Below are 144179 nucleotides of genomic sequence, written 5' to 3'. Positions count from 1 at the left end.
TGAGCTAGCCTGGTCAGCCTGTTGCTAACACTGAGCTAGCCTGGTCAGCCTGTTGCTAACGCTGAGCTAGCCTGGTCAACCTGTTGCTAACGCTGAGCTAGCCTGGTCAGCCTGTTGCTAACACTGAGCTAGCCTGGTCAGCCTGTTGCTAACACTGAGCTAGCCTGGTCAGCCTGTTGCTAACACTGAGCTAGCCTGGTCAGCCTGTTGCTAACGCTGAGCTAGCCTGGTCAGCCTGTTGGTAACACTGAGCTAGCCAGGTCAGCCTGTTGCTAACGCTGAGCTAGCCTGATGTTAACGTACGACTGGTGTGAGCATTTACGCCAATTGCTTACACATGCTGGTTTAGTATTAGCACTGAGATGACACATGCTAGCCTAACACAAGCCCAATGCTAGTCTAATGCTTGCCCCATTGGAAGGCGATTCTTGGGCTGTACTGTATTTACATTGTACTTAATGTATAGATAAACACTGTGAAGGTGTTTACGTCTATTTCATTATTATGAAAGTCTTATAATGTCATTTTATATCTATCCACTATCTCTACTGTCTTATCATAAAAATGATATATAATTATTATAACAGTCATGTGGCCTAGTAATCAGCATATAGAAAAGATATGATATTGTACACCTTGTGCTGGCCCTGGAACATGTAAATGTATTAATATACAGATATGTAAAATTTTTCATAGATATATAAGAATCAGTTCATCTTATTACCATGACAACCATAATTATATTAATTAAAATTTGAAATGAAAATAAGAGATACCTATAATTATTTACTCAAAATTTTCACATGGATTGTAATACATTTAGATATATAAATATAAGTAAGAAAATAGTTGCCAGAGATACAACTTTAAAATACAAATGTAGTGACAAAATAGAAGTCCTATGACTTAAGTTGCATATCAATTGCACGTGATTGTGAAAGTGTATAGTGGGATATTTTTGAATAACGATTATTAAAGTATAAAATAAAATTAAAATCTGAAATCATCACATTACTGTGTAATATATTTATGCATCAGAATCAACGTCTTCATTCCACAGCCTCGGTCTAGTAAGTCTAAATACCAGGTGAACTCACTGTCTAATGTTTCCCAGGTGCACAAATGTTTCCCAGGTGCACTTAGTCTAATACTCTGCTCAGACACGCACAGTTACGTTGGTGCTGCACCGGCGTAAGGTTAAAACTGAATTCTTATAAGCTACTAAGTTTACCTGTCACACGTTGTCTAATGTTTCCCAGGTGCATAAATATTTAAAATTTATTTCAGTAACTTGGCTTGTAGACAGTTGAATCATTCTGGGACATTGCTGTAAATCTACTAGGCCTAATTTATGGCAGCAGTAATAAGGCACAACATGTTTCATCTATTATTAGAGGGACCTATTTGCATACACAGGGCACTGAAAATTCTCTATTGATAATAAATCAAGTTTCCTTGGTTTTCAGCCTCGGGAAAGAGCTGAAATTCTCTATTGATAATAAATCAAGTTTCCTTGGTTTTCAGCCTCGGGAAAGAGCTGCTGCAGAACAGCCCTTGAGTTTAATAGTAGATGTCCACTAATGCCCCCATAGCAAAGCAATAAATTATATACACAAGAGTTTCACAAAAGTACAAAAATTACTATGGCTTGTACTCATCTCAGCTGTAAAATATTCTGAACAGCTGGTGTTTATCACTAAGTCATTTATTACACAGTTCTATGTATTATCCCTACTCTCTGTTTCTACTCAGGTCATTCACCTGTGATCAATAATTGACTTCCTGGTTCCAAGATGCATTGTTTGAGTGGCTGTCATTTCTTTGATACTTTTGGACTTTTGGAGTCCTTACAATATTTGAAAGCTTTGACAGATAGACCACCAGGGTTTCTGTATTTAGGCTACTGAAGGTGCACGTTGAGGGCGGTATAATGCACGATAAGTACTATCATCATCGGTTTTTGTTCGGCAACCTTCTCAGTGGGTCTTACTACTTGAGTATAGAAAGCCATATTGACAATTTTAATTGTGATTGCGGAAAAACTAAATACCAGATATGTAACAATAAGTTTTTCTGTATAGGTTAGAATTACAGATATCTCCAATGGATGGTTGTCAAAAATGTTACTTAACAACAGTCTGAAGTGCCACAGTGTTGCAAATATAAATTGTAAGCATGCTAGTTTGTGGGGGTGGGGGGGGGGGAGAAGGGTGGAGTTAAACATTATTTAACTGCTCTCAGTAAGACATTTTTTTCAAGAAATAGAAAATGCAAATGAGCAAAGAAGATTTGACACATTAGGGTCAATGAAAGTGACCTCGGAGGATATGTCCAAGGTAGTTAGTTGTAAACCACACCCCCTGAGTAGCATCCATATGGCCTTTGCATGCACATTTAACATCGTATGGGAATGAAGGCACATAACATGGTGCATGTTGGAACCAGTAACAGCCTGTAATTTCTAACGTTTACTGACACTACCGAGACACAATTATTAATATAATATAATATAATGCTTCAAAATATCTAAATATATAAAATTCGAGTGAAAATGTTTAATTTAATAACAAGTATACGATGTAAATATTCAAAATATTGCTGTGAAAATATTGCTGTGAAAATATTGTTCTAGTCTTGAGTCTGCCCATAAAAGTGTTCCATTCTGACAGTCACAGAAACTTTGCATAACAAAGAACTCTATTGTTATATTAATATACACTTATTGTTCTCTGGTACCATAGGTTGGAATTCACTTATCTATGATAGTTTTGGGTTGTCTCTGTAGCGGGCAGGACGGTGACCCTAGGAGGAGTTCTTTCCACTCAGCCTAGTCAGTATTTCAAACTCAGAAATTGAATTAGCACATTATGTTTGAGATAATTTGTGCAAAGGTCAAATTTCAGTTTACAGGCAATTAGATCATATATGGGTAGTGTGACTCAATGATTACATACTAGAGTCTAGACGTCATGTGACTTATTCAACCAATCAATTTTTACATAAGTGAGCCATGAATAATACTGAATTTAAATAACTGAATTCACAGACTGTGTGGAAAACTGCTTGCGATCCATGAAATAATATATGGAATTTGAATTACTGAGTTCACATGCTGAGTGGAAACAATGCTGGCCAGGTTCAACAACACAGTCTACTACAGGAGCTAATCTTTGAGAGAATTCTGTCTTATGATTCTTGGTCTAACAATCCAAGTAATCTGACAGCTAGAAACTGATCTGGAATCTCCATTAATGCCTGTAAAGCGAAAGCCGTGTCAGGAGTTGAAGTGTATTTCAGCACAGATTGGAAATCAACAAATTGGAAATTATCAAATCTTCTTTGTGGTAGAGCATCATCAAAGTCTTTCATCATGTCCCATGGTCCGTCGCCAACGCCGACCATGATGATTGACAGGGCATAGTGAGATGCATCGACTATAGCATTCCTTGTGGCACGTTCTGTTGTCACCTGACCATCTGCTATGATTACCAGAATGTGGTACTGTAGAGAAAAAATAAACAATTATGTGACAATGTGACAGATCATTCAAATGACGCCCAAGTGAAAGGGGTACCTGGGGTATTTACATGTTGAGTCTTTGCGCTACCTGTAATTAGAGTATTATTTTTTTCACTAAGACAACCCACAGTACATTAAATGGAAATTGTTGAAGTATCAATAATTAGGGATCGCACATGTCAATAAGGGGTTGATTGTATTCATAGGTAGTACAGCAACAGGTCAAAATTGTGATTGCATTGGGGTGCTCATTTTTGGGTGCGGACCTAAAAATGAATTTGATTATTTATTGTACCATATTATGTGTACAGTCACACACAAATACATTTATGCTCAAGTGATTCAATACTGTTCAGGGTATACAATATTATGAGTAAGTCATTACAGCTAACAAAACAGTTCCAAAAAAAGCATTCCAGTTGCAGCTAGTGCAGCTTTTGAATACTGATACCAAATAGAAGACTTACTGCATGGGTTTGCTTGACAATGTCAACAGCTTGGTAGATAAGTGGGGCAAAGTTTGTGGGTCCACTTAGTCTTATATTTGCTGTGATTTCATTGTAGTGTTGTAAAACCTCACCAATACCAAAGCAGTAGCCATTTTGTTTGAATGGGAACACTCTCTTATCCCTTGTACTCTCATCCCCAAATCCAAATGTGGGAATAATTCCATCATCATCCAATGGAGCCAAGGTGTTTCCCAGGATTGTTATCACCTGGAATAAGAAGGAAAATTGTATTAGTTGTATGAATATTATATACCCTTGTGGAATATGGTGGGTGGAGGGGGTGTCTGTCTGTCTGTCTGTCTGTCTGTCTGTCTGTCTGTCTATCTTGTCCATTCACATGTATGTACTATGTATGTATGTATGTATGTATGTATGTATGTATGTATGTATGTATGTATGTATGTATGTATGTATGTATGTATGTATGTATGTATGTGTATGTGTGTGTCTGTGTATGTATGTACGTACGTACGTACGTACGTACGTACGTACGTACGTACGTACGTATGTATGTACGTATGTATGTATGTATGTATGTATGTATGTATGTATGTATGTATGTATGTATGTATGTATGTATGTATGTATGTTTGTGTGTGGGGGCGGTGGTTGGAAGAGTATGGGTACATACACATTGCGTGTGAGCTGCATGTAACATGACCTAACATGTTTACAGTAATACTGTTGTGGAAATTTCCTTCCAATCCGTATATAAATATCATGAATTGATAAATAAAGTCGTTATTAAATGCCTACAAAATGTTTTCAAATTTGACTTTAATATTCATTCATACACAAATTCGAGTAGAAGTGACACAACCCAGCAACTTGTAAATTTTCAGCCAGTCTCAGGACTCCACAATGTTGTGTATGATACCCACTAGGTTCATTCAAATGTCGATGACTTAATGGTACATTCCATGCAGGGGTTAAAACTCAAAATATGTGTTCAATCAAAAGGAGTATTTTTTGAATAGAAAACTTAAAATATGCAGGTACTATGTGTACATGCAATGACTTCTTGTTTTCGTTTCATACTACTAAACAATTTCACAAAGTTGGAATTTATGAAATAAATCCATTGTAATACTGGCCTTATGAATACGAATGAACTTTTCATTTCATTTTTCAATCAGTTGGTATTGTTTTGTTTTTGTCGTGTTAATTTCTAGGTTTTATTGAATTGTGTTCCATAATAGCTGAAAATGAAGATTTACCTCTGAATACTAAATGGTTGGTTTTTCTTGACGAGAATATATCATAGTTAAGATTGGCACAGCAATATTAAAATTGAAGATAAATTATCGAGAATACAGAATCTATTCATGTGGGAATTTCGCTCTCGCTTTTCCCCTACCACGCCTTGCATTTCGCTAAAATGGTTGTATATTCAAACCTAAAATTAGATTACGATTTCCTGCAGTGATGATGAATATGGTAATCATGTTCATATTGTACAGCGCAACCCCCCTCAGTTGTTCTAATCATGTGATGATGCTATCAACGTTTTCTCCCGGAAAAAAGAATTAATAACCCAATTAGAAGTTGTAGCCTGACTTCTGACCATACATGTAACTTCATTAAAGCTTCACTAAACCTTCATCGATCTTTAGCTAAATGCTTGTATTACATTCCATGGTTTGATAAGAACAGTTTTATGGCCTCTTTATGTGTACATGAAATGTCAGGGGAACTGGAAATTTGTTTGTGAAAGTGAACTATTCTGTAAAGTGGCCATAAAACTGTTGATATCAAATGATGGACTGTCACAATATAAGTCTTATTAATCCAATTCAGTTGCTTAATTTCCCTGTTTGTAACAGGTTCTCTTCATCCACAGTCTGATGTTAGCAGTATTTTGTATAATATGGTTACTTTGTGACAGTGATGAAACTGGTTATATTAGTCTACCACATCCATATTTCATCACCCAGACCAGCTGTTATAATGTCTACTGATAATGTATTTTCTACTCACAGCTGTTAACATGATGACTTGATATAGCATACAAAATTGTATCAAAATAAATTACTAAGTATGGGCCAGACATTTAAGATGCCATTAGTCTAGTTAGTGGTGACTAACTTACATGTAAAAGAAAGAGATTGGTTCTGGAGAGCCATTTTCTGATTTACTATCACATTAATTTTGTGCGACTGAGGAACACCAAAGTGAAACTTGCTCCACATTCATTGTCCTAGCAGTAGTACAGCATTACCTTATGGGAGTTTGTAGATATGTGTATGTATTAGATGAACACTAAATATTCATGACTACTTATTTGAAGGTAATAAGGACTTAGAAGTCATACATATTTACTGTTCATGTAATACACGTGTGTCTGGTGACTCCCATGAGGTAACAGTGGAATTGCTGCTATTCAACAATATTCAATTTGGTGTTTCTTGACATTAAACATGAAATGACTCGCAAGCATCCAAACTTTATGAGAAATGTCTGTATTTCCTGAAGTGGAGTGCCATTTAAAACCCCCCCCCCCCTTTTTTTTTTGGGGGGGGGGGTGTATGTCTTTGTTCTGACATGCTCAAAATGAGTCAAAACATTGAAATTCATCATTACCCTGCCTGCTTTTGTTTATTCCTAAATATTTCTAATGGTTTTGTCATCTGCAACTCAATGTAACAAGGCCCCTTAGGTCACTTATATTTGCCTTGGCTAATCAAAGAAAAATGTTGGGGGAAAAAAGTTAAATAATAACTTGACTGCAATTATAACTGCGTCATTTCATAGACTGTATTATACCTTCTGTGTGACACAAGTCAGGGCCATTGAATTTTACTGGCCTGTGTTTACTACAGTTTGTGTACATGTATGTACCAGTCATTTATCACGCCATATTATGAATGTTTCTAAATAAAGAATCTACATGTAAATAGCACAAAAATGATTAACCTGTTTGCTATGTTGGAAATTTTACAACCAAAACATAGTCTCCCATGTTTTTCATATGATGGAAAAAGAGACAAAGCGTTTAATTTTGTGTTCTTAAAATGTAACTCTGAACTAACTGATGATAGATTTTTATTCAAACAGCAACATAGATAATGTCTATGAAGCCTGGCAAAAAAAAATGGTACATTCCATTTTTAGTACATTTTTTATTTTATAACTACAAAAAAAAAGTAGAAACCATGATGATCGTCATTGACAGGGAGCATAATAACATTATTTTGAAATGGTAAATTTGAAATGAATGCGACGTTTCGATCCATCTACTGTGTCCCTTGATCACGCCTTGATCGTTTGTGTGATCAAGGGCCGTAATAGACGTTTTGAAATGTCGCATTTGTTTCAAATTTACCATCTCAAAGTACATGTACATGTAACTGTATTATACATTATAACTGTCCTGTTGATTCTTGGAACCAAGGACAATATATTCTCCATGTCAATGACCCTTTTATGCCATATTGGAATCTATCACTTTAGTACCTCTTTCTCTACATATCTAAATAACATACCTCAAAATTTTGTAAATACGCAATACTTGTTACTTTGAATAAAAAATGAGCAGTGACAAAATACTTACATTTTGTATTTTTTGAATGAGAGACGAACATTTTGGAGAATAAAATGGAATTGTACCAGTTTTGGGGAAATGTATGGTGATTCTAAATGTTTTGACTAATACCAATGGAGCACCACACAGCCAATGACGTAGCTAACTAATTGCCTAGCTACTGACAGTCACGTACGTACATAGACACATGCACATACACAGAGACAAAGAATAATAATTTGCAATCCATTATTGGTGAACCTTTGTTCTGTTACATCACCATAATGTTTACTAGTTTATCATGATATGTACTCTCTGCCTATAATCTATATTCAATTTAATTCAATTTAATTTAATTTAATTCAATTTAATTCAATTCAATACAATACATGGTAGTGTATATTTACATCACAAATAACCCAATGTTCTTTCTTTCTTTCTTTGTTGGGCTACAAGGACAGTCACATGTTGATTATAATAAAACATCTTGTGAATTAATTTTTTTTGCTGTTGTGTATCAACATCATGTCCTGTAGAATGCTCTTAATGAATGTAACACAATCCCCAATTCAATTTGGTAAGACATGCTAAGTGTTCCTGCCCAGCCGATGTTAACACTACATGGACTCTGTGTCTACTTTAACAAGCAGTTGTGTGTTATCAGAACGTTTATTACTTAATGTTTTGTTTATGCATAAATTATTAAATGCTGAAAAAAAGAATGACTACCAAATCTTCCCTGTTGACTACCAGTTTTAAAATTTTGAGCCCTGACTGTAGAGGCAGGGAAACACATGTACATGTCTACATCTTTATATGTTCTCTAGAGTGCACTTTCAATTATAATAACAATAAAATCCCCATGTTTTGATTGCTAATATATGTTGGTGGGTGTTCCTGCTCAGGCACTTTAAACAAAATGTGTGCTACCTAACAGCAATTATCAGTAATTCTTGAACTCTACTGCTAATACAAGGAAACACATGAGGATGTAACTGTATAAGTCCTCTAGAATGGACTTAAGGAACAATGCATCTAACATTCCAGGAATTATGTCTGAACTGAGGTGAAACAAACCTGTTGATATGGATTGGGTTGACTGGCATTCAAAGAGTGGAGTGAATGTCCATTGAATGTTTGTTCTCCCTGCCATTCATTACTTGCTGTGTAATCAACCCCTGGAAGAAAAAAATTCAAAAAATGAATGAAATCAAATTTTGCAGTGTGGCCAAAGATAAAAAGATATATTCATCGAAAAATCATTAAGGAAAATCAGCCAGTCAATTGCCTTTATTATGATGCTATGAAGATATTTCTAAAGAATGGAGGTGTTTTCCATGTTATCCAACCCATGATAAAGTAATTTGCAGATGAAAAGTCGGCCCATGTGTCAGGATTTTGCGTGTGAAAAAGTGACCTATTTGGGTGGCACATACCCCTATACTACCAGGTGGTACCTTTCTATGGGAGTGTCCCCCCTGCCCTCCCTTCCCCCTGCCCTCTCTTCCCCCTCACTCAAGTGTCTATGGTACTTAGGCATCACAACATTGTTAGATAAAATTGGATATGCTATATATGGAAAAAAACAGGTGACATGATGACACAGCTATACATGTATGTATACATCAGGTGACAAAACTGAAATCTACAGCTGATAGGTATATTTAGCTTGTAATTGAAATATGCTGGTAAAGTGGTGTTTGGTAACAGCCACTGTGTAGTTACATTTCAAAACCAGTACTGTACAAGGTTGACACATTTTGTAACAATTATTCAACTAACAGCAAAATCACTCATTTGAACAGAATGGTATTGAACTTGACTGCAGATGTCATTGAATGTCTTCCATAATTGTGAGCGTCTTGAGCTCTCAGGAGGACAGGCGCGTTATAAATTCACATTATTATTATGATTATAAGACCTATTAATTAGTTCTTTCACCCATTATCAGATTGTGAAATTCTTAGCAACCATACATCGCGTATCACTTAATTTGTGAATTTCATCAATTATGCAAATAACTCATCAAAATTTAAAACTAAATCAAATGACTATAGAGGAAACAAATACTTTGTTATAATAGTGTGTGTACCAAATTATATGAAATTATAAGCTTGCATTCTTCAGATATTGCTTAATTACCAAAAATCATTAATTATGCAAATTACTGATTAAAATTCAAGCTACATCACCAAGCTTTATATGATACATTAATTTTGTTATCATCAATATATGTACCCAACTACATGAAATTTGGAGCTTCCATTCTTCATTTCAGATGTTGCTTAACTGCCATTAAAGTCATTATTTATGCAAATTACTAATTAGATTTAAAAGCTACATCAACAAGCTTGTGTTCAAAAGATATTGCCTAATTACAGAAAATCATGAAATATGCAAATTGGTTAAAAGCTACATCAACAACCTCTATACAAGCAACACATGCATTCTGTTTCCATCAGTGTACGTAAGATATTTAGAAATGTGAAGCATGTACTAATTATGATATTCTCTAAAATTTTACTAAAGATTATTTAAGCAAATAACTCATTAATATTCATTGTCACTTTTAATGAAGAAATTCGAACAGGGGCGATTTCTAACATTAATTTGAGTGACACTATTATTATACATAATTATATGTCTAGGTTGAAATATTTTTGGAATTTTAGATAAATAGATATGTTATGTAACACATGTGAACACCCTGTATAGGTACACAATGTCTTTAATCAGTTCTGTCTGGTTTGATTGTACACATATTAAATTATTCATAACCTGGCCAACATATTAGAAGTACTATATGTCTTGTTGGTTGGGTAGTTTTAAACCTGCTATCTTGAATATATATGCCTATGGGAAATATATATCTTTATACTGATTAACAAGAAATTAGATAGAAGACTAGCACTTTTTTGGGTAATTGTAAAAATATCTTGGAGCTTGAATTTTTATCATTTCTGTTGTTTTCATTTATGCTTTAATGGAATGTTATTAGCATATCTTTTGTGTATTAGCTATATTATAACTTGCTGTCTAAAAATATTTATATCTAGCTCCGTAAAAAAAACCATTACTTTGAACAAAGAAATGATACCGATGCAAGGACAGTTTTGTAAGGAATGTGCCAACTGTGGGGACTTCTGAATTGCTCTGACAAAAGAAATAGATCAATATATCCATCATTGTAAATGACGACCTCCATTACGGCATCATCCAAAATGTGCCGTCTCATTATTTCGCAGTGTCGTAGACCCGCGAGTGCCTGTGGTCAATGAAATCAGCATGCACTAATTTATTCAACCTGGTCCATCTATAAATCATTAAACATTAAAGTATACCAACCTGTTGTAGTTAACCTTGTACATGTAATTATATCTACATTGTTGCTGGTCCTTTCATTATCATAACTTATGTTAGCTGACTGTTCATAGCATTTGTATTGTATTGTATTGTATTGTATTGTATTGTATTGTATTGTATTGTATTGTATTGTATTGTATTGTATTGTATTGTATTGTGTTGTATTGTATTGTATTGTGTTGTATTGTATTGTATTGTATTGCTTTCTTTAACTAATGTATGAATATTAAATGATAGATGAGTCATGATGATCAAATGTTTAGAGTGGCTGGCTTGGAATCAACAGGTTACAGGCTCAAGTCCCACCACTGTCGTTTGTTCCTAACAGGCTAAAGTCCTTGGGTAAGATTACAAACATTATTGTGCCTCAGTCAACCCAGCTGTATAATTGGGGACCTGGTAGGATAGAGGTTTTAATGTGAATGCTTTAATCCTATGCACTAAATAGAGGCTGCAATGGATTATTTGATCCCTAGGGAGTTGTGGGGGTGGTGGGGTGGGGTGCCAGGAGCACTTTGTGCACACTGGGAAAGTGCTTCAAAACAATCACATGATCAATCTAACTTGCTTTAGACGCGTTTGTTTGTTTGTTTGTTTGGTTTTTTGTTTGGTTTTTTTTTTGGGGGGGGGGGTCTTCTTTTCTTGATATATCCAAAATTAGTGTTTTACAAAAATCTATTTTTGAAATATTTGTTTATCATTTTCATATGGGATAAATATTCATACACAATAAAAAAAACTTTATCCTTTATCGACATATTAAATATACTTACCGAAAATCAAGTTACATGATTCGAGACCGGCTTTTTGCAAAGCTCTTGTAACCTCTTGTAATGTGGAGAATCTATCGGCGATGCTTTGAAAGGTCGTATTACCCGGAACACCTAAAGTATTTGCCAAGGCACCAGGAGGAAAGAATTCTGGGGTTGAGTTCGGATACAAGCTTTCGTACGACGGAGGGACATCCCATCCATACGATGCTTGGAAGGCTGCTAATCTCTCTTGTTCCTGGACCAGTCGCCACTGCTCGTCCCGTCGAGACGTTTCCCGGCAAAGATTACAGATCAAGTAGGCGCCTATGGCTATTATTATTATTCCCAGTAATTCCGCTGCCATTCTGTCCTACATGTATTTCGACTGTCGAATTTTCCTTATGTAACAGCGAATTGTTCTTTGAGTTGGCAGATTACTATACTGCACACGGTAAAAGTTTTTTTTTCGCAGGTTCGTTACAAGTACAACTTCGCTAATACCATATTTACGTTTTGCTCACGCTCACTTTACGTTGTGTACGATGGGAACTTCCTTTAATAGTGAGAAGTTTGACGTCGATGCATCGTCAGCTGCCCGTTTAGGTAATCATCTGCTTGTTCCCAACGTATTGATTCACTCCCTCTGATCGTGATCACACCTGAAACTTATATCATCATCTGAACTGGGCCGAGCCGTACAGCACCAGAAATAAACAAGATAACAATGAGCCATGACGTCATAGTAAACATGCTAAAAATAACCCTGTATATATTAAATGTGGCATTAACATATATAACAGGTAGGCATATGCATAAATTGAAGCATATAATATACTGTGTAAAAGAAAATTATAAGAAATTTCACGTTCATGTATCATTTATCTTAATTTCTAGCTTGGCGTAAGAATAAATTTTGGGGAAACCCCGTAATCCGTCCCCGCCTCACTTTGAAATAGTCTGTGTGTCGCTTTGTGTACATGTGTGTGTGAGTGTACAAGTGTGTGATTCACCCTAGCCCTTTGTACACATCAATCGTACTTGTAACTTGTTCATTGGCCGTCGTCTGTTTTTCTTGCTGGTACTGTCAACGTACACATTAAGATGGGTGATGCAACGTTGCACGACAGGGAACAAATGTACCGACTGATTATTAGGTGAGTGCGTGTCAATCATCAGTTGGTTCCTTACAGAAATCTAAAGCACCGTGTCAATTTCATTCAAAGTGTACTGCATGGCCTAGTATTTTTGCTCGTACAGTCTATTATGAGAAGTTAACTTTCTCTGATGATCTGCTATTGTTCGACATGGACGTCCGTCGCAGGCAAACACGAAAAGGATGACAATATTAGACAGGACTACCCCGTTTTGACAAAGCGCCACCAATCGTTGAAGACTTGCAATAAGAGATATATTATTAACAACAACAATGGTGTTCTGTCATTTTAAAGACAAATGATGCATGTTATCAGTTTAGTAATGAAAATTTCTACTCGTAGAGTCAAAATATTTCTTGGAAGTGAGTCCCAAATGTTCGCCAATGTCTCACCTACATTATCAGGGGTCAGAGACAAGTCAAATGAGTGTGAGAGAAACTGAGATCTCAATGTTGGCATCTCGGTTTAATGAGGCTTACATTGTTGAATACAAGTGCCTTCATCCTGCACCTAGCAAAGCCACGATGATGCTGACGAAATGTCGGCAAAAAATTGGGATTTGCTTCGAAGACATTTTTTGACAGTGTGAGTAAATATACCTAGAGTCCATGTACATGCATTCTCACATGTTACCTGTTTGTTTGTTTTTTAGTCAGCTGTTATACGATGGTTATGATTCATTGGCTGTCAATCTTGGTAAATCAGTAAATACACCATTAGATTGTCCACCGTCTAATAAACTAATGAGAATAACAAAACTAGGATTACATGCTGATTCTGAACGTAAGTAAAATATACAGTCATCATTTTTGTGACTCTATAACAGGGTTTAATGTCATAAGTTTGTCAGTTCATTGTTTATTTTCTCATTTACATCTTCTATACCAATCTGATTAAAATCTGATGTAGATGTCAGCTAATCGTTCATTGTTATTTTACCTTCATTATTTTGCCTGAATTGATCTTCTTTGTACATATTTACATTTTTTAAGTCTGATCGCCTCCTCTAGAGAGGAGAGGAGGCGATCAGGCCAAAAATGTAAACATGTACTACGAAGGTCAATTCAAGCCAAATAACGAAGGTAAGATAGCAATGCATGATTAGCCGACATCTACACCAGATTTTAATCAAATTGCTTCTATACATACCTGATTTGGTCAGTACTTAAACTGAAAGATCAGCCGCTGAGGGCGCTCTTCTCATCCCTTTCCACAAACGACTGACATGACTCTATGATTGTGTGATTGTTGTTCTTGCGGCCAAATGATGTTGCCGCCAGTCATATCCCTTTGTTTCAGTTCATTGACAGTTACGTCTGTACTCAGTGTTTTACATGTAACTTGTCTCCACAGGTGAGGAAAGAAATGATCTGATGACATCAAGAGTTGATTCTGTGGCCCCTGGTACTGGTATAGATCTAGAATTTGATACTGATGGTAAGTAACTATTGGAATAGATCTAGGTATGTATATTCCATAGTAATTGGTTCTCATCTAATTACTAAACACTGGTAAAATGACCGGGTAGATTTTACCTACTTACCAGTGTACCACCCATAACAAAAGTACTGGTATGGAACCCTGGTAAAATGACTGAGTAACTCAGGTACATTTTTACCTACTTACCACTCTTATCAAAAGCACTGGTAGCGAACTCTAGAAAATATCTCGTGAATTCAGGTAAATAGATTTGACCTACTTACATTTCTATATGAACATTTGTTCATTTTGTACATTATTACAGGTTGTAATTATTTTACATGTATTTTTCTGAGATGTATCCATCAAAATGTGTATTTTTCCCCAAATATTTTTCAGTACAAACTATTGCACCAGAGGCAGCCCTGTACGAGACTTGCTATGTAACAGCACACAAAGGACCCTGTAGAGCTGCTGCTTGGAGTAGAGATGGTAGGATTTATTCCTTATTTTCACAAACAAATACTATTTGTTTTATGCAAGTGTTCACTAAGTCCATCTGATACAACCATGCAGAAAATGATAAGAAACTGCACATTTTACTCATTAAGATTGCACTTAATTGCAGTAGATGTCTAATTTTGAGCGTACTGCAATGAGGTTCAGACATGTGGGAGGGGTTGGAATCCCGGTTTAATTAGGCCACTCTAACCATTCACCCATCATGACTACACAACCAGCAATGTACAGATTACAAACCAGCCACTCTAACCATTCAATCATCATGACTATCAGAGCACCTCCAGCCCCTTACTATATTTGACATTCTACAGGTTGATATATTTGAACTTGACCTAATCATTTATTGCTTTATCACTCAGGTCAACTTGTAGCGACAGGGTCAGATGATGCCTCAATCAAAATATTAGATGTGGAAAGGATGTTGGCTAAGAGTGCAACACCAGCAGCCATTCTAGCCAATGAAACTGCCCAACAGAATATGGAAAACCATCCTGTTATAAGAACACTGTACGATCATATAGAGGTAGGCTTTGTCTTAAAATGAAAAAGTCAAGTCAGACTTATTTCTACCTTTAGTACACTTGTATTGATTACTGCTGTCAACTTAAAGGAAAAGTCCAGTCAAACTTATTTCTGCCTTTAGTACACTTGTATTGATTACTGCTGTCAACTTAAAGGAAAAGTCCAGTCAGACTTATTTCTACCTTTAGTACACTTGTATTGATTACTGCTGTCAACTTAAAGGAAAAGTCCAGTCAAACTTATTTCTGCCTTTAGTACACTTGTATTGATTACTGCTGTCAACTTAAAGGAAAAGTCCAGTCAGACTTATTTCTGCCTTTAGTACACTTGTATTGATTACTGCTATCAACTTAAAGGAAAAGTCCAGTCAAACTTATTTCTACCTTTAGTACACTTGTATTGATTACTGCTATCAACTTAAAGGAAAAGTCCAGTCAGACTTATTTCTACCTTTAGTACACTTGTATTGATTACTGCTATCAACTTAAAGGAAAAGTCCAGTCAGACTTATTTCTACCTTTAGTACACTTGCATTGATTACTGCTATCAACTTAAAGGAAAAGTCCAGTCAGACTTATTTCTGCTGTTAGTACATTTGTATTGATTACTGCTATCAACTTAAAGGAAAACGAAAATCAGATGTAAAGTCATTAAACGAGTCTCCAGAACCCATAGTTTGCACAAATGTCGTTGTTTCCTGGAGTGGTGTTCACCTCGGATTTCTGTTCATTCTTTGTACCAGGAAGTGACGGCGTTAGATTTTCACCCAACCCAACAATTGTTAGCATCAGGAAGTAAAGACTATACTATAAAACTATTTGATTATTCTAAACCATCAGTCAAGAGAGCATACAGAAGTATTCAGGTAAGTTGTAGGATTTACTGTATCACTGTTTAACAATGGAGAATATATTATATTCATAGATCTAAGAATCAATAGGACAGTACAATATAGTTACTTTGGAATGGTAAATTGGAGACGAATGCAGCATTTCGATCCTATGGACCTTGACCATGCAATGATTTAATTATTTAGTGTGAATGTCTCTCCATCAATTTAAGGATATTTTATTCTGCCAGTTTTGGAACATACATACATACATACATACATACATACATACATACATACATACATACATACATACATACATACATACATACATACATACATACATACATACACACACACAGACACCCACATACATACATACATACATACATACACACACACACAGAAAGACAGACAGACAGACAAACACTTACACAGTGTCACACGCACACACACACATTTGTACATATAGGAGTACGCTGTGCAAAACACAACATGCCATATTGATGTATTACTTCACAGCTATCGTAAAACACAATGATATAAAGTAAACTCTGACATTCAGTTTGTTTTGAATTCTAGGAAGCTGAATATGTGCGATGTCTATCATTTCATCCGTCAGGTGATTTCCTACTGGTAGGAACACAACATCCAACATGTAAGTAGATACACCCAGTGACATACAAGCATTAACAAGGCCTGTTAAGGGAAAGTAAACAAATGAATTGCATTAATAACACTTGGCACAGCATGTTGAAAATACAGAGACTTGTATTACATTTCTTTCCTTTGATAGAACAGTTTTCTGTAGTGTTCATAAGAGCAACAACATATGCCAAGTCCTTGTTTGTTACTCAGTGCACTGCAAAAGATTAATAAATGTGTAAAATGTTTGTTATTGTACGTACGATAACATTTAACACATTTTGTAGCTTTTTTGCAATGAACTTGTCTGTATCCCACTATAAAGTAACTATGTAGGCAGAAAAGTACATGGCTGATAACATACCGTTAACTTAACTGTAACCCACTGTAATCTAACTATATGTTTTAATTGTTTTGTATCCATAGTGCGGTTGTATGATGTCAACACATCTCAGTGTTTTGTGTCCTGTAATCCTAAGGATCAACATACAGCACCGATCACTGCAGTGAGTATTAAACAGAGAGTTTTAATCGCATATTAGAATGTGTATGTACATGGGAGTATATTGTGAAGGTATACATGTAATGTTGAATTGAGAGATGTGTGCCACTATTTGTTCAGAACACGAACTTGAAAGACAGGAATGTGCCTGTACATATTGGCATCGTTTATTCAGAAGGCTGAAGACACGCCATTGCTTTTGTTGCCATGGAAATATTGCTGACATGTTTTGTTGCCATGGAAATATTGCTGACATGTTTTTTTTGTGTTGTATGTGTACATATAGGTACAGTACTGTCCGAGTGCTAATCTCTACGTTAGCTGTAGTAAAGATGGCGACATCAAATTATGGGATGGCGTTAGTAACCGCTGCATCAATACATTCAGTAAAGCACATGGTGGCAATGAGATTTGTTCTATCTCATTTAGTAGGAATTCTAAGGTAAGACATATTGTAACCCATTGTGTCGCATTGCATTTTTCATATTTACACTGAGAGAAGACATATTATTAAACTTTGCAGTCGTTTCCAAAACAAGTACCACAAGAGGGCGCCCTGTATGATGAAGAGTGAGGGAATGAAATCACATGGCAAGACATGAAATAACTCGTTGAGTTTCTAAAAATTACATTATTTGAAGCAAATTTTACATTACATGAAATAGACTATTTGACCAGTTGAGAATGCAGTCGACTTTTACTTTTAAAACCCTGGGAAAAGATGATTTTACAAAATGAGGCTACAGTGCTAAACAAACAGCACTCCTAGTGGCCAAAAGTATACAATCTTTTGTCTTTCTGGAATATGGCATTTGATGTGACCTTTAACCTTTTTGATGTACAGTATGTGTTATCAAGTGGCAAAGATTCACTCATCAAGCTATGGGAAATCTCTACAAGTCGATGTCTGATTACATACACTGGTGCAGGGTCAGGTAAACAGAACCACAGAACACAGGCAGTGTTCAACCACACAGAAGACTATGGTAAGTACAAATCCACTGCAATTCAATATAAGTCTGATATCTGTAACTGTTGTTGTAACAGATTGTTTCCATACAGCCTTCAGTGATTGGCTTGGTATGTATGGACTAGTGACTCATAGTGACCACAATTTGCATAGACCATGCACTAGTCATTCTGCTTGCCCAAGGGCACTATTTATATAGCATGGGTGTCTTACAAGTGAAAAATACAGAAAAATGCAAACCTTTTATATGAAATGATATAATTATTAGCTGAATAACCCCCCCCCCCCCCCCATGTATATTTAACAATGCTTTTGCTTTAAGCTCTGACCTTTGACCTTGGTTCGATTTTACTTACAGTGTTATTTCCAGATGAGAAAACAACCAGTTTGTGCTGTTGGGATTCTAGAAATGCTGAGAGACAGAAACTGCTTTCACTTGGTAAGTTTACCTTTATCAGACAACTTTCCGGACCAATTGACAGGTTCTGTGGTACTGGAAGTATGGTGTCTGTCTGTCTGTCTGTCTGTCTGTCTGTCTGTCTGTCTGTTTGTCTGAAGGTTCTGTAGTGGTAAACATTTGGATATGGTGTGTGTGTGTGTGTCTGTCTGTCTGTGTGTGTGTGTGTGTGTGTGTGTGTGTGTGTGTGTGTGTGTTTGTTTGTGTGCATGCATGTAAGTGTTCATGTGTGTTACCCAGACTCTCACTGCTGGGGCCTCTATTACAAGACCCTCCAGATGGGAAGTCATTATGTTACCATGGAAATAAAACGTACTTTACTTTGTGTAATTGTAGGGTGTAATAATGTGGTGTGATTTCTTGTCCATTATGTTACCATGGAAATAAAATGTTGTACTTTTGTGTACTTATAGGCCATAACAATGTGGTACGATGTATCGTCCATTCACCAACCAGTCCAGGTTTTATTACATGCAGTGATGACTTCAGAGCTAGATTCTGGTATCGCAGGTCTAATACTGACTAAATAGACACACATAAACAGCAAGAAACGTGTGTGTGTGGGGTGGGGGGGGGGTTATTGTTTGTTCCAACTTCACTGATGCCATTGACCAAACATGGAGAGATAGGGATGGGGGGGGGGGGGGGGTTGTTCCAACTTCACAGATGCCTCTGACCAGAATACAAAGATTCACCTGTATTGGTATTGGACGCTATAACACATACAAATTTGATGCTATTAAATCTTCAATATAAAAGGAAATTGGTTCCCAAGGCACATTCTACCTTGAGGACAGGCACATAGTGATGATGATTTTACACTGCTGAATACACCAAGGTCAAAGGTTATGTCAGTAGTCAGTTGAACTGTACCTGTATTAGTAGTCTTTGTCTTGTCATAGGATGTTTTTGTTTACTAGACGTATGTTTAAACCACAGTGTTGTTATTTTTTCATTTAAAATAAAGTAGAAATAAAATGAAATGTATTGTTTTTTACAATATTTGACAGTGATTGTCTGTGTTGATGGAGTTGTACAATGAAAAACATTAAACCTGAAATGAAACTTTGCCTGGCACGACAAAAATCTTACCAACATTAGTCTGGCGCTACATACATCTTAACCAACATTGCTACATGTTGTGGTGGGCTACTATATCACTATCAGCTGAATGTACTTAGGACAACTCATGAAGGTAAACCTAGCGTTGGCACGTTCATTTTGATATTTTTGAGACATTTAATTAACTAAAATTTAACAATTATATTTCAATTAATTTTTGTCATGCCAGACAAAAGGTTAATTAGATTTTTTGTTGAACTATACATTTTTTCTTCAGATTTTGTGATTTTCAATGTACATTTAGCCACACATGCCCCCTCACAGGCCCTGTATTTTTAAACTCGGCAACATTCAACATTTTAAGTTCTGTGTTTAGTCGAAACATTGATCAAATCATCAATAAGCTTATGTTGACAAATAATCCGGTTTATTATATATCTCTACCCGGTACAGGATTGTTTACACATGTACATCGAGCCAGCGTACACGACTTATGAAAAACTGGAACAGTTCAGCTAATCGGAATGGTTGAACTATTTCCAATAAAGTTTTGAAGTATTTTTTCAAAAGGCTAAAATTAGTGTAAAGAACGAAATTTTCATTATTTGGATTCTACCTGAAAGTGAAGAGTTAATATTTTGCCGTCTGTACTCGATGAAAGAGGAGTTTAGTCGAGATGTAAACTTTGTCACAAGGTAGATGTTTCAAAAACTCCATTATCACCATCAGTATATATATGTTATAGAAACTGTTCATTAACATTCCATACTGATCCAAAAAATCCATGCCACGTAGTCGTCATAGATGAAATCGAAACAGGTGTTGTAGTACGCCCTCAACGACGAGAAAGAACAACAATAAAACTTGAATTTTAAACGAATGTGTAGTGTGAACAACAAAAGAAATACACCAATCAATAACTACGTAACGTACAGCTGGAAACGTTGTGTTTTTAAAATGAGTCACGAAAGCGAATGTTTTATGCAAAGACTAACGTAACGAAAACAGCACACGGTTTATCCTCGATAGATGTAGCTAGCAACGTACAATACCCCGGGGAGTACACATCGTAAATTGCAGAACACAATCCCAGGTAAGTTGTGTATACGTATATACCATGCAATACACGGGACTGTCCAATATCGTTGAAATTTTTCGCTATGAATAGTTTATTTAAATTTGTTATTGCAGATTTGATGGGCGTTGTTTGAAACGAAATAGTGCGAGAATGAGTAACAGTCGCAAGTTCACAGGCTGTGCAACGCCCTTCAATAACAATGCAGTGATATTAGCTGTAAACCGGTACAATCGTGGTTCTATTATTATCTCAATAATAGCGCCATGGTACAATGTAACGTTATTACGTTCAGTTTGTCAATTAATTAGTCCAATTCTCTCGGTATGTTCTTTCAAAGTGACTATACTTGTGAGACACCTATTGTACTTTTATAAAAAAACAACAATGAACACAAAATGTAATTTTTTTTGACACCTTTACATGTAAATTACATTGCGAGACTATTGCAGTTGTCCAAGTTAAAATAATTATTACCAGGAATTTGAGATATTTATCAATATATGGGCCTACATGTAGTTCACTCGTATGTACACATACATATAGACAGTATAGTATAGTATAGTATATATATATATATATATATATACCGGTATATATATATATATAGTGTAGTGTAGTGTAATAGAGTGCAGTTCAGTGTAGTCTAGTCTAGTCTTTTGTAGCATAGCATAGTAGTGTAGCGTAGCATAGGATAGTGCAGTAAAGTCTAGTGTAGTGTAGCATAGAATAGTATAGTATAGAATAGCACAGAAGAGTACAGTATAGTGTAATTTATTTGGTGAATTCATTGGCCAAAAAAATAGAAATACAACAAAACAAAAACTAAGTATAACAAAAATGATAATCTATAAACTAATACAAAATGGTTTTAATTTATTTAGTAAACTGTACAGTAATTATGGAACCACATAAGTTAACCCATATTTAACGACGTGATGATGATAATGATGATGACAATATATAGTATAAATTTATCTACTTTCGCTATCCTTGATATAGATACAGGTAGGTGATTACATGGTAACATGACTAATGAACTTACCTACTTTTGCCCTTGACAAAAAACACTAGTAGGGAACCCTAGTATTAAACATGATTGGGGAACTTGGGTAGATTCACATACCAACATCTGTTAGGTAGCTTATTGTTGATATGCAAATTGGGTCGTAAAATGTGATTTTTGGTCCAAAATGTTGAATTTGAAAACTAACAGATGTTTCTTGGGATGTATAGATGGAAAATTTCCAATACAAGATCATATGACCCTTGATATGCAAATTAGGCTCAAAAATGGTACTTTTGGTCAAAAATAGACTGAAAATTAGACAAATGATTTTAAAATGGCACAAACTGAGTTTATTATATACTCTTTACTCAAGTGAAATTTTTTACATAATAACTTTGGTTAAACTATTTTAAAATGATTTTAATGACGATACATGTTTTCTATCACATTACAATTGTCTCCTGGTGTTGTTAAAACATTTGCTTGCATAGTAGGCATTTCTTGAACATTTTTATACGTAAGATAAATTACGTCGTTCGATTATATTTTGATACCAGGTTTGAGTTCAGTTACATGGAAGTGGTCACAGGTGGCTAAAGTGTGCCTTAAAAATATGCAACAAAAACAACTCCCAAATACAAGTAAACCCAGCTTGTTTATTCAGTTGTATTATTTTTTCATTCACAGTGTGGAGCCAAATATTATAGCTTGATGAGTGTTGTGTCCAGTGGGAGGGAACATTGGTAATTAAACAGCTCAAAAATACAGGTCAGAGGTCAAAATGAGTTTGACACTGAATGATTTGTCATGTGACCAGATTGAAAGAAGTGACTCACCAGAAAACAACTGTGGTGAGATCTATGCACCAGACCACAGTGTCAAACTACTTGAGGGTTTACAGACACTTCGTTCTAAGAAAATATTGTGTGATGTCACACTGTCAGCTGAAGGCAAGAAGTTTTCCATCCACCGAGACGTTTTAGTGTCTTGTAGTAAGTACTTTGAGACGATACTGGGTGACCAAGACCAGATTAAGCGGGAAGTTGAGGTTACTGATGTGTCAGCTGTAGGGCTGGATAAACTGATTCAGTTTATTTACACGTCAACTTTAGTGTGTACGAATTTAACGGAGCTAACTCAGATTTTACAAGGAGCGACGCGTTTACAGATTGCGTCAGCGGTGGACGTATGCTGTCAGTATCTGTTAGCTGAGATCAATGATGACAGCTGTGTTGATGTTTTGAATATAGCGACGGAGTTCGAACTTGACACTGTAAAATGCCAAACTGAAAATTACATCATTGATAATTTTCTAGCTGTGGCTAGCGGTAAAGGGTACCAGAAACTGACATGTGACCAGTTAGTGTACTTTGTCAGTCATGAAAGGTTGTCTGTTGCTGTAGAGCTTGATCTGTTTCAAGCAGTCTTGAGTTGGCTGAAACACGAAAGTGACAGACAACAGTTCATTAAAGACGTTCTTAGCACGATACGTTTTCCACTGATACAGCCTAATGATGTCGTAGACTATGTTCAAAGCGAAGATTTAATCATGGATGACCTCGAGGTCAGGTCATGGGTCATGGAGGCAATGACCTATCATGTGTCCCCATACAGACAGCATTTGATGCAGACCGAACGCACACAGGTGAGAGGAGGGCATTCATTGGTGCTTGCTGTCGGTGGGGAACAACCCAAGGGAAGTGTAAGCAAAGAAGTTAGAGCCTTTGATGAAATACACCACCAATGGAAGCAACTACCAATAATGCCTATACAGAGATTAGACCATGCTGTGGCAGTCTTGGATAATTTTTTGTATGTCGTTGGCGGCCAGTACACTGGGAACTCATGCGGCAATGACAGTATTGGCACAGTGCATCGCTATGACCCGAGATTTAACATGTGGCTACAGATGTGTCCTATGGAGAAAAGAAGAGCCCTTTTCACCTTGAATGCTTTAAATGGGCGTCTGTATGCAGTAGGTGGTAAGAATGAATATGGGGTATTGGCTAGCGTCGAATGTTTTGATCCTGAAAATAACTGTTGGACCTATATACAGCCTTTGGCTTTGGCAAGCTATGCTCATGCAAGTACAGAGTATGAGGGTAAACTCTTCATCTCAGGGGGTGTCATCACTAGCAGATTTTTCTCCGATGCCCTCCTATGTTATGATCCAGAAAGTGGCGAATGGTCACAGAAAACATCAATGGAGACACCCAGGGGGATGCACTCCATGTGTGCAATTCGAAACAAAGTATATGTTGCAGGAGGCAATGGGAAAGATCATAATGGTAGAAGGGTTGATATTTTGAGTGTAGAGTGTTACAACCCCCTGATTGATGAGTGGTCTATTCTGGCACCGTTATCCATTGGTCTCAGTATGGCTGGGGTGACTGTCAGGAATAACCAGATGTATATTATAGGTGGGTACAGTGGACGACAGGGCCAGAGAAGAAAATCCGTTCACGCATATGACACAGAGAACAATGTATGGACAGTCATAGGAGAACTACCATCACCAGTGATACGACTTGCATGCTGTACTTTGTCAGTCCCTCCTCATCTTCTACAAAGTCAAGTTTTTGATGGCAGAGACAAGACATACACTGGAAGTAAATTTGCTCCGTCAATGAATGTACATCAGTCTATTGATGATATGCTGTACTAAATCAATATGCTGTAAACCTGGAAATTTCCGCTATAGATTTATTTTCACTTATTTCACTGGAAAACATAAACGCAAAAACTAGTAGTGACTAAAATGCTTTCTTGTACATAAACACTCGTAATTAGTAAAAATTAGTTGAGAACTTGTAATTAGTAAAAATTAGTTGAGAACTTTGAGAAATTTGAGAACTAGCTGAAGAATGTAAAATTGCAAAATTTTCTAGTAGTGAAAATATCTGGGTTTACACTAGGTTTATCATTCAGACTGTGATATACATCACGGGGAGCACCATTATCATCCCTCCCCTTACGACCCCTTACGACTGTAGGTGGACTGAAAGTGTGGTTGAAATCCAAGCACAAGAATCATGCCTACTTTTGCCAACAGACACCTGATATATGTAAATATGTTGGTGACATGTGTTGCATAATCTTCTATTTATGAGGCCAAACATTCACATGTCTGGGAGCTATCTGCAGTCTTATCTGATTTTGATCACACACACCATGTTTATTGTGGGTGTGAACATGCAAGATGTAACTGTCAATAACCTGAAAGGAGTCATATGATTGGATGCAACAAAATTTTGGTGCAGGGCATTTGTACAGATGTCTTCAGTCGTTTTTGGAAAGGGATGATAAGAGTGCCCACAAAAATCACTCAGGGTTTTGCAAATGTTTGGAAACTTTATCAGATGTGGGGTAATCTGCCAGTTTCCTGTACTGTAATTTTGGAGGAGTTGATGTGCTGTAAAAGACTGCGAAATACGTTGTTTCATTCTGCCCTCATCTGGTTCCTTTTCGATGGATAGGGCACAGTGCCTCTATCATAGAGGGACTGTGGGTAGGGTGATGCATGACAGCACTCCATAGATATGAAAAAGAGTTTCAATTTGGTGTTTCTTGGCAATTCAGTGAAATTCAAAGTTTATGCGATGTGAAATCATGAAATGAGCAGCATTACACCCAGTCACTGCCTTGGGTATATACCTACACAGAGAAGAGTATTTATATTCATATGAGAGTTTTATTTCTCTGTATTTATAGTGTGGTTTGTAATAGTTGAGTTTGTGTCTTCTATTTGCTCCATTTCAAAATCTGTAATACAAGAGTACAGAAGTGTTAGTTTGGTCTAGTAACTATATGTGTGGTTGTTTTTTACCATCTCTCTCTCTCCACGTATAGTCAAATTCTACCAAACATCTAGCTAAATCTCCTGCTGGGGAAAGGCTGAACAGTGCATGTCAGTCAGTAGTAATCCATCACACACTGACAGGTGGTTGTAATTGGTTACTTTGAGCACTTTTAATACTACAAATTCAACCTCCAGGATTAAAGTTGGTCATGTGATAACATCACAGTTATATCAACTGTCGCTATGAGAACGGAATGTCATGCTAAAGAAAGCCATTTGACTATACAGTGGAGGGAGAGATCATACGAAACGACCACACGTATAGTTACTACACTATGCTAGTGTTGTCATTAGTTTGGAACACATACTATCTCCTCAGTCAACTTTTCATTTCACATATTGCCGCTGAATGGCAATTTCACAATATACTTCCATGAAAATGTTCACACAGTGCTACCAGTTACATTTCTTGTGTATATTACCAGCTATGCAAACATTTGTTTTATTTCTAAAATTATTGTAGATAGTTATCTTCATTTGCCGAGTGAGTGAATAAATTACATAATGAATTCAAATTTTCTTCTTGCTTTGTCGTTTTTGTAGTCAAAGTAATATCTAATAGAAATGTTCCCTTGATACATAAGGTAGTGTGTGTGCGCGCGCGTGCATGTGTATATATGTACGTACGTATGTATGTACGTACATATGTGTGTGTGTGTGTGTGTATGTACGTATGTATGTACGTACGTACGTACATATGTATGTATGTATGTATGTATGTATGTATGTATGTATGTATCTGACATGTACTGAAGTTAGCTGATTTATTGTATCACACAATAAAGTTATAACTGAAAGGAAGCATTCACCTTTAGGGTCATAGCTGACTTCCTGCAAGTACAGACCTCCAGGGGGCGCCAAAATTAAACGGCTAAGGATTTGACCATTTTTTTGCTTCAATGCTGCTTTGATGTCATCAGTTGTGATAATACTGCTACCAACACCAACTAAAGCTGTTGTCAATTTCCTAACCTTTAGAAAAATAACAATTACAGATAATCTTTAATTACATGTTGATGTTGCTATGGTTTCTATCATATATCTGACTATTAAACATCACATATGAAAGTACCACATACATTACAACTTTGACTAAAAATGTTCATCAGCTTGGTAGATCAAATGATTTACAAAAGTTATAATACAGCGCAAGCAATTCTAAGTGTTTAGCATTGAGTTTTCGATCTGTCAACGATCCTCATCAGAATGACAAATTCCATAGTTACAGCTGACCACTAGGTCACAATGTATCTTACAGTGGTTTAAAAACCTGATAGGGCTGAACAACTGACATATCTTACAGTGGTTTACAAGTCTGATAGGGCTGAACAACATGACATATCTTACAGTGGTTTAGAAGTCTGATAGGGCTGAGCAACACAATGCCTCTTACAGTCTATACCCACCTGTTTGTAAATGAAAGACCTGGCTTGATACTTAATATCATAGTATTCTACATCACAATCAATGGCGGAAGTTGTTAAATGTTGTAAAATTCCCTGTGATTGACAGATTTCAATATTATCCATGGTCCTGACAGGATCTGTTGTTGCATTCTCTTTACTACTACCTCTGAAGGCTGTAAAATCATGTCTTCCAATAAGTACTTCAGCTGCTTTCTGCATTTTCTCCAAATCTAGCCTGGAATAAAGGAAGTAACCGACCTGTAGTCTTGAAGAACTAACACTACTACACTAATTCAGCTATCTTACCTGTAGCCTACCTGTAGTCTTGAAGGACTAACACTACTACACTAATTCAGCTATCTTACCTGTAGTCTACCTGTAGTCTTGAAGGACTAACACTACTACACTAATCAGCTATCCTAAATATAGCCTACCTGTAGTCTTGAAGAACTAACACTACTACACTAATTCAGCTATCTTACCTGTAGCCTACCTGTAGTCTTGAAGGACTAACACTACTACACTAATTCAGCTATCCTAACTATAGCCTACCTGTAGTCTTGAAGAACTAACACTACTACACTAATTCAGCTATCTTACCTGTAGCCTACCTGTAGTCTTGAAGGACGAACACAATGATAGTGACCAGTGCTATGACAGCACCCCATGATGAATGCTTGTTTGGCATACTAGGGTATTTGCATGAGTGCTTGCAATGTTCTCTGTGGTCATACTTTCACAAGTGTAGTGAGTGAAAGTACAACAGAAAACATTGCAAGCATGGGTACAAATACCCCTGAGTACCCACAATGCACTCATGCAGCATGGGCTTCTGGTATTACTCTAACATATATTTATCTGACACAAGAAATTTCCATAAAAATCATACTGTGCAATCAAGTGATTTCATGTGCATGGAACAATCGTACCCTAATTTGCATATCATTTGCATGCATTAATATTTACGGTATTGCACTGCAGTGCAAATACCACTAGTATGCACACACACACACACACACACACACACACACTGGTGCAAGTAATCACTGGTACATATATAACAATGTTCATAATTGTGTTTTGTAATTTCATTTGTAATCATACCTTTGTCTTATTGGCCAACACCGATTCCTATCAAACAATGATACATTGTTTACATTATGAACACCAACTGCCAGTCTGTAGACATATGTTCTTCCATTAGCATTGAATCTCGCATGGAAGTCTTCAGGTACGATTTTCACTTTGTTGATCCTAGTGGGGGAAAATTTATCACTTTTCTAGAGTTATTCTTGTTGGGGAAAATAAAATGTTTTAAATATGCACTAGATATTTTGATAGATACCGGTATAGTGGCTTATTCATAATATTGTACACCCTGAACAGTATAGAATAAACCTGTCAGTAAATGTATTTGTGCAGCTGTACACTTAATATGTATTAACTGAAATTGTATGGGCATAGCAAAGCTCATGTCTAATACAGTGAAAATTAATTATGAAGGATTTAGCTAATTTTAGAAGTAGCAGGTAAAACTGATGTAGGAAGCAAAGTAATACCTATGAGGGACAATGGTTGTTTTAAGGGAAGTAAAACTGATCTGAGTTCCCCAGTCATTATACCAGGGTCCCCCCCCCCCCCAACTATATTTACAATGTATGGGAACTATGTCAGTTTTACCAAATTTACCCCTGTCTGTTAGCAGGGTTCCAACACCTTAGAAAAACACCAATGGAGACCCATGAATCTGCCTAATAATGGATGATATAGTTTTTGAAACAAAGACTTTCTGAACACAAATTCCTGAAAAAATAGTCATTATGAAATTGCAAAATAGTCGGTTGTTTTTGCTGTCTATCGGCCCTTATCTACATGCATAGTAGTCATATTAAAAAATGAGATTTGCATATTCAATAATCTTGAATATTTGTCTCTGGTACAATTAATCTTACCTTATTTCATAGTTTTTTAACAATTTGTTTATTCCCTTTTGAACAATGTCTTCTGTAAATGGTTCTTTCTGACTAGGTCTAATGATGTCTGTATGTGCTGTATTGCATATAGCATGTACACCTGCATCCGTTCTACTTGAAAATTGAATCTTTGGTGGGTAGTCATAGCTGAACTTGGCTAGCGCCTCCTGTAAAACAAAAGACCAGAGATAATAATCTAGGAGAGGGCCAGCTTTGGCATGCAGATATTGTGGAACTTGGCCTAAACATTATCACCGGTGTTTTTGTTAAGGGTGTAAAATCTACTGGAGTTTCTGTGTCATTTTACCAGGGTTCCCAAACAAAATTATGATAGATTCTATTAGAAGCACTGCTACTTATACACTTTTCCCCATTTCCGTTATCAGGGTTTTTCATCCTGAGCACAAACACTGTTCATCCCCCATAAAAAAACAACATACAAAATATGCCATATTCTGGTTGCCACAAAAACAAAAGATTTTACAGTTTGGCCACTAGGTGTGCTGTTCAGTGTTGTTTTTGAGTACACTCAGTAACACTATTCACTACTATTGCCTCCTTTGAAGAATATCATGGTGAATCAAACTGTTATTCAAAGTATACAAACTAGCCAGATCCATTATTGTTTCTTTATTGGAAATTGATAAAAGAAAGATAAAATGGAAACTCCTACCTCTAGTACCGCTTGGACTGTTGGCACTGCATGTGGTTGTTTTACTATGCCTCTGTCAAAAGAAAGAATACAGTAACTTTTAATTAAAGTAGCTTACAGGTTTTCCTTGGCTTTGAATCTGAAGATCTTCATTCACGTCTAGAGTAATCAATTAATCAAATTGCATTCTAAAACTGAAATTACCATCAACAGCTGTATTATTACAACTGAAGCATTAATATAAATTTATGTTATTAATATCATGTCATGTGACTTACTTTCAGACTAGAGGTGGTGGAGGTTGTGGTTAACATTATTTGCATATCAAACATGATTGACCTGATTGAATATTAATGAGTAACTGTGATGTGTAGTTTCAATTACCAACACCTGTCAATCATCTGTGATGGGTTGTTAACTTTGTTAGTATATGCATGGATGTATGTGGCACCATGGATGTATTAGTGAGTCTCACTAATACATCTATGGTGGCACACAGATATACGTAATGTATAGCTAGATGTGGAGAAAGATATCTTTAGATTCAAGGCCATGGATAGTCTCTATATTATTCCAGTGGTTGTCATAGTGACTTCAAATATATATTAGGGGTGCGAGCATCGTCTAAATGATGACGATGGATGAAAAACACATGTTGTTTGTTTGTTTTCTGAAGGGGGAAGGGTTGACCTTGGAGTAATTAAACTGACTTTACTTCAAGGGTTGGCCAAAGTAAATCCTGTGATGCCTTCAAAACAGCAGTCACTGTAACCTATAATCTGACTCATATTCTCCTCCCGGTTGGCATTCGTATGTACTGGACCTACACCGTAGCCATACAGGTAAGAATAATAGGCTTCTCAAGTTCTCGAAGCCAAATTTTCAAGTTCATGAATTTACTTATAAGTTATAGACTCAGTTAAAATGTATTTGATTCTTTCTGTATATACTGAGTAAAATCGGAATGACGAGAAAATCGTGCAAAGCGTAATTATGTCTATACGTCCGATCTCCTGTCTAACGACGCTTAGCCTATGTTCATATTATTCATACATGTGTGTAGTTGAACTTGCCAATGAAGCAGACGAATTTTTGAATTTTTCATCTAACAAAGTCCGTTCGTTCACAAACATAAAACCCAAGAACACGTAGATGCATACCTGAAATTTGTGCCGATGTAAGATATATACAGAAGGTACCTCATTATGTACTATTTCCATATTAGGGTTAGTTGAAAAGTGTGTTTATTATTAATCGCAGATACAATTAACTCAGTATCCAATCGATCACATGTATGTTCATGTAAGTCGCCATCTTTGTTATGAGCAATGCATTGTGGGATTTATTTTGACCTCCTGACGTCTCCTCTCCTGGGAGCTTCGCAGAGGGCTCTGCCCTATCGGCCGAAGGGGATACCCCACTAGAAATAACTCCTTATCGAGAGACGGCCGTTGGGGGCGCCCTGACATAGCAAGTCTTATTGACTAGTAGTTCTCACGTTATGTGGAACCACTAATTTCCCCCCATTATCCACAATATATCTGTATGCAATAACACAGTGTAACATAATGAACACATGTCTTTGTAAGTGTATAAGTCAACAAGTATCCACCATAATTTCATGGTTAGATATTTATCTGTGAGAGTAGAAAGTAAAATAATCAATCAAACTACAGTGAATGCACATTCTCACAAGCCAGACCACATACTTCTGATGACACAACAAAATATGGAGTGTGACAAGCATTTTTTGGACAATGCAATAACTACAAGGCATGTGGTTCACAATGATGCCTATACATGGTGATGTTTCTACATATGGGGATGTAGCATGCATTATACAGATTGGACCAATGTGATTATTTTGTGTTTACCAAGTTTATTTATAATCATTTTCTGTACATATAATAACAAACTGTTCACACACATATATTCAATTTTTCACAATTTTTGAAGTTACAAACACAGACTTAATGTAAATTGTTTCACATCGCTTTTGCAAGTAAAAATCACATTTAAACAAAAATTACAAAATAAATATCCACTTGCCATCCATATGGCCAATTTAAAAAAAATAGGGAGTTGGAGATACATTCAAATTATGACAAGTTAAACATCAAAACAATCATGTACTGTTTGATATGGTATAATAAATAGTCAGATAGGGAGTCTTCATGACTTCTTGTAAATGTATTCGTGGAAGAACAACGATGCAGAAATGTCATCAAATCAAAAGGTCATGGAGAGGACCTCCATTTTACAAATTTCAACTGTTTTTCTCAGCCATTGCACTTTATATAAATGATGTGAAATCATTAAATGAATCCAGAACCCACTTCCCAGTTTTCATCTTTGCAATATCATATGGCTGTTGTTATGGGTGTGGTCTTGTTGCTAGGGATCTTTGCAAACATTTAAAAATCGTTATTCACTTTCCTACCCATCCCTCGAAAGTATACAAAAATGACTTTATTTCCTATAGTGGAGTTCCCCTTTAATGCATACTCCCCTTGGCATAGTTCTAACAAATTCACACAATTTGTAAATGGTTTGTTTTTCTCATACACAAAAACTCTATCCAATTTCTGATAAACTTCTTACTGTAATATGTACGTTGTTGAAATCTGTATTCTCTGTAAGTAATTCCATGTGATATGAGATAACACTGCTGTAGTAGCAATGCTGCAAACCCACTTACAGCAAGCAAGGCATACACTATAGAGGCAAACACGAGGGCACTCCTGGAAATAAAAAAGGAACAGAATATTATAGAAATGAAAATGATCACAATCAGAAATTGTGGAGTCATGATGGGTGAATGGTTAGAGTGACCAGCTTGGAATCTGCAGGTTGCAGGTTTAAGCCCCATTGCTGCCATTTGATTCTGAATGGCTAAAGTCCTTGGGAAAGATTTGAACCACGACTGTGCCTCAGTCCACCAAGCTGTATAATTGGGGACCTGGTAGGATAGAGGTTGCAATGTGAAGGCTTTAATCCTATGCACTTAAAAAGGCTGCAATGAGTTGTATGCTCCCCAGGAAGTCGAGGAAGTATAAAGGGCCATTGTGCCACTATAGGTCCATGCCAGGGGTAATAATGTCTGAAGAGTTGTCCTTATATATTCATGCTGTAGTGTCAAAGTTAAACTATGTGAGTGACACAACAGTTTTTGCCAAACAGGGGTATACAGAATTGTAATTTACATACGTTTGATCGTCATAGACGCGACTGCAGTCAATCTGGGGTATAGATGATTGGTGATGATATGTATATATACAGACTGTCTGTAGACTGATATGAGATCCCAGTATACCAACTAACACTATGAGTACCAGTGAACAGAGAAATGATCTGTGGTTGTTTGTGCCAATACAGCTATCAATCCTAGTAAGGAAAAAGAAAGATGTATATTATATCTGCTGTACTAGTAATTAGTTGCATTGTCGGGAGCACACACACGCACACGTACACACACATACACGCACACACACACACACACACACACACACACACACACACACACATGCACACACACACACACGCACACAAACATGCACACACACACGCACACACACACACACACACACACACACACACACACACACACACACACACACACACACACACACACACACATGATGGACACATACTATTTGGTCTGCGGCACAATACTGAAAACATCAACACATTGATATATGCAAATGCACTCCAGGTCGGACAATGTACATGAAACCATGCAAATGCATGGTAGTATTTTCAGTAAAATTTGCTGATTTCAATAAACACAGTTATTATGTGTAATGTTTAAAACATTACAAATCACAGAACCCTATACAGTATGAGTACCAGTATGTGTACTTGTGTTTGAGATGTATTCTGCCCTGGTCCCCCCTCTTGTACTAATTTCTGGTAACTTTTAAGTCTTGGTCTCTTGACATCATGTCAAGTTTAAAAGAAATCAGCCACTGCATTTCAGAGATATGGCTATGTATGGATAAACAGAATACAATTTAACAGCCTGAGGGTTGGGGGGGGGGGGGCTTATAATTTACATAAGTTTCACCAGATTTACTCTTCTATATTACCAGGGATCCTACATTTAGCAAAATCACTGTGATTCAATTTCTAAATCAACTCACCAGACACAGTGATGATCCAATCGTTGTACACAATGTTGACATACTTTACAATGACCAGTTCTTGGTGGTTTATTAATTTCACACACATTACACCAAGAATCTCTTTCTGTGTTATGTATAACAATCCCTGTACTCACTTCAGGTACTACACTGCCTGACTCAGCAAACTCATATCTTTCATGCTTGCCATTCCGTTTGACACTTTCTACATTCCCATGGTTACCATCCCACCCTACACTTCCATGGTTGTTTTCCCGTGATGTAGACACAATTTCTTCTCTATCCTTTGCACTATCTTCTCTAGCATTTACGTTCCTTCTATATTTACTTTTCTGAAATTTGTCAACTCTCCGAACAATTCCAAGGTTTTTCTTGGACAGTAAAAATGCTAGGAACATAAAAACAGCTAATATTGTAACAATAATGGATGACCCATCTGTTAAAGGCAGTACAGGAACCACGTACACATAAAATACAAACCCAATACACACAACTGATGTCAACCCCCAGCTAAAGAAGAACTTTGTTCGATGTTTTACTCTTGAAACTTGACGAAAATATATCAGTGCAATGACTGGTAGGCAAAGAAAAGTTACGACAGTCAAATAGAAGTGCCAGGAAGCAACCAACAGAGAAGTGGGGATGACGATGATTGGTAGAACAGCTGTAGGATCAAACACTTCATCCAGTCTGTGGGCACCAGAACCAAGGAATGATGGGATACGTAATCTGTCACATAGTGTATTCCATACTGCTGTGTAGTTGTTTGTTGGAATCGGTTGACACCGGATGAACCTGTAGTGGATAAAAAATAAAATATACACAGAAAATTTTATCATTACTAAATTTGAAACATCTTAAGTCAGGCCCTTCTGCCGTACAACCTCGGTCCGCAAAACCTATACCCATGTACATGGTGTATCTTTATATTGAACGGAGAACCATGGTCTCTGTCCTGCTTGCAAATGAAGTATGGAACTCGATTCTGACAATGTCCCTAAAAAGAGAAAGGAGAGGGTCATAGTCAGAACTGAGAATCAACTTCCTCCGTCTGCAAAGACTAGCTGCAATAAGTGTATCGTTTGATTTGATTGTGAGGGTTTTTCCTTTTTTGGTCTGTTGTTTAAATAGTGGGCTTAGCACTTATACCGATGGTCAACTACGATCCCATTAACCTGAATGAACAGAGTGAACACGACCTAAACAACAATACAGTCTCATTATGTCTTTTAACAATATTTAACGTCATTGAAATCATCTGAAATTCTAAGTGCAAATCTTTTAGCGGAAATTTAGGCCAAACCTTGACATAATTGCAACAGAAATAATTTTCAGTGCATTTTGCTCAGAATTTTATGCTGAATAACAAAAGTCTAGAAAAAATGAAGTGGTGGAACATGGTGAAAAATGATGTTTCTTAATTAGCATAATTAGTGAAAAAATAATATTCATGAAATATCATTTGTTCAAAAACAAATGCAAGTAACATATGTCTATGGGTAGGTCTGAAGGTCATGAATTACTTTCGAGTCACTGTATGATTGTACAAACATTCCTATTGAATTTAAACAGGCTTAATGTGTGTAATTTAATCACTTTAGTACAGATTGCATTTACATACAATAAATAAGAATACATTTTTGTGAACGTCCATGTGAGTAGTATGTCTGTCATTAGATATTGGAGTACTTGAATACCTTCCTTTCATCATTAAATATTTCCCTTGTTTGATAAATGTTCATGTTAAACAATTGTTAATTAGTGTAATTAACATGTAAAACAATACATTAGTAAGCCTACATATTTTCTGTTCATAAATAGTTATTGACGTTCGATTTTGAGTGAACTTGTCAATCATCAAACCACTCCAAAGTAAGCTAAACAATAGTAATGCAGATCACACGTAATGTACAATAGGTATACATTTTTTTGAATACCACTGTGAGTATTATGTATGTCAATAGGTATTGTAGTACTTGAATACATTCCTTTCATCATCAAATACCTCCCTTGTAAGATAACTATGCATGTTAAACAATATAGATAAAACAAAGGTATTAACATTTAATAGAAATAATAGATTATTAAAACATCAATTGGATATCGAGATCGTATATAGTTATAAGTATCTAGGGATAGAATTTCAACCCAATGGTAAGTTTAATCTAACAAAAGACAAACTTTATAGAAAGGCAACAAAGGCGTTCTACTCTATTAGAAAATTAATCACTTCGTTCACTAATACAAACATTCCAACATGGATCAAAATTTTTGATCTCGCTATTAGACCCATACTAACATATTTGGAGCTTATATTGCTGAAACGCTACATCTCAGGAACACTTAACACAAGAGAACTGATCCTTTGAGTTTAACCCCTTATTTTTACTTTAAATTATATGTAATATGTGTACTTGTATCTATTTATACACTATTACACTATACACTATTATTTGTTTTTGCTGGTATTTTTATTTTATGACAATTTTCTCTATTTTAAAGAATAAGTCGATAAATGAATATGGATATGTTAAACAAGTGTTAATTAGTGTAATTAACATGTTAGATAACCATATGCATGTTAATTAGTGTAATTAACATGTACAGTGATACATTAGTAATGTTCAATTTAACTTTTGTTCCCAACACAACTGAAAATTTTCACCTGAAATTTTCGACTGCACACTTCAGTCTTTATCAACAGATTGACCCACTATTCAGTACACATGACTTTATGGACAGGTGAGCCTAATAAGGGGTCATAGGTGTCTGGAAGTTTATACTGCCCTCTATCTCTGCTTAATGATGGTTTTAAGTGCCTGGATGTATATGACTTCTTTTATTCCCCTATTTTCAGTGTCATGAATATTTACATTGTTTATGTTGACTGGATGTGCTGGGAGACTTCAGATGTACTGGAACTTGGTCTTCTATGTTCCAAAAAATCTAGTTTTGAGTGATCTCTCTGTCTCCTCTATATATGTGTGCTTGCATTGGCCTGTGTTGGTCTGACCCTCGCAAGGATTTTCGTAGATCACTCCACACAAATTTTACTTTTTTGTCTTGTCCTTTGGGACACCAATAATTATTTTATTTACTGTATAAATGTTTGATTGTGGGCCATATTGGATTGAAAAACAATTAAATTATCATGTCATTGTGGTAAATTGACACAAACAAGTGATTGACTGAAATGATACTTTCAAAGCATGCATATCAATGTTGAAAGGGGTGTTTAATTTATCTTTCTGTGTGTGACTGTTAGTAATAATATTGATAGAATTGAATCAGAAAATTTGATGGGAATACATTAAAAAAAATAAGATAAGAAAAAGATTGGCAGTATAGTTTAGTGACGAGAATAATGAAGGGAATGGACATCCCATAATACTTTCACCCTCTTGTCGACCTCAGTATAAGTCAAGTGTATGGGAAAACTGTGTTCCTTCGAAGTTGACTTAATATCAGTACGGTATACGAGAACAATATGTACATATTGGTACACAACGATATATTGGTATTAGAAGTACACAATGATCTAAGTAATAACTTTTGCAACATTGTTGGTTAGATGGATAATGATCATTATGCCTATAGCGTTTTTATTTCAGGCAAGATGCAACTGCTAAGATATATTATACTGACCAGGGGTGACACCGTGACAGTATAGTTACTCCTAGTCCTGCTTACATGACGGTGCACGAGTCTGTATTACTGACTTGACTCCGGAGTAGGAGGGACAATTGTCAGAATCGAGTCCCGGATTACTCCGCATGCAAGCAGGACTAAGTTTCCCCATGGATGTATTAGTGAGATACATCCATGGTTACTCCAAGTGCAGACTAAACATTTCCGTGTCCCAGTTCGGTATTACATGACAGAACACACTACATATATATCTTAGAGTTTGCCATACCTGTCACATGTATCATCAACAGCTTCACAATCACATAACAGTGCTAAAACGTGACTTTTCTCTCCTTTTACGTTAACATATTCACAACAACACAGAGGTTCGCCAGACTCCTCACTGGAGGCGGCCATTTTGAAAATGACCCCCTAGGAATGTAAAAATATTAAATTTTATATCATTGTGCTTAAGATAGGGGTTTCAAAATTTACGTACGGGCGATAGTACTAGAATACATTTACCGTATTTCACGTCTGCTGTGCTTATTTTTTCGTCTTAATTGTATATATTTGTAGGGATAGGGTACAAGTTTCTTAGCCCATTTAGTCTACTCCTTTACAGAAGGTCAATACCAGATTTGTATCCCTCCATCCAACCAACCAACCAACCATATCCAGCCAGCCAGCCAGATGATAAAATGTAGCACTGTAGCCTATAGGCCTAGGTAAGGTTTTTGTGAGTCAGACGATAAAATGTAGCACTGTTAGTAACTTGGTAAGATTTTTGTTGAGCCAGACGATAAAATGTAGCACTGTAGTAAGATTTTGTTGAGCAAGACGGTAAAATGTGACACTGTAGGTAAGATTTTGTTGAGCCAGACGATAAAAAGTAGCACTGTTGGTAAGATTTTTGTTGAGTCAGACGATTAAATGTAGCTGTTGGTAAGATTTTTGATCCAGACGATAAAATGTAGCACCGTTTATAAGATTTTTGATGAGTCAGACGATAAAATGTTAATGTATCACTGTTGGTAAGATTTTTGTTGAGTAAGAAGACAAAATGTAGCGCTGTCGGTAAGATTTTTGATCCAGACGATAAAATGTAGCACTGTCGTGTGTGGGTAAGATTTTTGTTGAGTCAGGTCTTCTCTAATAGTGACCTGAGGTCAGATGATAAATTGAAGAAGTGTAAATCAGAGCTTTGTCAAGCCAGACGACATTTTGTTCCAGGTGTATAGTCTTCTTTTATTCCAAGTTAATAATCTTATAATAGTACAATAACAATCTTAATGAAGTAACTGTAGCAAAATGATCCCTAGTTATGACGTCAAGGTAATTAGAAATGTAAAAGACTCCCTCGTTATAGTGACACTAGAGTAAATAGTGCCATATCTCTTAGTTATGATGACGTCACTGTAAATAGAATAATACTATCTGGTTATGAATACATCATGTTACTGTTACTATACTCCTTAGTTACGATGACATCACTCAAACTACTGTAGTATACAATTCTCCTTAGTTATATTTTCGCATCCTGGTGAAATACTGATATAATTACATACTAATCACTCATATCATAACGATAAATGATACATCTATAGAATGACTTACACTAAGACTGGTTTAGGCTCTTGGGATGGGCCATTGGGCTAGCGCTGACCTGGTGTCATGAACATGATTTTGAATTCTAGTAAATAATTTATGGCATAAAGATTGTTATGTTACTGTCTGTTGATTGCTTAATGACCGAGGTCAAATTAGGGAGCGTTCTTATTTTATCTGGGGAGGAGCATTTTCATTAAAAGTGGTTTCTTGGGACACCCCTACAATATATGTAAAATGAATAGCCCTCCTGACAGGCGTACCGAGATGATTCATGCTTTCTACATCATATCAGCTAGGTAGATTTACTTTTTAAGCCTTCTACGAAGTGGTTTGAATCTTCTTTTCAGTAAACAGACTCTCCTGAAAGGAATGCACTTACAAAACTTTCGTTGTGTGATCAATATCTTCCTCAGAAGTCTCCCCATCAGTACATTTACTTCTCTTCGTGCAGCATCTAGAGCAATGGACATCACCACTAGGCCTATAACGATATAAGCTCCTAACATAGTCAGTCTTATTGTATCGCTCTCTCCATGCCCCGTATCCATGACAACAAGATCACCAAAACCAATGGTTGTAAAGGTAATGATAGTGAAATAGAAGGCATCTAAATAAGTCCATTCGGGGTGTAACTTAGTCAAGAAAAGGGACCCCAATACGATCCACAATAACATAATTATGGAAAGAAAAAGCATGGGATAATTTTTGCCTTTCTTCATGTTTGGACCATCTGCACCTTGTTTGCCGCCTCCGTTGTCTCCAGTTCCTTCCATTGGACCTAGGTCAATTGGTATCATTCCGAGTGCCATTTCATCAACTAATATCATTTCCTCTGAATTCTCATCATCACTATCATTATCATCTGTGCTGTCTACAATAGATTCTGATTTGTCCGTCAGATCTATAGGACTGCTTCCATCATTCAGTGAGGTCACAGCATCCATTTGAAGTTCATTCATCAGAAGAGAAACAATTTTATTCTTTTCACCATCGCTAGTATCTTTTTCATCTTTATTGGCACCATCACCGTCTTTCGTATCCTCACGCTGGCGTTCATCATTCATTAAGCCCTCGTCACCAATCTTCTGTCCATCCATCAATAGAGATACTGTTTCATTTTTATCTTCACCATCATCTTTAGGACCGTCTTTATCTTCAGACAAGGCTGCACTCACATCCGTTTTCAATCCACCAAGATTTTGACCGTCTCCATCCTCTTTCTTGTCTCCAGTCAAGTCTTCTATATTTGGCATTGTATGGTTGACAACGTTCTCAACTTTTACGATTCTGTCAAATGTATCAAGGGGTATTTCATTCTGACCATCTTCTCTCCTTTGCAAAATAGTTCCGTCTCTTTTGTTCGGATTTTTATCCTCGAGTCCAACTTTTGGATCTTGAACAGACTGTCCACCAGCAGGGGGGCGATGGTGTACCGAAGTTACCCTCATACATTTACAGTGCTCTGATTGGTTCATTCGTCGAGTGCAGTACCTCAAAGGCGTGATAACAATCTCACTGAAGTTGGTCAAAAAAGACAGAAACATAGGGATGCCAAGCATAGTGTAAACGATACAAACCATTCGTCCCATTGGAGTTATCGGATCAACGGAACCATAGCCTGTCAAATAATTAGAGTAAAGCAACATTTAACAAACAAACCAAAAGTCAATGCACCAAAATATACAATGAAAACCATGAAAACTGAAACAAAATTTTGGTTGGCCGGACAAAATTCATTGCTTCATTTTATCGTCAGGCGCGACAAAAATCTTCCCAACATTGCTACATTTTATTGTCTGGCATATACATTGTACCTATATTGAGAATAATCGTACTATCGTACTTACCTAGAGTACTCATAACGCCAACACAGTAGAAACACGAGGAGAATAGGGTCCAGCGCCGGAAAGACGTAGCCCGTTCGTACTCTTTCTCCATTTCAAGGACGTTTTCACGCATTATACTCAGCTCTCTTGAAGCGAAATAAATCCATTCGTCTTTGGTGAGCTCTGATGCATTCATGTATAGGTTCTCCATGAGTTCCCTTTGGATGTCCTTAGTCGCAGTTTGATTAATAAGTAAAGTTACATTGTTTTCCATGTCAGAGTTCCAATCCCCTTCCAAATAATTGAACATGACCCCACCAGCGAATATATAGCCAAGCATTGCTGCAAACATTGCAAAGTTTTTCACAAAGTTTCCACAGTCAATTTCCTTGAAATATTGCACAAAGAGGACGGCACAGCCTTTCTTTTTCATCTTTTTCTTCACGTTCTTCATTTTGGTTTTAGTTTGGACCATGATATCACATTCACAGTTTGTTTCAGTGTCCTTCTACCACCGTGTATTTTCTATAGACGAGGCGGGGATGAAACGTGTCATGTACAAACTTAGATAACTTGCAAATTAATTTCCTTTGATGTCCCCTCCACTGTCTGTTGTTAACACAAACAAAGTAGACCCAATTTTTTTTATGCAAAATATTCATGGACTCTGAGACAACAACGCATATATATATATCAATAGGAAACAGCACATTCTACACCCCTCGGTGATATTTCAAATGGTCGTAGCAGTACTGGTGGCAATGCGTTCAAATCAACAGCACAAGACACATTTCGACTGTCCAACTCTCCTGTTGTCGACTGCTTTGAATGTCTGATGTCTTGTTGTAGATTTCAGTGGTAAAGTTGCTGCTATCTTTTTTGAATTGGAGATCTGAATACAACAATTAAAAAGGACTTACCAATTTTCTGTTACGTGTTCATTGGCATGTGCCATGAGTACGATAACCTTGTTTGGGTTACTTTGAATAATAAAAATACTGTTTCCTTTTCTTTCAACGAATGGACGTTTATTAGTGAGCATATAAACCATCCGAGAACAAGAACAATATATACAATGTCATGAACGCTTTACTTAACGTACTATAACTAGTAACGGAATTAAAAGTTTTGAACTTTTGTTTTTAATTTGGTCAAACCCATTTTTAGAGAAAAACAAATGATATCAAAAGTAAACAATTGTTGAAAATGGAGCAAATCACACTCACTCACTCACTCACTCACTCACTCACTCACTCACTCACTCACCCACCCACCCACCCACCCACTACTCACTCGCTCGCTCGCTCGCTCGCTCGCTCGCTCACTCACTCACTCACTCACTCACTCACTCACTCACTCACTCACTCACTCACTCACTCACTCACTCACTCACTCACTCACTCACTCACTCACTCACTCACTCACTCACTCACTCACTCACTCACCCACCCACCCAACCAACCAACCAACCAACCAACCAACCAACCAACCAACCAACCAAACAGTCAGTCGATTGGTAAGTCGATGAGTCATTTTTTCAGTCTGTCGGCCAGCCAGCCAGTCAGTCAGTCAGTCTGTTCGTCATTTTTTCGCCAACCAACCAACCAACCAACCAACCAACCAACCAACCAACCAACCAACCAACCAACCAGCCAGCCAGCCAGCCAGCCAGCCAGCCAGCCAGCCAGCGAGTGAGCGAGTGAGTGAGTGAGTGAGTGAGTTTGAACGAAGCTTTTCCCTTGATGGGACTTAAATCAATTGTAAAACATCTCTTTGTCAGCACCAAATTGTAACATGACGTCACCCGAACACCCAATTCAAACATTCAACACTGTTGTTTACAAGTTTTATTAGACACATAAGTTTGAAATAACGAGGTATTTTTACTGTCCTTCATAATAGATGCAAGACATCATTCAAATTTGAGACGATACGACTGACTAATACCACAATACTTGGTAATATTACACATTGCCATTTATCGACATTACTTAATAAACAATGCTGACGTCACTGTAACTAGTACAATACTTCCAAGTTATGACGTCACTGTAACTAGTACAATAATCCCAAGTTATGACGTTGCTGTAATTAGTACAATACTCCCTAGTTATGACGTCACTGTAACTAGTACAATACTCCCTAGTAATGACGTCACTGTAACTAGTACAATACTCCCTAGTTATGACGTCACTGTAACTAGACAATACTCCCTAGTTATAATGAAGTAACTGTAGCAAAATGATCCCTAGTTATGACATCAAGGTAATTAGAAATGTAAAATACTCCCTTGTTATAGTGACACCAGTGTAAATAGTGCAATACCTCCTAGTTATGATGACGTCACTGTAAATAGAACAATACTATCTGGTTATGAATACACCATGTTACTGGTACTATACTCCTTAGTTATGATGACGTCACTCAAACTACTGTAGTATACAATTCTCCTTCTAAAGTTATATTTTCGCATTCTGGTGAAATACTGACATAATTACATACTAAACATTCATATCATAACGATAAATGACACATCTATAGAATGACTTACACTAAACCTGGTTTAGGCTCTTGGGATGGGCCACTGGGCTAGCGCTGACCTGGTGTCATGAACACGATTTTGAATTCTAGTAAATAATTCATGGTATAAAGATTGTTATGTTACTGTCTGTTGATTGCTTAATGACCGAGGAGCGCGTTCTTATTTTATCTGGGGGGGGGGGGGGATTTGCCTTAAAAGTGGTTTCTTGAGACACCCCTACAATATATGTAAAATGAATAGCCCTCCTGACAGGCGTACCGAGATGATTCATGCTTTCTACATCATATCATCAGCTAGGTAGATTTACTTTTTGCGCCTTCTACGAGGTGGTTTGAATCTTCTTATCAGTAAACAGACTCTCCTGACAGGAATCCATTTACAATGCTTTCGTTGTGTGATCAATATCTTCCTCAGAAGTCTCCCCATCAGTACATTTACTTGTCTTCGTGCTGCATCTAGAGCAATAGATATCACCACCAGCCCTATAACGATATAAGCTCCTAACATAGTCAGTCTTATTGTATTGCTCTCTCCGTGCCCCGTATCCATGACAACAAGATCACCGAAACCAATGGTTGTGAAGGTAATGATAGTGAAATAGAATGCATCTAAATAAGTCCATTCGGGGTGTAACTTAATCAAGAAAAGGGAACCCAATACGATCCACAATAACAGAATTACAGAGAGAAAAAGCACGGGGTGATTTTTGCCTTTCTTCATGTTTGGACCATTTGCACCTTGTTTGCCACCTCCGTTGTCTCCAGTTCCTTCCATTGGACCTAGGTCAATTGGTATCATTCCGAGTGCCATTTCCTCAACTGATATCATTTCCTCTAATGGGATATTTGTATTGGGATCTCCGCTACCTCCCGGGCCGTTTCCAGCAAAAGTTTCGATAGCCATTTCAGCGCCATCTAACAATCCATCCATTAAGAACGAGACACCATTTCCATCATCGCCGTCCTTCTTATCGTTAGAATCATCTTTGTCATTTGTTAAAATGTCTGGAACTAACCCTGTGCCGGACTTTAATCCATCAGATAAGGCAGACAAGATATCAGTCGGATTATCTGTGATCTCTGTAATAGGATTGTCACCATCCTTTGCTAACTTTTCAAACGCCACCTCAGCACCCATTTTAAGTCCATCCATGAGTAGGGAAAACGCTGCATTTTCATCATCGCTATCATTACCATCTTTGCTGTCTACCATAGATTCCAATTTGTCTGTCATATCTATAGGAATGTCGCCATCAGTTGCTAACATGTCAGCACCCATTTGAAGTCCATCCATCAGAAGAGAAACAGTTTCATTCGTTTCACCATCATTAGCATCTTTGTCATCTTTATTGGCACCCTCGCTGTCTTTTGTATCCCCACGCTGGCGTCCATCATTCATTAAGCCCTCGTCACCCATCTTCAGTCCATCCATCAATAGAGATACTGTTTCATTTTTATCTTCACCGTCATCTTTAGGACCGTCTTTATCTTCAGACAAGGCTACATTCACGTCCGATTTCAATCCACCAAGAAGGTGCGAGACAATTTCATTTTGACCGTCTCCATCCTCTTTCTTGTCTCCAGTCAAGTCTTCTATATTTGGCATTGTATGGTTGACAACGTTCTCAACTTTTACGATTCCGTCAAATGTATCAAGGGGTATTTCATTCTGATCATCTTCTCTCCTTTGCAAAATAGTTCCGTCTCTTTTGTTCTGATTTTCATCCTCGATTCCAACTTTTGGATCTTGAACAGACTGTCCACCAGCAGGGGGGCGATGGTGTACCGAAATTACCCTCATACATTTACAGTGCTCTGATCGGTTCATTCGTCGAGTGCAGTACCTTAAAGGCGTGATAACGATCTCACTGAAGTTGGTCAAGAAAGACAGGAACATAGGGATGCCAATCATTGTGTAAACGATACAAACCATTCGTCCCATTGGAGTTATCGGATCAACGGAACCATAGCCTGTCAAATAATTAGAGTAAAGCAACATTTAACAAACAAACAAACAAACAAACAAACAAACAAACAAACCAAAACTGAATACACCAAAAGTTACAATGAAAATCAGTTGGTTGGCCGAACAAAAACCATTGCTTCATTTTATCGTCAGGCTCGCGCGACAATTTTTTTTGTAGTTAATAACATTTTTATTGGGCTTATACAAAGATAAAGATAATCTCTTTTTCATAAATGGAAATTTCACAGAAACTTTTTTTTATATGAAATTGGCATATACATTGTAACTATATTGAGAATAATCGTACTTTTGTACTTACCTAGAGTACTCATAACGCCAACACAGTAGAAACACGAGGAGAAAAGGGTCCAGCGCCGGAAAGATGTAGCCCGTTCGTACTCTTTCTCCAGTTCAAGGACGTTTTCACGCAGCATGCTCAGTTCTCTTGAAGCGAAATAAATCCATTCGTCTTTGGTGAGCTCTGATGCATTCATGTATAGGTTCTCCATGAGTTCCCTTTCGATGTCCTTAGTCGTAGTTTGATTAATAAGTAAAGTTGCATTGTTTTCCATGTCAGAGTTCCAATCCCCTTCCAAATAATTGAACATGACCCCACCAGCGAATATATAGCCAAGCATTGCTGCAAACATTGCAAAGTTTTTTACAAAGTTTCCACAGTCAATATCCTTGAAATATTGCACAAAGAGGACGGTACAGCCTCTCTCTTTCATCTTTTTCTTCACGTTCTTCATTTTGGCTTTAGTTTGGGCCATGGTACCACATTCTCAGTTTGTTTCAGTGTCCTTCTACCACAGTGTATTTTCTATAGATGGGAATAAAACGTGTTATGAACAAACTGTGATAACCAAGGTGACTTGAAAATGAGTTTCCTTGGATGTTTTGATCCAAAAAAGACAAAGTACACCCCATTTTATGCAAATATTCATGGGCTCTGTTTGATCTCGGACCTCTAACGAATCTTTATAGTGGTCTGAGGTTTGATACAACCACTCAGACACCAATACGAAACTGCATATTCTACATTTTAAGATAGCAAGATTGTGTTCTTGCTATATTTTCTCTAAATGAACTTAACCATTTAAAGGCAGTGCAGCAATACGCAGACACCAACGTTTACTCAACAACAAACAATAGAGAGAATGTTTCAACCCCAGGACAAGGTACTCGTTGGTCACAATGCTTGTTATTGTTTGATGAAGTGTACAGATTGAAGTAAATGGAGACAATTATATGTAAATAAGACGAACATAATATGCAGTCTGTCCTGTATAAATTTAACTTACAGTCTGGAAAGACATGATTTCTCTGGTATGGGAATTTGAAAAAAAATTACCAAATATACTTTAGCAATAAAATTTACATGGAAATGGAAGTAAGTTCTCACCATTTTACCTGTTTGAATGTAAAAAAAATATATTTAGGGTCGACGGCCTAATTAAGGGTCATCGGAAACCCAATTTTTTATTTGGCCATATTGTAAGATGGATTTTGAGTGTCTCTCTGCTAATATGTGTGTCTAGAATGAAAGGGATAATGCAAAGGAAGACTGTTAAGATGAAACAGATCGTCGTCTACTGACGTGACAAAAACCTTGTAACATAAATTGGGTATAGTGTATCTTATATAAATATCTGACATTGCTAAATCTTATCGTCTGGCATGACACATAATCAAGTACACTTTTTGTACATTTTAATCACGACTTGCCTAAGTATATGTTGTTACATTGTATGTGATTTGGCGACAGGCTGTCTTGATGTTTGTTGCGCAGGCAAAGAAAGTCTGTCCAGATGACGAAAAGCAGCCAGACAATAACATGTAGCAATATTCGTAAGAAATTTTGCTACACCGCGTAACCTTAGTTTTCAAGTGATCTGGTTTCCATTGTACTCCGTGCAAGACAGGTGTGAATTGAAGAGTAGAAGTTACAAAGAGCCTTAGCTCAATCTCTGACGTCGCAATTGACGAGTACTTACACGAAATGACTTAGCCCTTACCTGTATAGTGGCAATGCCTTGGTGATATTTCAAATGGTCGGAGCTGTGCTGGTGGCAATGAGTCGTTCAAATGAACAGCACAAGACACATTTCGACTATCCAACTCTCCTGTTGTCGACTGCCTTGAATGTCTGATGTCTTGTTGTAGAATTCAATTGTAAAGTTGCATCTACCCTTTTGACAATCTGAATACAACACTTAAAAGGACTTACGTAATTTTCTTGACAGTAAGCCATGTACCGTGAGTACGATAACCTTGTTTAGTTACTTTGAATGACAAAACACTTTCTTACCTTTTCTTGCAATGAATGGACGTTTATTAGTAAGCATATAAACCATTCGAGAACAAGAAGAATCTAACAATACATTTGATGTCATGAACACTTTACTTAACGTACTAGTAACGGAATTAAAAGTTTTGAACTTTTGTTTTTACTTTGGTCATGAAAAGTCAAACCCATTTTAGAGAAGAAGTAAAAAAATGAAAGTGGAGCAAATCAATCACTCACTCAATCACACAATCAATCAATCACACAACCAAATCAATGAATCAATCAATCAATCCGTCAGTCAGTCAGTCAGTCAGTTGGTTAGTCGATGAGTCATTTTGTCAGTCTGTCGGCCAGCCAGCCAGCCATCCAACCAGCCAACTAGCCAGCCAGTCAGCCTGTCAGTCAGTCAGTCAGTCAGTCTGTCTGTCTGTCTGTTAGTTATTTTCTCCGCCAGCCAGCCAGCCAGCGAGTGAAGTGAGTGAGTGAGTGAGTGAGTGAGTGAGTGAGTGAGTGAGTGAGTGAGTGAGTGAGGTTAGACGAAGCTTTTCCCTTCATCAGATTTGATTCAAATTGTAAACATCTCTTTGTTAGCACCAAATTGTAACATGACGTCACCCAAACACCCAATTCAAACATTCAACACTGTTGTTTACAAGTTTTATTAGACACATGAGTAATATGTGAAAAGTATACACTGACAAATTTACAACATTGTAAGTGTTCTAATACATGTATGGAAATTTACCAGGACAAGAACACAGGTACTTAATCAAAGTGCGTTGTTGAAATAACAAACTGTTTTACTGTCTTCATAATAGATGCAAGACATCATTCAATTTTGAGACGATACGACTGACTTATACCACAATACTTGGTAATATTACACATTGCCATTTACCAACATAACTTTTGTACGAATCCATCAAACTTCAACTTAATAAACAATGCTGACGTAACTGTAACTAGTAGAATACTTCCAAGTTATGACGTCACCGTAACTAGTACAATACTTCCTAGTTATGACGTCATTGTAACTAGTACAATACTTTCAAGTAGTGACGTCACTGTAACTAGTACAATACTCCCAAGTTATGACGTCACCGTAACTAGTACAATACTTCCTAGTTATGACGTCACTGTAACTAGTACAATACTTTATAGTTATGACGTCACTGTAACTAGTACAATGCTCCCTAGTTATAATGACGTCACTATAATGAGTACAATACTCCTACGTTATAATGAAGTAACTGTAGCAAAATGATCCATAGTTATGACGTCAAGGTAATTAGAAATGTAAAATACTCCCTTGTTATAGTGACACCAGTGTAAATAGTGCAATACTCCCTAGTTATGATGACGTCACTGTAAATAGAATAATACTATCTGGTTATGAATACACCATGTTACTGTTACTATACTCCTTAGTTATGATGATGTCACTCAAACTACTGTAGTATACAATCCTCCTTAGTTATATTTTCGCATTCTGGTCAAATACTGATATAATTACATACTAAACACTCACATCATAACGATTTGATACATCTATAGAATGACTTACACTAAGACTGGTTTAGGCTCTTGGACTGGCCAGAGGGGGGGGGGGAGTACTCATTATCCTTTTATGCATTTGTTTGCATTGGAATTGTGATCAAGAGCAAAATACAGCACTCTACAGGGGCATACTCCGGACCCCTCCCATGTAATATTGGACTCTCCCTAATGGAACCTCGCTTAATGCATCAGTTATTTTAAGAACTGATAGATAGAAGCAATGTTATCCTCAATATAGTGTAAATTACTTTTTGTTGATTATAATTCTATTCCTTTTCTTCAAGGGCCCAACCCTGCCAAATAGCACAACCCAAGATCCCGAAATATGCTTTAGAATTCAACACTGGTTCGATGTAAATCTACATTTTATATCTAAATGTCTCTAGACTCTACAAAATTGTAACAGTTGTTATTATAAGTAGATTTAACTTTTGAGTAAACATTACACACACCATGTCCATGAAATTTGAAATGTCACGTGATACCAATAAAAACGTAAAAACGTATAAATGTGATTTAAACAATGTGATTATAGTAAAGTACACATAGTCTCTAGGTTACGAAAATTAATTTAAATATGCTTGAAATATTTTTTGTAATAGTTATCAAATGTACACACGTAATACACTAGTATATGAATCTGTAAACATCAAGTTATAGAGTAGAAGTTGAACTTGGCACACCACATTTTAACAAACATATCTCCTGGTAAAATATGAATAGTCCATGTGAGTATTCAGACCTTTAAATCAAACAAATGCTTACATAAATCTTCCCAGTCATTGCTCTAATCTTTTTCCATTCGGTTAAATTCGGAATTCCGGAAATTAGAGAATTTGCACATGTTAGCGAATCTCATGATCTTGGGAATTGAAATATCTCTCAGTTTATTCACTTATCAAAATATGCCATCTTTTCTTTAGTATAAAAATGTTGTGCGTGAAACTGTTATACCACATCTTAACAAATGACAAATAATAAATATTTAACACAAAACGAATAAACAAATCACATAATTTTAAGGAGTATACAACGTACTGACAATTTTCTCATCACGGTATATGTTAACATGATCGTAAAACATTGACAGAAAATAGATGTAATAAATCACAGGTTCTGAGTTCACTCTCCAAATACACTTTCTTTGCATACAGCTAACCTTCCCTATCCAGAATACATCATTATTTTTCACACCCATGAATGTGAATTCTCCTTTTTTCTGTACGAAAATCAATTATCAAGTTGACAGTACAAAGTTTCACAAATTAATTAATAGTTGGACTTTATGTCACGTGCACGTTATCAATACTTAGTTGCCCAATGACAAATGGAATGCATGAAATCTCAATACGTCATCAGCTAACATATTTTGTGATGTCATCAATTGGTGTCATTTTGACGCAATGTGTGACGTCATCAACTGACGTCATTACAGACGCCATATCGCGGATATTGTAAAACGAGTAATTCATCGTCAGATGTTACGTTGGATTCACCACCAAATACCATCACATCTCTCCCGAGGATTCATCCGGGTTCCAACAGGACACTTGTAAGCGTCTGCAAATTGCTTTAGTTGACTCATTGGTCCAATGATGCTATGTAAGGAGAAATAAATCTGTTATTTATAAACTCTTTATTTTATCAAAATATGAACTTTTTTCTTCACACATTTACTCATACTTACAATGCTACATTTTATCGACAAAATTTGAGTAACAATGTTGGCTAAAGATTTTGTGTCCAGCAGTGAATAAACTGTTAGGAAGATATCTATGGAGTCAGACGATAAAATGTAGCAATGTTAAGAAGATATCCGTCGAGTCAGACGATAAAATGTAGCAATGTTAGTAAGATATCCATCGAATCAGACGATAAAATGTAGCAATGTTAGTAAGATATCCGTCGACTCAGTCATGTGATACAATGTAGCTATGTTAGTAAGAAAATGAAATCCATCGAGTCGGACAAAAATTGTAATAATGTTAGTAAGATATCCGTCGAGTCAGACGATACAATTTAGCAAAACAAGACAACATTCTGTTTCTCGGGTTTCATGATTTTAATAGTAAGAGCTACTAACAGTAGTGTCGTCTAGTCTATAATGAGACCGGGCCAGTCAAATTATTTTTTTTGGGATAATCGCCTAATCGAGTTACCGGTAAATTTCAAAAGTGTTTATCAAGATTTTGGTTCAACTCAAAGGGTAGTCGTTCGATAAATTTACACAGGTTGAAGAATGTACAGCGTAGAACAGAATGCAGCATAACATGTAGAACGTGAATTATAGATTGTCCCACGATGGCCTGACCGGGACGAGATTATGCCAATCAACTTACCGATACATTTCAGGAGAATGGTTGTCGTGCTCAATAATTGCAGAAATGGCTTCTGGTCGTCTTGAGGTGCACCAATACTGCAGTGGAAATGTTTTATTAGAATGTGACGGTTTACATATAACTCTGAGAAGTGACTATCTGGCTTTAAAAATGTCGTTCGGCCTACCATGTCTTTAGATAGCCAAGTCTGAAAGCTATGGTTTAAGTAGATGTTGATACATTGCTACATGTAGTATTTGTTTCCAAGTTTACCCTAACCGTCATTCGCATGCTAGTGTTTGAACTCTGACCTGACAGTAAGCTATCTCATGAACGATCCGATGACGTAATTTATTATACCTATAAAATGTCGAAGAAATCCCTACTATATAATTAACTGTTCTAACAATGCCAGGAGAAAATTATAATGATATAGAAGACATGCATCAACATTCACAATATAGTAGAATAGTTTAGGCGAGGGTTTTTGTAAGTATTTTCACACTATAGTAGAAAGCTTATAAATTCAGCTTGTCTCACTTTAATACTAGTTGTACAGTACACAGACATCTCTTACCTGCGAGTAAGCCAAAAAGAATGTTTGTGTCTGCGTAAGGTTCAACCCTGGCAGAGGTAAATCTTCACCTTCACTTTGTACTGCTAGCATATAAGCCTGTCAAAATATCCAACGAGATGACGTCAAATTAAAGGCAGACGTTTTATCCAGAGAAAAGAAAATACATCTTTGAAATCACACCCCATTGTTGCAGCATCCCACCGCTGCCACCATTGTATCGTAATATCAGAACATATCAGTCAAATCGCTGCTGACAACCATTCAGTGAATCAATTTTTAGTTGTGGTATGAGGAGAGGAGTGGGTCTCACAAGGGGTGAAGTTGGAACAGCGTGACTAGATATTGAGGACAGTGATGGAGCGGGGGGGGGGGTGTTGACCTCGATCCCACAATGACAGTAATGTGCACATCTAGTCGTTGGGAATTCTGGCCTTCAACTCTGCCAATCACATCAAAACATGGGAATCAAACCGGGATTGATTTCCCCCAACCCCTAACAATTACTGAATGTTCCCTAATTGATTTGCGCTGACGGATGTAACTGGGTAAAACTTACATGGTATGCTTGAGATAGTCCTCCTATATCAGCTATATTCTCGTCCAGGGTATTATCACCTTTTATCTGTAGTATGAAATATAACCAGATGTCAACTGAATGTCTTGCAAAAGGACAGAACACAGGTTACTTAGTTCTAATATAGTGCTTTCCCATGTTGTGTGCTCAAAGCGCTTTACAATTATTACCACTGGCAGGGATCTATGACGGGACCACAGCCCTTTCTATTTCCTCAACTCCCTAGGGAGCATAGAATCCACTGTAGGATTTTTGTGGGCCTGATGATGTTTCCATTACAGTTAGCTGACTTCCATTGTATAAATGCTAAATGTACTATATACAAATATTCACCTTCAGACCATTTATTTCATATCCAGAGTACAAGTTCTGCAGACATTGGCTTCTTTGTTTAAAGTTTGACCACGACTGAACAGTCCACCAATTGGCCATGTCACCATCTTTATCGAAGTGAGCACCTGCATCATAAGAAGAAATGCATGGATTATCTACAGGAATTCACTATTATATACAGTCATATTATATTTGCTATTGCTATATAATTGAGAAGGAGAGCATGACGGGAATCGTTGACATATCACGTGAGTAGCATTATATTTACCATATTCGTCGAATCCATGGGTTAATTCATGGCCAATTACGGATCCAATGCCTCCAAAATTAACTGATCTACAAGATATAATTACGTCGTTAGTTATAACATGATAACGTTATCACAACATTGAAATATGAGCCGGAGAATAAAAGTTGGAAAACCAAGAAAAATTATGTGCATATTTATGACAGTCCAGAGGATAAGTACACTTACTTGGGAAAGTTTTGGTCGAAGAATGGCCACTGGAGTAATCCGGCAGGAAATACTGTAAAAAGAACAGTTTTCGATAAATATAGCGCCCCCTATAGACAAGTATGGCACTCACTTTCAAAGAGCATAGAATATTGAAAAGTTACATTTTCACATCATGAATCATTCGAATTATTTCGCAAAAATCGACAGATTTCATTAACCAAAGAAATGTAATAACACGGTTATCTTTTGTCAGTAAGACAACATATTGTATAGTTGGCCACTAGGAACGCTGCTCGGAGGCGGCTTTTGAACCAGGAGTAGGAGTAAGGGTCTTATGTTATAGTCCCCTTTGGAAAGTGTTTCACGGCAACAACCGATAGCATTCTCAACCAGCCAAAATATTCTTTTAATTTTGTCTGTGGTACTGCTGTGTGACTTTTTCTCGTGTTGGGCGCCCTCTCGTGTTACTTCTTTTCGAACAACTACAAGATCCAATTAATGGGTAACCGAAATAAGTTGTAACGGAATGCAAATCATGATATGATATCTTATAGCGGAAACTTTAAAAAAAACATTTTTTCACGATTAAAACTTTGTATTTCAAGACACTGATAAGAGGTACAGGAGAAATGAAGTAGCCTTGGTGTTTCGCCCATGTTTTAACACAAAGATGGGCACAATTCAACTCTAGACCAAACTAGCAGAGACATATAACACACACAGTAGGATCCTAAAGTTACCCAATCACATTAAAAACTGATAAAACATTGCTATTCTTTTACATTTGCAGTGCAATAGAAACAGGCTTCTGCAGAAAAGATTACACACGAACTTGACGATTTTAGTGGCTTCAATTGTTTACTTTCCAACTGATAATCAACATTGTAACTTGTCTACTTCTACATCCCAACTGTGTGCGTCACCTCTGTAATCATTTGTTTTACATTTGAAATTGTCTTTGTACGTGTAAAAATCATCGTGTCTCATAAGTGAAACACCACGAAGGCATCTTCATTCGCCTGTATATACGCTATAGCCATTACCTATGTCATTCAATGTAGGGGTGTAGTAGGCGTTCACCTCAGGGGGCGTCATTTGCCAGCTGTCAATAAAGCAATGGAAATCATATATAAGTACGTACAATTAAACATACTGCCTGTTTCATGTTAGTGTTCACTGGTTCTGTTTGAGAGTTGATACTGCCCATTTCATGTTAGTGTTAAATGGCTCTGTTTGATACAACAACGCAGAAACCGATAAGAAAATGTACAATAAGGAAATGCACATTCAAGATGGCAAGAGCACAATTTCCAAATATTTCAGTGGTGCGTCTTGGACGGTGCCGTAAAAGAGGCTGTGGTTTACGACCTATCAGCGGTGCGTCTTGGAAGGTGCCGTAAAAGAGGCTGTGGTTTACGACGATGGCGATTTCCTGCTACGTTTTGTCTAAATAAATAAACCACACTGCATCTAGACCAGAACCGTCAGTAATTGTTTTCATAACATTACGTTGTCACAATGTACATGATTTGGCGAAGATGTACCAAAATAATGGTAGCTCATGCCAAGAAAATGTTTGTAAGAATTTTGTCTCTACAGACGATGAAATGTAACGATGTCAGTACGATTTTAGTCTAGTCAGACGACAGTCTGTTTCAGGGTAACCGACTTTTACAGTATTTACGTGCAAACCGAAACCCAGACCCCCTATTAAAGAACAACAAACTTCTCCATACCCCTTTCATAACAATATGTTTGATATAATTATATAGCATACCTACCCATGTTTAACAATGGGTTCGTTTAACATCTTTTTGGCATTTTCGTATATAAATCTACTTTGGCTGACTACATTGTGGAAAAAGTCATCTTCTACAATGTCAAGCTGCTCAAAATAGAAATTGGTTTAGTTTAGTGAGATAGACATGTACATGATGTTAATAGTCGAACCACAAACCAATAAAATTCTACACTATCATACATGCAATCATTTAAACTTGTCTTGCTACTGTTCAAAACTACGCAATAAATCTTGTCTTTCCACTATAATAATTTGTGCACACACACAACGCACGCATGTACGCACACACACAACCACACATATACATACATATATACATACATACATACATACATACATACATACATACATACATACATACGTACGTACGTACGTACGTACACACGTACGCATATATATGGACAGACAGACAGACAGACAGACAGACAGACAGACAGAAGGACAGACAGACATACATACATACATACATACATACATACATACATACAGACAGACAGACAGACATACAGACAGGCAGACAGACAGACAGACAGACAGACAGACAGACAGACAAACAAACAAACATGAAGACTACTTATACATATAGGCAGGTAAAAAGTAGTGACAGTAGCTACTAGTAAACCAATTATTTTACATTTACCTTTTCATATTTCTGATCAAGTAGTGTATCATTTAGAATATAGTCAGGATAGCCAATGAAGTCCCCAATAGCGTCAAGCTTTAGGAAAGGAAACATTATTTAATATCAAATTTTAGTACGAAAAATAACAACAAACCTTTATGAAAAAACCAAGTGTTGACGATAGCAATAATCAATTTTTGAGAGTGGATTTCCCAGAAAACTCATTATATAAAGCATCCTGGAAGTGAGCAATAGGAAGCAATTAACACAAGATCATTAAATCATAAAACCCCGAATTTTACCTTTTGTCTTGCCATCTCTTTTGTTCTTGCATCCATCCACTCAACGGCGTTAAAACGGTACCTTAAAGCATCTTTCAATTTTAGAATCATATCTTCCACCTTAAAGAAAGTGAACACAACAATTACCTGATGATTTTGATAAAAATATACGGAACAAACCTCTAGTCAAAGGGGTCTCACAAAACATCATTGTCGCCATTTTTTTTGTGTGTATAGGTCATTTTCCACAATATATTTTTCATATAGTGGATTTATTTTTCTGAAGGTAGGTTATGTTTCACTACAGAGTTCGTTATTTTTACGCACAGTGGGTTATTTCTCACACCGTAGGATATTTTTCAGAAAGTATATCATTTTTCACAAAGGTAGGTTATCTTCCAGAGGGTAAAAAACGTTATTTTTCACAAAGCAGGTCTTTTTTTCACAGAGTAGATTGTTTTTCACAATTCAAGGTAGGCCATTTTTCACAGGGTATAGTATTCAGTCTATATCTAGTTTATTTCCAGATGAGCTGAAATATATTATCAATAATATTATTTATGTATTTATATAAATAAATGAATATATATATATTCACTGATAGATGTGGTTTGAGTTTTAAATTGTTCAGGTGGTGATGTCGCCAAAAACTGTGTTGTACAAAAAATTAAAAAAAAACTCCGTTTACTGTCTACAGATTTATATGTTGAGATGGTAAGTTCTCTCAGGCTTTTAAATCAATTGTTCACACCTGAAATGAAAAAATCCTGTAAATACACACCTTTGCTTTACTTTTTACCGGAAACTTTCTTTTCACGTAGAGCGCCCCCAACGCCATACCTATGTCCCTATCAGCCATTATGACGCACTGTCTCCATGATTCACCAGTGCTTGATGTACCAGTTAGTTCCTGATGCACAGTGTCCAGTACATTTCGAAAGTTTATTGATAGATATTGAAGATATTTCTCCATAACATGCCATATCATATAGTTGTTGATTTTTCTAAGAAATACAAAATGTACCCAACCAATTATACCATGCACTAGCCATTTAGAACAAAAAATATGGAATATATACTCTGGTCGTTCTACGTCACGACAACGTGCGTCTATGTCACAGCAACGCGTGTCTACGTCACTGCTTCTTCTGTGTTGGAAATATGAGTCAAAACGTTCATAATGAAACCCTTCCGGTTTTTTTGCATACCCAGAATTCCTTACCCCGGTGTACAGAGGGTCTTTCCATGGCTGATTAGAATAATTTCATTTCTCTCTTATTTTTGTTAAGAGAATATACGCAATGCATAGGTGATGAAAGCAGTCTTTTGTGACTAACAGGACATGAACTAAAGCAGTTAGGACAAAATCAGCCTCACATTTGTTCCCAACAGCCATACTGTACCTTGAAGGAGTCGTCTGTAGAATTATCGATAAATTTGCCATATATTCAGGTGCCAGGACATTGAGTTCCGTCGATGCTGTTATGTTTGGAAATATTTCTCCGAAGAACCTCTGCCAGTCAATCTGAACATGAAAATATGTCAGATAAAAATATATGTTATGTTATGTTATGATGTTGGTTTGAGCTTTCCAACTAAAGCAATTAACCCACATGCACGCCAAAGTGAGCACATTGAGCAAGTCTGTGTTTGTATCTCAATACATTGCGAAAAGCTACAAAGTGTGTAAACACATTTATTAATCTTTTGCAATTTATTGAGTTACAAACTCAGACTTGGTTGTTTCACATTGATTTTTCAAGTGGGAAGCCGTTATAAAATTGTTTTGTAAAATTAAAAATCCAAAATAAATACCCAATCCTCATCCATATAGCCACTTTAAAAACTACCAAAAACTAGTTTATCTCGTTTCAAGTCCTCGAAGGTAAAGAAATGTTAACCTACTGCAGGTGAAAGTTGTTGTAGTTGTCGTATACTTAATTTGTTATACAGATCAGCGCGATTGATCCTTTCCTCCTCTGGTACAAAAATCTGTAAAAGGACAATATCAATTACGGCATGAATACAATTTTTTGAATAATTAATTCAAAATCAACATTTTGGCATTCCAAATGTACGGGTTTGATATCTTCAGCAAATACAAAAAGAGGGAACGGAAGCAATATACATGAAGGGGTTAGTGTTGGCATAAGGGCTATTTTGAGAAAAAGGCCAAAAAGGCATTTCCGGAACTAGGGATGCTCCATCGCATGAGTGTTCTGAATGTCTGGAAATCCAGAAAGATCAACTTTCATGACCATCTTAACTTGTTTAAAACAGTTATGTGTAGTCGTCAAATTAAGGCTATGTTTTCATTTTTCATCGCATGGGACCCCAAGACACGCCTCCATGATTAGAACGACTTAAAATTGGGACTCGAACCCAAGACCTCCTGACTATTAATCTCGAGCTCTAACAACTAGTAACGGTGTTAAAAATATATTTTCATTTAAGCTTTTGAACAAGGAAAAAGTCATATTTTAGAGAAAGGAAATTGGGGGAGGGTCATTTCTTAGCACAACAGACTAGGGGGGGGGGTCTTATTTTATGCCACAGACCGGGCTTGATTCCCTCGACCCTCCTTGTAATTACTGAAGTCTACCTTACCATACTTGAAATATGAAATTGTTGGTAATCATCAAGGAACCTATAAATGATCGTACATGTGCAAATTAATCCCAAACTTTCAAATTTAAAGTGCAGTTTAAAGACGTCACAATTACCTCTGCTAAAGTTGTGTGAAAACTGATGACATCATCCACGAATGTATCCCGACGTTGTGGTGTTGCTCCAAGCAGGTCTGCTACTTTGCCGATTGCTTGCTTAAACACTCCAAACACCTATATTCAAGAGAAATACATTTATATGCTCAACAGTGATTGGCTTACATAGTATCACGTGGTACCGACTAGTGACCAATAGTGACTTCAATTTCCCTAGGGCACTATTTATAGTAGCACGGTAGTTCTGCCATTGATCTGCTTTGACTTCAGAATGAATACTTGCCCGAGAGATTGTGATGTCTTATAAAACACTTATTGCCTGGCTTCATTTGGACATCATATTACCCCTCTTGCTGTTATGTAGCAATCATTCCCCTCAGCTTTCAGCTTCCGTCGGTAAATAGTGACTACATAACAGCCCTCAGGGTAATAGATGTCTATTCTTGCCTTCATAGCTCGGCAATAATTGTAATATTGCACCTAATCCATTTCCGACGTCGTGATTTGTAGAAATAAACCTAACAGGACTTTCTTTTTAACAAGTCAGTTTTCTGAAATTATTTTGGAAAGTTAGACTGTAAGATACGTCGTATCGCTCCGTCCTCACCGATCTCCTCTCTCCAATGTGTGAGGACGCCCCGTCACGGTGTACCTTACATACTATCGGAAAAGTGAATATTGTATTTTACGATGTTTCCAGTCTCATTCGCGTATACATTGTTTACATATAGTTATCATTAATGGCATCATTGTAAAACTACATACCCCTTTGCGGCAAGTTAACGATCCAACACGTTGCATCAACAAAAAGGCATGTTTTGGTTTGTGAGAATTCATAAACTTGTAGTTATTATAGTGATTGTGTATTGAGTATTAGGCTCGTATTCTTTAATTCGATTGATTGTGGCACTTTCCGACACTTTGCTAAAAACACTACTGTAAATAAATAAGGGACTTGCATAATTACAGCTGCGTGGAGTAAAACAAAAACGCTTAATTTTATAATGTGAAAACACTCCACTCATCACCATTAAGTTTTTGATACCGGGTGACATTTACAGAAGGAATTTAAATTGCTTTGAAGTAAAATGAAATGAAATGAAATGAACTTACTACAAAACCAGAATGACTATAGACTTTTAAGTAGGCATCATTATGTTTTGTTTACGTCTCACAGATGGTTTTTATGTGCAAATTACATAAAACAAAATACAGACACAGATAACGCGAAAGCATATAAAATGATACAAGTTATCTCACTGTGAACACAAATCAACATCACTGTCGGATTAAACAAGGAAGATGCGAACACAAAACTGTCGATTTGTGTTCACAGAGAGATAAAATGTAGCATTCATGCGCGTGCGCACTATCAGTGCCTGTATTTTGTTTGAATGTTTGAATGTGTAATTCGTAACACAAAACATTGTGCCGCCTTATTGAAACTCTAAAGTCTTTCTGGTTTGGTAGTAAGTACATGTATAAGGAAAGATCACACAGTGCAGTCACTGTAATGGCGTGAACGTTACTCCCACTTGACTTGTCTTACATATACATATATATGGCCGATTTCTTTTGGAGTTATTCAAGATGACGTCTAGAACTGATAGCACAAACTTCATGTCAGGAAAATTGTACGTGTTAAAGAGATGATATGGTGTATGTGGGTCGACACAGATGCTGAACAGTAGAGCTATACGAGAAGATACAAAACTTTACGGCAACGAGCAGAGAATTTATATTCAATTAACTTTTTACTGTACACGGTGGTAGTCGTGGTTGTGATTGTGGTCCATGTGGTAGTATAAATGTGACACAAGATCGTCTGATTGTGATCCTTTTACAAGCCAATTATCAGACACTTATTTGGTTTTACAACGTCAAGGCACATTCCTTCATTTAGGGAACCTCGATAAATCTTACGAAAGTCAAAAGTTATGTTAGATGATTTTGAAATTTGTTATAAAACAACATACACAGCATTTTATGGGGATAACTTCTGAATCACTTTCATTGTAAAAGGGTCGTCACCTAACCACTGATAACTTTTTTACGATGTTGCCCGTAAAGTTGTGCTTTATTTCATTGTCAGTCATCAGATGCATTTATTTCTATCTTTAAAACTAAAAAAAATGCAATAAATAGTTCTAGACTTTATACAATAGAAACCAGTTCACTTGAAACAATGTCACCTCAGTGGTGAAACAAAAAATGTTACTTTTAATTGCTACATTTTGTCGTCTGGCGCTACACAAATCTAACTGACATTGCTACATTTCATCGTTTGGCTAGACAGAAATGTTACCAACATTGCTACATTTTATCGTCTGGCTCTACAAAAATGCTACTATAAATGCTACATTTATTGTCTGCCTAGACAAAACTGTTACTATAATTGCTACATTCCATCGTTTGGGTAGACAGAAATGTTACTAACATTGCTACATATTATCGTCCGGCTAGACAAGACTGTTACTATAAATGCTACATTTTATTGTCTGGCTAGACAAAAACGTTATCTGTATTGCTACATTTTATCGCCTTATTCAACGGAAATCTATATCTCTTGTTACGGCCAGAAAACAGACAAATTCTTAGTGGGTTTTTAATTCTTCTCGCTGTCAGATGATTAAGTCAATAACGTCACCACGTGATTAGAATCAACTGGGAAGGTGGAGTCATATGATGTAAACAGGATTACCATACTCACCGTTGTGCGGGAAATCGTAAATCAAATTTTATTTTCGGCTTGAATATACAACCATTAAATTAAAATCATATTTCCAGGCGTGGAAGAAGAAAAGCAAGGGCACAATCCCTACACGATTGAATTCTAGCCTTCTAGTCTCTTAGCAGATTGTCGTCAAAATGTTTGAAGACATCTTTTTTTACAATTGCAAGAAAATGTGGTAAAAAGCATATGTATAGAAAAAGCAAAGAAAGGGCATGATTTAAAGTCGGAAAAGAAATGCAATATTAAACTTTAAGTAGTTCTATTCACAAAGCCTTTAATCTGAAGTGATACTTACCCTATGAGAATGATTCCCAAGGAGGTAATATTTATCCATCATCGCCCCTAAGCCTGCTTGGTCTATCTGGTAGAAAATGGGGAAAAAAGTAGAAGGAAATTAAAATCATCGTATTTCGGGAAATACACAATGATATTACAGTAGCAACATTGAATGGACGTAGCGAGATAGGATAATGAAATTTTCATCCGTCGGCATCAATATCCGAATTTTTTCCATGCAAAGGCCAAGTTAATACCTTTGAACAGAAAATATGGATTCTATATGCTTGTCCCTTCTACGTCACAATAACCCGTGTCTATGCTATTGGTCCCGTGGTGCTCAAAACATGCAAGATCAAATTGCCACTATTTTCATGATTTTTAGAGAGAATTATGCACGTTGGAGGTATAATCATATCACTCGCCAATATTTTCTTTATTCGGAACAAAATACACGTGACCTAAGGGTTTATCACAACTCATCTTTCGACATATAGTAGGAAGGCTCCTTAGGTCACTCGTAATTTTCCCCTATGGCTGAAGGAAGCTCTTGGGAATAGTATCTAATAGTCTTTCAAAGCAGTCATACTCTGTGAAGTTGTAATACAATGCATATCACCCTCTGTACGCATGCTTACGATCAAGGAGGAGACAAAAACGATTTGAAGTGCCTAGATCGGCGAATGGCTGTCATGACCAAAGGCCATATGTTGGAAGACCTTGGATTACAAATATGTGTGACTTATACAATCTAGTATTTACAGATACGACTAGCTGATAAGCCGCTAAAGGGTACGAACTAACTGACAAGACACTAAAGGGTACCAACAAACTGATAAGATACTAATAAAGGGTACAGCATAGTGTAATTACCCTTCACTCAAAATTTCCTCATGGAACTGTTTTGACAGTTCCGAAGATTCTATCTTTCTTGCTGACTGTAAGCACAGTGAATAAGTCGCCTTTAATGTGGAAAGAGTCGGTTGAATTTTGTCTTCAAGAACATGATATTTTCCAAGTAACTCACTGAAAACACAGATTCACAGCTATAATAGACTAAGAATAGGCTTTAGTGGTAATTTGAAGTTCCAAGGTTGACAAAAATATCAGGTGTCTGTCAATCTAATATGTTAATTCTCTGCTAACTTATTTGCATTTAACGTACTCAACCACCTGGTTGTATAACATGATAATTCACTACCAATTAATTTACATACAAAGTTAAACACTCACTGATTTACATACAGCGTAAATATGCTTTAACCAGATGTCATCCTATGTCAGTGTTAAGGTTACATACTTTTACGATACGTGTCACCACATTTTCAAGTTTGTATAAATTATCATTTTATCGAGGTTATACGAAATGCCGAAGACTCCCCTTGCTTATGACTCGCAAATTAGCCAATGGGCTGATACGCAGTTATTTTCAATGTCATGATTAGTGATATGATAGATTGACTCTCTGGATAGCACCTAATTATACAATAGTACGAGATAATATGCAATCACGCGAGATTTCACAGTCACGTGAGATTTCAGTTTTTGTATTCGCAAACTGATAAAAATCATCAAAAATAATTTACTGAATCAAAATCACGACTTTAATAGTCTAAATTGATTATCATATTAAATAAATTTTACTACACTGTTATTTTAACAACACGATGTGTTCTTTTTTGTGAATGATAAGATGTTAATCAAAATTTAATTTTGTATGTATTCCATTTGTGTATTAAACATCTTATTAAGGTGACCTTCAAGCTTTGGAGACGTTTAGTTGTGCAGTATCATTCAATACAAACGGGAAACCATAGATGTCGTCTATATATGTATAGCAACCATGTAACCAATTTACAAGGCTTGTTAAAGCCTGCAGAAAAAAACTGAATATATCTGTCCACTCTCTTAGCCCAATCAGTTCTTTTGACGATTTTTAATAACAAAGAAACTTTACAATCTCAATACGATGGTTCATTTATCCAGGGGAGTGATAAGATTGAAAACATCGAACGAAAACATGACAATATTATTGCCATGCATAGAAGGAATGGAAGGCGACGAGTCTGTAGGGACTGTGGATGTCCGTCTGTAATGGCCAAGATAAGCACTTTCTCCAAATCGCTTATTAAGTAGAAATTGGATCGTTTGCTAACTTCGTTAGATTTTTAAAGTTGGTTTACTTTTTAAATGACCTTGGGAATAGGAGACCCTGCCAAGAGAATGTTAAAACGCTATGTGAAAATGTTGAAGTAAGGAGTGTACATGGAATTTATTGTATGAATCAAATGCAACCTTTCTTGTAATACAGTAACATCTGATCTTGACCTTGACCTGCAAGGTCAATATCAAAATGAAGCTATTTCTTGCTATTAGGGATTGTCTGTAGTATTCATGTGTTGCCAGTTTCTTTTACAAACAAGAGATACATGTATAGGTGCATTACTTTTGCCTATATTAATTTTACTGCGCGTCGCTAGGTACTGGTTAGGTTTTGTAGCATGGGACTCCGGGACGCGCGTGTATGCAGTGGACGACTAGACGTCTGTGCGACGGCTGTGCAATGGAGACATTTTTGTTTTGAAATGTAGAAATGACATTTCTATGTAGCATGTTGTTCAACTGTTTTTGACCGACTGGTTATCCGTTTGATGGACCGGTTAACATCTAGCAAAAGTTCCATGACCAAACATTACGATTTAGAATTAATGGAAAAGAGTTCAAAATAACAGCCTGTCTGGTTAGCTCATGTCAATAATGCATTGTGTTGTTTGATTTTAAAAAGGATATTGCTTTAAGACAAATATTCTTTTTTGTGTGTATGGCACCCTAGTAACATACATAATATCCTGGGGTACGTCATGTCCCAACTCATAATTTGGTGTTTTAAGACATGTAAACACCAGTGCTGACAACAAATATAATTGGCTTTATAAAAATGAGAGAATAATTGTAAATCTTGTAATAACTGTAGGCATCTTCGTGTGGTATTGAAGAAATGTGTGTTTACGTTTTCTCAGTCTGTCAATATAGCCTCCAGTAATACTACCAAACCAGAAAATCTCTAGAGTTTAAATTAGGCGACATGATGTTTTTTTTACGTCACACACACAACACTTTTTGTTACAAACTACACAAACAAAATAAGGCACTGACAGCGCACATGCATATAAAATGTTACACTGTATCTCACTGTGGAGACAAATAAACAGTTTTGTGTTTGAATTGCCAGTGTTTCATCTGACAGTCATGTTAATTTGTGTTCACAGTGAGATACAATGTATCAATTTATATCCTTGCTGGCTATCGGTGTCTGTATTATGTTTTATGCTCACGTGAGGCATAACGAAACACGGTGTTCCCTATCTCTATAGCCTCTTTGGGTTGGTAGTATTTTCAGTGCAAAAATCAAAATATTCAAATCCTGTATGTCTTCTGGTACTATTGAATGTGTCTATATAAAAAGGCTAAATTATCATCAAAATTCACAATAATCTCTGAACAGGTTTTGTAAGAGTTTGATAGTTTGAGAGTTTGACATTTTGTTTATTTTCATTATTATTACTCGTTTGTATCAACGACGGGAATTTACCAAAGACGTTTTCCTATATTTCGAACCAATGTTACTTAAGAATACCCACTGTGTCTTGCCTTGTGAAAGAACAAGCATGAGGATATAAATTGTGAACGGTACTAAATTTCGTGCTTCCCTGGAAGTGTATATTTTGATAAAAGATAAAGTCTTCAATCTTAATGACAATGCAGATAACAATACGACTCAACTTTCCGTCGTTAATGTTAAAGCACGTACATATGGAAGAATTTTACCTAAAACAAATATGTTAGATTATACCATGCACAAGCCAAGTTAATGTCTTTGAACAGAAAATATGGACTATACATCCTGGTCATTCTTTGTCACAACCCGTGTCAACATCACTGTATGAGTCAAAATCGCCATTAGTTCTTTCCGATTTTTCATGACCTATGCTCGGGGGGTATAATTGTATTATTCTTCATATTTTTGTTCACTGAACCGGACAATACTCGTGACCTAAAGAGTGTTGGTCCCTATTCCTTTTGCCACTCGTAGTGACAAGGCCCCTTAGGTCACTCGTATTTTCCTTCCCACTCTGTCTATTCCTGTGTCACCTGAAAGTATGCTATAGAATTTCGATTTGTATTTTGGCCTAAATTTTGTGAACAGTAACTATCCATTATTCAGAGAAGCACAAGTTAATATTCGACTTTTTGGGAAGCCCACCTCTCTCAGAGTTAAAATCCCCCTCCCACTTTTAATTTGAATGTCGGAAATGTTGGTTTAGTCAGAGCTAAATCCACACATTGTTAATTTGAATGTGGGAAATTTAAATTTGGTTCTTTGTCTAGATATGAGATACGGGTATGATAGCAAATCAAGCCAGCCGTGGACTATTAGCGGATAACCTTGATGCGACCTAAAACTAAATGGCATGATAAGCCCCCTTTACAAACATTATCATGTATATAAGGTTAGGGCATTTCTTTCAATTATACCATACACATGGTCATTATATCTGTGATACGAGTCGAATGAAAACAGACCAAGCGTGCGATTGGAGATTTAGCAACACTTTAGCTGCCGTCGCTTTAACAGCAATAATCACGTATGATGCTTTCGGTAGTGACAGATATTTTCACTACGGTGGTTTAAACTTTCATGCGATCTTTGCTGCCGAGGACGGAACACATTGCGAATCAATATATTTGTATTGTTGAAATGTCGTTATCAATTTGCATGTATACGGACTGTAATCGAAATGTATGTATGTATGTATGTATGTATGTATGTATGTATGTATGTATGTATGTATGTATGTATGTATGTATGTATGTATGTATGTATGTATGTATGTATGTATGTATGTGTATGTGTGTGTGTGTGTGTGTGTGTGTGTTTGTGTGTGTGTGTGTGTATGTATGTATGTATGTATGTATGTATGTATGTATGTATGTATGTATGTATGTATGTATGTATGTATGTATGTATGTGCGTGCCTGCATCTAGTTAAAGTACGTTTAATCATTTCGCCAAAATGTAGTAAGAAATTGCAATCTTGCTATCTTAAAGTGTATGTCCAGTTTCTCTTTGGTTTCTGCGTAGTTGTATCAATCAAAGCCAGTGAACACTAACATGAAGTAAGTGTACAACTTTAAGAACAAAATATCAACGTGTCTATCCTCGTGTGTCATGTGAAGTAAGATTGAGCTGTGATTCATTAAAAGTAATTACAATCCCGTGAGATATGACGAGATGACACGCTGAGTGATATTAATTGATAAGACCCGTGAGACTTGACTGTCACAACGAGAATAGACATTAATGAATCCTAGCTAATCCCAACTGTCAATCACAAAAAATTCGATCTAATAACTGCGTCTGACATTAGATACTACACAAGGGACATGCACTCAACCAAAACAATGTTCAACAAACCGTTTTGATCTAAGCCTAGAGGAAGCTCATGGCCATGGTATGAAAGGTTTCCGTTATATTTTCACTGTATTACTTCGGAAAGATGATGAGAGGAGGGGAGAGGTTACGTATTATTCATGTACGGTTTTTGTATGACAAAACGTTTCAGATTGTTTTACTTTTGCATCATAAAGATAAAATGACATTAATTGTAAAAAAGTAGAATGTTTACATTCCAGATGTTTTCTTTATAAGAAAAGATGATATTTAGATGATTGTTTCTCAATAGGAGATTATATTTGTACCAAGGACGAAATCATTAAATCTAAAATAAGCTTTTAACAAGTAAAATGGAAATTATGATGTTTTCGATTATTCGTTCATGGATATTTTAAATTCAAAACAAGTCTTCAGCGTTCAATAGTATAGACCACAATACCAATGTACTGTGAAATGGTGAAGTGATAACAATTAAGATGAATTTTTTCGCCTATTTTTCTTTAGATGCGAATACTCTCTGTCTGTCTGTCTGTCTGTCTGTCTGTCTGTCTGTCTGTCTGTCTGTCTGTCTGTCTGTCTGTCTGTCTGTCTGTCTGTCTGTCTGTCTGTCTGTCTGTCTCTATGTCTCTCTGTCTCTCTCTGTCTCTCTCTGTCTTTGTCTCTGTCTCTCTCTCTCTGTCTCTCTCTCTCTCTGTCTCTCTCTCTCTCTGTCTCTCTCTCTCTCTCTCTCTCTCTCTCTCTCTCTCTCTCTCTCTCTCTCTCTCTCTCTCTCTCTCTCTCTCTCTCTCTCTCTCTCTCTCTCTGATACTACCATAAGACCATTCTCCACATACATCAACAGGCGGAAACACTAAAATATTAGTATCTAGAGTATCAGTACCTTAATTAAAGTTGAAATTTGATCTAAATTGATGACTTTTCGAGGAATCCTTACATGAAGGGTCATTTGAACTGTAAGCCTTAATAAATGTGCAAATGAGGACATTGTCTTAAACAAACAGCTGATCAGATTACAAGAAAGTCCGGTTTTAATTGCATTCTGTCAATTTCTGCTTCAAAGACAGGAATTTCCCCATGGGGTTGTTTTTTCTTTCACGGGGATGAAAAAAAATAGTGATGAGATTAACCAGGATTAAAATAAAACTCGAGAAAGCAGTATATAATTCACCGCGACGAGAGAAAGAATCTGTCACCACTTGTAGTGTATTTTATATACATGTACACGAATCAGTGACTTCTTGAAACAGCGCACGCGCATTCTATTTGTAAGCTTATTTGCACTGCAGAGCGAAATCAAAAACAATTTTGTGCCATGTAAGGAAGTCACATGAACGTCCATGTAGAGTTATATTTTTTGCCAAATTTTGTGTTGTGTATAACATATTTATTTAATAACGAAACCAAATGTATGGAACGTGGGTACGGGTGCAAGTGTGGTGTACTGAGGGTATGTGTACGAGTTGTTTCAGTGTTCTCTACTGCTGTAGTTTCATCAGTGTGTATATGTGGCGAGTGAATGTGCAATTGTTACATTTTAATCTACTCACTCAAGAAGTATACGTTGTTACAATGATATGATTTGGTGACGGTCATCGCAGATAATGGTTGCTCACGTAAAAATGTAGTGATGTTAGAAAATTTAAGTGGATGAAAAGATGCGGAGTTAGTAAGATTTTTATCGAGCTAGAGGGTGATTTTTTTTCAACTCAGCTCATTTCTAAACAAAACACTAGTACTTTCGACTATCAAAGTGACTTGTGAATTTGTATAAACAAAAATGCAAAGAGTTGAGATTTCCATTGACTTTTGAATGGTTATAAGTACACATTGTCGAGAAACAGGATTTTGAGAGCTTCCGGGTACATGCCCTACCTAGCTGTCAGTAGAAATAACATTTCATTGGACTTCAAGGATTTACATTTTACTGACCCCTGGATGTATCTATATCGTTCATGGTTGTTTGTTACTTGCTTATAACAGACATTGAAGATTGAACACAAGTGCTACATAAAAACTAATTTTTAGCTTCTTAAATTGAATTCTAGCATTGAATGATTTTCAAGTTGATTTCATTTCCCCGAATGATAACGAAATAAGAAAGTATATGCAGTATTAATGTATTTTTCTAGTGTAAACAGGAATTGCTATGAATACGAAAACATTCTTTTGAATTCCACTTAGTGAAATGGAATTTATCTCGATTCGAAGTAGTATTTCAGTGAACAATAAGGTCGTGGTTTTTTCGCATTAAAACACCACTGACATGTTTCTAGTTTTAACATATAAATTGATCGATGTATCTAAGCATACAACCGATAAGTGAATTGAGTTACAGCACGCTTTGAATCATTCACATGTCTTTGGGAACGGAACGTGTTTTAAAAAGGTATTACCATCTGAGTAAAATCGATTGAGTACAAGAACTAGCCAGGGATATTTTCACCGGTCCCTGTTTTGTGGTAGCAAGGATGTTCAAGCAGAAAGGGAAAATATGCAATTTAGCCACTGAATGATACAAAATAATTAAAATGAAAGCATAATTTCTTTAAAATCATTTCATTAACATGTATTGCTAAACTAAAGTATGTATGGGTAAGGTTAAACATTGAATAGTAGGGTATGTTATGATAGTGTTTACGTGATTCGTATACATGGAATGGTCGCGCGCTCATTTGCATACAGATGTGCTATTATACACTATTACACACTTATCGCCTGGCTATGAAGGCACTAGTAGACGCCTATTACCCTGAGAACTGTATGCAGCAACTATTTCGCAAGGTTGAACGCCGAGAGAATAGTTGCTACTTAACAGTACGAATGGTAATATCGAAATATAAATGTCAGTAAATGTTTTCGTGAGGCAGACTATGACATGTAGCAATGTTAAGATAAAATTCACCCAGTGAACGAATTTCACCAAAATTCAAAATTTTGAAAATCTCTCCAAACATTGAGCTATGAAAGAGTAAAAGAATACGGGGGGTCCACCGTCTTGTTTTTCAAGGTAGTGCCCAATCTTGTATTTTCCCAACAGAGTTAACAAAGTATTCAGCGGCCATATTTGATTATAAAATGTTTTAATTTTTATAACATTTGACCCTATTTGACAGAATTATACGGTGGCCCCTGAATTTTTTTCTTGATTTTGACTGAGAATGGGTTAGAGTTTCCTTGTACAAAGTAGCAGCAAAAGTTTAAACATTTTATTTCCGAGGCGCATTTCACTTTAATAAGATTTTTATCGAGCCTGGGGTCATTCTGATGTAGGTTTCCTACCATGAGTGCTGACTCATAACATATCACGATTTGCTGAGTCAATTTGATTCATTGCAATCAACTGGACAGGATAGTTGTCCAAAACGTTAAGTATACAAAGTGACTTGAAGTGTGAGTTCACTTTAACTACTCTCCAACTGAAAGTGTTGGTAACCTGTTAACTTTTCTAAGTAGTTTTCTAAGATTTGTAAGTATTGAACCAGAAATTATCATGTATAGCTGTCAGCGTTTGGCATATTATCAAAGTGTTTCAAAGTGATTCATAGTGTAATGATACTATAAGCAATGAAACTCATGAGCAATAATGCTGTTTGGCTTTTAATTAATTAATTGATTAATTAATTTTATTAACATTGACTTTATATCCCTTCAAATACAACTATGGTAATTTTCTATTCAACTACAAAAGAAGTACAGAAAAAAATCCCAAGTTTTGTTTAATTTTTGGACATAAATTGGTGGTATAAATAAATGAGGCATTCGGCAAATTTGTTATTTGAAAACGTTGATTATGCAAATGAATACAACTTGAAAAATAGGCATATAAAGCTCAACTTGAAACGATTAGAAGAACGAATGTATACACATGGAACACAGCTCCCTACAATCGCTATACATTGATGGGTTGTTGTTTTGCCGAAGGTTATTAAAGGAAAAAGGATCATGATGCACTGATGAAAACACTTGAAAAAAGTACACTACAAATCTAAGAAAATGGCTAGGAATGAGAGTTGCCATTAACTGCAATTTGGTGCATTAAGCTAAAGGTATATAGACGATAAAATGAATGGTAACATAACACTGGTTGGAAGAAGCACCTGTTTTTATGTATAACATACAAGAAAAGATTAAAACTAGAAACTCATTCTACTTGCCATCTCTGATGCAAAATACGTGTGTGACTCATTACACTTAAGTGTGGTCTATGACTGGTAATATTCACGATAGAACTGCTTATCCATTGCTTAGCAACACTTAAAATACGCCATGCGCATCTTTTCTTTTGACGCTCTTACTCCTCGAAGGTCAAGGAGAAATGAGTTGTCAGAAAAAGAGTTACAGAACGATTTGTCATAAAAATTTCCAGACATTGATACAACCAAACCAGAGTAACTATAGAGTTTCAAATTGGGCAGCATGGTGTTCTTTACATCTCACACACCAATTTTTTTTTTTTACAATTTACATAAAACAAAATAAAAATGATACATATTATCTTATTGCGAAATCAAATCAACATCATTGTCAGGTGAAACAAGAAAGATTCAAACACAGAACTGTTTATTTGTGTTCACAGTGAGATCAAATGTAGCAATTTGTGTGTTTGTGTGCTACCAGTGTCTTTATTCTTTGTGTGAGATGTTGTGAAAAACATCGTGAAGATTAATTGAAACTCTATAGTCACTCTGGTTTGGTAGTACTATAATATTGATCTATATTTCTGATATGTATGTATGTATGTATGTATGTATGTATGTATGTATGTATGTATGTATGTATGTGTGTGTGTGTGTGTGTGTGTGTGTATGTATGTATGTATGTATGTATGTATGTATGTATGAACGTACGTACGTACGTACGTACGTACGTCTGTCTTTGTATGTATGTATGTATGTATGTATGTATGTATGTATGTATGTATGTATGTATGTATGTATGTATGTATGTATGTATGTATGTATGTATGTATGTATGTATGTATGTATGTATGTATGTATGTATTTATGTATATAAATTTTTGTGTGTATACTCGTATCATTTATTTCATGTATTTATGTATACGTAAGGTTTAAAGTAATTGTGTAAAATAACTATGAGAGTGATGTTGGAGCTGCTAGCGTAATTATAGATCTGCCTATTAGTTTGTTGTGACTCCAGTTTATATGCTATTTGTAGAATAGAATACCGGGTCCTCGTTAATTGTTGGCAGGAATAAGTCGTGTAATCCGTATAACAATTATAATCTCTTTAGTTTAATTGAGCGTGATTGTCAACTGATAGCCCACCCATCATGATCGATGAACCGACACCGTGTATTCACTTCAACGGCATGGTGTCTCAGCCCGAGAGAATTGGAAATCGTAGTAGATCGCTCGTGTAGAACAAAACAACGAATGTACTACGATATGTTTCCGTTATATACAGAATCTTGGACCAACGCGCCGTTAAAATTTCATAAAAATATATTCTCAAGATAAATATATTTGTTGAAGTATGTGTCCGGCTTTTGACACATTTATCGCGTTGGTCTAGTACATTCAACTTTGCATGAGCTCCAGTAGAGTTTTCGCTATATTAATAGTGTTGTCATTGTTCAGTTTAATTAATATTTGGTGGTATTGCGTAATATTCGAGTTTTTTTCTCTCGCCTGAATGTAAACAGAGATACAGATTTTTATGGGCAGTCTCTTTCAGTTTTGAGCCACGGACGATGTTGTTTAAAAAAAACAATATTTAAGACATCAAAGTTAAAGTTGCAGATTATTGAAATCACTTAGGTAGACGATAATATGCGTTTTATAAAGGATTTGCGCCAGTGTTGTCATAATAATGTTAGATTGTTATACAACGCTTTCCCATATTATTACCCCTGGCGTGAATCTGCAAAAGCGACTTTTTAAAAAGACCTTCACTGACATACCGGCCAGACATATTAATGAATATTAAAAGTATTTTAAAATCAAAGTAATAATCAATGGCATGTATGTATATTATATACATGCTTCATTGTCGAATACAAGCCAAAATTGTGTTTTATTGTTAGTACTATGTACAATGCTCACTGTGGCCTTTATTGTTCTGACAATGTGAAGCCATTCAAATTCGTGTGTTTTTTAAAATAGGCAATACCAAAAATAATTTGTCCTATAGGTCTGTTGTTCATGTCTATTTTTATGAGTAAAGTTATATAATTCAGCATAAGCAATGGAATGTGCGAAGAGTCTTTACATTCAAACTATTCATTTGTTCTGTCTGTATGTCAACCCTGCGCTGTCTATAACTTGTGTATTATTTTGTCGATCTGACGATCAACAATGTATTTACACCAAAATTGTTAAAAATATGAATATTCATACTCTGTACCATGTTATGAGAGTCGGTTGTATCCCTAGGTAGTACAGTAATAAGTTGAAATAGTGATTGCATTTGGGTGCTGTTATTAGCATTATTTCATTGACATAAATACAGCCTTTGAAGCAGCACACAACAGAAACTATACAACAAAATATAACAACTAACTATACCATGCAGCTTCATGCCAGATAATGCTACACTACCAAAATAATACCACAGGGTACCTAACGAACTTTAACCTTAGGTGTTGATACCACGAGTTACATGGTGGTGAAACTGACACAACATGAATTATTTGGTGAAACTGACACAAAGTAACATGAATTATACGATGAAAGTGACACAAACTAACACATGAGTTACGTGGTGAAAGTGACACAAACTAGCAAGTGTTATATGGTGAAACTAACTCATGAATTATATGAATGGTGGAACTGAAACAAACTATCATAAGAGTTGTACGGTGCAACTAACACAAACCAACACATGGGTCACATGGTGATGCTGACACAAAACAAAACGTACTGAGTGGTCAAGCAATGGAACGCAGTGAATGTTTTGGTATTTAACGTTCACCCAACCATGTACCATTACAGAGAGTCATTTCAATACCAGCTGCAAAGACTGGCATTCACAGAAATGAAAGTCGACTGGAGGTTAGGTTACTGAAGCAATATATTACAATGAGTGAAGATAAAATGTGATGAATGATACACTGATACTATATGCCACATTCAATGTAGTACGTTTGTCATCCATATGTGAACAATGTCAGACCTTGTCTAGTTTGCTAATATTTTCCTCGTCTGCATACCGGGGAGCTCGGGAACCACAGTACAAACAAACAAACAAACAAACAAACAAACAAACAAACAGACAAACAAACAACCACACAAACAAATAGACAGACAGAGAGACAGACAAACAAACAAACATAAATAAATAACCAAACAAATAAACAAATACATGCATAAATACATACATACATACATACATACATACATACATACATACATACATACATACATACATACATACATACATACATACATACATACATACATACATGCATGCACGCACTCACGCACACAAACAAACAAACAAACAAACAAACAAACAAACAAACAATCAATCAAAAACAAAACACAATATGCTTGAATAAATTGTACTACCATAAATTTACATGAACAACTATCTATATGTTTCATTATATATATACACACGTGGTTAATATTTACACAATGATCACCTCTTTTTGGCTGAGAGTCGGGTGTTTGGGTGAACCCAAAACGAAATATCCAAAATATTCACGAGCGATCACTATAACAATCATACACTGTGTATAAACATTATACCAAGCAATCAAACAATATGAGGTTAATGGTGTGTATTGTTGACACCATGAGAATGACTTGATTGTATGGTTGTATGGTTGTATGTATGGTTGTACATTTGTATGGTTGTGACACAGATCGAGATACAACTAGACTTACCACAATGATACGTTTGTCCGAATTTTTAAGATCAGGCGCAACACCGAATTCAAAGAAGGGATCGTTCCAATACTCCCCGTGTAACAGTATCAAAGCATCCAACATGTCCCAGTTAGTCTCGTCCCAGTCGCCAAAGCCATACCACCCTTGCAACCGCGTGATAACTTTTTTAAGCGGCTCACCCTGTGCGTGTTCTATTTGTGCTTTGTTCATGCACGACTTGTATAGGTGTTTTAATTTCCTCTCAGACGAAAGCTTTGTGTCTCTCTGTATATCTTCTTCAACAATTTGTTTTAAAACTTGTAGAGTAGTCTGCCATAGGATGTGGTCCATTCCCCAAGCGCTCTGATCTGCAGGAATAGGATTTTTGCTAATCCAACCACCGCATGAAAAGTGGAAGAAATCTTCACATGGATTGACTGAGGTGTTCATATTTTCGAGAAAAAATGAAGCAGTGCGCAAGCAATCTGTTGTTAAACACATCTTTGGCTTTGCATCGTTGTCGATTTGGTACAGCGAAGATGCATACGCGATTGCAAGTGTAATACAACTTATACAGAGAACAAGAAGCAGAGCGAATATCAGAGGGCTGCGAGTCAGGCGAGCCCTTCTCCCCCTTCGTTTTGTTGGAGTCACTATCTCGGGCTGGAGCCGTTCCTTCTCAATGCCGTTCATCTCGACTGAGTCATAACCACAGTGTTTGTCACGGTGATTCTGGTTAACTTCCATCTTATCAACACGGTTTGGTGAACAAAAACTCATGAATAGATATAGATCGATGATTTACCGAAAAAGCTGTATAAATGCACACGGTTCGTACTTCGCCCGGGGACAGGTATTCGCCGGTCGGCACGCTTGGTCGTCACTTCAGTACTAACGAGACGACAACGCTTCAGCTACGCATGGATGAGTCTTCTAATACGAGCAGCAGATCTTTGATGACAAAAGCAAACACAGAAGTGAACCCGATTGAATGATGATTAGGAGAAAATTGAACGGGGCTGTTCTAGAGAATGGCCAGTCCCCATTGACTCATCTTTCTGATTAGTCCATCCTTCTTGTCCTAATCACAAGTCAAACTACTGAATCCCTGTGATCCAATAGATTGGCGTATAGCATGTATATCTTCTTTCCAGCTCTTCGGGTTGGATGTTTCTTCAACGTGACATGTACGGACGGTAGTATCACATGTGGACTCGCGATACCTTGCCTCTGTTGTTGACTTTTGGCACACTTTATACCGACACGAGAGGGAGGTAATAGAAGAGTTTGCTTATCAGGACTTTAAAAGTAACTGACCCCGGTGCTTTACCATCGACTCACTCATGATATATATATATATATATATATTAATTACCTTGATAGAGAGACCAAACCAAACATGGACGATACCATTATCAGCAACACAAAGGGGGCACAGGGATGCTTTCTTAAATCAGTGGCTTAGAAATAATCTCGGAATGATAAACATCAAACGACAACAAAAGACAAATACTAAAGTGTAAGGCACAGTGCCACATTTACAAAATTATGAGTTCACCTTAATTTGATTTTTTGACCGTATAGGTCAAACCAGCTGACGAACATACCAACGGACAACCAACCGACAGACTAACGAACGACCCTCACTACACATTCCAAACGTAGATTTATTCAACAAAGATGTGAATATAGTAGTAATAACGCAAACCAATGGATGGATAACAGAGGTTATAGCGCAAACAAGCAAACAAACCAACACACAAACAAACAAACAAACAAACAAACAAACACACACACACACACACAAACACAAACACAAACACAAACACAAACACAAACACAAACACAAACACAAACACAAACACAAACACAAACACAAACAAATGCAAACAAACAGTTCACCATAATAATTAGCAGCATTAAACTTTCGAGCTGTTCTCAGTGGTCGACCAACTTCAGGTCAAAATGACCTTCATTAAGATTGCCTGAGTTGAACTGTTCGTTCGTTATAGCCTTCAAAAATTAATTTCATCTACTAGAAGCTGATGAATATGTTTTGGTCAACACAAACTATGTTAGAAATTATCAAATAGCATTAATTGTTGTTGTTGTTGTTGTTGTTGTTGTTGTTGTTGTTGCTGCTGTAGTTGTGTGTGTGTGTGTGTGTGTGTGTGTGTGTGTGTGTGTGTGTGTGTGTGTGTGTGTGTTACATGTGTATGACCCCGTCTAATCCAATATGCATATCTATTCTCGTTCTTACATTCGTGTGTTCACGGTAGCTTGGCTTTGTTATATATGCTGAACTTTGACACCGCACCAATATAGAATTTACACGTGTCCAAGCGACCCCGATCATTTTACCCCTTGGGCAAAAAGTAGTTGTTATTTATGCTTGAACGAGAAAGTCAGAGGTGAAAAAGTTTATTTTTGGATATATAGGAAAGGGGTCGATTGGTTGACTAGTGATGGGACAATATATGTCGTCAAAAATTTGAATACACGAGCTTTAGCACTGTTACATATACTAGCATGGATTGACTTGCTCTAAGAATGTCGCTGTGTACAATCACAGAATGTGGCAATATTAGATTGTAAGAAATCAGAAAACATGTGAACCTCACAATTCGATTGTTCAAAGAAAAAGACATAAGATCACAAGAAATCTGAACTTGAAATAAAGTGACTGGAAGTTCAAGACAAGTCAGCCATTCAACTATGCTTGCCTCGTTGTGTAAAAGACGCGGAAACTGCTCAAAATATAGTGATCGATTATGCAAATTTGGTGAAACCGTTGTTGAGTTTTGCGTTCCTCCAATGAAATGGAAGCAGACGGTGACGACTTCCAGAGGGGAAAGGGGAGGGGGGCTTGTCAGGCGATCTAGGGATTCAATTAACCGATATAACATGAGAAAAACCAAAACATAGATGAGCGGAGTTTACTCAAGAACACCGTGTAGTCAATTTAAGGTACCCCATCTAAGTACAATTGAGGCCTGCTTTCATTCTTCGTTCCTCTTTTATGGTTTGTTATGCTTTTAACATAAGAGATGGCGAGTAGAAAGACTTGATAAAAGTACTTTGTGATTCAATACCGATACATGTTTAAATAACGCCACATACTTTCACGCGGCGCCGAAAGGGTTAGCTGTGTAAGGTTCATGGGAAATGGCGATCAAAAACATAAATCATGTGATTATGAAGTTGATAAAACAGCCGAATTCAATTTACCATTGAAACTAATGCATAAATGATAGTTACAACCAGCGACAGACAAACATGAACAAGTAGAACTTGTTACAACGAGTATTAAAGTTAACACTTATGTTGAAGCGGATAAATAATAATTGGTACAGCATGTGGGAAGTTTGGAGATGTGTATTACATTCTATGTTTCAATAAAGACAGTTTTAAGACACCTTTATGTGTACATGAAATGTCAGGTAACTTAGAATTGGTTTGTGAATGTGAGCTTTTATGCAAAGAGGCCATAAAACTGTTCTTACCATGGACTATATATATGGTCTGTACAACATGCAGTGCCATGTGTTATTAATCCCATTCAGTTGTTTAATATCCATGTTTGTAACAAGTTCCGTTTTGTCAATGCTTGCATGTCGCTGGTTGTAACACGACGTAGTTAGGTATAAGTTGAGGGAGGCATCGATATCGAAAACAAAAAAAAATGTGTTGAAATGCGTGATGGGTTAACTTTGAACAGATCAACGTCTGGCTTAACAAACAGCTTCTGGCTCAATACAAATCCTATCAACATTGTTTCTTTTCGTTGTCTATAGTGACAATTTTTTTCGCCAATATTAATATTGCTACATTTTCTTTGGGTGAGATACCATTATCTTAACAAAGCATATGTTTTTTCCATGCAAAGAAATAAACTAAAATGTAGTAATTACTTGTGTCATATGATAAAATGTAGCAATGTTTGCTTTGTTCAGCCAGCCAGCCAGACGATGATATGTTAGGAATATATTTGTCGAGCGTAAAATGTAGCAATGTTAGTAAGAATTTTGTCGCCCTAGACGACTGTTTGTTTAAACTGAATTGTCTTCCATTGTATATGAACACAGAACTTTGAGAATTATAGTAAGAAATACCCCCACGAATATATGACTCGAATCGAAGTCAACGGGGGTTTGACCTGTGAGAATGTCACATGCTAGTATATGAAATTACACTAATACAAACATTCGTTAGACACGTGCCAGTCAGAGATACCACTAGCTAAAGTTTAAAATAATTGTTCTGAAGTTTGAAATATTCTATGCGTCCCCCACTGTTAATTGGAGTTGGGCTGGAAACAGAATATTTATGGAAATGTCCGGCTTAGATTACTTCGTGGTCCAATGTCATGAGGGCAACCAGCAAGGTCGAAAAGCTAGGGTCATGACACAGGAACGATAACTTCCAGAATAAAAAGTGTATTGACCTAGAATGCTTATACCATACTCTACTGCTACAATAGAACCCAGTTAATCAGAAACAGTACCGTCTCGCTTGTCAAAAGTCTTACTGAGATTGATTGATTTCATCGTCTGGACAATAGTTCTTTAAACCAAAATTACATCTTTTTCTCTGTGTGAGCTACAATATATCTGTACCCGTAAGGATTAAAATTTAACAAATATGAGATTTTTGTCAAAGACGACGGTCTCTTTCAGTTTAACTGGCTTCTATTGTATTTATCAAAAAGTCTTGAAAATACGGGGTGTGATAAGAAAGAAGGTCAGTAGTGTCAGGAAAAATGAAATGAAAATATTACGAAGGAGACAATATATTGCACTTCTTATGTTTACATGCAAAATGTTATTTCCCATTTGTAGTGACAGTGTAGCAATATGGTACTATATGGTGGTATTATAATTTCACCAAATTTCCTTAAATTAACGCATCGATTGAACTTCACAGTGTGTGTGTGTGTGTGTGTGTGTGTGTGTGTGCGTGCGTGCGTGTGTGTGCGTGTGTGTGCGTGTGTGTGTGTGTGCGTGTGCGTGTGTGTGTGTGTGTGTGTGTGTGTGTGTGTGTGTGTGTGTGTGTGAGCTTGGGTTAATGTATGGTTTTTAATATTTGAGAATGAATTTCAGGGAAGTTATCTATAGAGGGGCATGTACAATAATCTCGTCGAGTTCTCCCATCAATATATTTCGCCGCAATGTGTAGTATTCGTACTTCTCATTATTTTCTCCTATACTATGATTGTGGTTAATACTTATAGTCTTGCTAGCAAGATATGGATTGCTTTATATTTGTCTCTGTGACTTTCCTGTGTATTTTTGCACGACGATTTGGTTAGTATGAGTTCGTGTTTAGGTTTACGTGTCTTTGCGTGTGTTAGTGAAAACTCAGCTGTTGGCACTGTGCTTAAACCGCCGCTTTCAGTGTTATGTTGACTTGAAACTGTGATTGAAAGCAAATATGACATAGAATAGTAAAAAGTTTTGAAGTAGCAAAAAATATGTAACTTTGTCGCTTGTCTTTTTGTCGTGTTGTCCACAGACGAAGACATTTCTTTCTTGTCTGTGCTTTGTCACAAGTTCGTCATGTTTCAACAATTCCACACATTGAGTGTGTCGACAGCGAAATAACACAGCAGACTAGGCTTCCGTGCCCTCTAAGTGGAATATTTCACAATGGCACGCTGAGTGATATACGTATCAGTAACTAGTTCTCATGACCGATAACCCTATTACTTTGTGAGTTATTATGCCCCATCACCGCTGCAAGAATGTCTCCAATAGGTTCACATGCGAAGAATCACAAATATTCACCTTCATTGCCTCCAAAAGATTTTCTTCTCCAAATTCTTACAAACTAACCCCAGGACAGTAACCAATGACCTTGACCATGAATGCAGTTCTCTGTACATGTCCATCCACATCTATCCATCCATTCATCCATCCATCCATCCATCTATCCATCCATCCATACATCCATACACACATACATCCATCCATCCATCCATACATACATACATACATACATACATACATACACACACACATACATACATGCATACATACATACATACATACATACATACATACATACATACATACATACATACATACACACACACATACATACATACATATATACATACATGCATACATCAGCTGTTCACACTTTAAATTCTCTGTGAATTCTTGTTACATCACCGGTACAAGTAAGACTACATACAATATTAATGGTCCAGTAGTTTTAATGTGTCTATTTAATTGACTAGTATAGGGTCAGATTCCGTTTCTCTGTCGGGTTAAGGGGAGGGGCTATGTTCAGGTGAGGGTTCCGTCTGAAAGGATGTGGGGGAAATGCCTGGAAGGAGGAGTGGGGGGGGGGAGGCACCATGCCGGCTTGTCATTGAAATAGCTAGTAGCTGAAACTAAGGACAGTGATGAATATAACACGGCAAGTAATACCATATTTGGTGCAGGGTTAAAATTGTATTAAAATATTGGACTAATCATTATGCAAACAAGCTTCTTTCACGTACGAAGGAAGACTATTTTTGTTATTTGGAAGAAAAGTGGACGCAAGGAGAATAATAAACGTGTTTGCATTAACGTTATCTGCCATCTAGGCAGAAGCGATTGTTAGGACTTAGAAATGCATGGTTACCATGGAAATTGATTCACAGACCCTCTGGTGTTATTTCCCTTTGTTTATAATTAACCAAATACGAAGGAAAAGTGGGGACAAATTTGCGAAATTGGGCATGACACTGACAAGATAGAGATAATGCCTCGAGCTAAACATAATGATAGCTCTGGTAAACATTTTGAATTGAAGTCAGTATAAACCCGGCGCGGCTGAATTGTAAAGTCTGTCTTGCTATAAATCCTACTGACATTGCTTCAATTAATCGTCTGGCTCAACAAAAAATCTTACTAACCCATTGCTACATTTTATCGTCAGGTTCGACAAAAATCTTACTAAGATCGTTACATTTTCTGGGTCAGCAAAAAATGTTACATTTTATATCCTTTTCAGGACGTGGATCACCAAATGATAGGTCACAAAATGAAAATGTCGACGCAATATTGGTAAGATTTTGTAGCGCTAGAGTATTTGATCACGGAATGTAGCAGTGTTAGATTTTAGTTGCAGCAGACGATAAAAAGTAGCCAGACAGTAAAAAGGGGCTATTATAGTGCAAATTTTTTGTCGAGTCAGACGACATTCAGTTTCAACTTAAGTAGCTTCTGTGGTAATTTACCATAGAAGCTACTTAACTTGAAACAGAAGTGTTATTCGGTAGGTCCGAAGCAAGGGTGGAGAAGTGTCAGTCTTTTATTATTCGCCATGCATACTGGGTTGGAAGGGAGGAAGGCGGATATATCACTTTTTCTTTTCTGGCTCCACTTTTCATTCTATCAGAATATCATTTTTCCTGCATTAATATGAAGCACTTAAAGATTTAATAGTGAAATTATTTCGAATAAATGGTATTCAGTGGATCTTACTTTTAAGTTCTCGTCAATTATGACCGAGGGGAAATTGTCACAAAGGGTAACAAAAAATCATTATGGGAGAGATTTACATGCATTTCATTACAAATAAATGAAGCTTGTGGGGCAAGGAGTCAATGCGGAGAATCATTTGATGTTACGTCATTTGTCATTGGCTTACCTTGAAAATGTTTTTACTCTGTGTTAATGATTTTGTTTCTAATTTCCATAGAAAATAAAAATAAATAATATCGTTATTATTACAGGAGAGGAATAAAAAATTATCAGTATTGCATGAGTGTCAAAGAGGACAAAAACAAGTATATTACAAACAAACAAACAAACAAACAAACAAACAGACAGACAAACAGACAGACAGACACACAAACAAACAAACAAACGCTTCCAGCCATCAAAAAGAACATTGAAAGAAAGTCCGATTTGCTACTTCCGAAAAAAAAAAAATCCATGCTGTGTTCACATCCGTTGACAAATGTCAAACTAGGCTCTTTAGTTTGTATATTATTATAATTGACCCCTGGAGTTTTGTGAAAATCAGAGAAATTGATAGCGCAGAAAGGGGGTAATTTTATACACCAATAATCGCAATTTGTCCTCCACCAAAAAACCTTCCCGTTTCGAATTTCAATGATAGATAAAGTTATTTTCATAGCGGGTCATGTCTACATCGGAAGGTCACGACATTTGCATTATGCTTTAGCTATAGCTTAAAACAGTTAGAAATATGCTTCGGGTGAAGGGGATATCACAGTACATTAAACGGAACTTAAACTAATATATAGTTAAACGTAAAGGGTAATTGATATCAACAGTTAATAATGTTGTGTTGATACAGCTAAAGTGGTACAGCTTTGTCATCCGGATAGGTTACAATGCACGTGGACATAGAGATTAATTAACTTTAATCATAGTACTACACCAAACCAGAAAGACTACACAGTTTCTATTAGGCGGCATGATGATTTGACATCTCACACAACGATTTTTTGCTACGAATTACAAACAAAATACAGGCAATGATAGCGAGAGAGAGAGAGAGAGAGAGAGAGAGAGAGAGAGAGAGAGAGAGAGAGAGAGAGAGAGAGAGAGAGAGAGAGAGAGAGAGAGAGAGAGAGAGAGAGAGAGAGAGAGAGAGAGAGAGAGAGAGAGAAAGAGAGAGAGAGTTTAAGTAGAGACAGAGAGCGAGAGACAATGAGAGAACGAGAGAGAGAGAGAGAGAGAGAGCGAGCGAGAGAGAAAGAGAGAAACAGACTCAAACATCACGTGACTCTTGAGAAATATATGTCAACAATCTACGACTTTATAGAAAATATTGATATACATTTATTGCATAGAATTGAATGCATTGGTCTTACATTATCTTAAATGATCATTAAATGCAGTTCTTCTAATCGGTCTATCAATGTGAAATCATCTGTACAGTGTCGACTTGATGAATGCAAAAACACCAATCTTGAAGTTAAATTTGACTTCTCATTTAAATTCCATAAAATCACAACAATGACACTTACAGGAAGTTGCAGATTGGAGATCATTGTCGACAAACAAAAAATAACCAAACCGTCAATTTTACCTCCCAGTGAAATCCCAAAACTGTGACATCATCATTTTCAAAAAATATGCATCGATTGCTTAAATAAAACATAAATTCTAAATGCTTCAATAACTGAAATATTGTGTATGTGCCAGATATGTCGATATTTTGAATAAAATCTATCCCTTGTTTATAAATTGCAGAATTATACTATACTTTTAAAACCCCATTTATCTTCAATTCTTCCAGTACCAGACGCGATCGAAAAAATATGAATAACTTATTTTCACTGTAAACCTGTTCAGTTACAGATCAGAATTTGTTAAATGATCCATAACATGGTATGTTCTTGGATTCCAGTCTAAAATTAAGGTCAGACGACACAAAAAGTCAAAGGCAGACGACAATTTTTAGACATGTGTACAATATGAATGCCCGCTATTTTCACTGTAAATTTGCCCTCTTACATTTAAGAATTTGTACTAGAATTCGTTATCATAACATATTGTAGGATTCCAGTCGAAAATAAAGTTGACATGACACAAAAAGTTAAAGAAAGACGACAATTATTGAATTTGCCGTCTGGTACTGAAGGAATTACTTAAGCCCCCGAATAATGCAAACCCACTTTATGTAAGCCTTAAATCTTGGCAGTAGCTATAAAGTTTAAATAATAAAATGAAATTCTAGATTATTCACAACTCACCAAGTTATTATACGCCCTCTTTGACGGGCATGACAACATCCATTTTATACACAGTAGGCCTACAGCTAGCTGCTTCAACTCGTATCAAAGACCGACTTTTCGCTTAGGAAAGCTCAAGTCATGGCGCCCTCTATGTCAGAATATTCACAGTTTTCTTATCAAAATACATACAATCTCTCAAAGTCATCATTTTCTCGTAAAAAGTGGTTGAAATAAAGTAATATTTTCCACTACTCGTATATATCCAATTATAAATTCTGAATGCACGTCACGTCCTTGTGTCAGTTACTCTTATGACCGCCTCAAGGTTATATGAATCTGAAGATGATAAATTATCGATGATACTAGATGCATGCAGTCGATCCTATGTGAAAGGGGTACCAGAACAGGTTTCTATCTAGGTCTAGGACCGTGTACTTCAACTGATGCACAAACCTTTCTTCCTAGAAAAACTAATGTTCTACTATATCACTTTTAGATTTTACCGCCTATTGGCCTATATGCCAGTAGTACATAGGTAATACGTACAATGAAAAAGTAGGTGGGGGTCGGGTAACCAGACCCTAACAATTTTTTTAGGCCTAAGCAATGCTACACAGAACTGGTATATTTTACTGTTATTATACTATCATTACTTGCTTAGAACCTGGCGATTGTTGTTATTTTAAAGTGATAATATGGATGACAAATCGATGCTTATTTTGGAGTTTTTATTCTTAAAACAATTCTACTGTGTTTGTCTACTTGAAAAAAACTATGAAAATATAACATATACCAAGTTTTGTTCGTCATTCCATACATTGTAAAAAGCCAAAGTAAAATGTTTGTTATCGTACGTACAATAACACATTTTAGACACTTTCTAGCTTTTTGCAATTTATTAAGTTACAAACACGACTTGGGATTGGTACATATTATTTCACATCGTTTTTATTTTCAAGTAGGAAAACGTAGCAGAGTTGTTTTATGAATAAAAAAATTCAAAATAACTTTCAATTTGTTATTCATCACCTGATGAAACGGTATAGCTGTACCGATAATGTATTATCTTCTGAAGCATATCGAGGTGCAGATAGACACGACTGTCGTGCATATTTATAAAGTAATCCCACCCAAACTGTGTATCACCTCTCCCTGATATGGTACTTTGTCTATCTTTTACTAATATACGACTGATGGCATCGACATTTTCACTCAAAATCGTCTGAATATTACATTTCTGCAATATTGTAAATAACGCACTTGAAAAACAAGAGTTACTTGTACTAAACACACGTGACTCGTTCTTCGTTATTTTCCGTCCATTCGTCGTGTGCACGATTTTGTTCGTCGTGTTTATCATATTGTCTGATAGGTTCCCATATGATGACACTAAGGTCTATATTATTTCTATTATCTACAAGCATTGGGGTGTTTTCATTAATTTCATCGTTTTCAGTTTCGTTTAGTTTCCTGCTACTGTTGTCTTTTACGTCTGCTCTCCTTTTGTCGGCAAAATTGACCACCATACCTGGAAGAGAAAACAATATTATGATCAGGCTTAAAAAAGTTGTGTGGTTCGGATTACGCTCAATTTTAGAATAAGTGGGAGTGGACGGTTTTTCAAGTGTGAGTGTTTAGTTCAGGCAGTTATGTTTTCCGTTGTTTTCCACATGATTTCTGTGTTATTTATTTCTTCCTATCAGATGTACAGCCATTACAGATTGGAAGAATAGTTTTATATTGTCTTTTAAAGTTGATGTCAGTTTCCGCATCCACTATTTCTCGCGAGACTTCACAATTTTCGCGATTTTGATTATTATTTTTTTGAAAAAAGTTTATGGTCGGTAGTAAAAAACAAGATGGGGTCTGGTAACCGGATCCAAACAATTTTTCTAGGCCTCAGTAGAGATGAAACCTGATACAGAAACGAATGTGAATCGGAATACGAATATGAATACGTCGACAAAACTTGAACACATAATATTTTTACGTGTTGAGTAATAGCCTTTACTTCTTCCACAGCTATCCACGACCTGAAATATACATTAAAGGGGAACACCACTGCCAGAAATAAAGACATTTTCCTAAAATTTGGATTTGAAGAGTAAGTATTTTATGATTTTTACGTTACAATCATTACTCACGATTACTGAGAAACACCAAGTTGAAACGTGGTCCTCATTCATTGTTCAGTGGTAATCGTTGCCATGGAAATGCAGTCAGTAGAGTCTGACATGCACATGTAATAGCAGAACATAGATATTCATATTTATTGGAAGATAAGAAGCACTTAGAGGTGACGTCATTAAATTGACAATAAACGGTCACTTATGTTATAGTGCGCCCTCTTGTGATACAATATTACAGCAGAATTTTGGTGGATTGCTAATGAATTGGGTGGAGGTTAAAATGCCCAACACTGGTTGTGACGTAAGAAAACATGTTCATGCCTTTATATCACGAAATAACACTTGTGTGTACCCCAAAATCTAATAGACTCAAATTATACATGAATATAGTAAGTGATGGGACACACCTTTGGAGGCACCTTCTTGGAGAGTGTATCTCCCCTCTGCACGCAGGAAATAATATACAAATAAAGTATATGGTAATGTAATCTGATTAAAATCTGACTCGATTCATTTCCTTAATTATTTCCTGCGTATATTGTCGTTTGTTTTTCATTTTGACTTTCTGGAAGTGATTGCCTTTTCCCACATCTACCTATAATCACGCCCACAAAAATAATAAACTAAAAAAAAAACCAAATGAAATAGTGTACGAAGGATTCGAACCGTATTTCTAAAGTCAGATTGTAATCAGATTGATGGTAATACAAATCGATGCAAACACATGGCTGGCTACATCCATCGACTTTCTAATTTAATGTACTATTGTCAGGAAGTGCGTAAAAGTAGCATTAATTCTTTTATTGTGTCGATAAAAGCCTGTATAAACTGTCAATCATACTTGTGTTCTGAGTGGTAATCAATGCACTTAGCGACAATACACACAATGGCGTCTTTATTCTCAAATCTGGAAACGTAGAATGAACCTATTGTCATGTGCATGTTCCTCATCTTGCATTTTATTTCTATTTTTCTTGTCTGCACGCCATGCTATTGGTACTCTAGTTTACGGCTACTGTATGTTATATACCTATATCGTGATGTACCTACGTAATACTGTTCGTTGAACCTCAGACCATAGTGGTCTGATTTTGTACTGACTCAGAGGTGTCTTGACCCACAGACCTACACGTACAGTACTTAGAATTCTCACCACTAGAAAATTTCGCGCTTAATTTACAGTCTTCAACTTGGTTCCCAAAGACTAATTTTTACACATTTCTAAGCCTGGTACACTGTGTTTATTTACAACTTGAAAGGCAATTTAGTCACTACTTTTATTTTCACTACTTATATTTAGTTTTCCAACAAAATAAGGAATTTTTTTCCAAGTTCATAGTATAAGCTTAGATGTAAACTATCCTGTCATTATAGTCAACTATAGTAGTACTAGTTATCAGGAGAGAAAAACAAATAAATATATTTAACTGTAGTGTATAGAGTTGAATACATAAAGATGGCGCAAAATATGCGTACATGTGTGTGTGTGTGTGTGTGTGGGGGGGGGGGGGTGTTTAGAATGAAACGATCCTACAATTTTTAAACTTCATAGAATACTAGCTAATATCCATCAATGTCTAAAAAACTAGAAGGGAGCTAAGCGTCTCTAAACTTTCTTCTTTCTCGTCAAACCAATCATTTGTGGTTTTATTAAAGGACAGCACTTAGAAATGAAAAAACTATCGTAACCCAAACCTGACAAATCATAGGGCATCAACAACCCACGAAAAAAATACGGGTGCATTTGTTTGCATGTGGTAAGCAAGAATGAGGCAAGTTTCGTGCAAAGACATACAATGTCATAGTATAAACACCACAGGAGCCCAGATCCCATAACTCCATAACTGTTTACTGATTGAACGCTATACATTGTAACAATCAAGTCCAACTGTTACTGATACATTATAGCGTCAACAGACATAATAAACTGATAATAACGTTGCCTGACCCTACATCAGAGGCACCCGCTGTTGTTTTTTATCAGTTGGGGTGTTTTTACCCCATTTTGTCTTTGCGGGAAGTCATTCTTTAGCTCACTTCATTCAAGCAAACGCACTGGTGTTGTTTCCGCGAGTTGTAACATCCATAATGCAATAATAGTATCCAGGGTATGCCCCCGCTAAATGTGATATAGCTGTCAAGAGCTCGCAATTTGATCAATATTAGCTGAGGATGAATAAACTCCTCATTAAATGCTAATATATCATTCCATGCATTGCCAACTGGTACAGAATCGTCTTTTCATCACAGTAAGTGGCTACTTATCGCTACACTGTTATAAAATTGACACGTTTTCCAGAATATATTACAGTGTCAGTTTTCATCAGCAATAAATATATGAGAACCATAGTTTATCACCTCAGCAGGCTTTGTCAAAAATACTTGTTTTTTTATGAAACTCTTAGAATTCGTTAACATTTGATTCACTTATCCGAGAAATGTTGACACAAGCATAGATTACCACTGTCCTTGTAATCATCCGCAATAAATAAGTCCAAAAACGATCGACTTGTAATGACATTTGTAATCAGGAAGGCAATAGGCCATTTTACTGGCGTATCACTTCCTATATAGTGAAGAGTTATTATCATCATTTTGTGTACACTACTTGAATCACTAATTACGTTGAATCTTGATCCGTTTAGAATAAGGGTCAACACATAACTCGATTCTTAATGTTTTAAATGTCAAGTCTGATATCGTGTTTATCAGTCTCTATTTCTCTTAGTTCAAAGTGCGCTAAGGAAATTAAGTGTTTTGTCATAAAACTTATACTGTACCCTGTATAGAATATTAATACATACCACGGTCTCTCTTTTTGCCTCCCCTCCCTCCCTCCCGCCTGTCCGTCCGTAAGTGTGTATGTTACTTTGTATGTATGTATGTATGTATGTATGTATGTATGTATGTATGTATGTATGTATGTATGTATGTATGTATGTATGTATGTATGTATGTATGTATGTGTGTGTGTGTGTGTGTGTGTGCGTGCGTGCGTGCGTGCGTGCGTGCGTGTGTGTGTGTGTCAGCATATCTATATGCCAATATTATGACTTTCTACGTTTACCTGTACAAGTCTGTGCCATCTTTGTTTCATGAAGTAATAACATTAGAGAAGAGTATTGTACAGTGTACTAAAAATAACATTGATTACGATACGGTACAGCACGGTACAGCACAGTACAGTATAGTACAGTGCAGTACAGTACAGTACAGTACAGTACAGTACAGTACAGTAAAGCAGAGTGCAGTAAACACATCACAGCACAGTAAAGTACAGAAGAGTACAGCACAGCACAGCATAACACAGCACAGGATATTACAGTGAAGTACAGTACAGTACAGTATAGGACAGGACAGGACAGGGCATGATAGACGGTGCAGTACAATACATTAAAGTACAGTGCAATGCAGTACAGTGCAGTATAGTGCATAGTGTAGTACAGTACAGTGCAGTGCAATATAGTGCAGTGTCGTTCAGTACAGTACAGTATAGTACAGTGCAGTACAGTGTACAATAATATGGAAAAGTGAAACTAGCATAGCACAACCCTGTATAGTACGATGCATTGCAGTTTAGATGTATTCAGCCCCCCTAGCTAGTCAACTATATCTTTAAAATCTATCTTATATCAGAGATGTTGACACACTGTGCGGGCATTTTGTCTCCAAATATGTAGATAGTCTCACCTTTGCTATTTTTTGTTCTGGTATAACTTGAAGGCAGTAATCCTTTCTTCCTCCTTATAATTCGCCGTACTTCAGTCACAAAAAACGCAAACACTACGATAAGAAAGCCGCCCCCAACGATGGAACACACCACAATTAATCTGTAATTTATTGACGTTTCTTCCGATGGCTTGTTCGCAATTATAGACATCAGGGTAAGAGAAGACATAGTGGTCGTCATGGCAACCGTATCCTGAGCCACAGTTTCGTTTAGAATGTTTTTCATTGTGTATAGCTTTTCACCTGGCCTCCGTGTGGAAAGGTTGCCATATGCTGTCTCCTCTGAAGGGATGACCTCACCTGAAAACAATTAATGAAATAATATGTGTGCATATAGTTACATGTCAGCAATAGGTCGAAGGTCATACAGAAAGCCAACACAGTGACGAAAGACAATCAACATGGGAATATAATATAAGTTTAATGATTATTTCCAATGATGGCGTCATACCGGGAAGGCGGTCATAGTTCTGCATGTAATGAGTTCGTTTCACCATTCAACCAACGTCTGTTTTTATTCATGTCCTCAATACAGACTGGAGTCGGTAATTAACGGCAAGGCTAGTTAGCTAGTAGAAACTAGAAATGAATTTCCACTCTAGAAATCGATGCATAGTAACTAGAAGTCGTCACACATGTATGACGTCACTTACTCCCATGGAATTCTAGTCAGACAGGTCAAGACAGGTATATTCACAAATACCTACATGAATTTAACATTGTGAGTGGCAACTTATTAAAGTTGTTATGTCGTGACTAGGCCAGGCTATGAGGTGTACGAATGTCATATATCAATGCACACAACTCTCATTAAAATGCGAGGCACGTGTCGATGCCTTTGCTGGAGTTGTCGGTATGTATGTATGTATGTATGTATGTATGTATGTATGTATGTATGTATGTATGTATGTATGTATGTATGTATGTATGTATGTATGTATGTGTGTGTGTGTGTGTGTGTGTGTGTGTGTGTGTGTGTGCCTGCCTGCCTGCCTGCCTGCCTGCCTGCCTGCCTGCCTGTCTGTCTGTCTGTCTGTCTGTCTGTCTGCCTGTCTGTCTGCCTGCCTGCCTGCCTGCCTGCCTGCCTGCCTGCCTGCCTGCCTGCCTGCCTGCCTGCCCGTCTGTCTGTCTGGTAATTGGTGGTAATTTTAAATTCCTAACAGATTTCTGTGCGTCAATGGTCCTAATTCTTGGCGTTGATGTAGGATTCATAGTACGAAAGCCAAAGACAAGTGTCTGTGCTAGATAATGACATGTGACCGCTAAAGTTACATATTTGATGACGTTTAAAGGGTGACGTAATAAGCCTACAGCTACACAATTAATGACGTTTAACAAGTCCAAAGCTACACTTTTGATGACGCAGTAGGCTAACGCTACATATTTGATGACGTTTACTGGTGACATTATAAGGCTAAAACAGCGTATTTGATGACGTTTACTGGTAATAATGTACACGTCAAATCGTGAAACTGAAATGAATTGCTGTACATGTATTAGGAATAACGAATATCCCCAATCACGAAATTATCTTACTGACCAATTAAAATAATTAAAATAATTAAAGAATTTAAATTACAACATAATCTGTCTATGTCGTTGGACAGAATAACTCATCTGTGCAAATTACTATTGAACCTTCACAAAAAGAAAAAAGTAAAAAATATTAACTAGTAACCTGATATATTTATGCAAATTGTTGGAAATGTAGCGTTTCCTTCCATTTCAATTGACAGCCCATTTTCTCGGCATCTGTATGCAAATGAAATAAAAAATAATATTCATGAATATAGATAAAGGTCAACTGACTTCTATAAAGAACATTTATTTACAGGAAATATACACATATAATGTAATAATCGATCATATATGCAAGTAATGGATAACTAATCAATATTGAGTGTTATGAATGAACACATATTAATATTCTGTATGATATATATCTCTGATAAATTTTATCTCAGATTATGCACTCCACCGCAGATACAATAAACACAAAGACTACGTTCAATGAGAATATAATCATGTGATTAGTACTTCCTGATTTTGATTGTTATGGTTGCCCATAGTTACAGTGATGGTTTGACTTTCGCTACTAGCAAATCAAAGGATACGAGAACAATATGGTTACATCAACAGGTCACATGTACAACAATATTAGTATCAAGGAAACGGGCTACAACAAGCTGACCATGAACACGAGATGAATAAATGCCTGACCTTCCACTATTCACCAATTGTGTCCAATCAGAATGTAATGTTCTCATGTGATGACGTCGAAATGTGAAACAAGTTAATTTGAAAGTGTGCTCGATGAGATACAAAGAGAGTAATTTCCTTATATGGCAAAAGGCCACGTCAGATATCAAACACTTATTGTGAGGTACGACATCACCATGATTGCCGATATAGAACACGACTCATACATGCACTACATCCATACATAGAAAAAAAATACCCGATCTCCACAGAAATAATGAGAACGTGGCAGATTGAGCTAATGCGATTATGACCACACCAATGATTTGTAATACTACTTCTGTGGGATTTAGCTGGAGGTCAAAGGTCAAGATATTCAATATTAAGTCTTACTTTGGTTGCTGTCGGCATGCCTCCACTCTAGACCATGTGTCTGAATAATGATCATTTTCACATGGTTTACATTGCCCTGTAGATAAGAATATATGTAGACAATTTAATGTATGCTATACCAATATACCATATATATATATATATATATATATATATATATATATATATATATATATATATATATATATGTATATATATATGTATATATATATATATATATATATATATATATATATATATATATATATATATATATATATATATATATATATAGTTTTGGTAGTACTGGAACTCTTTCTTGGGTGTAACTCGGAGTTTCACGCATATTGCGATCATCAGACACTCCTGTCTTAGCAGATTGATACTCACCGAGTTATATATATTAACACTGTCTTAGCAGATTGATACTCACCGAGTTATATATATATATATATATATATATATATATATATATATATATATATATATATATATATATATATATATATATATATATATATATATATATAATGCCTAATAAAAAATTGTGTGGTTCCGATTACACTCAATGTTAGAATAGGTGGGTTAGATTTTTATTTTATTTTATCATATTTTTTTTCTGTGTGATTGTCTAGGTCAGGTAGTTATGTGTTTTCCAAATGGTCTCTGTGTTATTGGTTCCTTCCTATCATATGAAAAACTAGGTGGGGTCGGGTAACCGGAACCAAATCCAGGGAATACGGATGTTTAAGTCGTTAGTTGGAGTATCAGAAGAAGCGGGAAACCCCAAGTAATGACTTATAACATCCCCATTCCCTAATTAAGTCTATAATGTATTGCTATTAATATTGCATTGAACTGTTCTCTCCAGTGGGACACTTATATGGATATATATTAGATCATATATGACCAAAACGTGTCGCTGAGACTCCACTTAGCTGCCTCAATAGGCCCAAACCATAATTATAATTTCTAATATATATGTATTAATATTCATTTATATATATGTATTAATATTCATTTATATATAATTATATATATATATATATATATATATATATATATATATATATATATATATATATATATATATATATATATATATATATATATATATATATATATATATATATATATATATAACTCGGTGAGTATCAATCTGCTAAGACAGTGCTCTATACCGCAGTGGCAGAGCCACATATATATACATACATATACATATACAAACAACATTCCAAACCAATGATACCGCACAGTTTTAACACGGAATATAAACACTCATGACGTCTGTATCGAGAAACAGGAAGAGAATAGCAGCGACAACTCATCTATATATCTCATTAGTTTGTGTCTTTCATTGACATGACGCTAGTCGTGTGACTTACAAAGAGGTGTACAGTGATACATTCGTTAACTCTTTTCCGCTTCAAGTCTCGGCTTAAACGAAACCACAGTTGAATCTTCTTCATAGAGGCTGACATCGAGTATAGCTTCCACGATTAATTGATGATGTCAGTGAAATGGAAGACAATTACTCAGTATTGCGTGTGTTGATGACGACAACAACACATCTGCACATCTGGAATACCATATCTACGTTTTATCGTTTTTCATCCTGCCCATACAGATGTGTTCATAAATTCAGTTTTTTTTGGCAATTTGACAGTAACTTCGAATTCCACATTTGCATACAACATTAATGGAGTCATGACAACTCCATGAAGCTATACGGCCGACTTCTATTACCATGACAGTAAGATGGGCGCATTAACATAGTTATGTTACTAAGCAACTTATCTACATATAATTCTGCCATGGTAGACATAGGAATAAATTCGCACGAATATTTTCTCTATACACATAGGACTAATGGAATACTAAATATAGTGTTCGAGTAGGCGTACATACAGACATGTGTATGTACACACCAACGCCTGCAAATAACGAATCAGCAAGTAAACGACTAAAGATAAGACGAAATAGAGTCTGTTTCCCCTTAACTGCGAAATGGATACTAAATTGATTTTTCATAAAAAATTAATACCTTTAATACTTCGTTTTCCTTCTTGATAAAAACACACAATTACTTATGACGGAGGCGAGGGTCGCAGGAATCGGGGTTATCTGAACGTTACGCACATTACACAAGGGGTTACTTGAACAACGAGAGGAAAGGAGAAAGGAGGGGGTGATGGTAAATTCCACGTATACAAGTAATGGACACTGGAAAATAGAGAAGGTGGGGTGGGTGGGGGTACTAAGTTTATAAACTATAAACACGGACGTAGCCTATACTTTCACTGTGGGCTTTGATTCGAGTAGACAGACACAGTGACGTTCTTTCATTACACCTGCACTAGTCGTAACTTGGGTATTATTTATTCCATCAGACAACCAACAACATATTCACCGAAAATTGTTAAAAAACCAATAATTTTAGACATTGTACATATCAATTAGAAATCAGTTTTATCTATAAGTAGTATAGTAATAAATTGAAATAGTGATTCATTGGGGGCGCTCATTTTCAGGTGCGGACTCAAAAATCCATTTCATTGAATATATTGCGCCATACTATGTGTACTTTGACCGATTTTTAAAAAATATATATTACATGTAAATCGCTATATCTAACAAAAACCGTTTTAAAAAAAAGAAAACCACCCCTTTGCAGCTCGTGCAGATTTAATTAAATTTCCAAAATATCTCCACACATTTCACCATTTTAACGTCATTTAAATAATTAGATACTATTTCACATCCTTATAGGCCATCCAAATATTCCACATGTAACTGTAGGGATTGGTCTACTAGAGTCAATTATTAGAAGTGGACGTTCAGATGAAATGAAAAAAACGTGTACAATAATGTGCCTAGAGAAGGCCACCTTGGTCTCGTCAGTAAAAAGTAATCCTTATGATTATCTCTACACTGTATTAAAAATAGTCGACGAGTATTCTTTCGATTTTCAACGTTAACGTCAACAGCGATTGATCTTTTCGTCAGATCTTTGCATTGACCTCGGAGTATGCTCGAAAGCAAGAGCATGTTTTTTTTTCGGCTGACACAACGACCGCAACGGCTTCTTGATAGTGCGTCTTGAACAGTGTCGTAAAGAGGCCAGTTGGTTTACGACGATGCTTCGGATTGGCTACTACAAATCACATGATTCATACTGCGACTTTCAGATCGAATGCTACCGACTATCGACTCCGATCCAACGCTACTTTAACAATCAAGGTCTCGCCGAAGGTTAAAATGCAACATCATCCTTTTACCAGGAAGTCGATACTCACTACTTGTGATATCTATGCGACGTCAACGAGAAGTGCAACGAACCGTTCGACGCATCATCTACACTGGTGTTATAGGTGTAATATGCACCATAGGTTGGGCTAATTTCTGAAGAGACATTAGTCTTAAATTTGACCCTTGAACTCTTTACACCTTCCTTTGATGAATTTTGACAGAAGTAAGAATCCCACGTGGCTACTTTACACTTTACAATATCAGTCATCAGCTTCAAGTAATATGTATAGATTATTTAACAAGATTATAATTCTAATCTCTTTGCGTCACTCTTTAAATTTACCAGTTGCCTAGCAACGTCAACTGGGCACTGTGACTTTTACAATTTTCTCAAAGGATACATGCTGTGTTTAGTTGCTCTTTTGAGACATACTGTCTACTGAGTTTTGCAGAATAAAAACTCCTTTCCTTTCTAGATAATTACTATTTTCAGTGTAGCTATTACTAGCAGTCGAGTTCTTAGGATGTCGGTGTGTGCTCATAAGACATCTATGGTATGACTATCCGTCGTTTTTTTTGTAGAATGTTTTTTGGCGGTAAATTATCTATTTGATATCATATTTCAGAAAGGAACTGCTGTCGGCAGAATATGACTCAAATCAGTACGACTCCTACCTGCATGTATTCCCTGTCCAGGTGGACATATTGGATTTTCTTTACATGTTATTTTTAATTCTTTGATTTCCTCGACATGATAGCCATCTTCACAAGAACATATATTGTCATGGGTGTTGTTTGCTGAAGCAGGCACCGCAATATATGCATGACTGATATTACATGGGTTCAATTCTTTACATAAGTTGTCTGCTGTCCAGTCGTTGCTATAGTAGCCAGGTAAACATGGCATGCACTGTGTGTCCATTGATTCAGAGCAGTTCGCTGCTACAAAATATCCTATGGAATGAAAGAAATATTGTAATTCATATTCGTTTTAAAACCTTATCACATACTCTGACACAGTGCTAGAACCTAGGTGATATAAACCTTATCACATACTCTGACACAGTGCTAGAATCTAGATGATATCATAAACCTTATCACATACTCTGACACAGTGCTAGAATCTCGATGATATCATAAACCTTATCACATACTCTGACACAGTGCTAGAATCTCGATGATATCATAAACCTTATCACATATTCTGACACGACGAAATATCTACATAATAGAAATCATACACCTTATCACATACTCTGACATGAAGCAATATCTACATATACAAATTATAAACCTTATCACATACTCTGACGCGATGCAATGTCTACATAATAGCAATTATAAACCATATCACATGCTCTGACATGAAGCAATATCTATATATACAAATTATAAACCTTTTCACATACTCCGACGCGACGCAATGTCTACATATACAAATTATGAATCTTATCACACACTCTGTAGTGTGATGAAAGCGTCTACCAATGAAGTGCAGAACGTCCAAGCCCCGATAGCATTTTTTGTTGGGTAGTATCATCTTATTAACTTAAAGCTAGAGTCTAAAATCTTAGGATAAAGCTTATTATTAGATTTTATCAGACGATGGCTGTATGTGCAATTTCATGGCTTCATTTTGTGTACGTGAAAAGAATCGTCTGCTCTCGGTATATATCAAAACATATCTCTTGCGCATGCGTCAGTCGGGTGATGACGTGGATAACATGGGTTATTTTACATGTTCACTTTCTAGATACAAAGACACAATATGTGAATACACATAGTTGTTGGGACGAATCTTGCCTCTCCACTTATGATCAATTAATGTGTATAGCTCCATACACTTGACACTGATGTATAATATGAAATCCTTTAATTAGACTCTTTCGCAATAATTTGTGATATGAGTTGTATGACAGTTTTACCGCCAAAACTGTGATACTACAAATTCATCGTGTGTGAGTAGCTATTTTCATAAGGCTACCTATATTGAGTACACCAATATTTTGTTATAAAAACGAGGCTATCTGTGTTGAAGACAACACTCCAGATAATTGTATTTCATATTTATGATGATTATATTTGATAAACAATGAATCTGTCGCCAAAAGCCATCAATGACTGTATAGAAATCGATAGTGAAATAACACACCTGCTTCATTCAAGCGACCAAATATCAATATTTAATATTCTGTTCAGATAGCTACTTTGTGTCTCGTTAAATGACGTATGAGCACTCACCAGGCTTACACTTCTGACAACATATTTCATCATGCAAATATTGTCGTTCACTGCAGTTTCCCGCCAAAACACACATTCCATGAAAGATAATTACCTGTTTGAAAAGAAAAAAAAACATCTCATTAGTCACCTTTGACGATATAAATTACGATGACGACTTTTTTTTATTGACAAAGAGTGGAAAATTATATTTATGCTCCGCAATTCAAATGTATGCCTTCACTTGAGTGAAAAATATGATATATTGGGGCGGAATTGGAATTTAATTACTGTGACGATGCTTCTAAATAAAACCATACAAGAACGTGATAATAGAGCTGAAGTAAAAAAGATGTCTGTGCTTTCTACATCCTGTCATTCTTTAGAAAATTTGAGTTAATTTGGGTAGTTCAATTGTAGATATTTCAGTCGGGTATGTTATAACTCTTTCCTAATCTTAAGTCTCTCTGTCTGGGTTAATACTGTAGTAGTATTAAGTAGACGTTATGTCTTCATATGATCGTTCGATATCATTGACATTTCTCAAGGCATTTGTCTGTAGATCTGAAAGACTTGAAAATTATTCACTTGATTGACTGATGTATCCGTCATTTAATTGGTTGCTTAAGATATGAATTCAATCACACACGCAAACTACATATTGTGTGTATGTATGTATGTATGTATGTATGTATGTATGTATGTATGTATGTATGTATGTATGTATGTATGTATGTATGTATGTATGTATGTATGTATGTACGTATGTATGTGTTTGTAGGTGGGAGGGTAGGTAATTGGGTGGATTTGTGGGTGGGTGGGTAGGTAGGTAGGTAGGTAGGTAGGGACGTAGGTGTGTATGTGTGCGTGCATCTGTCTGTCTGTCTGTCTGTCTGTCTGTCTGTCTGTCTGTCTGTCTGTCTATCTGTGTATCTGCTTGCCTGTCTATATAGTGTTGTATATATGTATCTATGTTTCAGCAAATATAAAGTTATAATGGCTAGTTATTATACCACTTTAGACCAATAAGCTATGTATACGCGTGTTATTAATATTTGGAATGACGTTATAGCTCGTTACATTTGACGACATAAGTATTGATACCATACGTCAGTATTTGGGTAATCGAACGTGAGAAGCAATGGCTGCTTGACACTCTACGTTTGATCTCATCGGAACGCAAGCTGTCGTGAATACTTAAAATATGTTATGGTCCATTTCATATTTATTGTCATCCATTTATAGCCGAGTTATGAGATTTTATTAATACCACATAAAATATAACTGTAATGTTAAAACCATAAAACATGTCCACTCAAGTGATAATTTTCACAGACTCCATCTAAGTAGTTTTCTTTTCTTTTTATCCTCGCACCATTACAGACTGTAACAATCTCTCAAATAACATGTTTTTGTGCCTTATCTACTGGAATACTCAAAGAAGTGTCGAAATAAATCAACAGTATTTGCCCTTACTACTGCTCACATGCGCATGCGTAACCACAACTTGGTTTGATACATATTACTATTACTGAGTCAACAGAAACAAAATCACCGCTGAAAACTATATTGATGATATATTTTCGTCTTCATTTCATTAACACTTTATAAAACGAATCAACGAGAATTAATATTTTAGTATCTCATAATTAAGTTTGAATTTGACTTCATAAACCAATATTATGCAATGCAACATGATTGTTGCTTTCCTGCGTAGAAATAAGTGAGAATTGTACTAAAGACATTGATAGGTTTGCATTATTTAACCTTCAGTACAAATCAGTACATAATTATGTTAAATGAATTTGTCTAAGATTGAGAAATGAAGAGTGACAAAGAATCATGTACAGAGTAAGCATGTAGGCAATCCATATGGTCTCAAATTAGAAGGATAAACAGGACTTATTGATAAGAAGCGTATGTATGTATGTATGTATATGTATGTATGTATGTATGTATGTATGTATGTATGTATGTATGTATGTATGTATGTATGTATGTATGTATGTATGTGTGTGCGTGCCAGTATCATAATTAATGACGTATATCTCAGAAACATACAACTATTTGACCACTCTACCTATAGTTGTAACTGTACAACAGCATGATACGTTGTATCTTACAGGCAACATACTGTCCAACTGTTCTAGACAGAAATAGTTCCTCTATCCTTGTTCTATTCACTGTAAGGTACTGAGGAACTGTTATAAATAAAAACGGCTCCCTCTAGCCTTGTTCTACGTACTACAAAATACTTCTTTTGAGTCTTATTGAGTAGGAATGTAAATAGTTCGCTAATGGATGTCAAAGACCTTACACACTCCACATCTGATGTTAGTTTAGTGCTCAACCTCCAATTAAAAAACATTGAAAATATTATGGTTATTTAACAAAGTGAAAGTACACTTCGTCTTACTTCAGATTTCTAGAATATTTCAACGTCATACTTATCAGGTTGTTGTTGATGAAGTGCAGCTATAAAGGGCATCATTTTTCTCTGTCCTATTATGCAGTTCACACGACACTGCGAATTAACCTGGGACACTGACCTCGATCCAGGGACTAGACTTTGTTTTGCTAAGATGAATGGTTAAGATCTTCAGGGTTGATAATTTGTCACGTTTTGGAATTTTTGAGTCAAACTTCGGGAAGTGTTTGTTAATTCACTATGTTTAATAAAACCTTAGACGTTAAATGAGATAAATGCGTCGGTTTCAATCACATTCACTTAAGCGGAAGTGACGCACGGGCCTTGTTTCGTAATTTCCGTTAAATGCGTTATTGTAATTGTGTAACAATATAAGTAGTCGACAATATGTTTTAAAAGAAGATCCATAGAAAGACCCGTATGTCAATTCCAACTATGTTCAGATCGATGCTAACTCTGTCCTGATAAGTGAAAGTGAATAAAAATAACGCACATATCTTTAAAAACATAGTGCATTCACAATATTTTCAAGGTGCGTTCTGAATATGGCTTAAGCTTGACCCCTCTCTTTAAAAATCGTACACCGTGACCCATGATTTCCCCCTCACCCTTGATTTTAACCAAGAGCGGGGTTGAGTTTTCCTGAACAAAGTAAAAGCAAAAGTTAAACACTTTTATTTCAGAGCCGCATAATACTTTAACTATCTCTGTAACATCGGGCAAGCTCGTGTTGTTCTGATACTTTAAGATAATATATCACTATGTTATGAAGGCAGTAATGCATTAGAGTATCTAGATGATCGATTGTCTTATAACAAGCTTCATTGAGTCATATAAATGCATTATTTAGCAGTTATTGACAAAGACAGAATTCAGCATCTGCCTGTAGCATCGACTATACTACGTGGTAGAATTTGAAACTGTTTTGGGGGTTGCTTCAGTACAGACGGGTGAATCATAATAATAAACCATTTTCTCCTATAAATAAACTCTGTCAGATAAAAATAGCCTAGTTGTAACTGATACCCACTCAGACGTAAGCAGATACAATGTGTGTAGTGTGGTCAGTACAGTGATGTATATCTCTTGTCATACTTTATAGGCTACAAGGACACTTCCTAATGGTGGTCAATGTTCTTTGGTAATATTACCTTTCGAAATAATAACATTTTTACATACAAATAAAACGATTACACACACACGCTCACATACAATAGAGACACACACAGGCACAAAATAGATACACACGGACGCACATACATCACTAACATTTAACATTAACACACTGGATATACCAGCAAATAAAAACTAACTCAAACGAAAAATAGACGGTCTCAATAAAGCAATTCAAAGTGTTTCCATCCAACTATACTTCTAAGTAGCCTTTGCTCTGTTAACAGAGCATCATCAGGTGAATATATATATATATATATATATATATATATATATATATATATATATATATATATATATATATATATATATATATATATATATATATATATATATATATATATATATATATATATATATATCGGGCCTTCGGCCCTCGATATCAGTTTGCGATTAGCCTAGTGTTGCGCCGGATCGGAGTTTAGATAAAACGGAGGAAAAAAAGGCGCGAGCGACTGTCGACAGTCTAACGTGCATGTTGTGATGTATTCTTTCCTATCACTAAGTAATTATCAGAATCGAGTTCAATAATAACTCAGTGTACAAGTATGTTTGCTGTTAAATCAGTCCATATTTAAAAATTGACAAGTGGGGATTACAGTGAAAAATATAAGCCGTCGTTATTCTATAAAGTTGAGTTACCCAGCTGGTGAGGGTCAGTGCTATTTTTTACAAAGTTGTTTTGAAAACAGGGACATCAGAACATCTGTTTTCTACTCTTTGTTATATGTAGTGAGATATAACTTAAGCTTTGATAATCCAACAACGTCATGCTGTACATATATTATTCAGCTAGCTACAAAGTGTTGTTTATAATGGTGACGTATCACACATCAATTAGATAGTGGTAATATTACATATTCATTATAGGCGTCGCAGTGATGGCAAGCCTTCATAAAATACATCCCACCCCCAACGGTTTACTGCATGACACAGTTATTCTGCAATTTTAAGTTTGATCTTGAAAAGAAAGGTTATGGTGAGAAGTGTGTCTGAATAGTTAACATACTTCTAAAACTGTAGGTGTACACATTTGAATGGTGTCTCTCGGGATGAATCTTTCAATTACATTAAACAATTTACCATTTGACCTTGAAGGGTAAGGTCAAGGTCAAAGCTTTAGTGGCCAGCTTGAACGCCCAGCTTGAGAGCTAACCTCTCTATATAGGTGCAGACACTTGAATGGTGTCTGTAGATACAAAACTTCATAATTTATTGACCAATTTGCTATTTGACATTGAATATGAAGGTTAAAGTCAAGTCAAAGGTCAAGGTAAAGCACATTTTGATAGTATATGTGTAGGCACTTGGATGGTGTGTCTATGCATTATGCCTCTCAAGTTATGATGAAAATTGTGAAATTTTAAAACAGATATGTCAGCCATTCGGCCATATTTGATTCGATAGTACTATAGTATTATATCTTTGTGCCAGGTTTGGTTAAAATCTGTTGGTGCATGCTAGAGATATGATTGGCTTAGATTGTGGCACATATGGACTAGTGATCCATAGTGACCTAAATTTGCATAGAACGGGCACTGTTCATATTGTATTTCCCTATGGTAATATTCATGTACAGTGCTTTGCCTTGACTATGGAAAGAAATGTGCTTGAGAATATGATATATCATATATCATACCCTTATTGCCTGGTTTTATTCAGGCACCAGTTGACATGACAATACTCTTCGTGTTGGTATGTAGCAATTATTTGTCTCTGCTTTCAGCCACAGGGAAATAGTTGCTACATAACAGCCCTTTGGGTAATATATGTCTACTAGTGACCTCATAGCCAGGTAATATATATCTACTAGTGACCTCATAACCAGGCAATAAGTGTTAAATAGGGCCTCAGATCCAGAATGATGACTATAATAATAGTAACAAGTCACAAGTAACTTTAAAAATGTAGGAGTTAAGCAGGGACAGTGATGAATATAGTAGTAACGTGTCATGCTTAGGCTAATAAAACAATTGTTTGGTTCCGGTTACTCGACCCCGTCTAGTTTTTCACTGCCGACCTTTAACATTTTTTACGTAGTCGAGAAAAAAAAATACAATCGTGAAAATTGTGAAGTCGTGCAAGAAATAGTGGATGCGGAAACTGAGATCAACTTAAAAAAGACAATATAAAACTGTTCTTTCAATCTGTAATGGCTGTACATCTGATGAGAAGAAACCAATATAATAACACAGAGACCATATAGAAAACAACTGAAATTATAACTACCTACTACTAGACACTCACATATGAAAGAAAAAAATCTACCTATTCTAAAAGTGAGCATAATCGGAATCACACAATTTTTTATTAAGATCACAGAATGATGAGCATAATTATAAAAAAATGTTGAATGCATTTTTATCTTTTCCAATTTCTGAGTGTCTGTAAATGGGGTAATCCTGCAGATATTTCAAATAAATAAATAAATAAATAAATAAATAAATAAATAAATAAATAAATAACACTGACGCACCACACACCAATTTAGAGGTAATTATTGATCCATAAATCATTAATATAATAGTAAAACGTCAACATATTAGCGAATTCAATTTTACTCTGTTGAAAAGTATTCTTTTGTGTACCAAAAATATAATTTTTATTAGCGTATTTGTTCTGATAGCGAATCGTAAAATTTGATTAATAAAATAATTGTTGTCCCAAGGCCATTTAATCTGCTTATTTATTTCCACTGTTATTTTTTCATTAGCAAGTGTAAATGACATTTTTAAATAGTGTTCCGGAGAATTGAATATGAAAAACAAGTTCTGATATTAAACGAATTAGTGTATGTGGTTGTGTCAGGTATCCAGAAATCCGGTTACATGAAGAGTTTGTCTGATATTAAAACCCTTTATCTACACATCAAATATACGTAATGATATATAATACGACAGCTAATACACGGGGTATCATTTCACATACTCGCATAATAACCACCAATAAAGCAAGCCAGCCAGCAAGGAAGACTTATATGGGAATAACGGAGACTTTTTTATTTATAGGAAAGGTCCAGTCAGGCTCATTTCTGTCCTTATAGTACATTTGTATTGATTACTGCTATCAACTTAATGTGATTTTGAGCGATAGCTTGTTCAGCTTTGTAACGACATATTTCAACTTTGAACTATTGTAAAGAAGCCCTACTGCACTTGACATGAGTTCAGCCATTTTGAGAATTTCCTGAAAGGGTTTACGTGGTTCATGGTGACATCACAAATCCACAAATCTCTTTGATTTGATACTCAATGTTTTCGTATTTTTGTCGAGTAGTTGTGTGTGTGTGTGGCAGTTCCTGGTAAATGAAGGAGCACTGCAGATGTGGCTTTGACAAAGATATTGTGAGTAAAGTAGAATCATCTGACCATCTCGTTAGCAACAGCCATTTTGTGCAATTACATTACCCATTATTTTGTTTGTTTGTTTGTTTGTTTGTTTGTTTGTTTGTTTGTATGTATGTATGTATGTATGTATGTATGTATGTATGTATGTATGTATGTATGTATGTATGTATGTATGTATGTATGTATGTATGTATGTATGTGTGTATGTGTGTGTGTATGTATGTATGTATGTATGTATGTATGTATGTATGTGTGTGTATGTATGTATGTATGTATGTATGTATGTATGTATGTATGTATGTGTGTATGTATGTATGTGTGTATGTGTGTGTTATGTATGTATGTATGTATGTATGTATGTATGTATGTATGTATGTATGTATGTATGTATGTATGTACACTCAAAAAATAACCAATTATGCTTACGTGTGCTCTGAATACGATCGGATATATAAATCAAATATATCCGTTCACGTTTAACAAATATACGCATCGATCGACACGTAAGGGTATCATTTCATAGAAAGTAAACTGTGAATGTTTAATATATTCGTACGCATGTATTTGTATATATCTAGTAAATATGTCAAGTTTTCAAAGAGATTTAGCAGGGCACTACTTACATGCTACGTGTGATAAATGATTATAGAATAATTTCTTTTCTTACATAAAAACGAGGAGACAAAGCCAAATTTACATAGTTTGACGGGTTTTGTTTGATGCATTGTATGATTGTGGATGAATATGAAAACCCATAATGTAATATTTGCTTAGCTCAACAGCTGTTGGCCGATAGCATATTGTTTCTAAGTATAGCAGAATAGCTTGAACCGCAGTTTTAATAGTCAGTAGTTAACCACAGTGGATGCGCATGGCGTGACGTGTGCCTCCGTCGAGGCTACGTGGCTCTGACGGAAACGGAAATAAATTATTTAATATTGATTATCCGTTCAGTTGATTTTTCAACGAAGCATGACGGGAAAGCATTCCGTCGTCATGGTAACAAGTCGTCCATTAGCACGAATGTTTCACGGTTTTGAATTTTCTTTTAATAATGTGTCGACAGGTTATTTCTGTTGAAAATAACCTTATTTATCTTGGAAATAGCTGAAAGTAAAAAGACTAGTTGATATCTATGAGTTTGCAATGAAGTCGTTGGTCTTTGCTGGCAACGATTTGAGATCTATTAGTGTTTTGAAGAGAGTAATTTACTGATTAGACAAAATGAATACATTCCTGAGGCAGACATAGTGACGTCATCATACGTGGAGGCAATAGCTCTCTCAGTACAGCTTCGCCTAAAATACATGTGGTGATTAACATAGTGTATTTCTATGACTGATAACATTGTTAGCGGCCAAGCGTGGGCGCTTCTCAAGCCATTAATTAATTGCGATATGAAATAAAAATAACTGAAAAGTCGTATCCTCCATTTTACATACCTATTTCAGGAATATTATGTATACAGTGATATCGAGACTATAGTTCTCCTAGCTTCATATCGAGTGATAGAAAGAATTTTGCTAACATATACTATACAGAGCTATGCATTTACGATCAAAGCTGATCAGTTTGGTGAAATGAGGTTGTTGTTTTACTTGATAGTGATAACATCAGTTTTACAGCTGAACACACGAGGATTGTAATTGAGGGAACTGATGTAATGGAAATAAAACTATCTCCTCAATTACACAACCCTGTTGTGCTCAGCTGTATAACAGTAATACAATGTGTTGTTCTGTACATTCCTATATGGAAGGTAGACCAGTAATTTAAAAAAACAAATTGCCAGGACGCTACAGCCGTAACAGCCTAAGCATGTAGTTTTGATTAAATGTGATATCAAGTTTAGTGAGACATGCGGGCTGCAATTCTTCACGTTAAGATAAACACAATAAAGATTGCAGAATTTGACCTCTCACTGTGAAAGTGTTTCACTGTATGGTCTGTCTGTAAAGTTGGATATTTGAAACATGTACAATATTTCAAGTCTACTATGCGTCTATTGTAATAGCAGTAGAGTGCATGCTGTTGGTGTTTACATAATTAACTAAATACAGAGCATTCCCCTCAATGACAATCATGCTGTGTTCAGCAATACAAGTATTGTTATTATGTCTACTAAAACAATAACCTAAAAAATACATACATACATACATACATAGATACATAGATACATAGATACATAGATACATACATACATACATACATGCATACATACATACATACATACATACATACATACATACATACATACATACATACATACATACATACATACATACATACACACATACATACATACACACACACCTAAAAACCTTGCAAAATAACCAATTATGATCCTAAATGTATGTATTACATAAAATCGTCTGGCAAACACTGTCAGTTTTAGCTGTAAAACCTTGATGCCAGTCTAACTTAACTTGATACCTCATCCAATCTAAACTACACGATCGTCCTTCAAAGGCTGTAAACAATTCTTTTCCATAATAGTTCATGTATGGTAATTACACACAAACATTAGATTCTGTAAACCTCGTCTGTCTAGTTGACAAACCGTTTATACTAGAAGTGATTTCAAAGACTACAGCATATGGTGTCCTGATGACCACGTCACGACAGTACTGAATTGCAATTACGTTTTGGCGGCACATTACATCAAGATGGACAGCAGCCTCGGAATTTATAACCTATCCAAAGGAAAAGTAACTGTGTGTGTGGCACAAATATGTGATAGATGTTTCCATCATCATTATTCAATTTCTGACTTCTATTTATTTGTCAAGGCAACCATTCTGAAAATCGTGAACAACGTTACATACAAATGTATTTGTAATTAATGTATTTCGTGATCCAAGCCAGCTATTTTTGTATCTTTATGTAACCTAGGAACTTATTAAAGTAAACATGTCATGAAAGGAAATGTACTGGTACCACACGGCGTCTTTCACTTCTCCTTTTGAAGGAAAAGGGGTCTATTATTAGACTCTGCCCCAAAAATAGAGCGATTAAGGGAAAACGGAAATGATTGAGATAGAACGTAGAACTTCTTTATAGAGTAAACTCTGTGTGATCATACACATTTTACATACATATAAACACAAGGAAATTGTTATGAACAAGTATAATTACCCAAACACAACACAATTACCCCCCCCCCCCCACCCACCCGCGTTGCATGGAAATTATGGACGTGCATTCAATCAATCATAGGCATGAGTGGTTGGTGAACACTATAAATCGTTTGATTGGCGAAGCTTTCATGTATTATCTTATCGGGTTTACGACATAAATAAAACTGACTTTGAATTACCTAGTGGGTATTGAGCTATAGTATACTCAATAAATGGGAACGACATACTGCTCTTTACTTTGAAAGATATATTTCATACAGAACTGTTATAATAATGAGTATGGATTAGTGCAAGAATGTATCTCCAGGTAGAAATTATCGCCTAGTGGGATCCCTTTCATTACTGTACAATAAAAGCCACAACAGAACGTCGTCTGACTCGACAAAAATTTTCCCAATATTCACTGCTTTCCATTTAGTGACTCGACAAAATATCTCACTGAGGTTTCTACATTTTACCGTCTTGTACGTCACAAATATGTGGATTTTAGCATCTGGCTGGACAAAATCGTATTGGCATTGTTACATTGTATCGCCTCGCTCGACAAAATGTAACCAACGTTGCTACATTTTGTCGTCTGGCTCAACAAAATATTACTGACGTTGCTACATTTTATCGTCTGACTCAACAAAATCTTATTGGCATTGCTACATTGTATCGTCTCGCTCGACAAAATGTAACCAACATTGCTATATTTTATCGTCTGGCTCAACAAAATCTTACTGACGTTGCTACATTTTATCGTCAAACTCAACAAAATCTTACTAACATTGCTACATTTAATCGTCTGGTTCGACAGAAATCGTACCAACAGTCTTCATTTTTATCGTCCGGCGCTTCAAAAATCGTATTGACATTGCTACTGCCATGTTCGATAGTCTGACTCAACCAAAATCTTACCAACATTGCTACTTTTTCTGGTGTACAAATATCCTACCAGATCGCCGCCAAAATAATATGTAGTGTAACATTAACAAGTTGAACGAGTACTTTCTTTTAGGCTGCTGTCGTATTTGTCGACAATCAGCCCAGAGTATGGTAGCTCACGATCACGTAAAAAATGCATTAATGTTGACAAGATTTTTGTCATGTCAGACAATAACTTGTAACAATTTCAGTAAGAGTTAGTTAATTATGTAGAATAATCTAATTGCAGTGACACGGTTCATATTTCACTCTCCGTTGGCTTCTATCAATGAAGGAGAACCCAAGTGAGTAATGAATATGTTTATATTGTCTCGATTCTGGAATTGTGTAATGTTTTAGGCTGCAATATTTCTTGTTTTTGGGTATCTCATACTTGTATTTGTATTGTGTTTATGTAATATATTTGTTACATTTTATTAAAATTGCTTGAAAAATAAGTTTATGCATTGCCGTTAGCAGATGAATAAATTAAAATGTTGGTATTTCTTGCCAAAGTCATGTTGTAAATTTTGATAGCAGCCTGTCTACCTGACGAACTCTGTAATTGAAAACCACTCATACATCAATTCCTTGTTTCATACAGCATTTTTAGGCTTTAAGTTGTGGGAATTGTCTGGCTATCCAAGTTTTTAAAATACGTCTGCAAGACAAATTCTGTCATTTGAAAACAACTTATACATCAATTCATTGTTTTCATCTATTGAGATGTATCTGTGGAATACTATTTAAGGCCAATGGCCCACTTACTCATGTGTCATCCCGTTCATAATGGTTTATTGCGAACGATAACTACTTTCTTATTTAGACACCCCGGGGAATGTGCAGACACTATCAATCACGCAATGAAATCCAACATGTTTATAAGCTTCTAATATGTTACTATATATGATTCCCTCCGAGATGTTTATTAGATCATGACATGAAAATCATCGCGTATTTGTAACCTAGGTAACAGTGAAATAGTTTGCATGATCGAAATGCAGGATCATTTATAATTTGTATAATCGAAAGGAGGTTCGTCTCAATTTGCATAATCGAAACGGAGGCTTATTTATAATTTGCTTAATCGAAATGGAGGCTAATGAGGATAGTCTCTATTGCTCCGACTCTGACACTCGGGTCTTCACTTCCACCCTGTGGAGTGTGGGGGGGGGGGGAGGAGGGAAGGTTGAGAGTGTGAGGCCACATTGGCAGGTCAGGGTAATTGTGACTACATGGGATTGTCAGTTTTGAGGATTTTGACCCTTGTCGACTTCCATTACGGTGTAGCCAATAACTCTCCATGTGGAGGTCATTGCCATGTGGTACAGTGTCCAAGTACCTAGCATACTGAGATCTAGATGTTCTGTAACATCTTAATATCTGACATAATATTCACTACTATGATTTGTGTAAAATATTGCTTTGTTTTAGAACTTCTCAAAATTGTCAAATTATGAATGTACAGTTAAAAATGAAAAATGAACAGGAAACAATTTACAGTGGATTTACAAGAAGCGGGCTGTAGTCTTCTAATAAGATATCAAGTTTAGTGAGACTGACAACAAGATTTTGTGTTTAAGATAAACACAATACAGATAGCTGAGATTGACCCCCACTGTGAATGTATTTAATTGTCAGGTCTGTGTGATCACTGTATATTGCTGAACACTACATGAATGCTTGTGTCCGGTCCGGGATGTACCCTTCTCTCCTGTTTAAATGCTTTAGTTTCACACTTTCACATTTATGGAGAGAGAGCGAGAGAGAGATAAGAGACTGACGAGAGAGAGAGAGAGAGAGAGAGAGAGAGAGAGAGAGAGAGAGAGAGAGAGAGAGAGAGAGAGAGAGAGAGAGAGAGAGAGAGAGAGAGAGAGAGAGAGAGAGAGAGAGAGAGGGGGAGGGAGGGAGGGAGGGAGGGAGGGAGGGAGGGAGAGAGAGAGAGAGAGAGAGAGAGAGAGAGAGAGAACAAAGACAGACTAGTGTTGACTGTCCTACAACATGAACAATGAACAATTTTACCAAGTCTACCATGTGTCTATTCTCAGAATCTCTATGGTTGTCTGAGGTCTATTGTAATAGTAGTAGAGTAGTGTGCATGCTGCTACTGTTTACGTCATTAACAAAATAAGGAGCCCACACGGTGTAAGTGTATTTGTGAGTTGTCCTTTTAGTGTCCATCTCAACATGAAACCTTGTGATCAGGCTCACTGATCTTGATAATTCATTTAATAGCTTTGGCTCGCTTCTGGGAAAACATTGTGCTTATGGGAAAAGCATTGTATATACTGAGAAGTTATGGTCTGGACCTGAGCCATTCAGTTCACATTCATCAATGGTGCTGCACAAAAGTAGAGATGTGAGAGAAACTATAAATATTGCGACCAGTAATCATCAAGTATGACAATTAATACTGGAGTAGTGCCTCAATTCATACACTGTAAAGATTAATCTGGGTGACCTAGAATTAATGAAATTGTTTATTTATTAATTTCCTTTTGAGACTGAATACCAATTACTTATAATGTAAGTGAGCTATAATGTGTAAGGGCTGAGGTCAATGGTTATTATGTTTAAGGGCTGAGGTCAATAGTCGAACAATGTAGGATAAAACATTCTTTTAGTTTGGGGTTAAGGGGGGGGGGGGTTAATTCTCATCATACAAAAACTATGGAATCTGTTTTGTACCCCTGAAGAAAAATATTTCTAAAATATGTCATGAAATGGAATAGCTTTCACCATAGTAAATGCATAGCACTAAATTACATTAAAAGTTTCAATAAAAGAAATATTTTCCCCTCTGGCTTTGTATTCATATAGCATAGCATTATATACTACTACATACGGAATGCGACAATTTTATTTTGGCCAATTATGGTAGAAAAGGGGTGGTGGGTGGGGGTGGGGGTGGGTCTTAGGCCTAACTAAACCAATTTATAATCTTTTTTTATCCTGCAGTGAACTACTGATCTCACATTTAACCGATGTACCAATATTGACTAAAGTCAGTGAACAGAATAATACTGCATGCGAAAATGACACACACATATATATTTAACATTTATTGCCTGCTGGTTATGAGGTTACTAGTAGACAGCTATTAATCCCGGGGCTATTATGTAGCAACTATTTCCCCAAGGCTGTAAACCGAGAGAAATAGCTGCCACATAACAACATGCCCTATAACAGTGTGACGTAATATTTGGGTTTGACCTCTTGATTGTGGAGAAATGCAACCTACCAATTCTGTATGCATTCACTTTAATACACATATCAAATAACAACAGATATGTCTATTTTAGGCATTTACAGAGTATCTGGTAATGAAGACAGTCTTGCGTTGAGAGATAAGGAAATAATTTTCCGCCTCGGGACAGTGAAACCATTCTGCATCAACAAATAATTATATCTTTCTCCACCCAGTATGACTTTAACGGTTGTGAGCACGTGTTTTATAGGTGGACGTAGAGTGTTTGATCTATGCTCCATATACAGCCTCCGATAGTCTATATCTTGCCTCAGTATTTTGATAAAGAGATGATAGTCGAAACGTCAATGTTATAACTCATGATACGGACAATTTACTTGTAACTTTTGCACTCCAATTATGCATACTGGGGGTTAGGTTCTGTTCGGTTCCTCTTATTCCAATGTTGGTATAACGTTTACACTTGGGATTAGCCATGGTACGAAATGTCTGTTATTGCTTGTGTTTTCAAGGACAGAAACGGTACCATATTACTTCCTATCTAACCACGTACAGACATGCTTGATAAGATCTATGTAGGTATTATTGACTAAATGAAGAAGTATCTGAAGTTGGTCCATATCCCTTTAAAGAACATAATGTAACTGCCTTGCTTCCTTAAATGTTTGCCAGTTGAGCATGTGATGTGAGAGGTATAGGGGATGGAAAATTAGTGTGTGTTATATTGTAATTCTGGGGGCGGCTTTCATACAAAAATAAACTGGAAAAACTGGGACGAACAGAATCTACTCTTTATACCATGCAATTACCAGAACATCTAATTGTGCACGTTCGTCTCATTACTGTTGTTCCAACTACCATCCAAAATTCACCCAATTTAATTTACTCATAATTGGAAACCTCTGATAAAAGCCAGGATCCGACCTTGTTAGCTTTCATCAAATTACAAACGACCTAAGAGGGACCTTGTTCAATATCGTCTTCACATTACATAGCTGCCTGATATTTTAGATAGCCCCAAGACTTGGCTATCTGACTCGACATACTGTTCTGGTGAACGACATTGTCCAGCCAGATACCCTAGTCTCTGGGATAGATTCCAGCCTATAATACAACAGTGGAAACTAAGCGTTCAGCAAGTATTACAAATAGAGTGACATGTTGATAAACTTTTGGACGAACTCAGACCACTATAGTGGTCTGAGATTGTACTCACAGTAGGGTTCCGTTTATTCCTTGGTTTGAGTTTTTCATCTGAGCTACTCTCAGCTGGTTTCTCACTCTTTTTCACAGACTTCTTACAATGTATGTTTTGAGACTTCCCATGTTTACACTATTTTGATTACAGCATGATTATATATTCGCACAATAACTTGAAGGCGCCACTATCATCCACGTTCACCCACTTTTGTTATCTACCACATCAACAACAATAGTTTTAGTTTGTGTCTTAGTCCGTTGAAAGTTTGGTTTCTGTAGTTCTATTTATGTGCAACACACACAGACACATGTACTATATCTCCTTCCATTGATTGACATATACACACAGACATACAGACAAATACAGCACTTTGTTTCAAGAGGGTCTGACAGCCGTCGACAAACATAAAAGGTGGACGTGTCTATGTACGACGGTAATTATTAATGAGTTAATGAGACATCCTTGTTAAAAAGAAGTCCTTGTTATAAAAAAAAAGACAAAGGAAAGAATCACAAAGAAAAAAGACAACAGAACATTTAAAAAAAATACTGTTTGATTGATTCACGCAGGCGTAGATTGTCACGAGTATATAAACTCAGTAAATCCCTGCTTGTCGTGGCATCTTTCAGACTCCCACACTACGGTTGGGTCTCTTCATGTCCACTTGCATGCCAAAGGCATGATAGACTAGCTTGTCAATTCCATCTGACAAACTGCTGAGATGTATGCTATTAACACAATCCTCCATAGACAAACTATGACTACGTCTGGAATTGGAATTAATTTGTGGCATTACTTTGCTGTGTAAAATTACACTGCACATTCTTCTCAATTTTACGGAGATGTGCCCCACGAGATGAAATCATGTATGCTTACTACCAGATTAATTACGTATCACATAGCAGTAGATAATTTATCGTTTGCAAGATAGTCACTGTGTATGCTATACATGTATAAGTTGTGACTAGTTTAGTTATCCATGTTATCACAACTCATCTGAAGACAAAACATTCTACACCTTCAATTTTGCCACTGCATTCAAGTATTGTCTGTCTGTCTGTCTGTCTGTCTGTCTGTCTGTCTGTCTGTCTGTCTGTCTGTCTGTCTGTCTGTCTGTCTGTCTGTCTGTCTGTCTGTTTCTTCTTCTTCCGTCTGTCTTTCTGTATGTGTCTGTCTTTGTTTTCTTTGTTAGTAGTTTGTGTGTGTATGTATGTATGTATGTATGTATGTATGTATGTATGTATGTATGTATGTATGTATGTATGTATGTATGTGTGCGTGTGCGCGTGCGTGCAAGCGTGCATGCATGTATGTATGTCAGAAATATAATGATAATAATGACAAAGAAGATATGTAATTCGTCTTATCTCTGCAAGAAAAGCTCTCGGCCTACATACAGTAACGTGTAACGGAAAAAATAGCTTGACTCTGCCATAAATTTTGATGATTTGCAATACACTCAATAAAAATACTCATTTAAAAAGAAGACACGTGAAATGAGTAAAAAAGTCTGTGTTTGATATTTAACACGACATTGTTTTTTCACTTGATATGCTAAGCCAATTTTATGTATACGTGGGGGACTTTACAATAACAGCACACCTGAACCACGACCTCAATTCCAGTAAAAAATCCCTGGAAACACATCTAATACCCAATACCGATTTGACCTATACTCATGCCGCCGTCAGTTTCGGCGATAAATATCAGAACTATGCAAATCCCAAACGGGATAAAATATTGAAATCGCGAAAAAGTTAAAATCGATGACAAATAGTGGCGAAACTGTTCCCTGTGGAATGCTGGGATAGATGTATGTTTTGCAGTATCTATATACATTGACAACTAGAATCGTGATACGAAGAAGGCATGTATTGATATAACACACAGTGATATTCTCTATGCAGTATCGGTATTGTTGACACACACACACACACACACACACACACACACACATATAAACACACACACACACACATACACACACGCACACGCACACAAGCACACATACATACGTACGTACGTACGTACATACATACATACATACATACATACATACATACATACATACATACATACATACATACATACATACAAACAAACACACACACACACACACACACTGCACTATACGTACATACTCTTAGACCATGCATGAAAGTATCACCCACACAGATACAGTGTGCTTTATCGTCGATATTAATTGTATTCCTTGGCAATATATATAGATTAATTTCAGTCCTATGTGATTGTGTTTTAATACTGCACGAACTTGTCAAATGTGTATTTATCACGATTTGGTACATGAGTTGTTACGACTGGAGACATTGCCTGGCTAGACGTTTGTCGCCAAATCACGACACGTTCGTGGTGAAAAAACGTGAAGAGTTTTTCAATTATTTCGTTGTGTCCATCGTATAATGTCTCACATTTATTGTCCAATCATGACATCCTCATTACTTGACAGGTTATAGATGTTCATAAAAGCACTGACGGCATATAGCACCTTGTATACTAGTTGTGGCCTGACGGCATACAGCACCTTGTATACTAGTTGTGCATTGACGGCATGCAGCACCGTGTATACAAGTTGTGCACTGACGGCATACAGCACCTTGTATACTAGTTGTGGACTGACGGCATACAGCACCTTGTATACTAGTTGTGCACTGACGGCATGCAGCACATTGTATACTAGTTGTGGACTGACGGCATACAGCACATTGTATACTAGTTGTGGACTGACGGCATGCAGCACCTTGTATACTAGTTGTGGACTGACGGCATACAGCACATTGTATACTAGTTGTGGACTGACGGCATACAGCACCTTGTATACTAGTTGTGCACTGACGGCATGTAGCACCTTGTATACTAGTTGTGCACTGACGGCATGCAGCACCTTGTATACTAGTTGTGGACTGACGGCATACAGCACCTTGTATATTAGTTGTCCACAGTACTGACACAGAGTTTGTCGACTCGAGTTCTGTTTCTTCGCAAACGCTCAGATATGCCGGTCTGTATTATATCGTTCTGCAGTGACATTTGAAAACGGATATTGGACGCGCAATTGGCAAAATTACTGAATGAAACTCAATATTTCAATCTCTGTCTGTATACATTCATCCATCTGTAGGTAATACGTCTTCAATGGATAATTGATAGTAGATAGATAAGATTGATATTTCAACCTGTAGCTATAGCTGTTTTTTTAATATAAAATTATGGTGGGAACGTAACACTATCACGGGAAAGTCTCTACCCCTTTTCTGACATGAACAATAGCAAATTCCCTACCCCTTCTTACACAGTAAGCTTTTTTTAAAATCTTCGATATGAACCCTTTTCCAGCAACCCATTTGCGCACAAAACAAAATGCAAAAAGCACACCACATTTCAGACGCTGGCGCCGAATCAATAGGTCCCTTTGGGCAGCACGAACATTTGATTTTCAATTCAAGCCCCTCCGGGTATTGCTTTGTCAAATGTGATGTACATGTTCTGTTACGTTTAATTTACAATTGCATATCCCACATGAAAATTTAGACTAAATTTTATAGATACATTCATTTTTTAAAAAGAAAAATTTTCATGTAAACGCAAATGTTGTTATTAAATTAGTAACTGTTGCTGTTTGTAGTGTTAGTGTTGCTGTTTGTGGTGTTAGTGTTGCTGTTTGTGGTGTAACTGTTGCTGTTTGTGGTGTTAGTGTTGCTGTTTGTGGTGTAACTGTTGCTGTTTGTGGTGTTAGAAGTCCTTTTCAGCAAACTCAGCAAATAAGTCGGAATGCAGGGTATGTCTCTAAATCATAAGTCATCGAAAGCTAGATACTCCGACATGGTATTGTCCTCGAAGGTTTGGCTGATGCAATTTTATGAGATCTGATGAATACTGTTGGTAATCTGCCCGGAGCCGTTTTATATCAACCGTAGTACCACACGTGTACGCCAGCCGACTTTGTCATCGCTGATGTCGATCTTTTGACCCAATTCTAGATTTTATCCCAGATTCATTTCAAGTAATTATGTCAAATATTCTTAGTCTAGGCGGGAAGGTCGACAGTAAGAATTTATCCTACTCATCACAATATTAGGTACTTCCTTCTGATAGATGACGAAACCTATCAATAACACTAGAAATTATATTTTGTCTGACCTGTTCCTCAAGGGAAGTAGGGTCAGACTATATAGTGTGTGAGATGTTTCCGTAATCACCAATGGTGCTACCTCTAGTGTGGCTACCTGCATCTCAATTACAATAATGTCTTTACGCCTTTACACCCTAATCGAGTAAAACGATTAGTAAGTTAGTTAGACTTTAAAAATTAACACTCCGAATTTGGGAACTCTTTTTATTCAATTTGGAAGAGGCTGTATAAACGTGTGGGATGTTTTGTTGTTGTAATATCCAGTGTTTTTAAATATCGCGACTCGTGTCTCACTGGAATTATAAAGAACGTTTGTCTGTTTTGCTGTCATTCAATAATAAAAATATAACTTATTTATTAAGTGTTATCTTTTAAAAATTAATATCATTCCGTTGTGCCACTATAGATCCGTGCCAGGGGTAATAAATGTAAAGCGCTTTGAGCACAGAGTAGGAATGCACTATATAAAAAACCCAAAATTCTGTGTATAAATATATCCTATATATATGACATATAGCATCCTGTGTTTATTTTCCTTTCTAATATGATCGCACAGCAATTTTGACAATTATTACCTTTATTCATTTTTATATCTTAAACTAATCATCAAGTAAATTGAAATGAAACTAATCAGTTTATATTAGGACAACAGATGTAATTGGTCCCCGTTAACCTTAAATAATTAATTTAACACACACTTTTGTTTACTTTTAATTTCTAGAAAGGCTCGCAACGACATTCGATCGACGCAGATATCTTCAGTACTGGATGGAACATTTCCAAACTTTGTAACGAACCAGCTCGACTCGTAGGAAATGGTTTCGCCTTCACACACAACCGACTACGTTATCTACGACTTGAAAACACAACCGATGTATTAATCCGCTACGTGAGTACACAACCGATATATTAATCCGCTACGTGAGTACACAACCGATATATTAATCCCCCGATACATTAAACCAAGATGCGCAAAAACACAACCGTTATATTAATCCCTATAGAAAATGATGTGATATATTAATCCACTAATATATTGATCCACTACATGAAAACAGCCATCTGTACAAAAATACAAAATAGCTACCAGTGGACTGGTGTAAACCCTGTGATAGTGGACTAGTGTAAACGCTGTGATAGTGGACTAGTGTAAACCCTGTGATAGTGGACTAGTGTAAACTCTGTGATAGTGGACTAGTGTAAACCCTGTGATAGTGGACTAGTGTAAACTCTGTGATAGTGGACTAGTGTAAACTCTGTGATAGTGGACTAGTGTAAACTCTGTGATAGTGGACTAGTGTAAACTCTGTGATAGTGGACTAGTGTAAACTCTGTGATAGTGGACTAGTGTAAACTCTGTGATAGTGGACTAGTGTAAACTCTGTGATAGTGGACTAGTGTAAACCCTGTGATAGTGGACTAGTGTAAACCCTGTGATAGTGGACTAGTGTAAACCCTGTGATAGTGGACTAGTGTAAACTCTGTGATAGTGGACTAGTGTAAACTCTGTGGTAGTGGACTAGTGTAAACCCTGTGATAGTGGACTAGTGTAAACTCTGTGATAGTGGACTAGTGTAAACTCTGTGATAGTGGACTAGTGTAAACTCTGTGATAGTGGACTAGTGTAAACCCTATGATAGTGGACTAGTGTAAACCCTGTGATAGTGGACTAGTGTAAACTCTGTGAGAGTGGACTAGTGTAAACTCTGTGATAGTGGACTAGTGTAAACCCTGTGATAGTGGACTAGTGTAAACCCTGTGATAGTGGACTAGTGTAAACTCTGTGATAGTGGACTAGTGTAAACCCTATGATAGTGGACTAGTGTAAACCCTGTGATAGTGGACTAGTGTAAACTCTGTGATAGTGGACTAGTGTAAACTATGTGCATTTTGTTTGAGTAACATAAGTCGTGTTCAACAAAGCAGTAAAAGTAAACTAATATATCAATTGTTAAAACATGAAGCAAGGCTCCAAATGTCTGGATTATTTAATTTATGTTGAATGTAGAATAGGCGACACTGACAAATCCAGGCTGTCTACAATCAGCATGTAACACGACAAAAGTAACATGTAATATGGCATTTTCCAAACGATGATAGATTAGTGTTAGACGTACGTATAGGCATTCGGTCAGTGTTACCCGCGTTCAAATGAATTCGAATGCAGTGGGGGGGGGGGGGGGGGGGGCAAAAATCCACATGCGAATTGTAGCACCGTATACAAGCCATACATATATCCAATGGTTTATATGACATTTTCCTATATGATACACATATGGAGAATGCACATGTGCACGTACATACACATACGCGCGCGCGCACACACACACACACACACACACACACACACACACATACATACTGACACACACATATATTGACACAGACACACATTATCATAACACATCTATGAATATATCGTCAATTTGATTCCTTTTACATAAATATTTTGACATCAATTAAGTACAAATATTTATATTTTGCACGACCACTAACACAAAAAAATATCCGAAAAATTATTTTTGGCATGGAAAGTACTGAAATACGTTGCTCTGAATTAACCCTGTACTAAAATGGTAACGATACACATGGGGATCATAAAATAGAAGGAATGCAAAATTTAAACCTGAAACAATAAGTACACCATAGGGTAATAAACAGTCTGCTATTTTTAGGCCAGAATACAATCTACTGAACAATATTAATGTGCGCCGTGTTGAATTCTGACACGCTTTGTAAGGCCGAAGGGTCAATGAGCCGCCCTACTACGTAAACTTGTGTAACTATATATTTTGACATGTTTTGGTGGATGTAGTGGATAAATAGAATCTCTCGGGGTCGCGACTCCTAACGAGTTTGTTATATCTGACAGGAATATCCAATGTAAACTTCTTTCATCGTGTGGTAACCTTTGACCTTCACGCAACTGAAACGTGAGGTGTATTAGCAAACAAAGGACTGGTGAGATGTTCATAAAAATGCAGGCGTCATATCATTGAACGAATTATTTTTAGGAAATATGGTGGCATGCGTATGAATAGCCAATTGAATTGACAAGGATTGTCAACATTACATGAATTGAGGTTAACTATAAAAAAGTCAATAGTTGTATTCGTCTAAGGTATTACTTCAGCAATGTATACGTAATCAATGTATAAAATACACTATGTCTGCCTAATTGGCAAGTATTTATAGTACGTCTCCGCCATAAACTCGACAACCTTGCTGCAATTTCGGTTGATTTTACGTTCGCTATTCGATTTGTGTCGATCAGTTCCCGTTTTTATGGATGATGGAACACTATGTCGTTTTTGATTGCTACTCGCCACTTTCAGATACAGTGTATGCGATCAGACTTGTAGAGTTGACTTTAATCCAAATTTAAAGTCCAGTCTCGGGCGAGGTCAGCCGTATAATACCACGTTCGTAATTATCTGTTTTAGCGATTTTTTTTATGACGACATACGCTTTTTTTTAGAGTGAGACAATTGGTCTATGGAATCGACTGTATATGCTTACAATACACGAGCTATCTGTGTTATGCTGGTGGTATATACAGCAATGTATACACGTAAGAGCAACAGTCTGAGAATATCTGCCATCTACAGGTCTATATTCAGTATTGTTACGCATAGATATCTGGTATATAAAGAATAAACTGCATCACTTACCGTTAGTAGAAGGGACAAGTGTACGACGGACATTACCAGCGCTACGTTCCCTGTAGTCCTTTGCTAGACGCACACACAAAGCAATCACAATATAAACACCATGGCCTCCAAGTGATAAAGGTGTGACCGGTACAGTTTTTAATAACTAACTATGGTCATCCACATCTGTTAACCATGGCGGCGGCGGTGGTGAGATCTACACACTCCACATGCTCAGTCCGTTTTGAAGGTCCATTTACTGATGTAGCTGGCTAGCATATTGCTCCGTACATTCACCGCATACAGTCACCACTTAAATTATCAGTAAATAAAAGTAGCATTTGGCATTTGCAGTGAATGCCATAGATACAACAGGAATGTGGGTAGAGCTGCAGAGTGGATATGTATATCATTAACCTTGACGTATAGGGTTTAGTTAACAAGATAAAACCGTTATGTTATCAATAGTGATGTACCTTATCATGTGATGCCAACCAGGATTCAGTGAAATACAGAGAACCAAGTGTTTATGTTACATGCCTGTATGTATCGTCATAGCTTTGGCACATTCTATTGAAATGATAGGGATGGATTAGGACTCAAGGTATCTCATTTTTGTGTAGTTTACAGCAAATTTATTTCTCCGATGAGGGCGTGGTGCTGAAGCGATGTGATGTATGTGTGTGACAGTATCTGTGTGTGAGCGAGAGAGAGAGAGAGCGAGAGAGAGAGAGAGAGAGAGAGAGAGAGAGAGAGAGAGAGAGAGAGAGAGAGAGAGAGAGAGAGAGAGAGAGAGAGAGAGAGAGAGAGAGGGGGGGACCAGACAGACAGACAGACAGACAGACAGACAGACAGACAGACAGACAGACAGACAGACAGACAGACAGACAGACAGACAGAATCGGTGGGAATAACCCACTCGCCCGTGGTGGGGTTAATATAAGGAAAAAAAGAAATGGTAAAGTTTGATTGATTAATCTACCAAATGTTTCCCTTATTGTGATTGGCTTAATGCAACACGTTGATATAATTGTAACAGCTGTAGTATCGGTTAACACAGTGGTGCAGAAAATATAGGATCTCATTGATAGGCAATATCATTAGCGATAGGCGATAATGTAATATATAGTACCGTTGTTTTAATTATTCCAATGCATGATAGATGATGAACCATAGGCTTAAGACGTCTGTAATAACCTGATTGTCAAGGACCGAAACACTATCAGATTACTTCTTCCTCTATGTACTAACCTGTTTACGGCGCTTGCGGTATATTCCGATCAATCTCTATACATTTAGTCTGTTTACGTCATTCGTGAGATAATGTGCAGACAATTTTGTGAACGACCACTAGAGGACGCACTGTAGAACCGCTGGTAGTCTGTAGCCAACATGGTCTCTAGCTAAACCAGGTGTGAATGCTATCGATACTGCATAAACACTAGATAGCTATGGGCGACGATCTGGTATTTTTTTTCCAGGTTAACTGGTTTCTTTTGTGACGTTAAAATAATAACATAACAACAATAATAATAATCCTTGAGATGAAATAAAAAAATTAACAAATGGAAAAAGACCGTTATAAGTAGTATTCTGAAGAGAAAGCTTCACCATCATGTCAACACACTTCAGCCATAGATGCTATTTTTGTCGTTTAGTTTTTTAACCGATCGATGACCATCATGTTAAAGAGGTCACCTAGTACATGTAACATGCATGGAAAAGAAATACCTGCATTATTTGACTTCAGCCCGCTTGACCTACCTGTGTCAATCAGGTCGGGAGACAATCGTTTCGTTTGTAAGTACACAAAACTTTATTCGAACTTTGAGACCATTTGTATCAAAACCGAAATCTATTTGTCCTTGACCTCCGAATTTCCGCTATTGCGAAGACACGCATGCGCAGAGTAGCGTTTCATCTCTCTCTGGGTTTAAACGTCGCTAAAGTATCGCATCGTTGCTGTCCAAAGAAATGATGAAGTTTATCACCTTCGCCGTCGTCTTCACTGTCGGCCTTCTGGTTCAAGGTAAAGATAATAACTCTTTAGTATCCACTAAGTTGACCGGTTTATTTGAGATTTATGAATGAAGACTTCAAAAGAATGCAGTCTTGTTAGATCATATTTTACCTGTAGAGTCAACTACACTATAAGGAATCCTGCAAATATTATGCTGACAATTATATGTATGCATATAATGCATGGTCTTTATCCCTATATATCCAAACACTTTATGTCGTTTATATGGACAACTTATATTTTGAAAACTCCGGTATAAGTTATAACTGGGACTGTATTTTTCATAATTTCTTGTCTTCATTTTTGATTTCCTTGCTTTTATTATACTCACAGAAGCATGTATGATAGATACAACTCGCGAAAGAACACCGATGCGTTTGCTTGAATTGCTCGAGGCAACCAGAAGTAAGGAAGGTGGATAAACACCACGGGATCCCCTGATCCCATAACCCTGTTTACTGATTAGAACAATATATATTATCATAATAACAACTGTCACTGTTGTCACTTTATTAACCGAAAGTTTAATTATTGTATAACATGCTAGCTACCACAGATATATATGAAAAAAGTGATGCATCAGCCTACATCAGAGGCTTATCATAGCTCTCTTCATTCGAGCAAAACGCACCTTGTTTTTTTCGCCAGTTGTAGCCTACAGTTCAAAACATATGAGTATCCCACACATGTTTTGGCAATTTTTTTTTAAGTATTATGATTCTCGACTGTTTACATATGGGCATCAAGCGAGTGTACACAGTACGATTAACGATAAGAGCAGAATTTGCAGCTAATTGAGAAGGATTCAAATGTTTCCAGTGAAAGTTTGATATATATTTTTTACAACAACGGGCATGCACAGCGACGAGCGAAACGTGACAGATACTTGGATTGCTTTCAGTTGAACTAATCACTCATAGAATACAGGCTTATATTTCACGAGGCTACTATCAACTCTTTATTGCTTGAAATAGTTTGAAAATTAAATGCGCTGTATGTAGACACAATTTCTGTTTTTTGTTGGACGGTAGTTTGTTTTGATCAGAGCACTATATTCATTGACAATTGTCAAAATGCAAATAATTAGACATTGTACGCATGTTAATTAGTAGTCTATTTCATATATAAGTAGTGCTGTACAGTAAGAGGTTGCAATCGGAATCGCATGGGGTGTTGAATTTCGGTGCGGACACAAAAATCGATTCGATTGGATATATCGCATTGTAAATATATTTTTTTCACAGGTGATTCAATACTGTTCAGCGTCTACGATATTATGATTAAGCCAATATATCTAACAAAACAGTTATCGAAAAACGTTCTAGTTGCAGCTAGTACAACTTTAGGAAGCGGTTATCTATTCAAAATCAGTTTTGCGATTACTTTGATTTGACCTTTATTGTGTACAACGTCCAGTGTCATCACACCATATCCGGTCACCATGAGTGTCTTTATCTTATAAACACATACACGGATTTTAAGTTTATTCGACTTTTGATCAACAGGTCGATGTGCTGAAGCTCAGAACCCAGGACCCGGCCATCATCCAAGCGGCGTCCATCCACCAATGCCTCTGCTTCGTGCGCTAGGCTCACAGAATGTTCCCACTCCGATGATGCGCGCAATGTTTATGCGCCATGCTCTCGGGGTGAGACCATAATAAATTCATTGTAAACAGCCTTTCAAGTGCATTATAACTGTAAATCAAGATTTCACCTTGGCCTTGTGAAGAAGTTCATAATAACATCATATCTACAAACGCGAAAACATGATTATTACGCCCTCATAAGTCATACAATAGTTTCCTTCGTTTTGCAATACTAATCTTATATGTCGTAATATGCAGATCTACACATTATACACTACTGGGTAGCTATAGGGTTTAATCTATAACAACAGTCACGTAAAATTTTACGGCATTTATCTCCTTATTTACCCTTTCCTTTTTCGAATTGACACATATTACTTCATAAACTATATTATTTGTAGTTCGATTAATTATACAGTTGCGACGTCGACATGAGCCGTTCCCGAAAATTTTGTTGATCATTTGAATTTTCACAATTCCCTCGATCGACATTCTCAAAAGTTCCCCCTCTCGAAAAAATGGCGACGAGCTCAACTGTTGTCGCAAAAGAGAACACAGCTTACCCTTTTACGACAATGTCGTTTGTCTACTAATCCAATTCTACTAACTTTCTCCATTTTTAACGTAGCATTTACAGCAAGGCTTTGGACCCGCAATGTCCCCTTCAGCATTCAACATGCAAAACCATAGAGGTGACTTGTTGAAGGATGCTTTCAAATTTATCATCACAGGCAAACAAATGGGAAAGACGATATTTGACGGGATCAAAGCTGGGAAGCGAGACAGCAAAATTTACACTTTCCAAGTCGATCCAAACGTAAACAACATCTTATCATACATGTAAGTGTAAGCATTTTATCTTTAGCTTTGTGTTTGTCTGTTTCGTTTTTTAAAATATTTTTTCATTACTACCAAAATTAAGAGGGTGTATAGTTTCAATATTAATAAGGCGATAGGATGTTGTTTATTTCCCAAGCAACGTTTTTGTTACAATGTATGAATTACACAAACAAAATACAGACACAAATAGCGCGCGCACATAAAATGATACATTTTATCTCACTGTGAACGCAAATTCGCGTTTCAATCTTTCTTGTCTCGTCTGTTAATGATAATGTTGTTTATTTGTGTTCACGGAGAGATAAAATGTATCATTTCATATTTTTTATAGTGACCATGGTGATATGAAAGGCTTTACCATTGACCTTATTAACCTAGGTAAGACAAATTCTTTTATAAAAAATATATAACATTATATTACCATAAATGCCAATGCATCCATGTTTGTTTCGAGTCGAACTCATCTCTGATGACGCTCTGTGGTGCGTTCGATTATGTATGCACGGGGCACATAGAGTGTAACGTCGTGTAGTAATCATACGTAACTTAGGGAAAATTTGGGTTCTTCGATGTTCCCTGGCAGAGTAGTAATCACTCATGCTGACGCGGCCGTTAGGAGAGAGCCCCCGCAGCGGCGAGGCTGGATAACTGAGACATTAGGCAACAACGCGTACGTTTGATCACATGATCGAAGATCATAACTATCCGTTACAAACTATGACTAATACTGTGACCCGACTGTATGTATAATTTGATGTCCACGTTTGTCACGGTTATCCATTTTCAAATATCTCTGACATTTGTTTTTCTGTTTTAAGTATGTGAGGAGGCTGGAAGGCATTGTGAAATTGTGGGCGGACCTCATCACAATAACTGTGTCACTGGTCACTATGGACTTGCAATGGGACGTGGTAAGTTGATTTGACTTTCCATACAGACTCGACGTTCTGAAAAGTAGTCAACTCAAAACTAAGTAAACAAAATGTGTGAACTTTGCCGCTTTGAAAAGGATTATAAAGGACACACAGCGCATGAGTTATTGATATATTCTAGTACAATAATCATGACCCAGGAATAGCCCAAATGATGCTATCATACAAATAGATAGTGTAAGTAGTCGTGGTTAACTTGTAGTAAATTCTACATCGCTGATCTGTGACCGCAATAGTTCTCGTCACTTTCTGGTATAGTATACATTCAAACTGCCACACCCCCAAAAGCCATTATCAGAATATTGGTATGTTTAAATTTACATATAATGTGAATTACATGTAAATTATTACATTTCACACATTGCATGCTGGGTTCATCACACTGAGTCACATGTGTTCATTTACATAATGCCCTCATTTGAATAATCAAACTGTCTGACGTATGTAATCTCTCCCCACTGCGACCAATCAGCCATGTGCATATTTTCAAATCATAATATTCATAGTATTCTATGACAAGCTAGAATCATCACATCATAGATAATAGCCGTAGACTGGAATTACTCTCCCTTTTGTGGCATATTTGCAGGACTTCTTGGGCGAAGCTACGACGCATGCTCACTAACCTTTGGTACCAGCGAACTGGATAAGGTATCTACCCAATCAGATTCATACTGGAAATTTGAAGGCCGATCAAGCTTCTTTGTCAAGGAAGGTAACCCAGACAAGTTCGACCCAAGTGACTTAACTGGAAAGACAATAGGTATGTGTCTGTCTGTCTGTCTGTCTGTCTGTCTGTCTGTCTGTCTGTCTGTCTGTCTGTCTGTCTGTCTGTCTGTCTGTCTGTCTGTCTGTCTGTCTGTCTCTTTAGTGGTATTGTTTAAAACATGTGTGTTTGTTCCCCAAAGGAGGGAGGATATTCCAATTGGTGAATGAGAATGTGCCACCCAAATATTTCAATTTGTCCTCAATAGTTCTAAACATAGGTTCACTGTATGTTGTTTAAAAGTCACTTACTATGAGGTTGATAAAAACATGTACTGATTCTTTGCTCAAGAAATGTCTCTAATTCTCGAGTAAAATGTATAATCAACTTAAAAAAGACACGCAAAATGCAACTTCCGAGTGTCAAGTACCAGGTATTTATAACGGTTGGTTATCATTCACTGGTAATCTCGTGATGACCATAAGAAGTTACCTACAGCGCCCCTAACGACCGAAAATTATTTTTGTGGGGCCTTGTTTTTACAATAAAAATATTCCTTTTAGAGAAATGTTTGGATGCTTGGATGTCAATGATGACTTTGCACAGTTTACATGTGCCGAACGTTAACCATCCAATGACATTTTATTTTGCCTTATTAACTAACGCTGACTGATATTTTGTACCATGTTTATAGTACATGCTTGTGACGTTCTATTGTTGTGACGTTTTGTTGTACATGCTTGTGACCCTAGACTGTTTAGATACGTCGTGTCGCTCCGCCCTCACGGGCTTCCACTGCATCGGGTTTATCGATGTGTGAGGGCGCCCCGTCACGACAAACTTTACAGAGGTCCACAGCACCCTTGTAAATAACCTTTGAACTTGTTGCAATATAGGTTTCCCTGTTGGTTGGGCGAGTACTCACAACTGTCTCCTCCATAATCACGTGAATACAAAGAGCTCATTAGGAACACGTCAGATTGTCTACGTGGAGGATATATCAGAAGGAGTCCAGAATATCGAAAACGGCAAGGTAATATTGGATAATTCATGAATAGCCGCCATTCTTGCAAGGACAGAGTAATTTCTAGTGTAGTGTAGTGTAGTGTAGTGTGGTGTGGTGTGGTGTGGTGTAGTGTGGTGTGGTGTGGTGTGGTGTGGTGTGGTGTGGTGCGGTGCGGTGCGGTGCGGTGCGGTGCGGTGCGGTGCGGTGCGGTGCGGTGCAGTGCAGTGCAGTGCAGTGCAGTGTAGTGTAGTGTAGTGTAGTGTAGTGTCGGTTACCCAGACCCCGGACCCAGACTCCATTGCGTGCTCTGACCTCATTGGCCCCATCGGGTAGAAATGAACCACCAGCGGTGAGTCTGGATAACCTACACTGGGTGGCCTACGACTATAACGGGATAAGATTTTACCTGATGCCATACATTAATTTGGATATCTGAACGTGCCTAGTATCGGTTACCTAGAAACTCCATCCCCTGTAGAGGCTGATAGTAGCCCTGGGTAACCGAGACTATACGTGCCAAGTTTTAAACATCATCGAACCCACGTGACACCCCATTGACATTTCAGCAACGCTAACCGACGTATGCTCTCTTTGCCAGGCGAAAAAATATACTGTGGAGAAAATGAATCGTGCAATGTTGTCGGAGACAAACTTGCATAAAATATGATATTTAGGGTTTGCCGTTTTTCCCACAGTGTAACTCATTGTCTTGTGTAGCCGTATTGGATTCTAAAACGATTTTTATTTGTATATAATTTTGACTATTTAAAAAAACGATTCACTGTGTGACTCCTGCTAAAGGTCATGTGCCAATGCTTTTATATATTCTATATATGTAGATAGATGCGTTGTTTGCTCTCGAAAGACCCGTTGATTCAGGGGACGATGAACAAGAGCAACACTATGAGATGCTTGGCGGAACACCAGCTGGTCTTGAAGCCATTGGTGAGCCAGTCAAGTGTGCTGATGGCGTTCACTTGATAACTCGAAAGGATAGCGACTTATTAGAATGGTTCAACCAGGGAATCAAGGACGTTAAAAAGAGCGGGAAATATGCACATCTTTGCCAGAAAGCCAAGAAAGAGCATGGTTAGTTATTTGACGTTGAATTTCCTTGTCATATCTTTCGGTATGAGTACAGACAAACTACCAATATGAAGTCAGAGAGTATAGGTTTTAAATGCTTAAAATAATACAGGCATGTATGAATACTCTCTCTCTCTCTCTCTCTCTCTCTCTCTCTCTCTCTCTCTCTCTCTCTCTCTCTCTCTCTCTCTCTCTCTCTCTCTCTCTCTCTCTCGCTCTCTCTCTCTGAGTCTAATAATACGTGTAATATCTCGTTTTAGGTACAAGGGGACCTGTCGAATGTGAGTTGTAAGAGGATCATGTTGAGTGAGTGGGTGGGAAGAATTCTTCGATACCAAGTTATTGGAATCATAGAAGATCTTGTATTTGTTATATTACAATGCTTCCAAAACAAATCATTTTTACATCACTATGGACGGATAATAAATACTGAGTGATAGAACCCAAAACTTGTTTCTGTCTGATTCATTTGTTTTCAATAAAATTGCAATGTAACATTGTACAAATCTGTTGTTCTAGTGTTTGATTTCTTCAAATAAAATCACTTTAAAGGGAAATGCCAAATCGGGAAATACAGAAATGTCCATGAACTTTGAATTCTAGAGAGATTATTTTATTAACCAATACGATTATGAAAATTGAAAAGGAACATGTTTTGGTGGTGCTAAAACTATCAACAGGACATGGCAAATACAGCATGATACACATATATACAGTATATACAATACTATAATACAATACTATAATATACTGCACAATAAGGTAAAATACAATAATCACAACAATAATGATGATAAAAGGAATTGAACCATTCCGATAGGATAGTAAAATGACTCTTGAGGAGTTATGCGAAGTAATTGCTCTTGGATAAAGCTATTCTTAAAGCGTACGTGTAGTTTTGATTCTAAAACATCTGAAACGTTTCCCAGAGGGACGCAATTGAAAAATGCTGTGTGCTGGGTGAGAAGCGTTATCAATGATATGATGGTGGTGTTGGTGGTGGTCAGTGGTGGTTGTGGTGGTCAGTATAGTGGTGGTGATGATGGTGGTGGCGGTGGATGGTAGTAGTGGTGGTGGTGATGGTGGTGGTGGTGGTGGTGGTGGATGGTGGTGGTGATGTCAGTTCATGGTACGTCCCATGGTAGTAGCAGTCCCAGTGGTGTTGTTGTTGGTTGTCATTAGACGTTGATGGCGCTATCGCAGCGTTGGTGAAAAGGACACTTGGTAGTATATGTGTTCTTACCATTTCAGTGATGATGATTGAGGTAGTGATGGTACGCTTGGTGTTGTTGGTGACCATGGCAACAATATTGGCGTTTTTCGGTCGAACTTGTGGGTTTTACAGAGCCACATCTGATGATCCTAGAATCTAGGTGAGCATGAGCCAAACCTTCCTTAAGCTTGGTCGAGGGGATTTCCCTATGGGTTAACGCCCCTGCTTTAGTGCGCATGTTCAGACCAGTCACCTGCCCTATCTAATGTAAGTCAAAAGGCCACTGTGTATGTGCAGCAGTAATAGACGACGGGCCAGCATAGTGAATAATTAAAAATAGGTGTATGTATGGAAATCTACGATTTCTACACATGGCAAGGTCTCCCCCTCTCTATGGTTCAGTACAAGCCAACGTTGATAAGGAGCGAAGGGTTGATTAAACATATTGTTTCCTTATGTTGAACTATTTCATACCAAATCATGCTGTAAATGCCACTGTAGATATAATATTGATGTTACTTCTTATAGGACCTATAGTGCTTCCAAACACACTGTTTACAAAGTCCTGGTGTAGACCAATAACGGTACAGCGGCCCTTTTTTAATTTCTCAACTCCTTGGAGGGCAAGCAGTCTCGAAGCTTCATCTATGATCGAGGCATATGGAATTCCCCTTCATAAAGGTCATAAACTCATACAGTTGAGTTGGACTGAAGTACAACCGTGGTTCAACTGTAGGACAAGGACTTTATCGCCACTCAGAAACAACGGGCTGCATGCTAGGCTCGAACTCAAAGCGACAACCTACAGACCGCGCTAACCAATCGACCATCATGAGTCCATAACGACAACCACCTGTGTCGACGGATTGGACTAGCAGGTGTTTCTGCTGTTATGTTCACAAAAATCTAAAATCGGCGAATTCTTCTATTGTTTTACTATTATAACACAATTTACTATACTCTCAGACACTCATATATTAGATATATCGATATCTTAGAAAATTTTGTGACTTCTATAAAAAGCAATACTAGTATATCTCACTACGATACTCTGTATGTATGTTGTCAGTGCTTTGTATTTCCATGGGCAATATCCATTATATGTAATGGAGGGGGTGTAAAGATGACGACAACCATCGAGTATTTTGAGTTTGGTATATCATGATGTCATTGTGATAATGGAAAGGGGATCGATCTTACTCCCCTTCCACAGCAATTCCTAGAAATGGGTATGGTTTCTTAGTATTCCTTATGGGTGTCGATAATGAGTGTTACTGTATGTTGCTGAACGAGTCTCGTGACCTGCAAACAGCCTACAAACTCCCACTAAGTTCATTTATGTATAAAAACCCGCTGTCTTGCATGATGTCAGTGCTACAGAAGGTGTTTTCCACGAAGATTGCAATTCCCGAAACAACATTATCAGAATTTTAAAATAATGGAATAAAATTGGTAGTTACTGTTCTCTCTCAACATTTTAAACCCAAGTAAGCGTTTCAGTTTCATCATGCACTTCCATGATATTGGATATAACGTCGATGTATAGTTTATAGGGGCATCATTTAGGACACGACTTAGAACCCTAGACAGCTTTCTGTGAACTTCATTGTGGTGATTCATCCCCACCAGTTTGCTTGGTGTACTTACCTTACTTTGTCTAGCTCAGATGGAAATTGCGGAAGTCATTTTGAAATATTCTGAAGGTATGTGGAACTTTGTACTCTAAGTTTGCTTTGCATGCGCAGTTGATAGAATAGTCATGATGACGTTCACAGCTGCACTAGTACTGCTTCTATAGTGTGGATTTACTGTGGTAACATGGAGGGTAGAACTATACATCTGACTACATGTTTTTTTTGCACTTGAGAATCAGATCATAGAAAATGGAAAACGCTCTATATGCTCTTCAGCCACGTATGTGCACGTAACAACGGTGTCGTCCTTTTTGAAGAGTGAACCTAGGCAATTACAATTTTCGATTCTAATCCAATATTTTACGTCAGTCCGCAAAGTTTTATCTAATGTGGCTTATCTATATAGGAATCTAGGCGAGCTATGGCGCCATTTTGCAGACTATAATACTACCTTTTTGGTCACTGATGTTTTCTTTTTTTTCTTCAAAACTTCAAATATATAGTTTCCACTTCATGTGTAATTTTCAGAGTGGAAATTGATGTGAAAATCATTGGAAATAAGCAATTTGGTTTGATAAAGCTCATATACGACATGATATTGTCGAAAACTTGGAGTTGTTTCAAAGTCCAGAATATGGATAATTTGTTTCTGCTATGTACGTCTAATTATTAAACCACGTGGAAAATAAATGGTAAGGCATTTTGACATCGAAAATACACTTTTGACGACCGTTAATACTATAATTGGTCTGGCTTTGTTAGACCCAACTTTTTGTTCAACTAGTATGGCGCCTCAGAAATAGAAGTATCAGACATTTCCTGATATTTTCTTTAAGAAACGTTAAATTTTCTCATTCTCAGCGAGTTTAAAACCAAAAGAAAGGCTACCATGTATTTTTTTTAAAACAAAGAAAGAGAAAAAGAAAGAAAGCACAAACTGATAAAAAATTGTATTAACACTGTACTTCAAAATGGCCGCCAAGTAACTGGACGGTAAAATACCTTTTAAAATGTGACAAACTAAAATTTAGTGATTACATTATAAGAATCATGAACAGGATTTCACATGACAATATATTTGGCGATTTGAAGTACATTGATTTAAAAAATGATTTCTTTGGATAGGCGTATTTTGTTTGTGATTCGGATGACACAAATACTCCTGTCGTCCATGTTTTACGTGTACCAATATTGCATATATGTTATCAAATATCATATATTCTTTTTAAATACCGAGTAAAGAGTTAAAAAATTAAGTTGCCGGACATTAGTAACCAAGCTTCACTAAGTTGAATAAAACTTAGGTTAGGAATTTTTAATTTCAAAACTAACACTGCCCCAAAACCGCCCAGTTGCAGACTGTTTACCCCCTGACAGTAAATTTATGCATTTCAATATTTCATATGATACCTTTGAAATATTTGTATTCACTTATTATATCGAATTTTCTGTTTGATTTATAATCATAAATATACACGTTTATGTTAGACACTATAATCTTATTTAATTTAGAAAAGATTTGGCAAAATTATGTAGAGAAATAATCATAATTAGGAATAGATCAGAACACAAACAACCAAGACTACATGACAATGTGGACAGGTTGTTCTCTAATGAATATAACTAAACTAACTCATCAGGCAGGCATCTAAAATTTTAGCATGCAGCGGGAAATGCTAGATTAATATTCTCCAAATTCTTGGTGTACTTGCTCTTCGTTCATGAAAAGATGTTAGATTATTGTGAGTGGAGATTCACAAATCTCAGAGGCAAGAATAATTTTAATAACACCTCCTTATTGAGCAAAGTAATAAAAGTGACACGCACAGTTAGTCTGTCAAACTGTCTCTTTGTCTCCTCAGTTCTGTCTCTCTTTCTCTCTGTCTCTTCCTGTCTTTCTATCTCTTATTCTCTGTACATGTCTTTGTCTGTCTGTCTGTCTGTCTGTCTGTCTGTCTGTCTGTCTGTCTGTCTGTCTGTCTGTCTGTCTGTCTGTCTGTCTGTCTGCCTGCCTGCCTGCCTGCGTCCGTCTCTCTCTCTCTCTCTCTCTCTCTCTCTCTCTCTCTCTCTCTCTCTCTCTCTCTCTCTCTCTCTCTCTCTCTCTCTCTCTCTCTCTCTCTCTCTCTCTCTCTCTCTCTCTCTCTCTCTCTCTCTCTTGAGAATAATCTATGACGAATAAATAAGGTAAATAGTCCTCATATTAACAAAGACATTTTTTACCATGGCATGTAAAGGAGGCCTCCACTTTGTGTAAACAATCGAGAGGGGGTTCCCCTGCATGTCCCCACCTGAATAAATCATTCTATGCGCATGCTCAGTCCACCTGCTTTATTTGTCACGGGACAAAGCACATATCAAGGGGTTATCAAAATGTGCAACCAGCGAGGGTTCAGTGAAAGATAAAGATTATTGCAGACCACATGTAAACATGTAAAAGTGTAGTATAGATTAAGAGAAAAGCTGTGAATTATCATAATCAATGACGACCACTTGTAACAATTATTTTACAGGTATTAAACCAAATGTGTTCAGTAAATCAACCCAGGTGAACAAATAATCATTTTAAGGATAAATTTCACCTAATTTATTTTGTCTGTAATAAGAAATTTAAATTCGAAAATTTACCAAGTCAAAAAGGTTTCTATGATACGGGTAGGCTTGACACCCCCCACCCCAAATGATTTAAACGCAAAAAAATTTAGTATATGGGTAATGTTTGTGCACATACAAGTACCTGTGGTATACTATCATCACTCACTATTGGCCGACGTTCAACCTGGTATTTACACGCATAGTTCTTAAACGATGGCACAATTTAGAATAAACATTCTTAACTTCTGACGAACCCCAAATACTTGCTTAAGTCTCCGGGCTAAGCTTTTTCATTCTTTCCTTGAATAAAACATATCGTTTTACACAAGTGTTCTATTTTGTATGAAATGATTACCTGAGTGAGTCATTTGCAAAACAGTTGGGTGAACTCGTAGAGCGTACAGTGGGATACTACTAGTATAGGGGAAATATAAAAACAAAGGTGAGGATATTTTTCTTTACAGAACTACAAATGAATAATGAACTCAAAACATTTGAATAATATGAGACATAATTAAGAAAAAAAGAAACGAAAAGAAAAAGATTTCTCAACGACATAGAGGGCACACATTTATGTCATACAAGAATATCATAATAGGGGATTTATGGAAGTATTTTCGTCCAAGTAAAATGCTTAAAAATCAGTTTGTGTTACTTTATTGTATGTGGAGTGAAACTCAAAGTCTTCATGAAGTTACAAACTGTTTTGAGTATTGGAAATCGTTGTAATTTCATTAACCGTAAAAGCGTTTACACGACTTATGTGGTTTCAAGGAAGTAAATACAGTGAATTTCACAATACTGTTCAGCTTTTCAGTTTGATACAACCACACAGAAATAAACAAGAAACTGCATACACCACACTTCAATAGCAAGATGCCATTTTTTGCTACATTTAGTCTAAATCAGTGAAATAAACCACTTAAATGTATTGCAACTCCATGCACACATTTAGGCGCCAATGTTTTTCTTAGTATCAAACACCCGATGAAGGGCGCGTAAAATGTCCTTTGCGGTGTTCATTTGATGTCTTTATGGTGACATGTGTAGTTCATTTCACTCGGACAAAATGTCGCAAGAAACTGTACTAATTCAATCTTGCTATATTAAAGAGTAGCATGTCCAGTTTCTTATTGGTCTCTGTGTGGCTGTATCAAACAGAAAAACTTAACATTATTGTGAAATTCGCCGTAGATACTAAAATAAGATTTATGGCCTCAGGAAAATAGAAACCATGCATATATTCTCGGTATCTGTTTCTTTCAAGAAATACATGCGCAATGCTGTTATGTTATTTACTGTGACAAGTATTTGCCCAGTGTGTCATACGACTCTGAAGGAGGGAAACATTTGGTTAAAGCCTTCAGAAAAGATTTGAGTACAGAACAGCGACAACATTCAAACTTGAAAAACTGGGGGATTCAATCTATCTCCCCTTCCCTCTATTTCTAAGAAATAAGTTTGCTTTCTTGGTATTCCTGATGGGTGTTGATAATCCGCTGTACTTTGTTGATTGCCAGGCCGCTACTCATCAAAACATGGTACGTTGGCGACCTCAATAGTGCATACACGTTAAATTATGCTTGACAAACATGCATGTTGTCTTCCACGAAAAACATAATTCCTGAAATAAAATGACAGAATAAAAAGAAAAACACCAAACACGTGAAAATCAAGGAATACGTCATGCCTTTCGAACTTCGAAGTGAGTAGACAACGTTTTAGTTCCATGCACATGAAGTGTTGTGCATTTAACGTCGTTTAGCAATCCTTGTATCAATTCAGGGGTATTTCAGAAGACAGAACAGTCTTGGAACTTTGGTTATTCTTCAGTGTAGATTACATTTAATCTGTCAGTCATCTCGGTGGGCTTTATTGGAATATTGAAACCTGAATGTAAGAGCGGAAGTCATTTTGAAATATTCACAAGGTATGTAGAGCTTTTTAATAACTGTGTGCTCTTTTAATAATTAACAGAGTACACGGCACCAGTGTACAGGCTATTTTTAGTGGTCTGAGGTACAGGCTACCTCACATTTTCGTTCGAATATAGTCAAGCTGCTCTTAATCAGCAAGTTTGGGAAACGAAGAAAAACACAACGCTGACTGATTTTACCACGTCACCCTTTTCCAGCATTTGTTTGTCCAGTAATTCTTAAATCTTACTTGACAAAGAGTAGGTTCGGGATTTCTTTGTTCGTCAGCCGTCTACGCCACTCGTGCGGCCCGAACAGTAACGCCATTTTAGTGGGTGTATCTTGATCAAAAAACCTACTTTTTTTTAGCAATTGGTACTTTTTGAAAATTTTCAGTTCATAAATTTATAAATCAAATATTTAGGGGAATCATGGCGGTATAATGAATATAATCCGACGGAAGTGTCTTAAATCGGCAAGCCAACTAAGTTTACAGACTTCACACAATACACACTATACTAAAAATGTATTATACAGGAATCTTACTTGATTTATTGAAATGGGTGAAAGGTCATGGGTTAACTTTACACACCGCTTTTGTATAAATCTTAAATGGCCATGATAGAGAAATGTTAGAGTGGTACATACCGTTTGAATATTTCAAAAGTATCTCCACTCCTTCAGTACACGTCTGCGATAAGTTCTTATAAATCCACTAGACCAAATCAAATTAAAAAAAACAACCAACAGATTGAAAAAAAAAATGGTCTGTGACTCAACTCGGGGAGTCAAAAACACCAATTTGGAAACGAACCCCAAATTTTCCTTGCCATCAACGTCGTCAGCACCTATAACACATAGTCAATTTTACAGGTGGTAGAGGTGGGATCTAACTGAGTGAGTAAAACAGAATGAAAGCATCGTAATATGTGCTTTGTTTCCTTGAGTGTTACTAGAGACTAATATCTATATATCTATTGATTATTGAGAGCCAGAGATATCAAAATCAACAAAATATTATGTTTTAAATTTCCCCCTCTATAAATTATGATATAATACTTTAATAATATCAATCAAACAATGTCTTATCAATTATGGAGTGTAAAGGCTAATAAAATCAAGTGATAGATATCATAGCCTACCTAGCAAAATGATAATATAATTGAAAAGGTACACGTTTATGACATCGTAAATGACATTATAAATCTCTCATATTTATTATTCACCTGCTAAGACCTGTTACAACACTGAATTCCCTACTTTATGTTCGGTCCTATGGCTGCCTGTAACGTGATCAACTGTTATTACTGTACGTACCCTGTCATTGCTCAAATTAGGGGTCACCTCTAATCAGTGTGTCTAACCTATCACTGTTATGACTAGGTGTTATTTAAATTTCTCCAACTAGCTGTCATCTCTAACCACCTGTCAATCAACCAGCTATCATCTCTAACCGAGTCTTGATCTATCGACTGTAATCTCTAACCATCTGTTAATCAACCAGCTGTTATTTCTAACCATCTGTTGACCAAATAACTATCATCTCTACCCACCTGTTGATCAATTAGCTAACACCTCTACCCACCTATTGATCAACTAGCTATCATCTCTACCCACCTATTGATCGACCAGCTATCATCTCTACCCACCTATTGATCAACTAGCTATCATCCCTACCCACCTATTGATCGACCAGCTATAATCTCTACCCACCTGTTGATCGACCAGCTATAATCTCTACCCACCTATTGATCGACCAGCTATAATCTCTACCCACCTATTGATCAACTAGCTATCATCTCTACCCACCTGTTGATCGACCAGCTATAATCTCTACCCACCTGTTGATCGACCAGCTATCATCTCTACCCACCTATTGATCAACTAGCTATCATATCTACCCACATGTTGATCGACCAGCTATCATCTCTACCAACCTATTGATCAACCAGCTATCATCTCTACCCACCTATTGATCAACTAGCTATCATCTCTACCCACCTGTTGATCAACCAGCTATCATCTCTACCCACCTGTTGATCGACCAGCTATAATCTCTACCCACCTGTTGATCGACCAGATATCATCTCTACCCACCTATTGATCAACTAGCTATAATCTCTACCCACCTATTGATCGACCAGCTATCATCTCTACCCACCTATTGATCAACCAGCTATCATCTCTACCCACCTGTTGATCAACTAGCTATCATCTCTACCCACCTGTTGATCAACCAGCTATCATCTCTACCCACCTGTTGATCAACCAGCTATCATCTCTACCCACCTGTTGATCAACCAGCTATCATCTCTGATCAGTTGGCGATCAACAAGCTGTCATCTCTAACCACCTATGAGACCTATCAATTACAACTTTGTGTACATTTGTGAATATGAGTTTATATACATTTATGTGTGAGACTATGTGAGAGTGGGCATGGGCGCATGTGTATTTGGGTGTGTCAGCATGTATGTACATGTGTGTGTACGATTATGGTTTGTGTGGACCTGTGATGCAAAAAATTGTCATATACATATTTGTCATATACATTATATTACCGCTCATGTTCAGGAATTTCATTGGATCACTATTACAATTTGGCATATCAACATGAGAAAATTCTCTTGACCATGAAATCTGACCTCAAAATATCTACAATGAAAAGAATTCTGTTAGGACATTTTATAGAGTGTGTATATATAGTTGTGAAGAGAAAGTATGCTTCTGTTGTAGAAGTGATTAGATAATAAATAATCCTATATACCAGCTCTCCCATTGTACAGCCACAATTGTTTTATTGAACTGTGCTTTCTCCCCATAGAATTCCCTACTCTGCATTTCTAAGAAATAACAGTGATAATAATGCAGGTATGGTTTGATTCTACGAAGCTAGAAGGTGACCTTGATGTGAACTCTGATACAGTTTTTGATGTGACCATTATAAAGAACAGCACTTGTATGGCTTGTAGGTAAACGTAGACACTGCGCATGCGTAGATAAAAGAACAACCTGACACCTTCTGATATAACATGCATGGTTATTCACTCATTGGTTTGATCTACGTCACATTTATTAACATCAGTGGCAATCGTGTAAAATAGGACACAGAGACACACACATACATAAATACATACATACATGTATGCATACATACATACATACATACATACATACATACATACATACATACATACATACATACATACGTACGTACGTACGTACATATATACATACATACGTACGTACGTATGTACGTACATACATACATACATACATACATACATACATACATACATACATACATACATACATACATACCTCGATTCCACAGTATCGAATCTTTCAGAAATAAACTTATAGAGGCAACCCATCGTCAGAACTTAATTACCTAATGGCAAACATTGTTTACGTGTGATGTACCTTCACCTTCTCACCAGCACACTAGCAACAATGTCGATTAAAGAGCCAAAGTTGAAAAGTAAATACCGTGCAGTGTTATCAGTGTTAAAAATCAATGGCCTGTTATAAAGGGTCAGTTTGACTGCCTACTAACAGTGTTCTCATTTAACACGAGCTAACACAATTTGACGATGTAGGTAGCGTTGTCATGTCAACCCGATGTTTCACGCGTTACTAGATAATTTATTAGATAACCTTGCCAAAAAAACAGTGTTGTTATTCTCTGCTTGTATTGTCCGTCAGCTGATAGTGATCTTTTTTTAAAAAAAAGATTTTTTAGACTGTGCCCGTTAAAGAAAACAACAATCAAGCAGGATAACAAAAGAGAACAAAAATCAAGCAGAAAAACAAATCCTATAACACAACGATTCCCTTCATACAGACGTACAGGGTATTACCCTGTCAACATTAACAACCCAATGAAGTATATGTCAGGCATGTCCGCTCCATTCTGATAGATTTATTAGAGTGCAAACTAATTGACCCAGAGTTGACCACATTATATTTCAATTGCAGGAGGAAATGGTATAATAGATGGTGAATTTTATGTAAAAAAATTGAAAAAAAACATGTACGTCAATAACAGAACGAGCGAGAGATGAAAGAGTAAAGGAGAGAGCGGGAGGGTTCAGAAAAATTGATGATCAATAATCAATAATTAATCACGTTCAATCACACTATTAACTTAGTAAAGTCTTCAGAAACTAAAATATTAATGTTTGTCCTTCCTTTGATCAAAAAACTAAAACCACTTGAAGTCAAGAAGAAGTGAGATGTCATCAGTCAATATTCGTTTACATAGCGAACAAATTCTCTTACAAATTTTCCGATATATTATTTATAAATGGTCACCAAATACGTACGGAAAAATTACAGGATATTAATAACCAAATTGTTGTACTATTGCCGAAAAGAAAGTTTTGGGTGATTTGGGTGACTTTGATTTTCAAACAATTTAGTCCCTGAGACACATTCTTCCCAATCAGTAAATATATTTCGAAACAAAAGGGTGAGCAAATTTTTTTCCTGAAAATAATTTAGACTCTGCAATTTAATCTAGTACAGTTTTCACCAACGTTCCATCATGTATGGAGAATACAACTTTACATTTTGTTATTTTATAGAATGGTTAATAAATTCAGTTATAATCATTTATTAAATGATAAGCGTCATATATGGTACATTAAATCATTCTTGTCCTCGCTATTATTCGAAAAGAAATCACATCTACTGATTTTTTTTCGGACTAACCGAGAATTAGACCTGTTAAGGCACACTTCAATGCTAGTGATTTCAATGCTACTTCGGCTTCGCTGTACAAAAGTATCAATGACGTAATTCTGCTGTGACGTCATGAATTCAGTTAGCTTTAAAACTACTCCCATATTCTTCCTCCGTAAACAAATTTGGAGATTGTGTAAGTAAGTAAGTAATTTTATATATGAAAATAATTGTACATCAAACATATCTTAAAGTATAATGAATAATAATAATTATTAAATAAACTATTTTTAGTTGAAATATGTTCCCACTTCATCTTGAAAGCATCAAGAGATATTTTGTTACAATGGCTGGTAGTAAGTATTTCCGGTCTGTTGGGTATTTTATGGGGGTTTTTTGTTTGTTTGTTTTTTTGAGGGGACTTCCTCTAGTTTACGTGCATGTCTAGTATATCTTGATGGAGGTTTCAGATGCATGCTGGTCTTTATTGGTGGCAGTATAGATATTTTTTTAAAAGATTAAAAAAGCAACACTAAAATAGTTTACTTGTACACATGTCTCTTATGACGAAATGTGTTGTTTTAAAGTCGTTTGTTAGCCTTTCAGTTGTTGTATACTAATCTCCAAGTGTGTTTTGGCCTGAATAATCCAAAAACATAAATTACTGTGCATAATCAGATAACAGTTAGGTAGGGACAAAGGTTGCCTGACATCTATGAGGATCAAAGGTGACAACAAATTTGCAATCAGTTTAGGGGAACAGGTCAAGCTATGAACATAAAAAAGCTTGAAAACTATATCAAAAATGATTTGATAAACCTAGTTATCATGATTTGAGAGAACAGAACCAAAAAAGTAAGTGTTATAAGGTTTCAGCCTCTCTGTTGGTATTGCAATTTTATAATCTGGACTGGAACACAACCTACTGTTAAAAAAAGTTGAAATTTTACAGCTGTCACATTTCATGATACTAAACTACTTGGATACGTACTTCAAAACAGCTGTTGAGTTCGCGAATGCACACCTTGATCAAGGCACAATGATCCAACAACGTGCCAAAGGTCTTTGGGTCAACCCACATTAAAGCTTAAACCAACAAATGAGATTACGTGACAAAGCCGCAAATTGAAATCCCATAGTCGATTGAGTCAGTGAACAAAATCCAGGTGCACAATGGAAAACTATAAAAGTTATCTAGAATCGAATAGGGGTTGACACAGTAAAATAGAATGTGTTAGATATTCAAAAAGAGACTTGCAAAACCGGAATTATGTTTTCTCCAATTTTTTTGGTAATCAAAAAATATTATATCATAATGATATTTTCATCATATACAAGTTCCTGGTATGAGTTCTAGCAGTTTCTAGACATGGCATTATATGCTTAAATAGTTAGAATACCATAAGCATATTTTATTATCGTACAAAAGGGTCAGCAGAGATAATTATTCATAATCAAACAATGAATATTCATGAGAAGTCTTTTACATTGAAAGGAACAAGCATTTGGGAGTCATGAATATTCATTGTTCCGCCATAAATTACCAATTTCCGCTGACCCACACGAGGCAATGACTCATAGCAAAGATATCCTATAAAGCAACAATATCAACTTGATGTTTTGAAATTAATTAACAAGTAATTGTAGGGGATATACAATCATGATATGAACCCATGCTGTTCTGAAAATGTCTCTATTTCCTGGAGTGGTGATACCTTTAACAACCATCACATTTGCTTTCTAAGAGTCTTTCTTAAGATTCAGGATTTGCCAATGAGTATTAGAATAATTTCAGTATCGATATCCAAGACAAAGTGTATGTTTAACATTTGGTTTATGGACATGCGCAGTACCATTTTTGTCGATTGCTCTTGTCATGTGATCACTTCTTCATGTAGTCTGAAGA

General features: G+C 36.5%; 6 protein-coding genes and 1 long non-coding RNA gene across 9 annotated transcripts in view; 2 read left to right on the top strand and 5 right to left on the bottom strand.

Annotated features, from left to right (window-relative positions):
- The window catches only part of LOC144451350 (uncharacterized), a 12742-nt gene extending 433 nt beyond the window's left edge, over positions 1 to 12309 (bottom strand). Inside the window, exons 1-4 of the mRNA XM_078142161.1 lie at positions 11685 to 12309; positions 8626 to 8726; positions 3987 to 4235; positions 1 to 3501 (exon numbers count right to left, since the gene is read on the bottom strand). The exon at positions 1 to 3501 is cut by the window's left edge and continues 433 nt beyond it. Coding sequence (XP_077998287.1) covers positions 3187 to 3501; positions 3987 to 4235; positions 8626 to 8726; positions 11685 to 12027 — 1008 coding nt within the window. The 5' untranslated portion in view covers positions 12028 to 12309 and the 3' untranslated portion in view covers positions 1 to 3186. The remainder of the gene's footprint in view (positions 3502 to 3986; positions 4236 to 8625; positions 8727 to 11684) is intronic.
- A 324-nt stretch (positions 12310 to 12633) lies between these two features.
- Positions 12634 to 19238, top strand: LOC144451428 (cleavage stimulation factor subunit 1-like). The gene is made up of 12 exons (XM_078142264.1): positions 12634 to 12817; positions 13470 to 13600; positions 14171 to 14254; positions 14636 to 14728; positions 15118 to 15281; positions 16023 to 16145; positions 16692 to 16767; positions 17181 to 17260; positions 17543 to 17698; positions 18101 to 18242; positions 18585 to 18665; positions 19097 to 19238. Exons 1-12 carry the CDS (start codon positions 12765 to 12767, stop codon positions 19207 to 19209), a joined length of 1296 nt encoding a protein of 431 aa, XP_077998390.1. The 5' UTR covers positions 12634 to 12764; the 3' UTR covers positions 19210 to 19238.
- A 3372-nt stretch (positions 19239 to 22610) lies between these two features.
- LOC144451724 (kelch-like protein 26) lies at positions 22611 to 24494 on the top strand. The gene has a single exon (XM_078142628.1). It carries the CDS (start codon positions 22611 to 22613, stop codon positions 24492 to 24494), a length of 1884 nt encoding a protein of 627 aa, XP_077998754.1.
- A 1026-nt stretch (positions 24495 to 25520) lies between these two features.
- LOC144451723 (tRNA pseudouridine synthase-like 1) lies at positions 25521 to 29186 on the bottom strand (the record flags this gene model as incomplete). Its single annotated transcript, XM_078142627.1, has 5 exons — positions 25521 to 25591; positions 26498 to 26660; positions 27095 to 27329; positions 28199 to 28348; positions 29047 to 29186. Coding segments are annotated over 5 exons (759 nt in total), but the record flags the coding sequence as incomplete, so codon positions are not given.
- Positions 29187 to 29194: 8 nt separating this feature from the next.
- Positions 29195 to 31019, bottom strand: LOC144451092 (uncharacterized). The gene is made up of 3 exons (XR_013482277.1): positions 30880 to 31019; positions 29741 to 29792; positions 29195 to 29234 (listed from the first exon to the last, which is right to left on the bottom strand). It is a non-coding gene; the product is annotated as an uncharacterized LOC144451092 (long non-coding RNA).
- A 19749-nt stretch (positions 31020 to 50768) lies between these two features.
- LOC144451646 (endothelin-converting enzyme homolog) lies at positions 50769 to 76036 on the bottom strand. The gene is made up of 17 exons (XM_078142541.1): positions 75275 to 76036; positions 61992 to 62057; positions 58963 to 59079; positions 58145 to 58231; positions 57643 to 57764; positions 57021 to 57243; positions 56261 to 56359; positions 55977 to 56054; positions 55317 to 55420; positions 54579 to 54637; positions 53554 to 53605; positions 53347 to 53414; positions 53079 to 53203; positions 52728 to 52793; positions 52172 to 52267; positions 51616 to 51692; positions 50769 to 50874 (listed from the first exon to the last, which is right to left on the bottom strand). The coding sequence occupies exons 1-17, from the start codon at positions 76034 to 76036 to the stop codon at positions 50769 to 50771; spliced, it is 2307 nt and encodes a 768-aa protein (XP_077998667.1).
- Positions 76037 to 84087: 8051 nt separating this feature from the next.
- Positions 84088 to 122582, bottom strand: LOC144451373 (uncharacterized). 3 transcript variants are annotated; one of them, XM_078142192.1, is made up of 8 exons: positions 122079 to 122582; positions 98879 to 98972; positions 97313 to 97591; positions 93410 to 93485; positions 92496 to 92569; positions 90779 to 91117; positions 87496 to 87531; positions 84088 to 86487 (listed from the first exon to the last, which is right to left on the bottom strand). In XM_078142192.1, the coding sequence occupies exons 1-8, from the start codon at positions 122109 to 122111 to the stop codon at positions 86243 to 86245; spliced, it is 1176 nt and encodes a 391-aa protein (XP_077998318.1). In that variant the 5' UTR covers positions 122112 to 122582; the 3' UTR covers positions 84088 to 86242. The 3 variants fall into 3 exon arrangements, with proteins under 3 accessions (XP_077998318.1, XP_077998319.1, XP_077998321.1); XM_078142193.1 differs by lacking the exon at positions 122079 to 122582 and adding an exon at positions 99446 to 99532; XM_078142195.1 differs by lacking the exon at positions 87496 to 87531.
- Positions 122583 to 144179: the final 21597 nt, after the last annotated feature.

Source organism: Glandiceps talaboti, chromosome 21, assembly GCF_964340395.1.
Source record: "Glandiceps talaboti chromosome 21, keGlaTala1.1, whole genome shotgun sequence".
Classification (NCBI taxonomy): Eukaryota; Metazoa; Hemichordata; class Enteropneusta; family Spengelidae; genus Glandiceps; species Glandiceps talaboti.
Note: the sequence above shows the minus strand (reverse complement) of the source record. Positions and strands in the feature narration are given on the sequence as shown.

Coding starts and splice junctions, on each gene's coding strand:
- LOC144451428 (XM_078142264.1), top strand. CDS start 12,765: ATGGGTGATGCAACGTTGCACGACAGGGAACAAATGTACCGACTGATT. Junction 17,261..17,542: donor ATACAGCACCGATCACTGCA/GTGAGTATTAAA, acceptor GTGTACATATAG/GTACAGTACTGTCCGAGTGC. Junction 18,243..18,584: donor CAACCACACAGAAGACTATG/GTAAGTACAAAT, acceptor TTTTACTTACAG/TGTTATTTCCAGATGAGAAA.
- LOC144451724 (XM_078142628.1), top strand. CDS start 22,611: ATGAGTTTGACACTGAATGATTTGTCATGTGACCAGATTGAAAGAAGT.
- LOC144451646 (XM_078142541.1), bottom strand. CDS start 76,036: ATGAGTTTTTGTTCACCAAACCGTGTTGATAAGATGGAAGTTAACCAG. Junction 58,232..58,962: donor TTCACACAACTTTAGCAGAG/GTAATTGTGACG, acceptor GTCCTTTTACAG/ATTTTTGTACCAGAGGAGGA. Junction 50,875..51,615: donor CATTCTCCTGAAATGTATCG/GTAAGTTGATTG, acceptor CTCCTTACATAG/CATCATTGGACCAATGAGTC.
- LOC144451373 (XM_078142192.1), bottom strand. CDS start 122,111: ATGTCCGTCGTACACTTGTCCCTTCTACTAACG. Junction 97,592..98,878: donor TTGTCAGAAGTGTAAGCCTG/GTGAGTGCTCAT, acceptor TTCATTCCATAG/GATATTTTGTAGCAGCGAAC. Junction 92,570..93,409: donor GCATGCCGACAGCAACCAAA/GTAAGACTTAAT, acceptor ATTTGCATACAG/ATGCCGAGAAAATGGGCTGT.